Raw genomic sequence first — 137,312 nt, 5'->3', positions numbered from 1 at the left:
CCAATCACTGGCATCTCTAGATCAGGCCGGGAGAGAGTCCCTGGTCTGAAACTCTGGAGAGCTGCTGCCAGCCAGAGAAGGCAATATTTGAGCTAGATTGACTACTGGTTTAATTCTATCTAAGACAGGCATAGGCAAACTCGGCCCTCCAGATGTTTTGAGACTACAATCCCCATCATGCCTGACCACTGGTCCTGTTGGTTAGGGATGATGGGAGTTGTAGTCCCAAAACATCTGGAGGGCAGAGTTTGCCTATGCCTGATCTAAGAGCAAATTCCTATGTTCCTCATTTAGAGGTAAGGTAGTCAGAGACGCAGATGGGTGGAAGAGAAAGAGAGAGGCGAGGGAGAGGTGGAATGGTATGGGAAGATAGGTGAGGAAAGGCTGCGGAAAGACCATTAAAAAATGCTCCAGCCAGATTTTTTTGTCTCTTTTATTTATTCAAGGGGAGAGCAGACCTTGTGTTGCATACCTTGTGTCTGAACGTCTCATTTCTGCCCTTTCCTGAACTGGCGACTGGAAGCCATGTGGTGCATCCCAGCTCCGCCATCTCTCCCAGGGAACGGTGCAGACTGTCCTTGTCACTCTTTGGCGGAGGTATAATAAAGAGCAGGTGATTTATTAGGGAAACATCTTTTGTCACAGTGGCATTTTTGGCTTGACGCTCAAGCAGTTGTCACTGGGCTTCCCTGCCAATAGAAGTCGGGGGGGAGGAGGGGAGAAGAGAGGACTAGTTGGAAGCTAATAGCTATGGATGGGAAGGAGGTGGGAGTTCCAAATCCCGACTGGGATGTGGCTTGGAAGCATTGTAAGATTGTGAAATGCACTCCCAAAAGGGGACTGGCAGAGTCACTAATTGACAGAGAGCGAAGGGGAGCGCAAGGAAGGAAGAGGTCAGAAAGTGACAGGCAGTGGTGCCATCGAGGCTGAAGTCTTGGGCATACCTTCTGGTCAAGAGAAATGAGTTGAAAGGGACCCCAAAGGCTGGTGTCACACCGTACCTGTCAGTGTCAAGGAGAACTCTAGCGTGCCTCTTACTTTAAGTGACCACCTGATGAGCCCCTTGCTCTCGCAAACCTGGGTGCCCTTATCATCGCTGACTGTCGTTTATTTCCTCAGGCAAGAACTCCTTGTTACTCTCCCACAGTCTGTGTTTGGCGTAGGTTCCCTGCCCCTGTGGAGTCCCCTCTAAAATCCTTTAAGCTTTCCACTGGAGACTTCCCGGGCCCCAACTCCAGCTACCGTACTTCTGTTCCTCCCCACCTCAGCTCCTGTCTCACACCCCTCACTCTTTGGTCCCTCTTGGCCCTCATCTTAAATCTTCTGCATCCCTCCTGTCTCTTTCTCAGTCTCCACTTTTTATAACCCATCCATCCCCTCTACCTTCGTTTTCCTCCCCCTGTCATTCATTCATTCTTTCATTCATTAAAAGTGCAGCCCCCTGCCCCTGCTTGCTCACCCCTCAGCTCCAGCTCCCATTGCCTCATTTCTGGGCATGTGATTCATCCTGCCGGCAGCTGGTTTGCCCCATTTTGAAGCACATTACCATCTTAAGGGTGGCCCCCAACCCCACCCTCCAATACCATTAAGCCCGTTGTCTAAATATTCACTAACCATCAGTTGTGGCTAGCGTGAGGGGAGAGGCACCAGGAGGCGTATCAGTCAAAAAGTTGGCAACAAGGAGATATCTCAGACCCCTCTTGGGCCTGAAGCTCAGAAAGAATCCAAAGTACCAGGTCCTCCAATGTTGTTCTATGGATTTCAAAAGGTAATGTACATAAAATGTTTCGAATACTTAAAAGCACTAAATAAATTTTAAGTATTTTCTTTTTCAAAAAAATGGAAATTGATAGGCACTTGCACCTAGAGAAGAGTTCTGTGTCACCCAGAACCTTGCATGCAACATTTTTAACGCTAGTTGCTAGATAAGAGCAATTCCTTACCCAGAAAGGAAAAGAATTGTGGTTTTCTGCTGCCCTCTTCTGCTTCCTAAGGGGAACGACAAGGGTGAGAGCAAAGGCTGCAATCATATACCCAGTTACCTGGGAGTGAGCCCCAATGAACTCACAATTAACATTCAGGCTTAAAAAAAACACCATTCTATAAAACTACAGTAAAAAAGAAAACATCAGAGAATACTGTATACAGTCAATTCAATGTGCGTGTTTTTGTTTGGGTCTGTTGTTTTTTTAACAGGGCTGGGCAACTTGCAGTTGTTGGTCTGATTTCATGTAGGTAGCAAAGGGAAAGGAAAAGAACTGCAGAAAGAGAGAGAGAGGAGGTGTCTCACATACTTTTGGCTCTGGGCCCCGACAGATTACCTCCAAATGAACGTTCTCCACCCGTTTTAAAGCCCAGAAATCAAAACCTTGGACATCAAAAAGTTAACTATGTAGGTGCCATGTGAGCCGCTTTCCATTAATGAGTGCCACCCCCAAGAAGGCTCTGTGTGATCAGAATTCTGGTTTTGCCTTGCTCCAAATCCTCAGATGACCTCACAGCAGTTTTATGAAGATGCTGAAAAGCATGGTTTGGCCGGGGTGGGGGCAGGCGGTCAGGGGTAAGAAACCACCAGATTCAAGACCAATAGGGTAAAGAAGAAGAAAAAAGTTATGCTCCAAACCTGAAAGTTTAAGAATGTGAGGTCACAGACTGCCAGCATCCTATATCCAACACTGAAGTAGAAAGCCGGTGCCTGAGATCTGCAGCTGCAGGTGAAGTGGACTCACAAAGCCTGAATGCTGTTCCTTACAAAAACATCCGCTGCACATAGAAAATTATGCATCACGGAGAAGAGTTTTTGCTTTCCCTGATATCCAGTGTTCTTTGTGCAAGGAATGCATTTGTATGAAAGGGCTTTCGGCCTTGTGAGGCCCATCACCTGTTGTCCATAGCCCATATGTAGGTTGATATCACTTCAAGCAAAGCTTCATTTTGCAGAGGACACTGACCAACTCTTGTCAGGCCTCACCATTCTTCTACAGGAACATGACACACACACAAGATTGCAGGAGACAATAATGAGTTTCAGGCAAACTGTTTTTTAGAGCAGTGCTTCCCAACCTTTTTAGTATGGTAACCCACAAGTCCAAAATCACCTGGAATTGTGACCCATCAGTTTTATCGTCACATGGATTTCGGATCTAAGCTCTTCAGCAGCCTGCTCTCTGTTTCACACATTTTAGCTACCGGGTTTGCCTATTTTATAACCACCGCTTGCAGCACCCAAGGGATATAAATAAATGAAATTATAACAACTGTCACCGGATCTGCCACCAGAGAGCAATTCCCAAGTGTTAAAATGTAGGATCGAGAGTTTCTGATGTTCGGTTAGAACTGTCAGCACAGCATTGTAACATGCCAACGAAATGAAAAGTTGTTAAAAAGTATTCATCGTGTCACTTAAAAAGCAGTAATTATGTTGGGCTTACATATAAAGCCCATGACCTACTTGCAGGCTGTGATACACAGGCAGGGAAAAGCTGTTCTAGAGAACCCCATCAGCTATTATTTCTCTTACTGGAGATCCACTGATGTTTAACAAGGATTCCCTTTAACAGTTTTTTTTTTGTAATCATTGCTTCAGCTGTTAGGCCTATTGCGTTGTTGATTGCCTTTGGCATTAGCAAGCCTTTGTCTTTGGCACACAACTGCGGGTTCAGCAGATGCTGCTCAGGCAAAGTTGACATTTCTAATTTTCTGTTTCTTTGCCCAGAAAAGAGGGAAATCATAGTGGCCTACCTCATACCCTCCAACATTTCTACGATGAAAATAGGGATGTCCTATTCCATCATCATCACCATCATGTTTTTATTTATACCCCACCCATCTGACTGGGTTGCCCCAGCCACTCTGGGAGGCTTCCAATGTATATAAAAAAAATAAGCCCTATCAAGGGCTGCCTTCAGATGCCTTCTAAAGGTTGTATACTTATCTCATTGGCTCAGGGGTTGCGTAATTCCGTACCTTCTGTTGAAAATAGATACAGTGGTACCTCGGGTTACATACGCTTCAGGTTACAGACTCCGCTAACCCAGAAATAGTACCTCGGGTTAAGAACTTTGCTTCAGGATGAGAACAGAAATCGTGCTCCAGCGGCGCGGCAGCAGCGGGAGGCCCCATTAGCTAAAGTGGTGCTTCAGGGTAAGAACAGTTTCAGGTTAAGAACGGACCTCTGGAACACATTAAGTACTTAACCTGAGGTACCACTGTACATCCTAAGGAAAAGCGGGACATTCTGGGATCAAATCAGGAACTAGGATGGCTTCAGTAAATCCAGGAATGTGCCTGGAAAACAGGGACACTTGGAGGGTCTGCTACCTCACAGGCCAGTTGCGAAGAGAAGCATGTGATTTGCAAAGTATTTCTTGTTCTGAAATACAGGGTGCACAACAGATATCACTTCTCTGAGTGACTAGCCTAGTAGCCAAGAAACCTGCCCTCCTTCCCCACATTAGTCATGCAGAATACACCTTTGCCCCCTCATTCATGCCAGGGGTTAATTGTCTTGATCTTCTTTGTCTATGTTGGGATTAATTAGGTAATTAACAGACAACACTTGGCAGATGGGATCATGTTAGTTTCTGGTTATTACAGGTACCCAGATTGCCTCAAGTAATACATGCAGCAGAGGGGGAGGAAGGCCAGCAGTTTGAATGTCAACCAAAATGGATGGGCAAAGGGCTACCTTTCAATGTGGCACACCTCTGGACCCAAACAAAACTTGATTTCACATTTGACGCTTGTGAAATTAACCTTGGCTATGAAGGTTGAACTGCCGATGTCAGAATCAAGCCTAAAGCGAAACTTGTACAACGTACATTTTGAAAGTCATCCTTGGGAATTAAAATTCACAACCTAATTGAGTTGAGTTAATTGGATTCTTTGGCTTATTGAAATTCCTGCTGGTCATTGTTTTGTGTTAACATGTGCTGGAATTGTTAATGTGGGGGGGGGGGGAGAGAGACGTGAAATTGATGTTTTAGAAGTTCCAAATAAACAGATTCACATTTCCCACTTTCCCTGCTGGAAACTGACACAGCACCTTCTGTGCAGCTGCATTCCCATTGACCACCAGGCCACATCATGCACTAACTGGCGAAAGATACCTTGACTGAGCCACTACCATATACTCCATCAATTTATCTTTCATTCATTATCACAACTCAATCCCACCCTTCCTACAAAGGACATCAGGGTGGTATCCCACATTAACCTCACACAAACACTGCCAGGAAAGTTGGGATAGTCAGTATCTCTCAGCCTAAGGATAGTTTCATACGTGAACAGGGATTTAGAAACTGATAGTACATTTCAAACTGCTTTATTCCAATTTTAAATGCTATTTCAGAAGCTGCACATTCCAATCTAGTGTTGTCTATTTTGCAATGTAAACCCTTGGCCAGTTCGTCAGTAAGAAGTTTTTCTACCAAAAGTTTCTCAATTGCTTTTTTTAAAAATTGAAACTGGAAATAAAGCATGGCGTTAACCCAAGCCCTTCTCTTCCCACTGAAACAAGAGGGAACAGAAACAGATCTTAAACACACGGTGCTTCAAGAACACTGTATGATAGCTTAAAGACTAATTAAAAAGCTTCCTTTCCAAACATAAATGTGCAGCTGTTTCATATTACCACTAGTATCAATTTTATTGTTTATGGTATGTTTTAACTGTTTTGTCCACCAGCTGGACATTTCTGAATTTGAAAGCTGTTTTTTTGTTTGTTTTTTTAAAGTAGCCTCCTGCATCACGGGCTAAGTTTGCCTGTCTGTTGCTCTGTAACACATTTCAGTTAAGTTTGTAAGTGGTGTTGTGAACTCTGGGGTATCTGAGCAGCCTAGCCGACATTTCTCATTAAGACTGATGACATACTCTATGAAAGACAGCTTGCCTGCTATCACTGCTCTTTCCCTCCAATATACAGCTGCAGGAGATTGCATTCAGCTTCACTTAATTCATATAAGGCAACAAGTCTAACAATATTACAAACTGAGGAGTATTTATTGTAGAATATGTGGAGCATGCATAGCAGGGTTCCTTGCAAGAGAAGCCAGAGAGCAAAGAGTTCTCTGAAGGGAGAAAGCTGAAAAAGGATGGATTAGTAGATACTTCATTATTTTAGCTTCTCTGAATCTCAAATGCTGAAAGCTTCAGTTCAGAGTAAAAACTGCCCTTTATTGGAGCCCCAATGGCTCAATTCAATACAATGCTTGTGATTTCTAAATGTGTAAGTACCAACAGGGCTATGAAATATCCCAGTGTCAGCTTCTGCAAGTCAGGCAACCAGAAACATAAAATCAATGCTGCATGTTGCAGAAGTGATCTATTCTATCAACTAACAGTAACGTCACCACCACAAAGCCCATGTGGTGTGGATCAATGATTTTTTAAAAATAAAATAAAGGAAGATCAGATATAGTTTTTTTAAATATCTGAATGCTGTACCAGGTTTATCCTTAAAACTGAATCTTTGGCCTACCCAAGAGAGGCTGTTATGCCTGATAAAGATCCACCCTTGCTTCCTTTTAAGTTTTGAGTACTTCCACCTTCAAATCAGGCAAGCTTGCTGGAGGTCCTAATCAGGCATTCAATTCTTGCTGCGTGGAGCACTCAGGAACAGGCTTGGTTTTCTCCACCACTCTGGTTCTAAATCATATAGGGAGCTCACACACCTACAGCAGCCTCCCTATACATACCTTACCTAACTCATGGAGGGTGGTGGAAGTGGGGAAGCAAGGCCAGCACATATGACTTCTCAGATGACTAGAACTGGATTGAATGTCAAAATAGGGCTTTAGTGTCCCAACAAATGTATAGGAAATCATCTGAAACTATACCTACTCTCCCCTAAAGCTGATATAAATTATGTAGCACATAAGTCACATGAGCTGTATGACTAGAGTAAAGCCTCTAGTTTGAAACCAACAAGGTTTAATTGTTAGCAAATGATGAGCATGCACACTTGTTCGGGAAACATGAAACAGAAAATTAGAAACCAACTTACAGAAATATTTCAACCAACCCACCTTGAGTAATTGTACAAGCTTTGTGGACCAAGATTTAGGCCACGCTGCCATGTTACCCCCCCCCATGGGCATTTATTCTAAGATCACCCTCTCACTTATCTAGGAAAAGCTACTAGACACAGATGTGTTGTTAAGAGATTTATTAGATACCCTTTGAGCACTATGTACACAGAAAGGCAGAAGTTATTTCTTAGTTTCTTCCTCCTTGGACAGGGTCTTGATGATCTCTTCCTTCTTGGCTTGCAGGCGTTCTTCACGGCGCTTACGGGCCTCCTTGGTCTTGGACCTACGGGCTTCAGCCTGGTCACTGAAAAGCAAAGGAAGGCCCGTGAAAAGCACAGCAACAACAGATTCACTTCATTGCTGTCACCAAATTCACCGAGTATGTATATGAATCCAGATTTCAGATTTGTCTGCAGTCTGACAGCTGGAACATTTGAAGAGAACTTTTGTCCCCTCCCTAACAACTACTGTTGCCTATTTCATTGTTTTTAATATAGAGTGCAAGCTACCTTGATAACTTTGTGGTATTTTAAATTTATTTTTGGAGCATTTTTATCTTGTCTACTAACCAAACATTTCCCCATAGAGAGTACTTTGTCATTGCTGCCAACTTACACTAAAAAGCCAATTAGCGAATTAACCTGGGAGGGAACAATGAAACATCACTTCCCAACTCAGTGATGGAGCCAGACAAACAATCAAGATGAACGAACCCCTTCAACAGAAGCCTCATGGCAAGTAACAGAAGAGTAAAGAGAGCAAACTCTAATACCTCAGATGACTCACCACTGTAAGTTGATTACTTGTGGAGTTTGTGCTATACCTCTCATTCTTCAGCCCGTAACACCTTTTTATTGCTACCTTAAGAATTTTAGTACTGCTATGCCAAGAACAGGACTTTATTCAGGGAGGAGAGCAAAGGAGGGAAATGACTTTACTCAAAGGAAGCAAGTGTCCAGTAACAAAATGAGAAAACACTTACGCCAGAAGCTTCTTGCGAGCCTTGTCTGCCTTCAGCTTGTGGATGTGCTCCATCAGGATCCGCTTGTTTTTGAACACGTTACCTTTCACCTTCAAGTACAAGCTGTGGTACCTGGAAAAGATGTCAGAAACAGCAAAGGCTGAGTATGCCACTCCATAGCTCTGAATAAATATTAATGCCTTAAAAGAAAGCAATGTCCCCTAGACATACTGTAAGTGGCTTTGCCTTGTCATCAAGTATGTGGGCTCCATAATGCTTTAAATCCAATTTAAATGAACTCTGAAACCTAGCACACTATTCAGTAAGCCTTCCATAAACTAGCATGATTTGGCTCTCACCATTGGAATAGATACATATAAAAAGTTAGCCACATTAGCAGGCAGAAAATGCCAGAGATGCTTAAGTGACAAAACTGACAAAATGTATTTGTTTGCCAGACTTACATATGGCGATCAATCTTCTTGGATTCCCTGTATCTACGAAGCAGACGTCTCAAAATCCTCATCCTTCTCATCCAAGTAACCTTCTCAGGCATACGTGCATTGGCTGTACCTTTTCTCTTACCTGGAGAGCAAAGGAAAATGTTAGGCAGAAAAATTCAGTGATCTGGGCTATAAGTACAAAAATGTTTGCATTTCTGCAAAAGCCTCCTAAGCGTAGAATTAAAGATATCTGATGCCTTGTTTCATTAGATCTGCCTAAACTAAACTGCCTATAAATTGGAGATTCTCAAAATTGATGGAAACCAGCTCTTACCAATGCCCATATGCCTGCCCTTGCGGCGAGCCAAAGTGTTTTTCCGGCACCGTGCTCGTGAGTGAACGGTAACTGGCTTGCGGATTATCAGGCCATCTTTGATCAGTTTCCTGATCTGTTGACCTAGAAGACAAGGGAAAACAATAATCAGAAAGAATAAATAGTATCACCAAGGAGAACCTGCAAATCTATTTTCACATAAGTAAGCAAAAGTATGTTTATGCCAATGTCTACATTTCTGTTTCCAAGTTAAAATCCACCTGATTCACAGACATTGTCTATTTTCTGGTCTGTTGAATTAACTAAAGACAGGTAAGCTAAGGAAAGTCTATGTAACAGAGTAAGAAAGTGCTACTAAGCTAGTGGCTTGCACTATGAACAGATGTTTGCTATGGTTTTAAACAAAACCGATTACAGTGGTACCTTGGCTCTTGAATGAAATCCATTCCAGAAGCCCATTCGGCTTCTGAAATATTTGAAAACCGAGGCACAGCTTCTCATTGGTTGCAAGAGCTTCTTGCACTCAGCGGAAGCTGCGTCACACATTCAGGTTATGAAAAACGTTGAAAAATGGAAGCATTTACTTCTGGGTTTTCAGTTTGAGAACCAAAACGTATGAGAACGGAGGCATTTGGAAACCGAGGTTCCACTGTATCAGCAAAAACTAGCATCTGCTACAAGAAGTACCAACAATGTAAGCAAGCTGTACATACTCATGCTTCTGTGACATGGCAAATGTTCACTTACGAGAGTTGGCATTTGCAATTTCATTGGTCTCGTTGGGATCCAACCAGACTTTCTTCTTGCCACAGCGCAGGACGCTGGAGGCCAGCCTCTTCTGAAGCCTTAGCATACTGAGGACAAAAATACAAGATTAGAGATTTCACAGAACAGCAAAGAAGTTATCCTGACTTGTGGAGATATTAGATGGGAGTGTTATTCCAAAGTAGCAAAAATTAACTGCTCATCTGCATAACTAAAATAAGCAAACTATACAGGACTCTGAGCAATGAGCCTAGACACTGGGAACCTAATCTAGGCTCCCCCCACAAAAACCCCACTAATTTTGGTAGCAGTGGAAAAACAGGAAATACTGGGGTGCGCAGCAAGTTAAGTCTATATGTCCAGTCCAGTACCTTGATGAGTATATAACTACCCTCCTTTCAGTCAGATCAATCATTCAATGTGTGCCACCTCTGCCACTCTAATCAGTGCCATGATTAGAAACAGTGAAGATCAAATTTGAGATTTTGATTTATTTGACATTTTATTTGTATTCCTGCAAAGAGAATTTAATCTGATTTTAACCCAATTACTCTGAGAGGAAAAACAGGTTTGCTGCATGAGGACTCCTTCCTATAACTCCAGTGCACACTTTATTAACATAACACAGTACTGATAGTACAGTACAGGATATCAAAATCCAATAGTATTATTTATTAAGACGTTTTTGAATCAGGAGTGGGTTATTGTGATAGTAAAGCAACAGCAACCAACCATCTGCAAGCCCTGGCACACTTTTATAACATTTGTAGTAACTTTTTTTTCTTTGGTGATTTGTCATGTCAGAGATCCAGATGTGAGTGCAAGAGAGAGATTTGAGTTTGGATATTCTAACTCTTGCATAGCCATGGAACACACCAGGCAGCCTTCAGCTGACCACTCTCCTCTCATGAAACACTATCTGCACTATGTGGAAGGGGGTGTGATTATCTTCCAGAAAGGCTGAAAAAATTATGGAAACAATGCATGCGAAGCAGAAGCATTGAGAGCCAGTGTGGTATAGTGGTTAGTGGCATGACTTGGACTTAGGAAGCCAGGGTTCAATTCTTCGTTATACATCTTTGGGTGCCAGGGAAAAACATTCCTTTTCAACCAGGCTTTTGGCTGATTAACAGTGTATGTCATTTTAAATGTGTTTGGGGGGGGGTTATGGGTGTGCTTTTATTTTGCTCACTTTCATTATGTATTTTTATCTTGTGAACTGCCCTGAGATCTTCAGATAAAGGGAGGCAGATTTAATAAGCATATAAATAAATTCCCTATTTGGTTGTGAAGCTCAGTGAGTGACCCTGTGAGCCAGTCACTGCCTGCCAGTCTAACCCATCCCACAAGGTTGATTGTGGGGATTAAACGAGGGGAGCCACGAACACCACCTTCGAGTTCCTCGGAGAGAGAAAAATGGGATATAATTGCAACAAATAAATATCCCCCCTCCTTTTGTTGCAATGCTCCCGACTAAACATTAAGAAAGGACTTTCTGGCGGAAGGAGCTGTTCCGACGGTGGGAAGGATCTCCCTCGGACGACCTCTCTCCTCACTGGAGGTTTCTCATCGGAATTTGTATAGAGGCAATCTGCCAAGGTTGCGATCACTGGACTAGAAAGGGCTGGACTAGATGACCCATGGGGGTGGACCTCCCTTCCAGCTCTACAATTCTATGATCCTCAATGGCTTCCCTCCGTTTTCGGGCCCCACCGTGCCTCTTAATGCCCACCACCCACTTCGGACCATCCAGAGGAGGGAGGACCCCCCCAACCCGTCAATTCGGCTCTTCCGGCCCCTCGTGGCAGCCGCGGAGGCTCCTCCCCTTTCGAACCCCCAGCCGCCACGGCCTCCCCCTTCACGCGCCAGTAGGCCGCGTCTCCCAACCGTCCCTCTGTAACGGTGTCGCGCGCCCTCAACGAAACAGCCCCTCTCTATTGGCTTTTGTTCTCTCCCCTTCCTTCACTCGTCGAGCCTCGGCCTCCCCCCCCCAAAAAAAAACCTCCCCACGGACACTGAAGGCCCCCCCGCCGCCTACTACTCCGCAGCTCCTCACCTCATGGCGGCGGCGCCGACGGCACTAAAAAGAAAGGGAGGAAGGAAGCGCGCACTGGCCAGCCTACTAGCCGACGCGTCAGTGGGCTGTACCACTCACCCCCCTCTTCCCTTTTCACTCCGCCTTCATCGACTCGCCTTCGGTCCCCACCAGGATTGAAAGTTCTTCACGTTAAACGACCAACTGGAGGAAAATGTGAGAGTTAAGGCGGCTGGGGTAAGTGGTTTAAACAACAAATTCTGTCCCCCCCTATGGAGCTGAGAGTGGTATGGCCCAAAGCCCAACTGCGCCTGCGCGGATGTCTAGGCGTATGCTCGCGTGGGGAGGCGCTTCCGGGAGGATTCTGCGCCTGAGCCAAAAAAAGAGCGTTTTGCGCATGCCCGGAAATATGCCATGGTTTTGCTGTGAGGCGCTTGCAGAAAAAAAACGAGTGGAGACTTTCTCTTCATACTGGAGATATTAAACTTGATGATTTCTGAGGCTTCCTCTTTCTCCGTCTGGATCTGAGAGCCGCCCATAAATAAAAAATGGAGAAATCCACATTTTATTTTAACTGTGTTCGAAAACAGCGTCCCACCCGCATGCTAAAACAGGACAGTATCAACACGGTCCATTTACTCTCTATTTGCAGGATGGGCTGCTGTGGCACAGAGAGGGGCTTAGGATAGCTTTGCAATGTAGCCTATTTACAGTGCAAATTATTTGGTGTGGGGTAGGGCTGATTTAGATTTCCAGCTAAAACTCACTTATGCAAAACAGCCTTTAACTTGCAGCTAGTGACTCCTGCAGACTCACTAAAGGTCTGAATTAGGAAAAGTAGAAAATCCTGTCCATTGCTGCAGCCTTTTGCTGGAGCCTGGCCAATCACACTTACGCGAAACCCCTGTTTTCCTGCAGACAGCCCTCACCTCCCTTTCGGGAGAAACTAAAAAAATGGCGCCCAACGTAAACCCGAAAGTTATTTCCCGTGTGCTGCTCTACATTTCTAAGTCTATGGCTAAATCCATCCGCCTTTGCGCTGCGACTCTGATCGCACAAAACATGTCCGGACTTGTTTGAAAAGAGTGCGCCTGCGCGATGAGTGTAGCATGTTGCAATTTCTGATGTATTCGGTGAAATCATTGATATGTTTACTGGGGTTGTTTTCGTTGACTGACAGGAGAAAGGGCGGCTGAAAGCAAATAAGGTTGTGGCTTGGGCGCATGTGATAAGCCATTGACGCAGAACAGCAATATTAGATGTTCTCTGAAACACTCTCCCCCTTCCCTTTCTGACAACTGGTAATGTTTCCCTAGCGCTGAATTAATTCTTACACGGTGCTTTATCTTTTTATTTTGGTTGCTCACCGGTAGGTTTTCATTGGGCATCTTAAAATACCAATTATGGCATTTGAGTAAATATATATAGTGATGTGCCTGGCGTGCTCTGGTCCATGGGGTCACGAAGAGTCGGACACGACTAAACGACTAAACAACAACATATAGTGATGTACTGCTTGATCAGAGAGTAGGACTAGGGCAGCCTTCACCACGTATTTTGACTTTAATTTCCATCAAGTTATGCTGGCTGTGGCTGGGTCTGATGGGAGTTGAAGTCCCTAATAGCTCATTTGGCCTGGGTGACCTGGGGTCAATGACTTACTCTCACTCTCAGCCTATCTTACCTCCCAGTCCATCCTTGTGTGGGTAAAAGTGGAGAGGGGTAGACAACTATGTATGCTATCTTAAACTCCATGCAGGTGTATAAAAACAACAAGGACAATTAAAAGCCAATTACAGAGTCAGACTAGGACCTGGGAAACTAGGGTTCAAATCCCCACTCAGCCATGAATCTCACTAGATGACCCTGGGCTAGTCACTGCCTCTCAGCCAAACCTGCCTCACAAGGGGGGTTGTGGGGATTCAGTGAGAGGAGGGGGATAACCAGGTATGCCACCTTGATCTCCCTGGAAGAAAAGGGTAGGCATAAAATAATAAAATAAAATAAAATAAAATAATGGAAAGAGGCTTACCATTACATTACCATTGGATGTAAATAGTAGTGTTACTATCTACATAGGAAGCCAACTTGTACTGGAATCAGAGCACTGGTGCATCTTACGCATTATCGCCTACACTGACTGGAAGCAGCTTTCCAGGATTTTGGGTGTTCCTGTTCCAGCCCTTGTGTGGAGATGCCAGGGACTGAACCTGGGATGCAAAGCAGTTGCTCTGCCACTGAACTATGACCCGTCCCAAAATACGTTTACTCAGAAGTAACCCCATTTGAAACGTTTCCTAGGAGATATGCCTAGAATTCCAGTGTTACTGAAAAATAAACTGATTGATAGCATATGATTGTTTAAAATAGTATTATTATTTTTATTGTTGTTGTTGTTAATATTATTACCTGCTCTTCACCTGATTACAAGTTTTTAAAATTGAACATTAAATCTTCCTGTTCTGTGTCCTATTTCCTATGTCTCTGTCCTGGTGATCCTTAACTGTACAGTCATACCTCGGGCTACAGATGCTTCAGGTTGCGCACCACGCCGAACCCGGAAGTACCAAAACGGCTTACTTCTGGGTTTCAGTGCTCACGCATGCGCAAAAGCGCCAAATTGCAACCCAAGCATGCGCAGACGCAGCACTGCGGGTTGCGAACGTGCCTCCCGCACGGATCACATTCGCAACCCGAGCGTCCACTGTACTGACCTCGAGCATAAAGGAAGTAAGAGCTGAAATACATTTTTCAGACACCTTTCACCTTGATGCTTAGTAAAGCCCTTGCCAAAGCATGTTTATAAAACAGGCAATTGGCCACTAGAGTTAAGTGTGTGCACGGACAATAAGTTTTATTTTTATTGTAATGTGTTTCAACAATTTTATGTGCTCTGAGCATCCAGCTATGGCAAGGTTTAAGCTCAGATAGCTAAAAATAAACCCTAGAACTTTGGTAACAGGACTGAGGTTTATTTGTGTTATTGAATGGTGGAGTGAAATTAAATGTGACAGTCATTTTCTACTGATTTTGTTATTATTCACTGGGGAATTTATGTCAACTTCAAGTTTGACTCTTGCCACCCACCTTGTGAAAGGAGAACTATGTGCCTTTTTATCCTTAAAACTAACATTTTCAGTGTTCATTTTAAAGTGAAGAGAGTGTGATGAAGCATGTGGGGAAGGGCCATAGCTCAGTGGTACAGCATCTGCTTTGCATGCAAAAGGTCTCAGGTTCAGACTCTGGTGTACCCCAGGTAGGAATGGGAAAGGCAGGCTCCTGTCTGAAACCCTTCAGAGCCACTGCTAGTAATTGAAGACAATGCTGAATTAGATGGACCAACCATGATCCTTGCTGTTCTTAGGAAAAGTTGTGTAATCGCTGGCATGTTGCATGAAGAATCAGAAACTTAAACTTCAGACACTTCCAGACTACCTATGCATTCAGATTTGTTCTCAGGGAGGTTAGATATTGCATCAACACAAGTATTGCCCACACTTTCCAGTACAATTTCCTGTCAAGTTCCTTATCGCGAACAATTTGAACTTTGTAGGGAACAGGTTTGTTGTGCAAGGCTTTCTCACTGTACAACCTGAATTCCCTGGTAAGTGATTTAATCCAGGCTTCCTCAACCTCGGCCCTCCAGCTGATTTGGGACTACAGTTCCCACGATCCATGACCACTGGTCCTGCTAGCTAGGGATCATGGGAGTTGTAGGCCAAAAACATCTGGAGGGCCGAGGTTGAGGAAGCCTGATTTAATCCCACCTGAAAATAGGGATAATCCGGAAGCACCTTTTGACTTTCTCTTGGCCTAGTGGAAGATGACCTGCCTCAGGATGAGAATCAGATGCCTGAGTGTTCTCTTGAGCATTGGTGTCCTTCCTTGTCACTTTTAAAAGCAGTAAACATCAGGTAGGGTTGGCTTAAATCAAATAGCTGTTGCCAGAACATTCATAAACTTCAGAAGCCTCCTTTTCATTTCTACTCTCACTAGTGGTCAGTTTTGAGATGGATTATGCTGCTATCTCCCTTAAGAATCCATGCTAGCATTTTGCAGTAATTGCAACACTGTACCAAACTACAAAAGCCATACAGTGGTACCTTGGGTTAAGTACTTAATTCGTTCTGGAGGTCTGTTCTTAACCTGAAACTGTTCTTAACCTGAAGCACCACTTTAGCTAATGGGGCCTCCTGCTGCCGCCGGGCCGCCGGAGCACAATTTCTGTTCTCATCCTGAAGCAAAGTTCTTAACCCGAGGTAATATTTCTGGGTCAGCGGAGTCTGTAACCTGAAGTGTATGTAACCTGAAGCGTATGTAACCCGAGGTACCAGTGTATGTAGCCTATGTCCTTGCACAACCCGGAATATGCTTCCCATGTGGGTTAAGTGTATTTACAGACTGCAACTCTTTCAAACTCCCCAGTTTCCTTCACACACCTGTCTTCCAACCTGAAACTCCCTCAGCAGTTTCTTTTGCTTTTTTATCCTGCCTGTTTTTCCATTGCAACCCTTTCTTTCTTATTTGGTCCCTTGGGAGAGCATGGCTGCTGGTGAAGGAACCAACTAGAGACATGAAACCTTGAGAGCAGCTGCAGCAAAACAGGCCACATCTCTTTCCTGCAGAAACCTGCTGCAGACGATTACAAAGTGAGAGCTGGCACAGGCACACACGCACTTATATTCAATAGGGATGAGCTAACCTCCCAGGAGAGTGACTAGGAGATAAACCAGGAGATAAACATTTATTAGAGGAAGTTCAACACTAATTCATCCTCTTTCTGTGCCAGCAAGAGGGGCCATGTCAAGGATTCAAAAGCCAAAAAGAGGTCATCAAACTACTCAATGAATTCTAAGGCTTCCTGCTTGACTGCTGGTCCTGGAACTAAAGACTTGCACAGCATCTTTGCAAAGCTTCCAATCCGTAGAAGCTAAGGTTTTGCAAAGTTTTCTTAGCACAGAAATAAGCCAAGCTGTCTCGCAACATCTCCTTACAAAAATCTTTGTCCATTAACTGAGGTGTAATTTATGCACTGGTAATGGCATGTGCTCTGGTCCATGGGGTCACGAAGAGTCGGACACGACTAAACGACTAAACAACAACAATGGCATGTTCAAAAGATCAGACACAAAGCTGACAAATGTTTAAAGGCACCTGTTGCAGAATGCTGAAATGTTGGAAGATTTGAGACAGTCGAGATAGTTCTCACACAGTGCACTGTTAAACTGTATGGACTTTTGCTCCTACAAGAGGCAGTGATCGCCACCAGTCTGGATGCCTTTAAAAGAGAATTTGACAAAGTGGAGGAGGATAAGGCTCTCAACAGCTACTACTGCCTAGGATGGCTATGTTCTACCTCCACTGTCAGAGGCAGTATGCCTCTGAATACCATTTGCTGGAGATCACAAGCAAAGGAGAGTGCTGCTGCGTTCAGGTCCTGTTTGTGTGATTCCTAAGCTCTTCTGGGATAGAACAGTTAGAACAGAATGCTGAACTAGGTGGGTCATTGGCCTGATCCTGCAGGCTCTGAATGTTCACTTGCAATGGCACAGAAAGATAATCCAATTTCATAGAGTGGAGACAGATTGCCAATTCCTGCCCACCCCACCAATCATTGAATTGAGAGAGGGACCCTAGCTTACCCATTCACCACTTGAGATTGTGGGAGAAAAGTGCTAGGAAGAGACCACCACCTGGAGGACAAATGGGATTCTCTAAGGGCAGAAGAAAGAAGGAACTGGTGGAAGGAAGAAACAGTGATGGTCACTGATGGAGGAACAACTCCTGGGGTGGGAGGAAGAAGAAACTCCTCGAGTTTCGAGGGCATGTCTTTTGGCTTTCCAAAATTTAAAGATTGTGATATTGTGTTTCTTAGCAATATTGATGTGTACCGAGCCTGAGTAGTGAGGAAAGGGGGGAAAGAGCTGGCAACTGGGAGGGGAAAAAATGGTCGTGTGCATCCACCCTCTGACTATTAAACAGAAGAGTGTGTGTTTAGAGGGTGGGGGTGAATGCTAGGACTAGATAGAGAAAATAGCTGAATAGGCTGCATAGGTAGTCTGGAGCGGCGGCGGCCGCAGCAACAGCAGCAGGTAGATCTCGATAGGATCTGGGTGCGCGGGGTGGGGGTGTGGCTGGCTGGCAGCCAGTGCCAAGCAGAGTCTCCATCTTCGCTCTCCCTCCCTCCCCGCCATCTGCTCGGCCGCACTTTGGCTCAGACCACACCCACCCGCTCCTTTCTTCCCCCGGGGGAGCGGGAGGCAGCAGCCAGCCAGCCAGCCCTCGCCAGTTGCCAGGAAGCCGTCCGTCGGCGATGCCCTCTGATTGGAACGCTGCGCTCATCCATCAGGGCGGCCGGCGGAGGGTGCCTGCTCGCTCCTCGCCGCGTCTCGGACCAGGAGGGGCCATGCCGAGGCTACGGGCTTAGCGGGTGGGGGTGGGTGGCGGCAGGAGGAGGAGGAGGAGGAGGAAGAGGCTGGCTTTCTTGGCAGGCGAAAGGCGCGCCCAGCCACCTCCGGCTTCCACCATGAGTCCGGCGTGAGCGCAGCCGAGGGCGCACGGACATCTCCATGGTGCAGGACGGCGGCATGTCACGCACACCTTACAGCTCCAGCCAAGACATCCAGATGGAGGTCTTGGACAACCCAGGCCTCCAGGTGAGTAGCGGCGCAGCCCGATCCGTTGCCTTCTCCTGCCAGCCCGCTGGGCGGAGGACTCCTGGCGTTAGGGCGTGGGGAACTTTGGACGGGTGGAGATCTTGGCGCGGGGAGGAAATCGGAAGGAGGAGAGGGAAGGAGACCAAATAGAGAACGTGAGAAACCTTTAATCGCAAGCGACAGCCAGGCATCCTTCCCAGACATGGGCTGATCCACCCTCAGTCCTGGCTTTCACCCGTTTCTCACCACCACCGCCCCGCGTGTTATTGAGGGGGGTGGTGTCGTCGAGGCAGGGAGAGGGTAGCTTTTATGTTTTCCTGGATCCTGACTTTGATCCTGGACACACAGGCACCGGGGGGGGGGCGTTGAGCCAAAAGGAGAGAGATGTGAGTCATGGAGTTGGAGGGAGAGAATGGCATATTTGAGGGTGGCGGTGGTTTTTTAGAAGCTTGCCTAGCTACATAGAGGCGCACCAGGAATGTACCTTGCACAGCCCTTCTCCTCCCGCTTGGGATCAGTTATAGCCGCTCCCTTGCCTCTTCCATTACGGGATCGGCTCCCAGACGCCAAGGGCACCCACTTGGTGGAAAAAAATGCATTGCTTTTCATGCTGTCCCTGCCGTGCCTTTCCATGCAAGCAGATGAGATTAAACCAATGCACGTCCATCCATCCAAACACGCAAACATTTTGCAGAAAGCCAGACCAAAGGATCTTCTGGCTGTGGCCTGTACTGGGTCTAGAAGGGGGCTGCATCAAATGAAGAAAGGGATTGCACCAGATATGTTAAGCACCATAGCCCTTGAGATCTGTTCCTGTTTCAGATGAGGGTCTAGTGGCTAAAGCAGCCTTCGCCGGCTTGGTACTCTCCAGATGTTTTGGACTACAACTTGGATGTAGTCCAAAACGCCTGGAGAACACCAGCTTAGCAAAGGCTGGGTTAAAACATTGGGAGATGAAGACCACTTGTTCCTGCTCTCTGCCACTGACTTCCAGCCTCATCTCCCATGACTCAGATTCCTCTCATCTGGAAAAAGAGGAGTAATGGTTTGAGGTATTTGGGTGGCACACACAGCTGCACATGGAGAAGGTGCTCATGGAATCTCCATGGGTTGGTTTGGAAGTATACAAATCTCTTGAGGAAACTTGGCACTAAACACACAAGACCACCCAGAGCTTCTCCCCCACCTCTGTATCTCCCAGCAGCTTCTACAGCCAATAGGACCCTGGTGGATCTATCAACAAGTTTCAGAAGGGACTGCGGAGGTGGTATCAGTCTTCTTTATGGGGTAGGAAAATTCTAGGGTGAAGATAAGCCAACATCAATCTTGTATGGTCTAGCTATTTCTGTTTTATCTAGAATTCCTGTCGTCTGCTGCTGTGTGCTCAAATGTATATAGCAAAAATGCATACTCAGCCCTTTTTTAACAGTTCAGGCATAGCAACACTGCACTAAGTGCTCTGGGTAGTGTGTCCTTGTTTATTTACTGTATTTTATTATAATGGCCCCCTAGGTGGGTTTGCGACATAAACTCACACAGAATAAGGGCTTGTTTTTACACTGCTGGATTGATTGTAACCTCTAACTCAAACGTCCCTGTTCCATTATCTCAAAGTGCAAGATGGCTGTCTCGCTGCTTCTCTTGTTCATCATAGTTGTTATCTTTTGTACGCACTCTTCCTGAAGCACATAAGAAGCGCCTCAATGGCTCAGGTTGAGGTTTGCTCAGTTCATCATTCTCTCCAAGAATCCCAGCAAGCAGTAAGGAACCTGTAGCCCACCAGATGTTGTTGAACTCCCATCAGCCCCAGCTAACCTGGTCTGTAGTCAGGGGTGATGGTTGCAGTCCAGCAATATCTGAAAGGCCATAGATTCCCCACTCCTGCCGCAAGTGGTCCATTGAAAACTGGCAGTGCTTCCCTAGCAAGTCCACCATTGCCTGCTGCCCCACTCTTGTCCTAGGGGTAGAGGATTGGCCCAGGGAAACAAGGGTTAGTGTGAACCTGTGGTTCTGATGGAGCATGTAAGGAGGTTGCCAAGACCTTGTTTGATTCATTTTAGGGAAGGGGTACTAATGTATTTGACTCTAGTGAGCAAATGTAGGTACTGGGAGACAACAACTCAGATTGGACAGCAGGTCAGTTTTAGATAATATGAGAGGCCAAAATGTCCAGCCTCCCTCTCTCTTTGTGGGTTGGGTGGATGATAACAGAGTAAGTGGATCTCAGTGGCAGAATGTACTAAGCAAATGTACCTACCTGGTCCTGTTTGTGAGATCTAAGAAATGGGAGATTCTGGATTCTTTTTCTTTCATTTTATATTTTTCCTAATTTTATTCAAGTATGCTTACAAAAGAAAAAGAACAAAACATAGCTATCAAAGTAAGCTTGGTACATGTAGGGAGGTTGGAATATAAAACAGGTACAGACAACCAAGTACAGAAAAAGACAGCAGGATCCAGTGGTGGTGATGATGGTGTTTTAAAGATTCCAGGTTCTAATGACTATTTATGAGCTTCAAGGGAGTGTGAGAAATACCAGCTTGAAGGAAGACCTCAGAGGACATATACCCCAAGATGAATGATGAATAAGAGAGTAGTAGCTTGATACCTTTGTCCTGTTTTGATGGGAGTATCAAGCAAAGGCTTCTGGTGACAGAACCCAATATAAGGCCACCTTAGCCAAAACTGTGCCCTCTAGATGCTGTTGAACGACAACTCTTATCATCCCTGACCGTGGGCCACGTTGGCTGGGGCTGATGGCAGCTGTGCTCCAAACAACACCTGAAGTTGGCCACCTCTACATTAGAGTGCATGTTTGCTCTTATTGATGTGATGGTGAAATATGTGGTCCTTAAGTAGTTCGGTCTAGCTCCGTGCAGCAGCAATACCCCCACCCCCACCTGAACCTTAAACATATAGCCTCCCAGCACCAGCAATTCCCCCATTTCATCTGAAATTCGCAGAGAGTAGTGCTCCACCCACTCTCTTGGTGTGTGGAATGTCATGAGTGAGTTTACCCCTTTTCCTCCTTTTGTCCCTCTCTGTGGTCCCACCCCCACCCCCCAGGTGGTGGATCCCGACTGCTCTCTGCAGCTATGAATGACGCACATGCCTTAATTAGAACAAGTGGGGAGGAAAGGCCTAAAAATACCCAGCCCTCCGGTCTCTGCCTCCTTGCCTTGCCCTGCCTGGCCTTAGAACTACGAGAACCATGTCTGCGGGGGCCTGGTAACAACTGCCTTCTCCTCTGCCAGCTGTCCCTCTCCCTCTCCCTGAGACATACTTGGGAAGTGTCTGGTTCATTCTAGCCTCCCCCCCCCCCCATGCTCCCTCTCTCTACACACCCTAGAGAGAAGGGTCTGGATTTTTCTGGGGACTGTCCCTCTGCAAAAAAAAAGGCATGGGGCGGAGCTGTGATTCTTAGAAGCAGGTGGAAGCATGAAGCCGGTACATTTATTTCCCCCCTCTCCAAAAAAGGAACCTAGTGATGCTTGTTTTCTATATAAAGAGAGAGAGGGAAACGCTGCCGTGACCAGCAGAGGGTGATGAACTGGGCAGGGAAGGAAGCAGAACTGTGGGGAATATGGCAAGAGGCTGCCTGATACTTAACACACCCGAGGATGCAGGAGAGAGATCCTTCCTCCCTTTCTCTTTTTGCTTTGAGTCCTACACTTACCGCCCTGCTCCTGTTCTTTTGCTGGTCTTCCCAAGTTATCTTCCTGCTCTCTCCCACTGAAAACTGCGCTTAGTTCTCTCCATCCTTTCCGGCCTCATATGTGGAGGAAATGTCCTACGGCCTGCAATATTATAACAACTGATCAGGGGCTTTCTCTAAATTCTCCAAGAATGTCTCACAATCATCCCAGCAGTTCGTACAACTGGGTAGGGAAGCCTGTGATCTCCTGGTGTTCCTTGGCTGGAGCTCCCATCATCCCTAACCATTGACTATGCTATCTGGGGCTGTTGGGAACTGGAGGCCAACTACACTTGGAGGCCCCCAGGTTCCACAGCACTACAACAAACCTTGTATGGTCCAAAACAGGCTTCCTCAAACTCGGCCCCCCAGATGTTTTGAGACTACAGTTCCCATCATCCCTGACCACTAGTCCTGCTAGCTAGGGATCATGGGAGTTGTAGGCCAAAAACATCTGGAGGGCTAAGTTTGAGGAAGCCTGGTTCAACAATTTTTTTTTTAAAAAAATCTAAAAACGTGTAAAACATCCCTCTCACCCAGCTAATAATGTTAAGGTTGCCAGGGGCAGTGTCTTTCAGCCATAAAGTCCCTGCATTATGTTTCAGCCATCAATATTTTTGAGTTCTTGCTGAAAATTAAGGAGCTGCACCTCACCAGAGAGGGCATTCCACGAATGGGGAGCTGCAACCAAGAATGTTATGGAACAGTGCCAATTGGGCAACACCAACAAGCCCTCCATTTCCTATCTCAGGGCCTGGTCTATAGAGCACTGATCTATTGCTTTCAACAGCCTTCACCAACCTGGTACCATCCAGATGTTTTTGACTACAACTCCCATTACCCCCAGCCAACATGGCCATCCTTAGGCCAACTTCTGGCATCCTTAGCATTGGATCCGAGTTGCAGAGTCCTTGTGTCTGACGTGACCCATACACAGCTCATGAATTTGGCAGTGCTGTACTCAGTTGCCCCTCCCATTAAGTGGAAATGAATATTCTGGCATTCCTTTTTAACCCTTCTGTGCCTGTAGCAGGTTTGAGCACAAAACATATCCCAGCTGAGCTACTCCTTAGCAATGTATCAGTTGCATATATAACTCTGGGCATGTTTGTGTGGAGTTTTGGAGTGGTGATCCTAATCTGCATTAGTGAAATGTGAGTACAGAATCAGTGTCTCTTAAGTTAGGTAAAGGTAAAGGGACCCCTGACCATTTAGGTCCAGTCATGACTGACTCTGGGGTTGCGGCGCTCATCTCGCTTTACTGGCTGAGGGAGCCAGCGTACAGCTACTGGGTCATGTGGCCAGCATGACTAAGCCGCTTCCGGCGAACCAGATTAGCGCACGGAAATGCCATTTACCTTCCCGCCGGAGCGGTACCTAGTTATCTACTTGCACTTTGGCGTGCTTTCGAACTGCTAGGTTGGCAGGAGCAGGGACCGAGCAATGGGAGCTCACCCCGTCGCGGGGATTTGAACCGCCGACCTTCTGAGCAGCAAGTCCTAGGCTCTGTGGTTTAACCCACAGCGCCACCCATGTCCCTTGTCTCTTAAGTTACTGCAGACTAAAAGGAAGGTCATCTTTTGCATGTACGCTTGCGTGCGGAGTTCCTTTCCTTTTGCAGCTTTGAAGCAGTTTTTGATTGTTTTGATCCAGGGCCTTGTGTGAGGTGTGGCTTCCCGTTATGCTTGCTAATATGCTTTGCAAGGTAATTAGTGTTTGGATAGCCTTCCACTACCATCTCCCTGTGCTCTGATAATTGGTGTCTGGCCTATGATGCTGTGGGTGGGCGGCAAGACCATCCAGGACTCTGAAGAGCAGATGGATGTGTCAGATGGTTTTATGGCCGTGCCATGCAGGGTCGAGTGGTGTGTGTGTGTGTGTGTGTGTGTGTGTGTGTGTGAGAGAGAGAGAGAGAGAGAGAGAGAGAGAGAGAGGCCCTGTTTTTTCCATCTCCTCACAGGCACCCACACTCTGATTAGGTTTAGGCACAAGGATATATGAGAGAAAATGAGTATGTGTGGGAGAGAAGTAGCAAATAAAAACATAATGATATACATAAGTGGAACAGAGTCTGAAAACCCTACTCAGTCTTGTTTTGACAACTGCCAAGGCCTGGTACTCAGGTAAATGTAATTGCCTCCTTATGCATGTTGCAGAAGATCCTCTCTGATTACTGTGGCTGATGACCAGCTGCCCCTGTGTGAGGATGGAGAGGATTCTGATTTCAGTATCAAAATAATTAGAGCTCATCATGATTTATAATCATTTTGGTCTATGCTGGGACAGTCCTGTGATGTGTGGATTTATTGGCTAATCTCATCCACCCCCACTCTCCCTTTACCTTCGTCAGACACTATTCTCTATATGCCCATCTTACATAGATATAAACTCCAAGCAGGAAAGCTGTGTCTGTTGCTTTCAGCACGTAGCAGACTTCTGGTACTGAATGTATTTTACCTATTTGTTGTCCAGTGTTTTTGCCTTCCTTGAGAAGATCAAGATACTGTTTCGCTCAGGTCTGGTAAACCTCTGGCCCTCCAGATGTTGTTGTGCTACAGCACCCATCATCCCTGTTCATTGACCATGTTAATTGGGGCCAATGGGAGTTGGGGTCCAACAATATGGTATTGGGGGAGCAAGCCAAGGAGAACAATGCAAAACTAGGTTTGTTTTTGTTTTGTTTTGTAGCTTTGGTTTAGCAGTGAGTTGCATACTCTTACCTAGGTCTGCGCTTGCATTTATTCCTACCACCTTTGCACACTCTCTGATCTTTGCATCCTCTTTAACCTCCTAGGGGAAATATAGCAAAAGGAAGAATCGCTTCAAACGCTCCGATGGCAGCACCTCATCTGACACGACTTCAAACAGTTTCGTCAGGCAGGTAAGCTCAAGCAGAGGGAGGGGGTGGGAATTGAAGGGCTGCAGGGGCGAAAGGTGAAGTTTATAACTGAGGGAATTCACATCTCTCACATGCTGGTTGCTGCTTATTAGTACATGGCATTTGAAAGAACAGCACACATTAATTTCAATGTGCCCTGCTGTGATTTCTCTGACTTTGAGAATCTCCCTCCAGTGGGCAGCGTTTTCATTGCAAGTTTGCTATTTCTCCCACCTGCTGCAAAGGCGTAACTCAAGGATGAGAAACTGAATGGGGAGTTTGGAGAGAGCTTTCAGGATTAAGGGGATGGGAGTCAGGGGTGAAGAGATTCCTTCCCAAGCACATGCCTAGTCACTTTCCACAGCTCACAGGCTCTTTCTCTCTTTTCCCTTGCTACACCTCCCTGCTTCCCTTGCCTTCCTGTTCCTCATCCATTGCCAAAGGAAATGCTAATACGACCAGTGGATTGGCGCAATAGCTCATGCAATTATGAAAAAGCCAACTTACATTATTAGACAACGTTTATTCTGAACACTTACTTTTAAATGTCATTGATGCAGAATTAGGAATTCTCTCGAACTCTCTTGGCACCTTCCTCCTCTCAAAATATTTTGCTCTGGGCAATGAGGAATGTATTTCCATTTGTGGGTGGCAGCAAATCCACATTTCCCCCCATGTACAATAACCAGTTAAATAGGAAGAAGCAGTGCTCTTTTTCAGGGGATACTCAAGTGTATGCACTACTGGCACCTCTTCTGTTGTTGTTAAAAAGTGTGGCACTTATTGTAACAACTTCATGGTGCGTACTGGCACCTATTTTTCTAGGAAAAAAGGCACTGGGAAGAACTATGCCTGAGAATGAAAAATGTGCTCTCTAACTTAGATGCCATAGATCCACTTGGTCCCTCCCTGCCCCCAAAGGGCTCTGTGAACAAGGCAGCATTTGGTTACTCAGGCAAACTACAATCCTACACCCACTTACCCAGGAGCAACTCCCACTGAACTCAGTGGGTCCGACTTCTGAGTAAACTGCTTTGTTAGAAAGCTGCAGCTGCAGCGTATGGAGGATCTAAATGCTTACAGAAGCCAAGGCAGCAAAGAAATGACTAGAGGCTAAGATTCTGCTATACAGTAAACCAGGGGTCAGCAACCTTTTTCAGCAGGGGCCAGTCCACCATCCCTCAGACCATGTGGTGGGCCAGACTATATTTTGGGGGTGGGGGGGAAATGAACGAATTTCTATGCCCCACAAATAACCCAGAGATGCATTTTAAATAAAAGGACACATTCTACTCATGTAAAACACGCTAATTCCCGGACCGTCCGCAGGCTGGATTGAGAAGGCGATTGGGCCGCATCCGGCCCCCGGGCCTTAGGTTGCCCACCTCTGCAGTCAACTAACAAAGGGGTTGGCACTGATATCTGATGGTTCCTTGTGCCTTTTTACCCCACATAGGAAAGTTTTCAGAAGGGCAGTCTGAGATCAAAGACAGGCCGTTTCCTTTCATCCTTAAACTTGGCTGTTGAGGCTTTAATTCGGGGGTGGGGAACCTCAGACCCAAAGGCCCCATCTCTGTCTGGCCCTTGGGACCACATCTCCTCTCCCTAGGCCACGCCCCTCACCAGCTCTGGTGGATGGAGGAGACAGAGAGGTGTCTGAATGTGTGTAGAAACCAGCCTGCTGTACAAAGGGAAAATTTGCACCCGTTGCTCTGCCCACCTTTGCCTGTGCACCCCCAATTGGCATGTGGCCCCCAGAAGGCAATGCGGCCCTCAGGCTGAAAGAGATTCTCCACCCCTGCTGCAGCTCATCACTGTTAAGCAGTGTTTTGTTTCATTGCAATTTATGTTTACGCAAAGGGATTATTAGTAAGGTATAAGCCCATCTGTGAGAGTCTAAGGTTTTGTTCCCTTACAACTATTACTTGCTGGATGTCCAGTGTTTTCATAGCTGGCTTCCTGGCCCCCAAATTTGACACCTGGGTGAAAGGTGCCAGGAACTGCACCTCTCCAACCCACCCAATGTGTTGGTTTTCATTTCGACCACTCTTGCAGTTTCTTGCCTCTGCAAATTGAGGACAAACAGAAACCTCTTTGTCCCTCACGTAGGGAAGCAGTGAGGTTGCCATAGCAATCCCCCATCTGGTTGAGTGTCTGGAACTGAGTGAGGAAGAAACTCAGCCCTTGTGTAGTAGATTTGTAAGAAAGAGGGTACAAAGTAAGTGCGAGAAACCTTGTTTCCTCGGATGGGGACCCTGTGGTTCAATCACTGCATCAGATCAGAATCCATGGTCTTCTACTTAAAAGGCAACAGGCGTCTGATGTGAGATATGTGAGATATGTACATTTCCATCCCCTTGCCAGGTGGAATCACTGCTCTGTGCTCTCTGTCTATGCTAGAAAGAGACAGTCTTTGTCTCAATCTTTTCTATGGTTGCTGTCTGGTAATTTTATCTGTACCAGGGTTGTAGCACGCCGTTGTCCCATGAGTCCATGCTTAAGTTCTTCAATTGCATTTTAAAGTTGCTACACTCCTTTTGCTTTTCAGGACTGGCTATGAACTTTAGCCAAGGCTACAGCTGTTTGTCCTCAACATCACATGGTCACACAAATTTCAAATTCTGTACAACTTTGACAAATTCTAGTATTTTTAAAAGTATTCTAATTCAGCAAACCTGCATGTTTTGCATGACTTATTCTGCCTTGAAGATCCAAGTTGTTGTTTTTTAATGCAACTTTTTGGATGAGCACTGGCAGAATGGAGGGAGGAATAGAGTTTGGTGACAGAAGCACTTCAGGGGCAGGAACTGGTAGGGGCAGTAGCTACATTCCATTCGTAGCCCCCCCCCCCATCCTAAAGTCTTTGGCCAGGTTAACATCAGAAAACATTTCTAAATCTTGAAAACAACACTTCCATCGCTCTAGTCCTGGCCACAAAATGTGACCTAATTCCTATTGTGTCTGGAAACAACTCAGGCTCAAGTTTTGGTGAGTCTCCCCTCTGGCTTTGCAGATGTCACCATGCCCTGCCCATTTATTTATTTTTTCCTTTTGATATTTTGACAACAGTTACAAGGACTGGAAATCTTCTTTAAAAAGATTTCCACAATAGGTTGTTGCTGGTGAAAGCTCATTCTGCAGCTCAGAAGTAAATCCTATTGAATTCATTGGGCCTTGGCAAGTGAAGTTCTGATTGCAACCAAAGTCTCACTGGTGCCTCTAGAAACTAAGTTAAAAGCATTATTTCGTTGAAATTGGAGTATTAATATGATAATATGGATGCATGGGTAAATTTGCCTATTGCATATTACTGAGGTTCTGTTTAAATAGAAAAATTAAAGACTAAAAAAGCAAACAAACCCAAAACAATCTATGAAGGCCCTGTTGCTTCAGCATCATCATGGCCAAGTTGTGTCTTGTGTGGACTAATAGTCTGCCCCCTTTATAACACACCCTTCTCTGTCCTAGGCCCTGTGGTTCCCTCACCCGCACCCATTTTCTAATGTGTGAATAGAAAGAATCGGGGAATCGAAGGAGAGCTGCCGGGAGGGAGGGATGGGGAATCTGTGACCTGAACTTGTGTTGCCATAGTGATGACGTAGGAGGCCGTTGCTATGGTGGAGATTCCTTGAGCAGGCCTCCGGCAGAGCACCAGAGCACTTTTTTAAAAGCGTTTGCACGCTGAGCGTTCCCTCCATCCACAGTCGAAGCCCTTTTGTGGTTCTCATTGCTGCTACAGGGTTTGGAGAGGGAAGGAGGAACAAATCACAGCAAAAGGTTTATTTTTGAGACTCTGCAAGGACGCCGTCTGAGAGGGAAATTGGGACAAGTGGAAAGGCAGGGGCTCCTGCTGGTTGGGAGGGGAATTATAAACACAGGGCTCCAAACAACAGCAAAAAACAACAACACTCCAAATGTCCGTTATCTCCTCATGCCCTTCCTCTTCTGCCTTCCGGATATGAGTTTCCCACCTTTGCCCAGAAGAGGGCAGTGTATGACTTCTGATGCCCATAGCCAAGAAGACAAATTGACAAGCCACATCCCAAATTATGAAGGCGAGGGGCTGCCACCCTCTCTCTTCTCCTTTTTCTCCTGATATCTTGTTACTCTAAGACCGAGGAAAAGGTGGCTAGGAGAATAAGGGGCAGAAACAGTGGCTGTGTATACACTATAAAATACTTCTGATGCACATTCAAAGCCTTTCCCTGCCAAGAATTCTGGGCACTGCAGTTTACCCCTCACAGAGTTACAATTCCCAGGAACACTTAAGAAATTATGGTGCCCATAATTCTTTGCAAGGAAAGAATGTGCTCTAAATATATAGTGTGTACACAGCCAGTGTTATGATCTTGAAGCAAGGGAGTTGATATGATTACCTAACACTAAGGATTGTTGGTTTTACATAGAATAATGGAGAGTTGGAAGGGACCCTGAGGATCATCTAGTCCAACCCCCTGCAGTGCAGGAATCTTTCGCCCAACTTGGGGCTCGAACCCAGGACACTGAGATGAAGAGTCTCCTGTGCTACCGACTGTAGGAAACCTAAGTTAAAACCCCACCCCACTCCATGAACGTGGCTTTGGGCAAGTTAATTGTCTTAACTCTCAGTCTTAGGTTCTTACTTAGTTTTTAATTTTTATGTTTTTTATTAATATATCGGCCACTTGGTGCACTGGCATGCAGTGAAGGCTCTGGTGAGGCTAAGATGCTGCTCTGAGCTCTGAGACCTGAATGCAAGCATTATGTATACATTTGAAAGTGATAAAATATGTTATGTTAAAATATGTTATGGTAAACTTGTATAATGGAAAAATGAATAAAAATTATTATATATATAAAAAAGTGATAAAATAAATCCTTACTCAACCATTTCCCAGGAAGGGCCAAGAAATTGGAGCTTTTAAGTATGTTAGATGTTGGAAGAATCTTTATGACAGGGCGGGGAAGATGCAGAAGATGTGGCTGGGAAAGCCTTGCTCATTCTTTAGTATTCAAGTGAAGCCCCAGCAGGGTTATTGAATCAAGGTGGAAAATTAAGGCTGCCAGAGAAGGAATTGACCTTGAATTGGGGAGAAACAAACAAGTGCTTCTCCATGGCAGATAAAAGCAGTTACATGCACTCTTTATTTTTGTGACTGTACAATTCTAAAATCTAAATTGATTTTAGAATTCTCTAAAATCAAATTTCTGTCAGAATTCTAGAAGCCCAATTCTCTTGGGTTTCAAACAAGTTTCTGACCCTCATGGTGGCAGAAGTGTGCTTGAAACCCTGCAGGTAGTGGCCACCATCAAGAGTACCACAAAAACGGCAGGAGAGCTTGCATCCATGAAGAAAAACCTGGGTGGGGTTAGGCTGACGAATGGGGACCCCATTTGGGCTATGCATGATAAATAGGATTTCTGCTACCCCTCTCCCCACCCCTTACATACACAACCTGCATCCTCCATCAACACGATATTTTCCACCCCCAGTGAAGCAGACCAGACTGTTTGTGAAGACTGTATTTGTTAGATCATGGAACGTTTATGGCAAAATGTTTAGATAGATTTGCTGTACGTTATAGAGCTGCTCAGGGACGCGGGTGGCGCTGTGGGTAAAACCTCAGTGCCTAGGGCTTGCCGATCGCATGGTCGGCGGTTCGAATCCCCGCGGCGGGGTGAGCTCCCGTTGCTTGGTCCCTGCTCCTGCCCACCTAGCAGTTCGAAAGCACCCTTAAGTGCAAGTAGATAAATAGGTACCGCTTTATAGCGGGAAGGTAAACGGCGTTTCCGTGTGCTGCGCTGGTGCAGGCTTGCCAGAGCAGCTTCGTCACGCTGGCCACGTGACCCGGAAGTGTCTCCGGACAGCGCGGGCCCCTGGCCTCTTAAGTGAGATGGGTGCACAACCCTAGAGTCGGACACGACTGGCCCATACGGGCAGGGGTACCTTTACCTTTACATAGAGCTGCTCAGGAATGGCCCAACTATGGAGACAAGCTAGGCAACTGCCTGATCGCCAAAGTTCTGTATACATCTGCCTTGGCTACATTCAGATATCACAGCAAACTATTGCTTATCACATTGGGAACAAGCTTGAGCCTCCTGTGCTCCATATTCGCCTCTCAGGAGAGGAAACACTCAAGAGCTTTCACTTCAGTTTTTGGCTAACCACAGTTTAGTGTTACATCCAAACCCTTTAGTGTAGCTAATCCTAACTATGGTTAGTTGCAACATGTAAGCTTCATAATTAACAGTTTGAAGCAAACCAATGTCTTGGGTTTAGATAAAACATCAAGCTGCAGTTAATTTTTAAAATGGAGATATGAGAGCCTCTAAACTCCTCCTTATTGCTGTGTAGGAGCTGAAGGCTCACCTAGGCTTGTTCCAATCAGGAGCAATCATGATTTATCAGAAGGATGGGGAATCTGTGGCTCTCCAAGATGTTGTCGGACTCCAGCTTCTATCAGCCCCAGCAAGCATGGCCAATAGTCTGGAACTGTGGCAGCTGTAGTCCAACAGCATTTGTAGGATCATAGGTTCACCATCCCTGGTTTATTGTGACATCCAAACCCCTCCTATGTCTTCGAAAGGTATCTTCTGCCTGTACATTTGTACGAGCTGCACAGACACAGCTTTTTAGCTCATAAGCTTGATGCATTCCAGGTGACACAATCAAAAGCTTTCTGCTCTGAGTCAGCCACCCAGGACACAAATGCAGTTGTGAAGGGGAGAAAATAAGGAGTGGCAGGCATTATGAATGAAAATAATATCCCAGTCATCTCTTTTTATATTCTATGAGGACTCCGAAGGAGAGGGGAGAGGAAACGAGGCTTAGGGAACCCTCCACAAGGGAGGGTGTTCGAAAAGGGGTGAGAAGCTGCCAGCTCTGCGGGCAAGGGGTGACATAACTGGGCTCCTGAGCCCCACGGGGTGCCACAGAAAGAATGGAGTTGGTCAAGGGAGCCGTGGACTCAAAAAGGTTGTAAACCTCTGTCCTAGGGCATCAAAAACCTTTGGGCCAGTCCTGGAACTAAACTTCTGTCCTGCACAACCCCCACCCACACTGCCTTATCAATAAGTACCAATTGCCTTGTATTTATGCAGTAGCCTATTAAGCATACTACTTGTTACGCAACCCCCCCTTTGTACCCCTCCTCCCGAACACGGACTTCAGAAGAAAGCATGCAAGCTAAATGGCTTCATTCAAAATAAGGATAATCAGCATGCATTTCATTGACTTGCACAATTAGATTTGTGCAGAATCTGAAGCATCCTTGGCGTTACTTGGAAAGCAGTGTCCCCGTATGAACCTGAGCTTAGCAGATAAGCTCTTGATGTGCACCTACACAGCGAGTTACTGACTACAGAGGTGGTGGTGGTGGGGAATCTGGAGCCTCCTGATAAAACTGAAACTGATACTTTTAAAATGAGTTGGGTCCCCTCTTCCCCGCCATCAAGTCAGGTCTGTTGGGAGAGCTGGGTTTACAAAGCAGAATAAGCTACATGATAGCGTCTTTTCCATTCTAACCCCTAATATCCCATACTGCAGATGCTTCCCTTAAAATGCCTGGCTCTTCTCAAGGTGTTGCTCTTTTTTACTTTCTAACACCCCCCCACCCCACCCCCTCGCCAACCCAGAGAATTGGCTCCAATACAGGAGTCAACCAGAGTGACTCCTGGCATAGCCTTGTACCCCCACCCCCACTGCTGGGATGTTCAGTCCCTGGGCTAAATATACCCCAGCAGTTTGCAAATGTTGCAGTATGTTTGTAACCCGAGCCCCCAGCCATCAGGCAGAGCCACCTCTGTCCACATAATACCAGGCCCAGGCAGCATGGAGACGCCCGGCGACAAGGACCCCAGGCCCGTTCTGGTGAGCACTTGCACCCCCTCACCCTCACAGGCCTCGGGAGGGAGACCCCTTTTCTGTGCCTTGCCATCCATCATCCACTCTGCCATTAGCATGGCCCCCACCCCGCCTTCGGGCTCTGAGCTCAAAATAGACCTTACTGCTACCCTCATGGGGTCTTCCATCCCACTGTGCTAGAAAACCTGTTAATCTGGCACTTCTTCCCCTACTCATTGCACCCTCCCCCAATTCTCTATACTCCATTCCCTAGTAAGCCCATCTTCTGCCCACTCCATTGCCCAGGAAACCCACCTCCTGCCCCAGTCCCCTGCAGGGATATTAAAGCCCTTCTGCAAATCTCCCCTTACAGCTCTAATGTATCGTCCTGGTTGGTACAGTGGATCTTTTTATTTTGATGTGGATTAGCTGCTGGTCTGTCCCAAATGTATTTTTAATGTTCATATTTCTTCCAACTGTACTTATTTGATTGGCAGGCTGTTACCAACCCCTGCTTAGATTTAAGAACTTTGGGATCTCTCCTGAAACGTTTCAGCCCTGAAAGTGGTACTGTTTGAGAGCTGGAAGATGTGTATGAAATCACCTTTCTTGTATGTGTAGTTTAGCAGGGCAAAATGGGCTGGGCGGAGAGGAAATCTGCCCTGTTATTTGAATGCACTTTTATTATATCTGTTGTGGTGACAAAGAATCAACGTCAGCAGCTGTGAGTAGAGCAACAGGGAATTGTGGCAATTTTGGATTTATTGATCCCTGGAACAAAATGTTATAGACTCTTTGTTTCCCCTTCCCAGTGATATACCTATCACAGTTCTTTTTCCTAATTCATTCATTATCTGGTGGTTTTGACCACACAGAGGGACATTATTCATTAATTCTGACATGTGCTCTGGAAGAGAGTAAAAATGGCTGTATTGTCTCCAATGCTCAAACTCCAGTATATCTGGCAACCCACAGACAGACCACAGAAAAGCCTATCCAGACCTAGATGCTCCTCTTTTTGCTAAAGAGGATGCCTGGTGCTTGGGGAGGCAGAGGTGGTGGTGCTTAAGCAGACCCTCCAACAATTCTCCAATGAAAATAGGGACAGCCCATTCCATAATGATAATTTTACTATTTATACCCCACACATCTTATTGGGCTGCCCCAGCGCTCTGAGCAGCTTCCAACATATATAAAAACATAACAAAACATTAAACATTAAAAAAAATTCCCTATACAGGATTGCCTTCAGACGGCTCAGGGGTTGGATAACTCCATACCCTCCAACATTTATCCAATGGAAATAGGGACATCCTAAGGAAAAGCAGGAGATTCAGGGATCAAATCAGAAACCGGGATGCCTTCTCTAAATCAGGGACGTCCCTGGAAAATAGGGACACTTGGAGGGTCTGGCTTAAGTGATAGGGGCTTATCCTTTCTCCTATTCCAAGAAGAATTAGGATCAATGAGTTTCAATTGGCATGTGAAGTGGAGGGGGAGAAGGCTGTGAGTGTAGGCAGGCAGGATGTAATTCTTGCATGCTGTGCAACAATATGGTGTGTGTTGCAGAAAAGATGTATAATTTGTACTGAGAGGGGGGCATAGACCTCATTGGCAGAGCAAGTGCTTTGCAAGCAAAGGGTCCGAGGTTCAGTCCCCAGCATCTCCAGGTAGGGTTGGGGAAGACTGAAACCCCGGAGAGCCACTGCTATTCATTACAAGATAATACAGAACTCAGTGGCCTGTGTTGTGACTTAATATAAAATGCCTCCCTGTGTATATTAGAGCTCACTCACCCTCATCTCTTCTGAGCTGCTGAACAGTCAATGTTCACTTTGACAGTTCTTGCATGTGAGGCTCATGGCACCATCCTGGACATATCTACTCAGAAATATGCCTTGTTGAGTTTGGTGTGGCTTATGCCCATAGAAGGGGGCATAGGATTGCAGCTTTAAATCTGCTTCCAATTAAGTATATTTGTAACAGACAAAATGGCACTGGTGACAATGTGTAATCTTTCCCCCCTACGTTCTGCCCTGTTTTAACAGCAGGCCCATATGACACAGACAGCTGAAAGCCAGTTTAGTATCTTGCGTGAAATAGATATAAGATGTTCAGGGTGTTCTTTACAAACCCAAGACAGAAACTCTGTTCCTGGAATGTGTTATGCAAATGTAGCAAACTCCGTTTGGTTTTAAGTTGTTTGTGTTCTTTTATTTAACTGCATAATATTGGAAGTAAAAAATGCCAGGAGTTGGAGTTGTAGCGTGAATGTGGAAAGGATGGGCTTTTTGATTAGAACATTTGATGCGGGGATTGGTCTGGGCAATGAAGCTTTGGAAGGCAAGAGAATCCACCGGGGCAGTTAGCGTTCAGAGTGTTCGGAAGCAGAAGGTCCAAGTTCAAATTCCTGTTCCAGCTTTGAGACTTGCAAGCTGGTTTCTGGGAAGTCATGCACTGTCAGGGATTGTTCTGAGGATAAAATAAGGTTGGGTGTATAATGTAACCTGCCTTGAGATAGAATGGAAAAGAGATCTGAAATACTTAAGTGAAAGTGCATGGCATGGGTGTTTAGGTTATAAAGTAACTATTTTAACACCCCAAAATCCACATTATGGCAACACTTTGATTAGGCAAACCAAAATATCACAAAATGGGCTGGCCTAGTAAAGATACTGCATTTTCTTCTGGGTCAGCACAGCAACTTTTCCATTTTGACATTAGATTTCAAGTGAGATGCATTGGTACACGGTTTGGGGAACTAGGATTGTGAGACTGCACAGGAAGAACTCCTTTATATTTGGCCACAAAATCCTTGTACCAGTCTTACGCCGGTACACTGTTCACAAACCAAATTGGTTGGAGTGCAGTGTCATATCTGAATGCAGAGTGCTCAGCTCCTGCAAACATGGGTGAAGATCATTTAGATCAGACACATCTTGCTTCCTGGCCAGTTAAGTCCCCAGAGGTCATTTAGTGCCATTTAGGTCCCCTGAGGTCTCAGGCTTCTTTGAACTCTACCTTCACATTTTTACTTATTCGAAAGTCTGAGATCTAGGTTGCATGCGCACACTGTTACCTTTAAAACACATTCAAAGCAGAAACATTCTTTCCTTCAAAGAATTCTGGCACTGCAGTTGGTTAAAGTTTGCTGGGAATTGTAACGCCCTGAAGGGTAAGCTAGAATTCTTTGGAGGGAAAATGTGCTTCTGATGTGCTTTAAAGGTACAGTGGTACCTCAGGTTACGTACGCTTCAGGTTACAGACGCTTCAGGTTACATACACTTCAGGTTACAGACTCCGCTAACCCAGAAATAGTACCCCGGGTTAAGAACTTTGCTTCAGGATGAGAACAGAAATTGTGCTCCGGTGGCCCAGTGGCAGCAGGAGGCCCCATTAGCTAAAGTGGTGCTTCAGGTTAAGAACAGTTTCAGGTTAAGAAGGACCTCTGGAATGAATTAAGTTCTTAACCCGAGGTACTACTGTACAGGGTGTACACAGCTGTAGAACCTTGTTCTTTTAGAAAGACCCAGTGCTTGTGATCCAGAAAACCACAAGCATGCAAGGCGGCTTTTTACTTTGGAAAGACAGAGACTGGAGTTATTAATGTGAAACAATGGTTTGTGTAAACAGACCTGTTTCTCATTGAAACAACCCAAGTTCCAATGTGCTCTAAAACATTTCCACCACAGGACCCACTCTGAAAATTTCTAAGTTCTTAAATAGTGAGACCAGGCGCACGCACACACACACACTCGCGCACACACACAGAGCCCTGGCCACACACCAGCTTTGCTAATAAATGACACATAAATGAGTAAGCCAATTGCATCTCAGAGGCACGTCACCAGCTCTTGGCTCTTTCCATCTCCTGCCTGTAGCACAGGAGGCTAAGCTACCAAACCAGCAAGCCTCTCAACCAGGTTTTCCTTTCTTCTCTCTCTCTCTTTCCAAAAGTGTGGCAGGCAGGGTGGTGGGGGGTGGACATCCTTGGCTCTTAGGCGCCTTCAGCCTCTGTGTTCCTGGAAGTGTCGAGCTTCCCCATCCTCCGACCTCCTCTTTGCCCAATTGGGGAGGTGCTCCTGGTGTCCCTCACCTTATTAGGGCCGCCACCTGCCAGGATGTCCTTGTACGAGCTGGATGATGATTCAGAAGCGGTGAGTAATGCATCCTGGCTGATTTGGGTCCTTCCCCGCACTATCCATGTCTGCCTGTTGCTAGCTCATCTCGGGGGAGAGTCTCCTCTCATCAGCACCATGGCTTTCTCATTCTTTTATGTTCACCTTCCACTCTGAATCCCGTTTGCTCTCTGAATCTCAACTCTTCCTTTCCGCCCTTCTCTCTTTTCAAAGAACATTCTCCTCCCCTAGATAAATCAAAAGGTCCTAAAAAGAGGATAACGTGACATCCTGGTCCCAAATCCCTTCTGTGGGGATTAACTGGAAGCCCTGACCAAAACCGTATAACGGGGGTTGGGGGTTGGGGGGGTGGCAGTCCTTAACTGCCACTCTGGCAGGTCTCTTCATTTGTACTCTGGGGGTGTTCTTGGCTCCATCTTTTCCCAAATATTGGTTTTGTCAGGAAAAGTTTTGTATCATTCTTCACATCTTTGTGCGGTGTGTGTCTGTGTTTTGTTAGTAGGGATGTTTCCAGGTTTCTGTCTAGGCACGATCACTACAGAAGATTATCTAGATTCCTAAAATACTATCATTTATGTAAAGAATAGTCAGGGTTTTATTGTAGGGGGAAGGAGTTTGGGTAAATCTATTGCAACCCCACCTCCTCCTTAATTCCAGATGTTGGTGAATATCAGGCTGAGGTTGCTACACTTGAGGTGCGAGCACACCTTTTGGAGGTCTGGGATCTTGTGCATTCTGTGGGTGCCGACTCCCCCTACCCCTCTCTCTTTAAGTAATCTCATCCAGTCAAGCTAAGAGAAGCTACCACTACGTGGGCTTCCCAATTTTGGAGTGGAACTGGAGGGCAAAAAGTTAAGTTGTGGACATTTAGGAGACCGGAGAGAGTGTGTAAGAAGCTTGCAGCTATGTTTTGCTCAAGACCACCCATGGCTAGCTGGTTTTGGATTAGGAGGTACTCTTTGGATATTCAGCCATCTCTATCCAAAGCTGTTGTGGCTCTTTGCTAGCAAGTGCCATCTTTGCAGGCTGCTATGATTCCTCTCCTTGCAACTTTGCAATGTGTAGTGATGCCCATTCTCTGGTCTCACTTGCATTCTGGGAAAGTGCCACGGAAAGACTTTCCTTATTTGTAAATCTGTTCCACCTTCTCAACAGCATAGTTTCTCTTTTTGGTTTGTGGGGGGAGCGCTGTGACGTGCATTTGGGTTGTGCCTCTTATTCTGTCGTGACTGCATTTGGTGAGGACCTGTTTTGTGTTTGCATCTTTCGCAGCAGGGAGGTACAGGGAAGGAGATCAATTGCAGATAATTAAATAGATTGTATCCCCCTGGAGTTCAACACATATTTAAAAAAGCAATCCACTTCTATTGGAGAGATGCCAGTAGATTTGGCTTTTGTTCTCAAGAAGTTGTCTGCATAGAATGGGGTGGAAGTGAGCCCCCTCCATCCTTTCCTTCCACATTGATTGACAGCTGCCTGTGGAGTTCTGGCCCCTTTAAGAGTCCAGCTTAGTCCTTGCAGTGAGCCTACTTTCCCTCTCCTAGCCTCATGGGGGGCTTGCTAATTAACAGTGACATTTCAGCCCCTCACTCTCACCCCAGTCAAGCTACCTCTCTTCAGAAAAAGGGTAAGAAGGCCCGTCTCATTTTGAGCCTTAATGAGCCATTCACAGGAAGAAAGTGTCTCTTTCAAAAGAAAATAATCAAGAGCAATGGCAGGTCACAGATGAACAGAAAAATCCCACAACAATTCAGTTTAGGACTTTTTTATTGGTTTGTTAAGAAGGCAGAGGATAACTTTGTGAAGAAACAAGCAAAATTTGGTTATAGCTATATATGAGGGGGCTATGTGTGGTGTCCTCACTTGGGAAAGGGAATGCCAGGATTCAGTAACTGTCGAGAAAATACCTGTTTATTCATAAAGTTTAAGTTTTGTGTGCTCTTACTTGGATATAAGGCCCAGTAAACCCTGTGGGATTAACCTCTAAGTAAGCATGTGAAGGACCAGGCTGGAAAGAGAAGCAAGAATCCTATCAAATACTTTTATGATAAGATAGCATTATAGTATTTTTTATTTTATTTGCCAGTGTAAGTATACACACACACACACACACACACGCGCTTTTTTAGGCAATGTCATACCATTTGTCATCCTCCAACCTGTGGCTTTTTGTAATTATTTTCAAGTTTGATTTAAATTGCTTTTAAAACTACTTTAGAGTCTATGCAGTTCCCTATACTGCCATTCCAGCATTATTAGAAGCCTGGCTGACTGGTTTAAATCAGGTAGATTCACCAACACACACACACACACACACACACACACACTGAACTCTCAGAAACATTAACTACTCAATTACATTGTGGTGTTGGTTATGTTCTAGTTTGTGTTTATAGATTTTAAATGTTCATGTATACCACTCTCAAATTTATTTTTGGGTGAAGGTATGGCTTATTAAAAATATATTTAAAAATCTACCTTCTTACAGAAAAATATATATTCCATGGAACAGAAACCTCCTGTGGCAAGAGACCATATAAAATAGGCTGTAGGCTGAGCCTAGTCCATGCCAGGGAATCGTTGGCCCGCGTCCTCAGATCCAGAGAGAGAGTAAAGAAAACACCAGGAAAGATCCTTCTTTGGAGGAAAGCAGTTTTATTCTCTGTGCACAGGAGACAGCCAGCAGAATAATTTCTGGAAGACTGACTGCCCAGAAAATACGCCTCTGCAGACTTTCTTATACCTTGAGTGGGCTCTCTCCCTCCTCCCCACGCCCTCCAGAAACTTTCCCAATCAACTGGAAAGTTTTCAACTTATTTTTAGCATGTCTATAGCCCTCTAAACAGCCCTCCCTATTGTTCCCTATAGTGTCTTTCTAAGCATCCTGCATCCTCCCGTCTCCTCCTCCCGTCTCCCCGTATGTGTCCTTTTTATCTTGCATTCCTAAGGTAAGAAAGCGAGGCTATTTCTAACTTGCAGTCTCTGTCTTATCTTGCATTCCTTCGGGGGGCCCTTTTTGCAGGTGAAGTTATTTCTAGCTAAGAAATTGACTTAGATCCAAGGTATAGAGGATCCTTCTTAGGTACAAGGTACAAGGTATAGAAAGCATATAGAAAGCAACCCTTCTCTCTCCCTTCACTCCCTCCTCTTCTTATGAACAACCTAATACTTAGGTTCGTTCTGGGGTAGGGGTCTATAATCTCTTATGAAAGCAAGCACGCGAGGTCCCATCATGCGAGACATCATCTTCTCCATCATATTTTGCATACATTGCATCAAGCAGGGCATACAGAAGCAGAAAAGCAATAGAAGCATAATTGGACCTATCACCATAGTAAATATTCTCCCCATCCATCCACCTGGGAAGATGCCGTCCAACCAAGACATATCCCAGCCCTCCCAGGTTTGTACAGGGACATGTGCTACCTTTTCAATTCTTGCTGCCAGATCACGGATAGCCTCGCCATGGTCTGAAATGTTGAAGCAACATGCTCCACCTGTCAGGTTCAGGGCAGCACAAAAACCTCCTTGCTTAGCTAAAATGAAGTCCATTCCCAAACGCAATTGGAGAATAGCCGTTCGGGTTTCATCTAGCTGGGTGGCAACAAGGCGGAGGGCGGTGGCTGTGGCATTGGCCTCAATTTCTACCACTGCTTGGAGCCTGATTATGCGGTTAAAGTTATAGATCGGCCCCCTTGCCCCAGAGATTTTCTCTCCCCGATTCCATGAGGCTGGAGCATAATGGGCCAGTATCCTTTCCGGAGGCCACTGATTTTTGCCCCAATTCTGGGAGCTGCCACCTGCAGGTGTTGCCAGGTCAGCCGAACGCCTCCTTCTAGGGGGTGCAGAGGCAATCTGGTCAGGAATCCACATGGGGGGTATTAAGTAGGCTGGAAAACAGACCCCATACCATCCTCTTGGGAGGGCATGATAGGCCTTCCTGCCACACACCCAATAAACGTCCTGACCATGGGCAGATGTGGTGCCTGTCAGCAAGCGGGCCAGGCAGGCAGTCAAATTGGAACCAGAAAAGGTTCCTGTCTCGGACTCGGGCATGTTAGTTGGGGCTGGGAAGGTACGATCACAGTGGGAAGTGCCCACATAGGTCTGAGCGTCACTTGTGTCATTTGATTTGTTGACACAAAGGCAGCCAGTGATCCTGTGAACCTGGAAAGGGACGGAATGATTCCATAAAGAAGAATGGTTGCCCAGAGGCTGGAAGGCAACAAGTGGAGTTGTAACCAAGGATTCATTCCAAGGCACAGGGAGGAGTGGCATTCCTCCCAGAGCATCTACAGGGGCCAGAGTGTAGATGGCATAATTGGTCTGATTTGCAGAGAACGCAACCATCTCAGCAACCTGAATCCACTTATTATATGTGTGGTGGGCCCTCCACGATTGCAGCAGTTGTCTGGTCACTGTGAGTGGTATTGGCATTTCAAAGGTCAAATGCAGCAGAAATACCAGCACGGGGACCCACAGTCGTATTTGAGCCATTGTATGCACGGGGAGGGGCTTAGGTAAGTGCTAGAGAGTGGGCTGGGGTGTAATTACGCTGAAAGAAAAGACCCACTAGACACCCTCCTCTGCAGGGGTGGCGTAAAGCAAACCAGGCCCAGGTACCTTCAATAAAGTTCAGTTATGCAAAAGGAAAGGAAAGAAAATGTGAAAATGTCCTCTTTCAATCCATGCTGGATTCTTGAGCCGTGCAAAACGTCAGCTTCCGGAGTGACGTGAGCAGGGCTGTAGTCTGGTGGGCGTCGGGTCGTCTGGTGGGCGCTGGGCATCTTGGGTCCCTTCCAACAAGGCTGGAGCGATGTCTGGACATCTGGGTCCAATCTGGGTCCTCATCATAGGGATGCAGAGGCTTGACCAAGGCACAAGGCATTCTGGCAAAAGCTCACCTGTTAAGAGAAGGGATAACAAAGACGGCAGCGATTGCGCAGAACAAATTGATAGATAACATTTGCACATAAGGTATACACAAAAGGATATGCTTGGCAGGAAACTTCACAAGGGGTTAACAGTTCTGTTCCTTGGGTTAAGTTTTTGCCAGGCGAGATTTTTCAAAAGTCTTATTTGTGTGCTCTAAGTTTCAGAACTCTAAGCCATGTTGCAAATTTCAGTTCATTTGCCAGTGTCTGTAGAAAGAGCAATGCACTCCTTGCTTCTGGCAAAGTTTCAAATTCCTCAAAGTATCAATTCCTATGCCGCAGCTCCTTTCAGAGTAAAATTGCACCTTAAAAGAAAAACTTGACAAAGTTCACAGAAAGTATTCACTTGCTTTTTAAGAAAGTCACTTTTCCAGGTTAGTACTTTGGGGCAGGGGGGTGGTTAACTCTTGGCCTTCTGGGTTTTTGTGGCTGAACTGTAAATCCAGAAAGTGTGAGGTTCAGGGTAGCTGGCTGAATGCAGCAGTGTCCTTCTGAGATAGCTGCCAAGAGATAAGCTACTCCAAGCACCTGGCACAAGGGGAAAAAAAAAAAAGCTGATGTCCTGTTACTTTCATGAATGAATGTTAGAAACAGTCAGTTCACATGCTTTCTGCAACAGTCTTTGAGCAAGAACAGAGATGAGAAGAAATCATTTTTGAGAAATCTTATTGTTGCCAGCCTGTGGGGGTGGGGTGTGTCGGGCGTGGGGCCTGTGGGCATTCCATTTTCCAGTGACCCTCTTGCCCGCAGATGGCACAGTGGTTTATTCCCTAGGCGTCTTCTGCTGCCCCTACCATGAGCTTCTTTTTTTCTGGCTGTCTGGCTTTTCTGTTTCTTCACCCCTCTGATTATAAGTGGTCTGTGCAAGGGTTAACATCCATTCAAGTCGATTTCCCAAGAAATTCTCATTTTTTTGAATTTTACGTCTTATGTCAGGAGCTGCTTGCATCACAAAGGTGGTTTTTACAATCACCTCTTGGGCATCATCATCAGGGTCTATGGGGGTGTACTTGCGGAATGCCTCTTTTAATCTCTCAAAAAAATATTCCTGGAGGCTATTTGGGCAGCTGAAAAATCTCAGATAATTTCGCCATATTTGTAGGCCTTTTCGCTGCCTGTCTCATGCCTTCTAAAACATTTCTGTGATAAGTCTCTAAGGCCGCCCTTCCCTCTGTAGTATTGTAATCCCAAGGGGGGGGGTCCGCCTGGGGTAAGAGACCTCAATTGCAGCGTCAGTATTATTTGCTGCCTTGAGCTGTTCTCTGGCACAGGCATTTTCCTTGCAGACCTCCTCAGTGGTCAGAATTGTGTCCAAAAGCTGACTTACATCATCATAAGTAGGCATATAGGGTTTGAACACACCCAGGGACGCGGACTTGTAAAAAATATTGGGGGGGCCCGGGAAAGGTCATGAATAATAAATAAGCTCATGAATATTCAAATAAAGTGGCTCCGGCCCTAAATAGGGCAAGCCACGCCCCCCGCCAGCCGATTGGCTGGCTGGGAGGTGTGGCCAGTCGGGATTCCCCTGTTCTCGCGGGATTTCCGGCAGTGCCTTGGCAGTCGAAGCAGCGAGGCAGAAGCCCCCGCCATTAGGGCGCGCGGCTGGCTGGCGAAGGAGGAGGCGGGGGATGGCGGCGGCGCTCTGTTGGAAGGGCGCCCGAGATTATTGGGGGGGCTGAGCCCCCCCAAAAAATTTTTTGAGGGGGCTCGAGCCCCCTCAAGCCCCATGGAGTCGGCGCCTATGAACACACCTTCAAAAAGTCTAATTATTTTTGCAGGATTTTCCTCAAAGGATGGGTTTTGATTTCTCCAGTTACAGACATCTGCACTTGAAAAGGGTATATGCTGGACCGTGTAGGTCCGTTCTGCTGCCGCTCCATTAGCCCCTGGAGGTCCTGGTGGGTCATAAACCCTTCGGAGGGGCATTACTCCGACCCCACCCTTTTTCTGTGCCTCATGGGACTTATGGAAGGCTGCCCTGGTTGCTGCTTCTATCCATTCCCTCTGCCATTTCTTCCTTTGTGTTGAGGAGCATCCTGCTGCAGCCAACACGTGGGGGCTAACATCCACCTCTTCTGCATAGGGTTGTACATACTGTTGCAATCTCAAAGACTGATACTGAGTTCACTCTCTTCCCTTCTTTGCTAATTCAACCAACCCCTTTACAAATTCCTCATCATCCTTTTCTTCCTCTTCTGATTCATTAGCCTTGGGGGGTTTAGGCTGGGGGCTAGCTCCTCCCGGTGCCTGGGGGCCTGGGTCCAGGGGAGGGGCAGTTGGTGGAGCATAGGGTGGAGGTGGTTTAATGATTTCCCCCTCCTCTTCTCCTGGGTCTGGTATCACTGGGGGCTTTTCTGACTTCCCTGTCGGTCGAACTGCACAAACTGTACTTTGCCTTAATTTGATTCCCCAAGCATCATGCTTTGTGGCTGCTTTCCAGTTGTTTAAAAAACATTCCAGAGGACTACATTGGCTTGCCCCAGACCCCATTTTCAGATTCTCTGCTGCTAACAGGTTGTAAATTCTTTCACTCTCCACACATTACAGCCCTACAATCGCTCGGCCAAGGGGGTCACTAAGCCCTGGCCCACACTTGACAATTCAGTCACTAGAATATCTGACATGCAACATATAACATGACATGCAACATATAACATACAAAACACATCAATATAACATCAGCATGCAATACACAAAACACCAAAATAATTTCCCCTCTGTTCCCCTTTTTACCAAACCTTCCTGGTGGCACACCACTGCCACGCCTCTGTTCCCCTTTTTACCAAACCTTCCTGGTGGCACACCACTGCCACGCCTCTGTTCCCCTTTTTACCAAACCTTCCTGGTGGCACACCACTGCCACGCCTCTGTTCCCCTTTTTACCAAACCTTCCTGGTGGCACACCACTGCCACGCCTCTGTTCCCCTTTTTACCAAACCTTCCTGGTGGCACACCACTGCCACGCCCTTTTTTCCCTTCCTGGCTGCACACTACTGCATAACCAGGTGAGGCTGATCAGGCCTCCCTCTTTTCCCTTGGGCCCCACGCCCACGCCCTTTCCCTTGGGCTTACCGTTTTTTTTTCTGCTGCAGATTCCTTTCCCTGGCCAGTCCTCTTTCCTCCCTCGACCTGGGTCCTTGCTCCGGAGCGGTGTGGCTGGTTCCCCCCACAAATTGGCAGGGTGCGCGTGGAAGCTGCAATCACCGATCCGAGCTGTCCACCAAGGTCGAGCCTGGCTCTCTCCAGCCCTCTGAGGTGGGGCAGATTCCCGGTCAGGGAACCAAGATGTAGGCTGAGCCTAGTCCATGCCAGGGAATCGTTGGCCCGCGTCCTCAGATCCAGAGAGAGAGTAAAGAAAACACCAGGAAAGATCCTTCTTTGGAGGAAAGCAGTTTTATTCTCTGTGCACAGGAGACAGCCAGCAGAATAATTTCTGGAAGACTGACTGCCCAGAAAATACGCCTCTGCAGACTTTCTTATACCTTGAGTGGGCTCTCTCCCTCCTCCCCACGCCCTCCAGAAACTTTCCCAATCAACTGGAAAGTTTTCAACTTATTTTTAGCATGTCTATAGCCCTCTAAACAGCCCTCCCTATTGTTCCCTATAGTGTCTTTCTAAGCGTCCTGCATCCTCCCGTCTCCTCCTCCCGTCTCCCCGTATGTGTCCTTTTTATCTTGCATTCCTAAGGTAAGAAAGCGAGGCTATTTCTAACTTGCAGTCTCTGTCTTATCTTGCATTCCTTCGGGGGGCCCTTTTTGCAGGTGAAGTTATTTCTAGCTAAGAAATTGACTTAGATCCAAGGTATAGAGGATCCTTCTTAGGTACAAGGTACAAGGTATAGAAAGCATATAGAAAGCAACCCTTCTCTCTCCCTTCAAGGCAAATGCCTAAGAACCTCCAAGAATTATCCTTAGTCTGCTTTTATTCAGTTATGTGGTTTTATGCTTTAATTTATTAATTTAGGTTTCGCATAATTTTATTCAGATTGGCACAAATACATTTATTTTGTTTTAATATTTGTTAAAATAAGGACCGTTTTTCCTTTCAGCTGGTCCTGCCAAGGAAATCCCATCATTTTAAGATGGTCTGTGTTGTAGTTCTATTTGGGTGTGAGGTAAAATCTCCTGTGTTAGTTATTTCCATACTGTTCAATTTTTATTTTGAGACAGACACAAATAAATGTAACTGAAATCTCTCTGAATCGCTCCTAGTCTTGCAGAGCTGACTTAGTACATTATACTCTTTCCATGTTTTATACCATAAGTTATAAGAAATGAATAGAAAGTTATTGTGTTGTCTGAAACAGAGGAACAAATGTTGGCAACCCCTTTTCAACCAAGCTTCATTGTGCCCAACGCCAAGGCCAGTTATTTTGGCACCTGAGGAAGAAAACCCCACGAGCAATTAGTTAATTGTTAGGTAACTAACAATTTGCTGCCTTTCTGTGAGGCCAGTGTATAGGACTTGCCCTAAGAATAGACCCTGTGTGTTGTTAGTGATGGTACCCATCCTTCTGTTTTCCATCTGGATGTAAATTTCATCCCTAGCTGTCCCTTGTTGATGTCACATCTGGTCAGCAACTTCCTGCGCCCTTTGTCCAGCGCAGGAGAAGAACGTTAGAAACACTGTAGTCAGCATGACTAAAATCACGACTGCTGTCCAATGTTCTGGGTGTAGACTAAGCTCAGATTCCAAAGGCAAACAACCTCGCCAGCCTTATGGCTCAACAGCAGTAGGTACTCTCTAGTTTGAAGGCAGCAGATGGGATTCATTCCCCTACGAACGGTGTCTCTGGCTGGGCTGCTTATGCTGCCCAGGAATGACAGGATGCAATGCCAGGATGGAGCGAAATGCTTTCCAGAGGCCTAACCAGCAGGCAGATGAGGTTGCTGGCTCAGGTGTGAGACAAGAGATGGGGAGGAAGTGCAGGCTGCCAGCATCTGCTTACACCTGCTTGGTTAACAAAGGCCTTGCATTAAGGTCACATGAGGACCCGGGAGGCAGAGTCCTTGCTGATTTCCAGCGGTGGAGCATCTGCTTTGCATGTAGAAGGTTCAACCCACAGCATCTTCGGATAGGACTAGGACAGACACCTGCTTTTGAAACCCTGGAGAGCCACTGCCAGTCAGAGTAGACAGCACTAGATGGACCAATGGTTTGACTTGGTATAAGGCAGCTTCCTGTCTCCTAGCCTAACCTACCCCATCACCACCCCTCTTTTCTCCTCCTCCCTCTAGGGTTCTGCTGAGTCCTACACCAGTCGGCCCTCTGATTCCGATGTGTCACTGGAGGAAGATCGCGAGGCCCTGCGCAAGGAGGCAGAACGCCAAGCCCTAGCACAGCTGGAGAAGGCAAAGGTAAAGTAACTTCAAGCATCCTAGAGAAATTGCAAGGTAGGGTGGGGGGGATGGTTTTCGTAATGCAGCCTGCTGGGGAAAGCTATCTAGCGTCAGGATCTGATTCAGGATCTGAGTCCCATTGAGATCCATGTGAGAGTCTGTGGGGAGCAGCTTATCCCAATGGCCCATCCTCCAGCACGTAAGAGAGGAAAGTGGAGGGGGGTGTTTTGTCCCTACCAAAGAAACAACCCATCACATCCTGTACCTGCTGGGAGGGAATGCCATGGATGCGACCCTGCTTGACTCAGCAGTGGGTGGTTTTGCTGGCTCTGTGGACTTTAGGTCTTCCATCCTTCTACTCTGCCACCCTCCCTCATTTTAATTTTTCCTTTATTTCTGTGGGTTGTTTCTCCCTGTAGCTTCCTGCAACGCCTACAGCATAGTTGGCCTCCTTTACAGGTGTTCTCCGGGGGCATGTCCCTTCCACGGGTGGTCACAGCCGGTGTACAATTTGTTAAGGCTAGTTTCGTAATGCTGACTCTTGCCCACACTGCCTTACGTTAATTAAACAAGCTGGCTGTTACCAATCATTGCAATTTAAGGGAGGGAAACATTAACTACAACGATGCCCAGCTGGCTTATGGAAGCCTCAGTGGGATCAGTTAACTGACTTTTGGGCTCAGTGTTCATGCACACACAAACCAGGGCTACAAATGGATTTCAGTTGCTCCATATTTTGCTTCGACTAGTTGGCTGTCTGCCTCTGTGCTTTTGAACTCAGTAGGCCTCTACCTCTGAGCCCCTGGCAGCAAAATATCCCTGCAGGAGAGCTTCCATCAAAATGCTAAAGGGATTATTGAGCTACGGATTCTGTATTCTGGATACAATGCCAGCAGTGGGAGGAGCTGGAGCCAGCAGTGAGTAGGGCCAGAGCCAAAACCTAAAGTGGACAGAGCCCTTCCTTTCCTGCCCGCTCTTCCTCCCCCATCCACCAAGTTGCAAGGAGAAGGACAGATAATTATTTTTTCCAGAGGTCTACACAAATTCTTACAGGAGTTTCTCTTTCGTCCTTCTATTGCTGCATCTATTTCAGCTTTCTTCTCATCATCCCCAGCTCCCACCTTCCTTCCATTCCTTAGGCTCCCACTACCTGCATGAAATTAGGCCAAGGGCTACCTTGGGCCACAGGCTCCCCAACCTCGTTCTAAAAGCTTCAAATCACACTATCCATTTGAATGGCGCACAGGAACAAACTGGCAGCTAGTGCTCCTCTTTCACAGTGGTGTGATAGGCTCTAGACTCAGTGAATGGCCTTGGCTATTCTATTATCAGTTAAAATTTCCAAATCCTCTCCATAGTCAAGCCCATGCAGTGTGCATTATAGTGGTCCAGCTTGGATGCTGTTAGAGCATGGATTACTGCAGCCAGAAGCAATCTCTCTCTCTCTCTCGGGTGGCAGCTGGATCACCAGCCAGAGCTGGCAAATGAAGCTGTGTGTTATGGATGCCACTTGGACACCAAACAGCAGAACTGGATTGAAAATGATTTTGAAGCCATGCACGTGCTCTTTAAGTAGGTCATGTGAGCAAGGGGGGGAGAGACTCTGGGTCCCACTCTCCACTCCTGCAGAAGAGCAGATGGGTCAATGCCAGGAGTGGAAAATGGATGCCAGGTAATGGAGATCATGAAGGAGAGCGTGTTGATATTATGACACAATAGCCGGCATGCAGTAAAATGGGCAATCCAAGTTACACAAAATCACTTTGGTCAAATGAAGCATTCAAATGGCTAAAACATGCTTAGTCTAGCAATCAGAGATCTCAATCTTTGTTGTGTATCTTGCATGTGACAGGACCAAGCAAGCCATCCAACGTGGGATTCTGCTGGGACCTGCTACTTCCCCCCTGAGTTTGTTTGTTTGTCATTCTCTTGCCCATCCCAGCTTTCTGTTTCTGCAGAAACTCCAGTGTGTCACATGGGTGGCGCCTTTTTCCATAGGTACAACTGAGAACAGAGCATTCCAGGCAAACGTCAGCTTGATGATGAATGGCATTCTGATGGTCCCAAGGAGACTTCTGTTTTTAAATTTTGCTTTACTGTGTTCAATATCCCATCTTCTCTTCAAGGAGCTCAGGGCAGTGTATGTGGTTCTTCCCCTCTTATCCTACACTAAATACGGGAAGGGCTGTGACTCAATGGGTCAAGTGGGAATCATACAGTTGGAAGGGATCCCAAGGGTCATCTGGTCTGTGGCTGGCATGCAGAAACTCCTAGATTCATTTCTAGGTATCTGCAGGCAGGGCTGAGAAGGACTTATGCCTGAAACCTAGAGGGTCACTGGTGAGCAATACTGAACTTGGGGAACCAATGGGCTAACTTTATAAATGGTATCTTCCTCTGTTTTTCCTGATAACAACCTTGTGGTGTCAAGTCCAATGGAGAGATGGGGACTGGCCCATTGAACATCATGGCTGAGTGAAGATTTGAACCCATGTGTTTTTGGCACTAGGCTATAACTCGAACCACCGTACCATGCTGGCTTTCAGACTGCCACATGGCTACTTTCTCACCATGTTCTTCACAACTGGCTCAAGCCCATCGATGCCCATAAATCGCAGGCTGGCCAGGCACCCGCAAATTCATTTGGCTAATGGGCATGGTAACGTTTTATCACTCCAGGAGGCAGAAGAGGGAAGAGGAAGCTTGAGTCCTGCTCTCAGTTGAAGCAAACTGGCCTCAGAAAGCAATGCCGCAAAAGCCAGGGGGCTCTGCTGCGGGTTGGCAGGGCCCCAGTCCTCCTTTCAGCACACTCTGTTATGTACCCTACAGGTGTCTTGCTCCGGCTTGCCTTCCTAAGGTTGCATGTTTCTGCAACAGGTGCCACAACCGCAGAAAATTGCCCAGGGGCAGCTCAAGAAAATCCATTCATCCATCAAGTCTTCACTTAAAACATGGACTGGAAGCCGAGATGTGGGGCTTTAACCCTTGCATCTGGGAGACAGATGTGGATGGGTTATTCAAGAATGGGAAGCAAGAGGGAGTTTGCAAATCAAAGGAATTGTTATAAGTGCCTCCCCACAAACACATATACCCCAAACAAGGCATCCACTGCAGCCTATTCTATGCTTCTTTCAGGCCTCATTTCAGTAGGGAGGAGGGAGGCCCTATGGATGCCAACAAATACCTCTGCAGGTGCCACGTTGGTGACCTCTGCCTAGTTAAAACAGAGTGCACATAGCACATTTTGGGCTGTTCCTACATCTTTAAGAAAGGACCAGGATTTATCGATTGAAATCCAAACCGAGCATGGGAGCAGAGACTCTCGGGTTTGTCCCCTGGTTGTGGGAGGGGGATTGTTGGGATCTGGTTATTTAAAGTGTCATAGGGAAGGAAGGCAGAATCCCAAAGTGGGGTGGCTGAGTGGCCAGTGTAAGGGGACCATCCCCTGTGCAGTATTTCAACCTTGTGGGGATTCGCAGCTGGTCTATCCAGCATTTCCCACTTGCCTGGGCCAGCAGGGAAAGTGGTGGTGGGGAGGTCCTGCCATTTCTGCCCTCATCACACAAGCCATCCTTCCCTTCCCTGGAGCAGCAATTCCCGCTTTCACGGCAGCCCTGGGACTTTGACGGATGCAATTAGCTAATTAAGCCTCCCAATTCCCTCCCCACTTTCTTTACTGGCTCTTGGCGCAGCCTGTTGCCGCAGCAGCCCTCACAATTAGGATGCCTGAGGTTTTTTGACCGCTGGGATCTGGTCCAAACTCCTTGCTGCCAGGATGATCTGGGAGGGAGTGGCTGGCACCCAGAACATCCCTAGCTCTCCGACTCTGGGCTTTCAGCCAGCAAGTCTCATCCTTTGCCTTCATCAGCAGGTCTCGGAGCTATCTGTTGACTAGGCTCGGGTTAACTGTGGGGCCTGGGGTTGGGGGGGGCAACTCTGCCTTGCTGCTTCAGGTGGAATTCATGCCAGGAGTGGCTGCTTGCTTTCCCACCTCCTTCTCCTTGACAGTGAGATATGCAGAGCATAAAATCAGCCATTCCAGGAAAAAAGGCCCCTGCCCTACCTTGGACATTGGTGTGGCTTTTCCTCTTTGTTTTGCATCATTAGGAACATAGGAAGCTGCCTTATACTGAGTCAGACCAATGGTCTATTTTGCTCTGTGATGCTGACACAGGCTGGCAGCCACTCTCCAGGTTGAACCTGGGGCTGCATTGCAGGGGGTTGGACTAGATGACCCTTGGGGTCCCTTCCAACTCGACAATTCTATGATTCTATGACCTTCTGAATGCAAAGCAGAAGCTGTCCCACTGAGCTTTATATGTTGCTATTTTGAATCATGTCTGGTTCTTCTGCTTGCCATCAGGAAGAACGAGATGCTCTTCTGAGCATTGGAGCCCCAGTTTCGAAGTGATCTGGCGATTTCATTCAGTCACTCTTCTGGGTACAGATGCGTCAATATAGGCATGCATTGGTCCATTGGCTTGAAAGCGTTTCTTTGTAGCCAGAAGGGTCAAGAAGAACACATTCATTGATGCCTCCCTCCCCTTGCTTAGGTAAAGAAGGGTGTTTTTCCCTTTACTGATCTGTTAAAAAGGCAGAAAAGTGCATGGGGGATTTTTTTGTACCTGGAAATAAATTAAGCAAGTCGCTTTTTCTTTGTTGGAAAAGGGCTTTTGATGGGGCACAATTCACCTGTTTCCCCCCTGCTTTGCTAAAATGCTTCTGTATTTTTGTTTTGCAGACCAAACCAGTGGCATTTGCTGTGAGGACAAACGTGGGCTACAATCCATCTCCCAATGACGATGTGCCGGTCCAAGGCCTGTCTATTTCCTTTGAACCCAAAGACTTCCTTCATATCAAAGAGGTACAATGTGTCACATAGGACCTTGGTCTCCTGTCCCCCACCCCATTACTCTTTAAGTTGCGCAGCAGCTGGGCAAGAAAGGGGCTGTGAGAGGCTCTCTTGAGCATCTCCCTTCTCTGCATGGGGTCCAAATGTGCGAGCGACAGTGAGGGGTGATCTGTTGGAGCAAGCTGGCGGTCCACCCACTCACACATGCACATCCACAAGCTACAGCCTCATCTCTCCATGCCTGCTTTGGGTGTCTCACGCTTTGGATGTTTTGCCCCCTGCACTCCAGAAATACAACAATGACTGGTGGATCGGACGCCTGGTCAAAGAAGGCTGCGAGGTCGGCTTCATCCCCAGCCCCGTCAAGCTGGAGAACATGCGGATGCTGCAGGAGCAAAAGATGAGGCAGCACCGACTCAGCTCCAGGTAGGTTGGGATGAAGTGGGATGCAGGAGGAGGAGGCCGCTGAGCCACCCAGAATCCACTGCATACAGGGTCCCACATTCAGCCCCTGCCATCTTCAGGGAAAGGCTGTCTTGTAGCAGGGCTGAAAAACCCTCTTTCTAAAAAGCTCCTTGGCTTCTACCAGCCATGCTTGGCAATACCTGCCAGGATTGACTTTAGGCCACATTCACACCATACATTTACAGCACCGGGAAATGGATTCCCTCCCCCCCAATTATTCTGGGAGCCGTGGTTTCTGAAGGGTGCTGAGAGTTGTTGGAAGGCCCCTTTATTCCACTTCCAGAGCTACAGTTTGCACAGATTTATTAATCAGTTCCTCTTCCCAGGGAGCTCTGGGAATTGTAGATTTGGGAGAGGAAAAGGAGGCCTCCTGACAACTCTCAGCACCCTTAACTGCAGCTCCCAGGTAGTGTCCTTGCATAGCCAACCTTCCTCCACAATCAAGAGAGCTAGCAACTTGCTTTCATCAAAACAAAAGAATTCCGAGGACTTTATCTACATTGACCTTAAGAGGTTTTGTGTTAGAGTGAATAGATGTCTGCCAATTCCAGACCATCTTTCCTCCGGAGGCCTGTGGCTCTTTTCTGAAACGTCCTCTCCAGAGTAAAACTAAAATGAAACGGACATGCATCCCACTAGTCTAACACACCCTGACCCTGACTGCAAAATGTGGATCTTGAAATCCATGTGGAAGTCTCTCTAAGTGGATGCCTGATCCTTGACCTAGCCTTGTCTGTCCGTTGAAGACAAATGGGAGGCCACTTCTGCCTTAGCCTCCATGCAATTTACACCAGTTCAACCCTATTTCATTCTTGTAGTCCCCATGGCTAATGCCAATTCATTCTGTGTAGTGTCTAAGGGATGGGACACCTGACAGTTGATCTAATCTGAAACTGGAGTGTAGATCTGTAGTGCAAGTCCACTGTGTTAACGGGGCAGAATGCCATGTTGATGGATGTACATCCAAGGACTATGAAGCCTTACTGGGATACAGAAGTTTACTTTTTTTGCAAGTGAAAAGGTGCTGAGCATGGACTCAGAGGCTCTTCCCCCTTGCCACAGCTCTTCCCCACCCCAAAACCTCTTCCTGTTTCCCTGCTTCACTTTAATGGCTCTTCTGTCTTGCAGTAAATCAGGAGACAACTCCACCTCCAGCCTGGGAGATGTGGTGACTGGCCCCCGGAGACCCACCCCGCCTGCCACTGGTAAGGCTACTCACGCCCAACAGAGAACGGCATAACTGCCACCACCATCCCAGATGGATACTTTTCCATCTTTCTGTGGGGCGAGGCGTGTTTGAAGCATCTGAAGGGCATTGCTCACCTGCACCTGCAACAGAAAGAGGTGGTCGTGTCAGACTCTTCCAGTTCATCCTGTAGATGGCGGTGTCCTATTTGAATCCTCTCCCACTTTTTTTTAAATAAAAAAATCTCCTTGCTGATCAAAACCTAATGCAGTGGGGAGAGGAGGTTCCAGTCCAGCCTGCTCCCTGCTGTGCTAGTTCCTCCCCCCCCCCGTTGCAAAAACAAAACACAGGATCCCCACATCTACAGTCTGAAGCGGTACAATCCACACCATCAGTTCAGGGCTCTACCACTTTAATCCGTGTACAGACAAGGCCTAAATTCTGTCCTTATAGCCACATGGCAGGCTTCTCATTGCCTAATTGCTGCCTCCTTCTCCCCCGTATGCTCATATACTGTGGCGATTTGGAGTTTTCCATTCCATTCCATTTATTTATTTATTTATGTTCCTCTTCTGGATACACGAATCAGTTTATTTCTTTTGTTTCTGGTTGTTCCTCCTCGTTTGTTTTTCTCACCCTATTCCATTAGTGCTTTTCATTCTTTGGTTGCTGTTGTTGTTGCATTTTTCCCCTGTTTTGTTTCCCCCCCCCCTTTCCTCCCCTACCTTTTATCTCCTTCCTCCCTCACCCTCCATCCTCCTCTCAGGTACCTTGGACATGACTAACTTAGCTTATGACCCAGACGCCCTTGACTTAGAGGAGGAGGAGGAGGCCACCGAGGAGAACCAACGAACCCCCAAGACTAGTGTTAGCAGCGTCACCACGCCCCCCTCCACCACCAAGCGCCGCCCCTTCTTTAAGAAGGTAATGGTGCCCCCTCTTGCCTCGCACCTGCTTGCTGTGCCATCCTAAGTATGCCTGCCTGTGTGTGTAGGCTTGTTTCTGCCCAGAGATCGAGCGCTTTCGTGCAAATGATGGGGGTGATAGGAGTGGCATGTTCTGGAAGTGGGTTTGTGGTCCTGATCTCCCATTGGCGGAGAGCATAAGCTGGGGGGATGCACATTCCGAGCCGATTTGCTGCATATTACGAGGAAAAGACCAACGTGTACTACGGTTATAAAGTGTATACACGATTGTGTTTGTCACCTGCCTGAGCATACAAAAGGCGTGTTTCAGAAGGGTATGTTCCAGTGATCACACATTCTCCATCCTTGTATGAGTTAAAAGATGCATTGGCAACCAACTCATACCCTCACTTGGGCTTTGGTGGAAGATGTGTCCGATATAATGTGCTTCCTTCCCCCTCTCCCCCCTGGCCTTACGCATCCTGAGAAATCTAGTAATTGAACAGTGATCCCTCTGTCCCCTGGGAAGGATAATAATGTAATGCTCTAGTAATCCTCTTCATCCAGAAATGACTGTGGGCAGGATTCCTGCATTGCATTGGGTTGGACCTTCCAACTCTACAATTCTATGATCCTCCCATTTCTTTTTCCCAGTGTAAACTCTTGCAAGTCACAGGTCCCAATCCCCCCCATGGGAAACATGCAATCGGTATGTTCCATGTGTCCCTCCCATATGTGGATAAAGGGAATGCTCCACTTCTATAATCCATTCTGTGGAAATTATAGCAATGGAACGTTCCAGCATGGGAGCGAAGTGAGTGAAATAGTCAAGCCCTTCGCTTGGACGTAGGACTGCAGCGCCCCATAAGAAAGCATGAATATGGGATGTTCCAGTGGCTTTCACATAAGAGGGGCATTCCTCCTGGTGACCCACACTTGCCCTGTAAATTCCATCCAGGTATGGCATTTGCCTCCACAGGCCCTTCTTTACCTCCTTGCGGATCAAATAGTGGGAGGAAGTTGTCCGGAGGGAGGCTGGTTGCTAAGCAACCTCAGGGTTCAAGATGGGAATCCCCAGAGGGCCGAACTGTATTTTACACTAGGAGCCCAAGGGTGCTTTGCAGCAGAGAAGGGAGTGCTTTCCCTGCCAGCCACCTTACGCCTGAAACTTCCCTCCGCAGAGTTGCAAGGATCTGAAATACAGGTGGATGGGAAGAAGTTTGTCTGGGTGGAGGGGAGCTTTGAGTGTAGAGTGGCTGGCTGCAAAAGTACCAGGGCCTCTCTCCAGCACCACTTCTTCCCTGAAAAGTGCCTCCTTCCTGACAGCTCCCTGCGGTGGCAAAAGGAGCCACCAGGCCAATCACGTTGCCAGCGGTGGCTCTGGCCAATGTGTCATTTGGGTTTTGAGAGGTTCATGGGCATGCCACCATGAGCCACGTCTGTCCACCAGGGTGGGCCAGGACAGCATGGAGGAAAAGGACGCAATTCTAAATCAAGGCAAGGTTGTTCCCTGCCCAAACTCTGAAAAGCCGCCACCTTTCTGCTTTTCTCAGCACTAGTTTTCTCTCTCTCTCTTGTGCCTTGCCTGTGCTTCCGCTGGAGTGAGCTGTCAGTAACACGCATGCCTTGTTTGTTTTCTCTTGCCTGTCTCTCCTTTCCCCTCCCCTGTGTCCCCACCCCGCCCATTAATGGCGATCACTGGACATAGCCAAGCAGAAGCAGAAATCGGTAAGTAAGCTTACGAAATAATCAGATGAGATGACAGCGGTGGCAGCTACCTGTGGGCCCTGCCTAATCCCAGCAGGCTTTTCCCCTGCGAAGTCAGGAAGCTGACCATGAAACCCCAAAGTTTGTGTGTGAGATTTGCTCCCCCCCCCCGCCCCCGCCAGATACAGGCCCCTGTTTCTTTAAGGTAAGCTCAAAAGCAAACCTTGGTTGCAGCTGCACGAAGGTCTTCTTCTGTTAGGTCCATCTTGAATGTCCAGGCTAGTGTTGGTGTCGGATCTGGAAGGCTGAGATCCCTCAGCAACCCTTCTTCCTGCCACCCACAACTCAGCTTTCCTCCCCCATGCCCACAAAATGAAGGTGCTGTCTCCCCTTTAGAAGAATCACTGAAATTGCCAGGCTTCCAAAAAACAGTGGTGCCTGCAGCCTGGATCTGGAGCAAGTCTAATGTCTTCTTCTCTCTCCTTTCTTCTCAGGCGGAGCATGTGCCACCTTATGACGTGGTTCCTTCCATGCGGCCCATCATTCTTGTAGGCCCATCCTTGAAAGGGTATGAGGTGAGGCATTTAGAGAGTTCATGGGGAGAGAGTTAGGGCATGCAAAGAAAGTAGGGCTGAGGGGCCATGTGCTTTCCAAGAGAATTGGGCAAGGGGAGCCAGGAGGGCTGCCATAGATTGGCAAGTGTCCTCATCTCCCAGTCCATCATTCAAGCCCTGTGCAGGATATCTGCCTGGCAACAGGACTGACATGTCCTGAGTTGCTGTGGCTCCTCCCAATTCTGTTCCTTTGAGCTTACCTCCTACAGGTCATCCCTCCTATCTCGGCCACCAGTGCCCTCTCATTGATTGGCTCCTCACTCTGTTCTTAGTAATCCTCTGGGTCTCTCAGCCAATGGGTGGGCATCCAGCTGTGACTTTAACACCTATAAGTCTGAAGTGGTGGAAATAGGTAGGGAAGCTTGGGGGTGGGTCTCCATTTTGATGAGCCTTTACCAAGAACTAGCACAAACAAGATGCACCCTGATTTCTTCCCCACCCACATTTATGCATGTGACTCTTTCGATTTCTGACTTTTCTTCTTCTCCTCCTCTTCTCTGTCTTTCTGCCCAATCCCAACCCCCTTTACCTTCCCAGGTGACGGACATGATGCAGAAAGCTTTGTTTGATTTTCTGAAACGCCGATTCGATGGCAGGTGTGAGCAGAAGCCTTGGGGACGGGTGGGGATCTAATATCTTCCATTTGTTCTGTGATCCTTGTATCAAGATCCTGGTGCTGGAGTTACCATAGGGGAAACCTGAATGAAGACCACAGGAAATGGAAGGGGGGGCAGATTTTCTGCCTCCCACAATAAGTTTTATGCTGTCCCCATTAGCATTGGTCCATTTCCAAATGCTTCTTCCCCATTTCCTGGACATGAAGACCAGAAACTTTTGCTAAGGTGCTCCAGTTTTTGTGAATACACAGCTAGATCCAATTGCCTTGAAAACAAAAACAAAAAAGCTGTTTTCCTAGTTCATGAAGTTGTAGGGCACTTCCAGACTGTTGCTATTCAGTCACACACCCTCAAATTCAGGCTGAGCAATTATAGTTGTTTGGGAGGTCTCATGCAACAACCCCACCTTCCCAAAAGATCAGATATGCTGTGATAAGGAAAGTGAGGGGGATGCACTGCACAGTGTGGGATGACACTTGCTTTGATGCAGCGTCATCTAACCTCCCCACAAGCAAATTGGAATAAATGCTTGATAGACAGGAAGCACCCTTAAAAACCTGAGGTTTTGGGGGGTTGTTAAGTGGACACTAAAAGGACTTTCACTAGTACTGTAGGTAGTTAAGACTCCCTGTGTTGTAGCACAGCGGCAAGGATGAAAGAGTCCTGGTAATCAGGGATGCCTGTGGGAAATGACCTTTGCCCCCTTGAGCCTCTACTCCTGTCCTTCACAGAATATCTATCACACGTGTGACAGCTGATATCTCCTTGGCCAAGCGCTCGGTCCTCAACAACCCCAGCAAACACACCATCATCGAACGCTCCAGCACCCGCTCTAGCCTGGGTAAGGCTGCGCTCAGACCTTGGGAGAAAAGCTTGGCTCTTTGCCATCTCTTGGCAACATTTTCTCCCAAGGCCTTTCCCGCGTGGGAAGAGGGAGGCAAAAAGGGTGACTTTGCCTTTGTGATTGCATGGCACCTAACACCTTGCACGGCACCCGTTTTCAAAAGCTTTTCTTAGCCTGCCTTTCCTCTGATCTGTATCAGCCAGGAGCAGCTTTCCCTGGATTCCTCTGGGTTTCCCATAATGCTTTGCGGCAATGCCCCTTCTCTCTCTGTCGCTGGCAGAACTCCTCTTACCCAATCACGAACTTATTTATATATGTACCTATTTGTAAGCCATGCTGTGTTATAAAATACCACGCAGCGCTGCGCACATCAACCACATCAGTAAGAGATGGTTGGCAGGGAACGTCAGGTTTGAAAAGCCCGTCTGAATAACACTGTTTTTAGAAGATACTGCCCCCGCCAAACCTCTGTTTCCAAGGAGTTCCACAGGGAGCGCCTGTCATACTTAAATACTTGCCTCTTAGTAAAGACCAGCCAGCAGTGGCATAGCGTGGAGAGGGCGGCTAAATTTCTGAGGGGGCACAACCAGGTGCCCCAACAGGCTACCTCACTGAGGCTGGAACCACACCCAGGCCAGGCCTTCAAGGCTGGGGCAGCCCCTCCTTCTCCTCATGGCCAGGTGAAGGGATACCTGGACGTGCCCTGCTCCTGGACTGGCTGAGAGGGTGGGAGGGCACCAGTGCCGCCCACTGAGGAGGAAGGAAGAGGAAGGTGGGAAAGCACTGCTGGAGACTCCCTTGGTTAGACACTGGCCAGAGAAAGGACTGACAGCTTCCCAGTCCACCAGGGCGGCCCAACGCTTGCCTCACCCTGGGTGCCGGCAACCCATGCTATGCCCCTGACAGCCAGATCTCAGGGGCAGGTGGGACCAACAAAACTGCCCCATTAGAAGGAAGACCTCCGCGATCTTCTTGAGCTGAGCACCAGGGCTGTTTCCGTATCATGAAATATCTGTATCCTGGGTTGGAGAGGGACACACTTGGGTGTGCTTGTGAGAGTCTCTCCCCCACCCCACCCCCGCATCATAATGCATAGTGTGGAAACTGTTCCCAAAAGTCCAGGTTTCGGTGTCAGAAGTGTTGTCCGCATTCGAGTTCATCATGGGATATGTTGCCATCTTGTCTAAACCTACCTCCATGCATGGGGCAAGGGGAGGGGAAACAGGACGCTCCTTAATTAATACCTCAGCTACCTTCTCTGTTTTCAGCCCCCCCCCCCCCCGCTATGGCATCAGACTTTGGGGGTTCTTTTTTCTTTTTTACTGCTCCCCAACAAATCCAACTCACTCTTCTCTTTTTTTTCCCCCTCCTCCCCCGCTTCCCACAATTTTCTTTCCCCCGTGTCTGTGCCTCCTCTTCCTTTCTCTGCTCCTGATACAGATGTCTTGGGTACGTAACCTTTAGCCCCCGCAAGCTCTCGGTTGCCCCCCCCCTCCAGTGCAAATTTAACTAGCTTTAACTTCCCCCTCCGCAGAATGGGAAAGATGTTTTGTTGAAATGGAAAAAAAGATCGAAAACAGCTTTTCCTTCTGGGAGAGGTGGGGGAGGGAGAATTTCAAAAACACAGAACAAAAGCGCACTTACGCTTTGGCTTCGCCCAAAAGCGATAAGGTGTTTTTTTTTGTTTGTTTTGAAATTCGCCCTTGTGTTTGGGAAGTGAAAAAATGGTGAGTCACCACTGTCTTAGCGTTCTCACTATCTTTTCAATTGCTAGACTCTTTACCAGAGTATTTTTTAAACCTGAACTTAAAATGTGGAGTTGATGTGGGGGGGTGGGGGGTGGGCAGGTGAATCGGAATATTATAAATGAAAATAAGTAAATAACGTTTCTTGCTGGGGGAAATTGCTCAGGGACTGAAAAAGGAGAGGGGACTGTTTTTTGTTCTGCTACAGCCTAGTTAAGAAATTTGGCTAAGCAATCTCAGAGCCCATTGATGTTAACGAGAACAGAACTACAGGACAGTCCTATACATGTCTACTTGGAAGGCAAGACCTACTGAGTTCAACGTGAAAGTAACTAAACTTTGCAATTTATTGCATGGTTTCTTACTGGAGAAAAAGTGAGGGGCACTCAGCACAGTCCATTGAAAGGAACTTATTGTTTATCTTTCCTCAAGATAGTTCTCTCCCTTTTGATCCTCATAACTGTCCTGTGAGGTCGGCAAGACTGAAAGAGAAAGGGACTGGCCCAAGGGATTTGAATCTGGGTCTCTCCAGTCTGACACTCTGACCACTACGCCACACTGGATCTCATGCTGGGACCTGCAGGGCCACATCCCCAAGAACACAAGATGCTCCTGGGCAGCCATAAGAAGCCCATATCCAGCATCCCACATGCAGAGCAGCTAGTGGACAGCCCAAAGTAGCACCCAAAGTACCTGCAGGCAATCTTTGGGGGGGGGGGCAGAGCACGGAGATCTTTGTCTGCCAGCCAGCCACTTTACGCATGCCTGAAGTAGAAAATCAAAATGGCATCTGCACAACACACACACATACTTTCACTTAAGGAACAACCCATGGGGATGTTTTCCTACACAATCCCCATTGAAATGAATAGGTGCTGCGCAGTTCCTGTTCATTTCATTGGCTCTTGCACAGGGGAACGGAATGTGTTCTCCAGGCCAGAAATTTGCCTCCCTTTTAACTGTGCCCAAACTCTTGCGGCCTCCACCTCCCCTTGCTTTGCCATAGTGCTGCCAAGAATCAAATGCAGATCTGTGGACGGGGCTGACTGTTGACTATTCAGGAGCCCAAGGAATGGTTTTCTGTCCGCGGGGACAGAAGAGTTGACCTGCACATTTTTTTCCACAAGTGCAACATTTTGCAACCTGTAGGGTCTTAACCTGCAAGTGAGAATAATGAATAATGGCAAAATCTGCGCAGCCTGCAGAAGTAGAGCCTTTAATGCTAAACAGGATCTGGAACAGCAAAAGGGAGGTATGAATGATGCTGCAGTTTCTTTGCATAGCGATGTTGACCATGTCTTCCTTTTCCCTGCCACTTGGCTTGCCTTCTGACTCCATAGCTGAAGTGCAGAGTGAGATTGAGCGCATCTTTGAGCTGGCCCGCACCCTGCAGCTGGTAGCCCTGGATGCAGATACCATCAATCACCCGGCTCAACTGTCCAAGACTTCATTAGCGCCAATTATCGTCTATATCAAGATATCCTCCCCCAAGGTGAGCAGCCTTTGTCTTTTCTTCCTCCCGATCACACTAACGGTGCTGGGATTAGGGAAGAGGTTGGCAGAGGATCTTAGACTATTTTGGTGTCAGACCTCCTTCAGAACTCAGTAGGAGTGAGGGTAAGAACAGCAGATTAGAATGTACCATGTCCGAAGGCAGGGCTGGCTCAAGGCGTTTTGCTGCCTGAGGCGAAGGACAAGATGGCACCTCCCCCAAGTCATGCACAGAAGCCAATTGGACTGGCAGTTTTATGTTACTCCAATACTGGTGAAAGTATACTTCCTCAGCACTTGAGGGCAACAGAATAATGTAGGGGGCATAAGGCAGATCACATGGCACTCATAGCTCTGGCCACACACCCCTCCTCAGCATCTGCGCCTGAGGCTGCTGCTTCACTCTGCCTCCTTGTAGGGCTGACCCTGTCCAAAGGCTTGTATGTATAGCTACAGGAATGCCAAGCTAAACAGATCCATCGTTCATTTACCTTGTGGGCTAAAAATGTGAGTTTGCACTGAGCATACATTTATGAGTGCAAAATCCATAGTTTGGGAGGGGGCTCCCTGCCACACTTCTGATGTGCTTCAAATGCATATTTGAGTGTGTGGTATAAAATACCAGACTCTGGGGTTTGGGGGGTGGGGCTCTTTTTCTTTTTAAGAAAAAGACAGACACTTCTAAAAGGCAGACAAGTGCCCAACATACATGAATATCATGTATTAGGTAAAGGGACCCCCTGACCATTAGGTCCAGTCGCAAACAACTCTGGGGTTGCGGCTCTCATCTCGCTTTACTAGCCGGTGTACAGCTTCCGGGTCATGTGGCCAGCATGACTAAGCCACTTCTGGTGAACCAGAGCAGCGCACGGAAATGCCGTTTACCTTCCCGCTGGAGCGGTACTAATTTATCTACTTGCACTGCGTGCTTTCGAACTGCTAGGTGGGCAGGAGGAGGGACCGAGCAATGGGAGCTCACCCCATTGCGGGGATTTGAACCGCCAACCTTCTGATCGGCAAGCCCTAGGCTCAGGGGTTTAGACCACAGCGCCACCTGCGTCCCAGATCATGTATTAATGTAATGTAATTAACATCACTTGCAAGTTACTTCTTACAAAACCTGGCAAGTGTCAAATGACCACCGTAGGTTTCTCAGGAATCTGCCTTATACCAGTGATCAGCCCTTTGGTTAATCTAGTTCAAGGTTGTCCACAAGAACTGGGAGCAGCTCTCCAGGATTTCAGACAGGCTCCTGTCCCCCCTCTACCTGGAGATGCCAGGGACCTTTGCATGCAAACTGTGTGCTCAGACACTGAGCTGTGGCCCTTCCCCTCTGCAAAAATCCTGGAATTGTTAATTGCTCTATGAGGAAAAATATGTAAATCAACCATCAAAAGATCCAGATTTCATGAGAGTTGAAGAACAGCCGGCATTTGTGTGCTTCCTTCCTGCCTGTCATTTAGTTACGTATGTCCTGTTCTTGCAGTCGCATTTTCAAAGTTAATTTTGCCGCTATGAGAGAGAGAACTTTTAAGGCTGCGTGAGTTACCCACCTTGGACTCCTTCCTTCCAGCCTGATTATTAGGCAGAGTGAGGCAGCTGCCTCAGGCTGCTAAGTGTCATGAAGCGGTAATGAATTGTCATTCATCGTTGTTGCGTTTTTTACTGCCAGGGGAGGGGGTGGTTCTGTTTCAGGTGTCAAGCAACTTGGCTAACATTGAGGCGCGATGCTTTTGGATTTGGGGGTGGGAGGGAGGGAGGGTTTTGCCTACTTCTTGGGTTGATTTGATCCTGTGAGTGACAAGTCTTAACTGTGTTCATGAAGGCTTCCTCCCCGGTAAGGATTGTACACCCTAAAACGTTTCCTGAGGCTAAGTCCTTGTTAGGCTAGCTGCAGTGGTGTGGCAGACTAGGAACAGGAGCACCCTTTGGCAGGGCCCTCCTCCTTTCCAGTCCTGTTTCCGGCCCCCTTGGGCACCCTAACATTTCTTCTCTCCCTCTCCCCCAATGTCTTTACCCAACAGGTGCTGCAGAGACTGGTGAAATCGAGAGGCAAATCCCAAGCCAAGCACCTGAATGTGCAGATGGTGGCATCGGACAAATTGGCACAGTGCCCCCCTGTGAGTCCTGTGGTGCATCTCCCTCATGCTCTTTTCCAGCCCATTTCAACCTGGTGTCCTCCTGACTACACCTCCCATCAGCCCCTGCTGGTGCGAACCCCCTGCTCATTTGACACACACACACACCAATACAAGCGCTTGCGCTGCCTTCTGAAAGCCGAGTAAAGGAGGTGCTGAGCTTTGGGAAGAAGGCATGAGGGCTCTGACTGGGTCTTAGAGTCCTCCCTCCTGCTTCCCAAAGCCTAGTTACTGCTTTCCTGGCTTTGGGAAGGGGGAGGGAGGGCTCTAGGACCCTGCCCATAGCCTTGCATCTCCTTCCCTAAGCCTGGTGCCTCTCTCAGCTAAATTTGGGGAGGCAGTGCAAGAGCTGTGTGTTTGTGTGTGTGTCAAATTTTGGCTTCGTTCCCCTCTCCCACACAACAATGCAGTGTGCGGCCTGCAGGTTCCATGTCAAAGTACTCTTGCGGCCCACTTGGTATGAAAAGTTGGCCTGCCCTGATCTAGCTCCATATTGTCTACACTGATGGCCGTGGCTGTCCAGGGTTTCAGACAGGGAGTCCTATCTGGAGATGCTGGGAATTGAACCTGGGGTCTTCTGCATGAAAGGCAGGTGCTCTACCAATAACCCTTGGCCCTTTCCCAAAATTGTGGTCCAGCAACATCTGGAGGGCCACAGGTTCCCCACCCCTGATTTAAGCAGATGCTACACAGTTATTATGCCAGCCCACTAGTGACTACCATTGCAACCCTATCTAACCCATGCCTCCACTCCTGGTCCCCTGCCCCTATCATTCTGCACTTGCTCACAGGGCTGAATCCTTCCCTCTCTGTCTCTGCAGGAGATGTTTGACATCATCTTGGACGAGAACCAGTTGGAAGATGCCTGCGAACACCTGTCCGAGTACCTCGAAGCCTATTGGAAGGCCACGCACCCTCCCAGCAGCAACCCGCCCAATCCGCTGCTGACCCGCACCATGGCGACGGCCGCCTTGGCTGCCAGCCCCGCCCCAGTCTCCAACCTCCAGGTACAAGTGCTGACCTCGCTCAAGCGCAACCTGGGGTTCTGGGGAGCGAGGGGCAGCCTGGACCAGGGGCTGAGCGGAGCTGTCCGGGTGGAGGAGCACGAGCTGTAGCTTTCGGGGAAACCCGGGATAGTTGTTCAGAAATGAAGAAATGAGCACAGGGAAGCCTTACTAATGAGGGCTCCCCCTACCCTACAAAGGACTTGTCAGTGCTGCTGTTCAGTCAAGGCGATCTCTCTTTCGCCTCCCTGCCCCTTCTCCGAAGCTGTCCTGCTAAAGTACACACACAAACACCCCTTTCCCTCGCAATCTGACTTTGATTAAAGGATGACCTCGGCGAGTTACCAGCACATCTCTCCCGCCCTACACCCCGCCGTCTCTTATCTTTCGAGCAATGCTTCCTTGGGGACATCAGAGAAGCGTCTCAGCTAGGAAAAGTGGGTTTGTCGTTTAGGGCAGGTTCTGTGGGCTGCTCTGAACCAGATCTAAAACGGCATCACAAAGGAAGGATTTTCCTCCACCTGCTCATGGGAAAGAAGTCAGTCGGCTTTCCAGTGTGCTGTGTGAATGCAGAGCCTGGTTTCCAGCAGGGGCAGGTCCATTATGCTGCCGAGTTGCCCTCAAAGACCCGTTTTGGCCCTGCAGGTAGTGCCTCCCTCCCACTCCCATCTGCCACACATACTTTGTTCCATTCTCTTAGCACACAGGGTGAATTTGGGCAACTGCTTCGCAATCCACTTTTCTAACAAGCAGTGATTTCTAGTCACCAAGTGGCAGGAACCCACTGGACTAAAGGGGTCTGTAAGGTGACAGGGTTTGTACGGGGCCCCACTTTGGATAATCTGGCAGGAGCACGAAGTCTATGACCTTACGGATTCCTTCACAATAACCGTGGTCTGCTGAGTTTCTGCCACCTAGTGACAGGAAGTCATGTTACTTGGGAGGCTGGGGAGCAGTTGTGGCTGCAGTAGCTCGCATCAGTGGTTATACCTCATCAATATAACCTTGTCCGCTTGATTCCCATGGCCTCAGTGCAAAGCATTTACTGGCAGGCAAAACCATATTGTCAGAATCTCGCCGCCAGAGCTGGGTTACTTTTTACATTGACGGTGTCCTGCATCGTTGCCTAAACCTTGGCCAAGCCAAGGACCGATTGCCAAGCATAGCAAGCTGAACAGAGCTCCATCAAACTCATCTCTCTTGTGAGCTAAAAAGAAGAAGAAGAAGAAGTTTGCATTGAGCAGAAATAGATTTATTGTTGCAGACTCCACTTTTTTGCTTGGGTGGCGTGATGCCTGCCCATTGTTCAAATGTGAATTTGGACATGCTTCAAATGCATGTTTGGGTTTATGATGGGAAACCCCATGCTGTTTGTGTTGTGTCACCTTTTTAAAAAGAAAAGGGCAAACTCTGAAGTGGTTAAACAGAAGTGACCATCATTCCCCCAAAGGTGTTTAGCTGTCAATAAGTTTACCACCTTCACATCTGGCTCCCAGTGCTGTTTTATTGCATGGCGTGGTAAGTGACTGCTGTTGCTGCTTTTACATATAAATAACAGCAGGTGGTCCAGCTGATCAGCACAGGTGATTCTGTATGTGTTCTGTGTGATGCTAACTATCTTCTTATGTCTTAACTAACTGATGAGTTCTCAAACAGGGTGATGATGAGCCTCTCTCTAACATGGTGCAAACCATGGGAAGCCCCAATTTCTCTATAACCTTGGAGGAGGCAAAGGGGTAGATTGAGATGCAAGTTTTGAACCATATTTTGAAACCATATTTTGCTGCAGGGATGGGGAACCTGATGTTGTTGGACTCCAAATCCCATCAGCCCCAGCCAGCACAGCCAGTGGCTAGGGATGATAGGAGTTGTAGTCCAGCAACATCTGGAAAGCCCCAGGCTCCCCATCCCTGCTCTATTCCATACATTGTGCTCTGCACCACACATAGAATGCCATGTCCGAAGAGCAATTTCAGACAAAAGTGGCAGATCATCATTCTGAGGATCTCTGCCTGGAACTGTCCCAAACTCCCCGCCCCCACCCCCTCCCATCTCCCTCTTTTGCAAGTGTTTTCTGGCTTCTGCTAGTAGGGATGGGGAAGACATTCAGTTCAATTCGCATTTGAAGCCAAAACCTTAAGAAATTTGCACTTTCCAAAACAATTTGAGAACCGAAACCCAGCCAGTCTTCAAGATTCACACTTGCACCGATTTGGCAATGCAGTCCTCCACTTGAACAAAGATTGCAAAAATGTGTGCATTAGGGGGACACGTGCAAAATATATTAGTGAAAATAACACAGTAAAATGCAATCTGTTAGGAGAAATTGCTTACAATGATGTGTCCATTAATCTAAATTCAGTACAAAAAAAGGTTTATTAGGAGAAATTTGCACCAACCTGTTAGAGAAGTTTTATGAGGATTTAAAAAAAAAAAACCAATCTTCAAATGGCTGTAGAAATGTAGAGATCTGAATTTGAGATGGGGAAAAGTGAGGAGCTGAAACCAATGGATCTTTCCATCCCCGTCTGCGAGGGGGTCTAAAATCCATGCTTTTTTGTTCTTATTTTTGACTTGCTTAACTCCCAGGTCCAGAAAAATCATATGTCTTTGCAGGGGAAACTTTCCCTAAGATTTCATGCGGTTTGCCAGGCCAGAGTTTGAGAACCCCTTGTGCTAACCTGTTTTGGGGCGCTGCAGCAGCTGCTGCTGCTGTGTCATGGCCGCACTAACTCTTGTCTCCTTTCTCCCTTTCTCATGCATGGTGTGTGGTGAATGCCTCTTTCCACCAGGGACCCTACTTAGTGCATGGGGAGGAGCCGCTCGACCCAGAGCACACCAGCCTGCACGACTATGCGGGGCAGCTGGCTGGGCATGGCCAGATCCGCGCCGCGCCGCCCCCCTCCCACTTTGCCGCCCGGGGCCTTTCCCGCCAGGACACCTTTGATTCGGAGACGCAGGGCAGCCGCGACTCTGCTTACACTGACCCAGCGGATTCCTGCATGGACATCGAGACCGACCCCTACGAGGAGCCGGAGCCTCGTCGCGCCCACTGCCTGGGCCACCGCCGCCTCCAGGGGTCCTGGGAACCCGAGGAGCCAGAGCAGCAGCGGGGCCACCTCCGGGGGCACCGCCACCCCCAGCGCCAGGGTTCCTGGGAGGCCGAGGAGCCCGACCGGCAAAACCACAACCGGTCTCTCCGCGGGCACGGCAAGGGGCGGGAGCGCTATTGCCAGAGCGAGGAGGAGGAGGGCTTGCGCCGCAACCACAACGACGTAGAGGACTGGGCGCGAGACGCCTATATCCGCTAAGGCCCTGAGGGGCAGGGCTTTTATCCGCTGAGGGAGAGGCCTCTTCCCACGCAGAGCCTTGGGGACAGGAGCTGTCTTCAGTTGCCTGGCACCCGGGGGGTAGGTCCAGCCTCTCCAGAGGATTGTCCTTCACCCACCAAGCGGTTTGTGGGCAGGCATATAGCGTTTGCGCCTCAGAAGCAGCACCATCGCTGGCCGGGTCTGCGTGAACTCCCTTTCCTCGCCACCCTTCTCTGGGGACACCTTCCACCTCCCCACCCGCTCCTCTGCCTTGCCATTTGTGCCAACAACCTCTTGGACCACCCTTGTCCTGCCAGCCAGCCAGCCAGCCAGCACTGCCTGGCCTTTTCCCTCAAGGTCACAAACAATCACATATACCTTAAATAACGAAAGCTCCCCTCTCTCCTCAGAGGCCCCCTTGTGGACCTGGAGAGGGAGAGGGCCAGTCTCCACTGGTGCCTGGAATCACCCCAACACTTGGGTGGCAGCTGAGGTGGACCAGCTGACCGTGTGCTTGCTGGCTGCCCCTCCTGAGATCCTGCGTGCCTCGCCCCATGCAAGGCCAAACTGCTCCCAAATGAAGAATCCGGCCCTCTCCCCTCTATAGGTTTACACCATCATAGATCTCTTTCTTTGCCTGTCTCGAGGTGCTTTCCCGGCCCAACCGCTGGGGTGCGGGTGGGTGGGATGGAGGAGAGGCAAGGGGAAGAGTCAAAACCGTCTCCTAGTTTTCTGTCATAGGATCAGCTTCTCTGCCAGATCCTCTCCAGTGCCTACGAAAGAGAAATCCAACCCCGGCCACCTTAAACTCTCCAGCCCAACCCATCCTCCAGTGCCTCAGCTCACGACCCTCTTGGATGTATGTCACCTGCTGGGCAGATCCTGGGCATGCAGGGTGTGTGCATGTGTGTGTGTTGTTGTGTGCCGCGCTTGGCAGGGAGAAAGGCTCCGGACTGTCCGTGTTCATAACCAGCTGTGGTTTTGCTCTTAACGCTGAGTTTGGAGACCTCTTTCCAGCACATGTGATAGCTTGGCCTGGGGTGTTTCGCAGGTGAAAAGTAGAAAGGTATTGCCACCATTCTGAAACCAGAGAGGTGAAGTGATCCTTCCTGACTAAAAATGGCCGCCTGCTTACACTTGCTGAAGGTGTGCTGCCTTCTCTCACAGCAGAAAACTGAATCCATCCCACTGTTGCCTCTTCCTTTCGGAAGGTTGTCGTTGGGTTAGAATTTCCCTTTCCATCAAGACTCGGGGAAACCAGCCTGTCTCTGTCTTGCAAAATCAGACTCCTCGGGAGTTTTGCCAGTGTGTGTCGAGGGGAGCCAGTAGCAATTGCTGCTTGGCGTGGTTCTTGTATATCTGCAGTTCAAGCACATGGCTCCCACTGGAAAGAAATGAATGGTGGGATGGATGGAGTGGGCTGCACAGCCGTTAAGTGCAGTCCTTTACCTGCCACCACTGACCCCTCCTGTGCCTGCTTTGGAGCTCGGGACCAAGTGGATCTGCGGAGGCTGTGGGTGGCCTTCAGCCTAGAGATTTTGTCCCTCCCTCTATAAGCCCCAGAGGGAAAATAATAGCTGTGGTTGCTTCTCCAAATGTCAGCAGTACCCAGTAGGTTCCAGCTTACCCAGGCTCAGCTTTTGGGCTCTTCTCTTGTGCCAAAATCTGCCCTTAGGTGCAAAGACCACACTTTTGAAGGCTGACCCTTCACCCTTGCTTAGAATGTAACTGACACCCTTGACATCTGAATGCAACACACTTCTGGAGTTTGCCTTTTCCCCCAGAAATCTGACAACTACGTTCCACCTTCTCTTGAGGCTGCTAAGATAGAGTTTTGGGTAACTGGGGTGCTTTTTGTTTTTGTTTGTTTAGCGATGTACATTTTATTTGTGGCATAATTCCCACAAGGCTCCCTGACCCAACTGAAGCCCATCCTCTGTTTCCATCATCCCTTTCTTCCCCTGTGTGGTTTGTAACTGACACACTGGGTGCCCCAGTCTCCGTTAAAACAGCACTGCTGACTTCAGCATGAATGTAAAATTATTTGAGGTGAAGAAACTGGAAACTTGTTTGTCAGGCAGAAAATAGCATGTGAAACATGGCCTTAGATCAGCCCTTCAGGCCTTACCTGGGCTAAAGCTCTAGTGAGTTTGGCATATTCAGCTAAGTGGGAGAAAAAGACGCTTAATGTGGCCTATGACCTAATCTACAAGTGCACCTACCAGGAACATATGAGCGGTGTAAAGTTAAAGAAGGCAAGGTACAAGACTAATTGCTAATGAGAAATGCAGGTTGGAAATTGGAAACCTTGCTGGCGTGGGGTGGAGCCTGCCCTTGTTGCCAGGAGGACAGTGGACTTGCTATCTTCCTGTTCTTTTTCAGCTACAGTGAATCCATCCCCTTCCCAAAAAAATCAATTTGTAATTCCCACAGACATTGCCAGATACTGTTGGTTCTACTGTTGGGGGTGGGGGTGATATTCTGTTAGGGTTGCTGGTGTTGTTCCCATAGTTTAAGCTGCTGTCCCTTATCCCAGAGCCTTGTACACCCACCGCACTTTAATGGACATCCTTTATATCAAACGCTGCAGTTCAAAGCGTTGCTTGTTTTCGAAATATTGACCTGGGAGCCTTGGAAGTCCTTTGCGTGTTGAGACATAAAAGACCTTGGAGACAGGAATAGAACACCTGAGTTCCTTAGGTCCAACTTAGCTTTAGGTTGTTTCGTTTTGTGCCACGACCAGGGGATTTAACATACAAAAGGACAAAAGTGGACCTGGTACGCCTTCAAGTTTGCTTCTACAGTGGATTTCACATGTCTGACTCTCTCCCCTCCTGTTTCTAAGAGATACAAATTCACAAGGTCAAGTGCTCTCTACACAACGTTCTCCCCCCCCCAAAAAAAACCCTCAGCCTTTCTTGTTAGGCGAGAGTTGTAAAAGACCAGCAAAGAAAAATATGGCAAAGAGGATTTGAACAATGAGAAAAGTGAATTTGTTGCTTAACAAGTTAATTTAAGAGAGTTTATTTTATATTATTTATTCTTAGCATTGTTCCGTGGGGTAGGGATTCCTTGGCCAAACTTGAATTCTTTGTAGTAAATAGCTTCACCAGAAACCCTTATAACTGGAGGTACTGTATAAAGTGGGGAGGCATTTTCAAGAATGTGCTACTGAGTTTTCAGATAATGAAGCATGACCAGTCCCATCCCCTGGCTTATATTTGCATCCCTCTGATTTATTCTCCACTTTGGGTTGCTTTGTTGTTTAATTTGGGGGGTTGGGGGGGTAGAGAAGGCTATTGGATATAGAGAATAAATTCTGCCATGTCTCTGCCTCGCCATTATTACAATTGATTTTTCAGTGCTCCAATGACCCATCCCCATTACCATGGGAATAAAAGTATTTTATAAAATGCACTTTGACATTTTTATTGAGATGTGGAAGAACACAAAAATGCACGCACACAAACACAGCCCCCAAAGGAGGGAGTGCTGGGGTGTTGTTTCAAATATCCAGACCTTTCCCTGTGTGAGAAAGATACCTCACACAGAAAAGCAACCTGTACATCAGTAAACATGTAGAACCAGCAATGTGAGTATTTTAAGGGTACTGATGTGTCAAGAAATCCAAGCTGCTACACAGCAATCCCCTGGAAGGGCGGCTGTTGTAGGGGGTGGCTGTCAGAAAAGCAATGTGAAACTACCTTAAATGACAAGTGCTATTGCAATGTATGACCTTGTGAACATGACCTTGCCTCTGATTCTTATCTAGCTGAAATGCCATTCACATTCAGGCTTAGCAAAACTGCAAGGCTTGTAGAAGTGTAAAAAAAGAGAGAGAGATGTTTTACAGAGAACCCTAAGAGAGTCAAAATGCACAATGATGCCTGAGTACGTGTGCGAAGTACAGTGGTACCTCGGGTTAAGTACTTAATTCGTTCTGGAGGTCCATTCTTAACCTGAAACTGTTCTTAACCTGAAGCACCACTTCTAATGGGGCCTCCTGCTGCTGCCGTGCTGCTGGGGCACGATTTCTGTTCTCATCCTGAAGCAAAGTTCTTAACCCAAGGTACTATTTCTGAGTTAGCGGAGTCTGTAACCTGAAGCATATGTAACCCGAGGTACCACTGTAGATTGATGGGGGGGCACAAGAAGGGAGGAAAAATGGAACACAATATCCCAAAAGAGGTCATTGTTGGCTGCAACCCTAAACAGGATTATTCCATACAGCAACGTTTTACTTACATACGTGTGTACACCACCAGAGCTTTCCAAACTTTTCATGTTGGTGAAACACTTTTTAGACATGCATCATTTTGCAGCACAGTAATTCCATTTTAATAGCAAACCGGAGGTTAAACTAACCCCTTTCGAGCCCCAGGAGAGGGCGTGACGCATCTACACACTGCAGCTGACACACTAATGTGTTTGGAAAGCTCTGGTGTAACCCTACTCTGTGCACAGGATTGTTTTGGGCATGGAAGTGAATGTACATAGTTCACAGGTGGAGACACTGCCATTGTGATGCTTCCACCACGGCACCCCTTCAAACTCAAGCACAGGGCAGAGTGTCTGCGGAGGAAGAAGGGAAGCTATGCAGCTCAGGGGTGGGGCATCTGCCTGGCGTGTCGAAGGTCCCATGTTCAAGCCAGGTAGGGCATCTCCATTTTGTCTGCACCCAGGCAGCTCTGGCGTACAGGCTCTCAGTCTGTATACACACTATATACATCTGAAGCACATTCTTTTCCTCAAAGAATTCTGGTCACTGTAGTTCGATAACGGTTGCTGGGAGCTGTAGCCAAGTGAGGGGTAAACTACAGTGCCCATAATTCTTTGAGGGAAAGAATGTGGTTTGAAGGCATAGTGTGTAGTACACAGCCTTGTTTTCTCTAGGCCTAGTGTTTCAGTTTTTCCTCACATGTGACCTCACATTTCTCCTTCAGCTTTCCTTCCTCCAAAGCTGTACTGTCTGGCTACCTGCCCCTGCTCCAGCAAGGCCTCTGCTCTCTCCAGTGAGCACAACGTTTGGCCACCACCCATTTTACTCCTTTCCTTCAGCTACCCCAGCCTCCTTGGTGCCTGCCTTCCACTCTCAGCTGCCCAGGCCGCAGCCTTCCTACCCAGCACTCTTGCCTGGTATCCATATTTCCCCTCACAGAGCCACAGTTTCCAGAGCGGTTTAACAAGCAATCCCTTTCCGTACAGGACTCTTGAGAATTGTAACTTTGTAAGGGGAATAGGGGTCTTCTAACAATTCTCATTGCCTTTCACGAACTACAGTTCTCAGAATTCTTGGAGTGTGTGTGTGTCATGAAGTGGTATCAAGAGTGCTTTAAATGTCATGTGGCCTTGGCAGTATGTTTCAGAATACCGTCTGCTGGGGTGCGTGGCCAAACTACATTGCCATCACCATTGGTTGGTTAGGATTTGGTTAGCCCAAATCCAGCCCCCACAACACACCCGATTACAGCAAAGGTGGCGCTGGTTAAATCAGACCCCCCCTCCCCCAAGTCCAAATCCAGCGCCCCGTTGCATACAGAAGTCTTGCGCTCCGCAGACCTGGACGGAGCCACATTGGATTTAATGAAAACAGCAAGAATGCCTGAACCTCTGTGCTCGGGACTTCAACTTCCCCTGGTGTTTTCTGGTAAGTACTGCTGCTAAACTATTTTTTGTTTTCACTAGAAGATTTTTCTTGGGTAACAAAAGTACATACAGTATCTCTGTTGCCAATTCATAGTGTCAGCTACAATTAAGTGTGAGACCTTATTGTGCGTCAGGCTCTGAGGCGTGGGGAGCAGCGGGAGTGGCACTCTAGGAGGCTGAGGCAAGCCAGGGCCAACAGCCCAGCTCCCTAGCTGGCCAGGTGGGGCTCGCTAGCTCTGGAGGAGGGGTGTGATTCCTCAGCTGGAGCAGGCTTAGAACAGGTGAGGGTCACCTGCCTCGTCAAGCCCAGGTGCTGCAATCAGTATGCAAAGTACAAAAGGGAAGCAGAGCTGAGGGGCTGGGTCTGATCAGCCGCCCATGTTGATGGGCAGATTGGATGCTCTAGGGTCTGTGGGACTGTGCTTTAGTTTGGACTTTGGACATGTGGATTGCTTCTGGACTGGAGACTTGACAAACTGACTCGCTGCCCAGTAGGCCAGGGCTTCAGAACTGGGTGTAGCTGGGACTGGGACACACCAAGCGAAGCAGGGGATCAGGAAGGAAGTACTCACACAGTGATGGAGAATGGTGAGGGGAAGGAGATCAATGCACAGGAACCAGAAACAGCAAGACCCATCACCAGAGCCAGAGGGGGCCCTTTCCCCATGAACATGCGCTATGAGGAGCAGCAGGAGTGGCCCTCTAGAAGGCTGAGGCAGACAAAGGCCCACAGCCCAGCTCCCTAGCTGGCCAGGTGGGGCTTGCTAGCTCTGGAGGAGGGATGTGATTCCTCAGCTGGAGCAGGCTTAGAACAGGTGAGGGTCACCTGCCTCGTCAAGCCCAGGTGCTGCAATCAGCATGCAAAGTACAAAAGGGAAGCAGGGCTGAGGGGCTGGGTCTGATTAGCTGCCCATGTTGAGGGACCATGGCTTGGGTGCTCCTGGGCTTCTATGGGACTGTGCTTTGGGTTTGATTCTGGACTGTATCTTGACTGCTGGACTTCAGACTTGGCTACTTGGATTGACCTTGGACTGTGTTTCCTGACCTCTGGACTTTGCTTGTGTGGATTGACCTCTGGACTTGGCATACTGACTTGCTGCCAGGTAGGCCAGGGGCTCAGGACATGTTTCTTTCAACAGCACAAATGGGGGGGGGGGGAACAGTCTAGATCAGGGGTCAGCAAACTTTTCCAGCAGCAGTCCACTGTCCCTTATACAATGTGGTGGGCCGGACTATAATTTTTTTGGGGGGGATGAACAAATTCCTATGCCCCACAAATAACCCAGAGATTCATTTTAAATAAAAGCACACATTCTACTCTTGTAAAAACACCAGGCAGGCCCCACAAATAACAGAGATGCATTTTAAATAAAAGGACACATTATATTCATGTAAAAGCACTGATTCTGCGGGCCGGATTTAGAAGGTGATTGGGCCTGATCCGGCCCCTGGGCCTTAGAGCTGTTCTGCCAAGCCTTTGGCCAGGGCACAGCCTGACTCCCTCCTTTGGCAATCTACACAGAACTCTACCCAATGGTTGCCATCAATTTGATTTGAAGTAATTTTTAATGAAATGATTTTTAAAATGTTGTCTTATTTTATTGTTAGGCGCCCTGAGCCCGGCTTTGGCTGGGGAGGGCGGGATATAAATAAAAAAAATATTTTTATTATTTATTATTAGTTTGCTATAGACCGATAAGCTTACTATCAGTGATAGGGAAAATCTACGCTAAGCACCTTCTATCTAAACTCCTTACATGGATGAAAAATCTAAATTTACCAGGGAAAGAACAAATAGGTTTCTCCAAAGGTTGCTCTACATTAGAACACTGCCTTATACTTATGCATTTGGTTGAAAAATATAGATCCCAAAGGCAATCTAAGATATATGCTGCTTTTGTAGATTTTCGTGGTGCATTCGACTCAATTGACCGCCCAAAGCTGTGGAGGAAACTCGCAGAACTAAAAATTGATCAGCGCTTACTGATTCTAATACAAAATCTATACTCTTCTAATGTCTGTCAAGTCAAACTCAACACCATAGGTCACCTTTCATCAGATATCCCAAACTCGAAAGGGGTAAAACAAGGATGTATTCTTGCCCCCTTTCTATTTAACTTATTCTTATCAGACTTGCCAGATCATCTTCAAAAAATAGAATCACATGCCCCTAAACTTAATCAAAAACCAGTTCCTCTCTTATTATATGCAGACGATGCAGTCCTACTATCACTAACGAGCTTGGGTCTGAAACGTCTTATATCTTCTCTGACCCTTTACTGCGAATGCAATAAACTCTCTATAAACTATGAGAAGACAAAAATTTTGGTCTTCTCGAACGGTTGGAAACTAGAGAAATGGAAAATAAGAGGGCAAGAAATCCAACAAGTAAAAACCTATAGGTATCTGGGAATCTTATTCCAGAGCAATTTAGGGTGGGCAAATCATCGCACAAATGCCATAAAACAGGCAAAGTGCACCTCATCAGCAGTTGCCCGTTTTTATTATCAGAAAGGTAATCAATTTATTCCTGCGGCCAATCAGATATTTCAAACAAAAGTGCAAGCCCAGATATTCTATGGAATCCCGCTATGGGTCCAAGCATATAACAGTGACTTAAATAAGATTCACTCCTGCTTTCTGAGACGTATTCTTGGACTCCCAGCAGTGATCAAATATGAAACAATGTGTGCAGAAATAGGCATACACACAATGGAATACTGGGCATGGTCCACCTCAATAAAGTACTGGTTACGCTGCCACTTTCGCTGCTCTCCATCAAGCCTGCTCGCTGATCTGCTCAAAGACTCCTATAAATCAAGATGGTATCAGTACCTCGAAAAAAAGATTGAATCTTTAGGCATCGAGCTGGAGCCCCTGTACAATTCTAATGAGCAATACATTTTCCATAATATCCTAGCTAGACTAAAGGATGTCGAGAGACAAAATATTATGGCAGCTGTAAACAAAATTTGCTCCCCCATATTCTATGATTTAAATATCTTAGATAGCAGAGTCAATTACGTTACTAAATTAATAATCCCAGCCCAACGCAGGGCCTTTATGCTGGCCCGGTTGAATGTTTTTCCCTCAGCATTTGTCTGGGGAAGATATCAAAACATCCCTAGAAACAAGAGATTCTGCAGATGCTCTATGAATGTCCCGGACACTGTAGAGCATATTCTCTTTCATTGCCCATTGTACAGTACGCTCCGTCAACGCATGCTGTCCCCTCTTTTGGGTGGTCTGGAACCCCAGCAAGATGAATGTGTGGGATTCTGCCTATCTGACGTTGACCAAAGGATAACGGCGGGGGTAGCCGAGTTTTTGGCTGCAGTCCTCCAAGGAGCAGGTTAACAAGGAAAACCACTGATTCTATATGTATATATATATATATGTTTGTAGCCAACTGCTGCCTTTTTATATATACTTCAAGGCTTTTACATGTTATTTTCCTTTTTACGGTTTTTATTTGTATAATGCCTAATAAAGGTTTGATTTCAACATTATTAGTTTGCCTACCCATGTGGTAACACAAGGAAGCAGGGAAAGTTTCCTCCCAGTAGCGAAGGAAGGTGAGTGCAGGGGGTGTCATCACGGGGGGGGGGGGTGACAAAATGAGTTTTAAAAAATGAAAATTGGGCTCACAAAACTTTTTAGTTCAGTCAACAAACATAGCTAAACGTGACTGGCACTGGGCGCCACACTACGGGGGCTGGCACTGCCAGGCCTGCATCATGCCCAAGCCACACATGTCTCCTGGGAGTGACGTGGTGGCTTGGGCGCCTGCAGGCTGTGAACTGCCTGAAACTAGATTAGGCTGCCATGACTGCTGTTTGCTATAGAAAAGCCATTCACACAATTCCTTATTGCATGAGTGGTGTCTCTAGCTGAGACCCCCGAAAGACATACCCTCCCACATTTCTTTGATGAAAATAGGGACGTCCTATTCCATAATAATAATTTTATTCCTTATACCCTGCCCATCTGATTGGGTTGCCCCAGCCACTCTGGGCAGCTTCCAACATATACTATATGAAAACATAATAAAACATTAAACATTTTTTTAAAAAAACTTCCCAACACAGGGTTGCCTTCCAATGTCTTCTAATCACCTTGGCTCGGGAGTCACATAACTCTGTACCCTCCAACATTTATCTGATGAAAATATGGGCGTGATTGGGAACAGCGGGACATTCTGGAACCAAACCAGAAGCCAGGATGACTTTTGTAAATCAAGACTGTCCCTGGAAAATAGGGACGCTTGGAGGGTCTGCCAGAAGAGAAGCTCTCATAAATGCCCCACTCTAGCTATGCCCTTGGGACTCTTCTCCCCTGTGCTGTCCCCAAGAATTGTTGTAACTGCTAAGGCTCAAGGTCGAACGACGTTATCAAAACATTCATGTACTGATTCAGCTCTGTGGTTTAAAAAAAATAAATTGGCAAGGTGTACCTTGCCTCCACAATTGTCCTTGTATTAGCTCTCCGTTCAGCTGCCTTATTAACAAGCTACGTTTGTCCTGCATATCCTGAAGTGGAAAGAGTCTAGCATCAGCCCAAGAGGTATTTCTGACTCTGGCACCTCTCAAGAGAATCATCAAGTTTCTCAAGCAGTTGCTGAGCTGAGTTGCCCAAGCACAGGCTTCCAAACTGAAGCAGATACTGGCAGTTGGAACTGCTGGGTTCATGCAAATTCTCAAAGCCTCCTCTGTGGCTTCACTGCTTTCCTTTGCACTGGGAATAGGGGGAAAATATTTGGTCCTGTTTGTATTTACAGCTGAATTTATCAAATCCACACTTCACAACACAACATGGCAACCAAAACACGGGCAGTCCTCCAAATTCACACTCCTCCTAGTCTTGCGACACACTTTTCCAACCATTGTTTACAAAAATGCATGTATTAGGGGGTAAAGGAAAATGTTTAGAGGGAAAAAGAACATACAAAATCGAATTGTATTGGGAAACATTGTTTGGGTGGGGGAAGTGTGCATTGGTCAGAGCTACAAAGGTATGTTTATAAGGAGAAATTTGCACTGAAATACTGAATAATTCTCATGAGGATTAAAAAAAAAATAGCAAATTGCTGCAGGAACATGGAGAACTGAACTTAAGATGGGAAAAATGAGAACTTAGGAGAACCAGAACAGACAGGTCTTTCCATCCTTGCCCCACGGTCACCTCTGTTGATCCAAGTACTGTATTTGGATGTGGGCAAGGGTGGAATCACATTTAATGCCTGCAAACTAAGGATTAGCAGTCTGTGGCCCTCCAGTTATTGCTGAGGTCCAGCACCCATCAGCCCCAGCCATCATGGTCAATGGGCATGTAACCCAACAAAATCTGGAGGGCCGCAGGTTCCCCCTCCCTTCTGCAAATGTCACTCATCTCTCTGGTTAGGTACAATTGTGACTTCATGCTAATCACACATACAAACAGGGAGGACCAAGAGGTTTGGTAAAGCATTGGGCACTCCCTGCGTCCAGTGTTGTACGTATTGCCCCCAACAGCACCTGGGCCCATGGAGGTGCATGCCATTTCTAGTAAACCCCATTCACTTCACAGAGCTACAATTCCCAGAGTTCAACTGGGAAGAGGTATGGATTGTTCAACCACTCTGAGGACAGTAGCTTTGTGAGGGGGATAGGGGTCTCCTAACAACTCCTAGCACCCTTCACAAACTACAGCTCCCAGAATTATTTGAGGGGGAAGCCATGAAGTGGCATCACAGTGCTTTAAACATACGGTGTGAATGTGTCCTTAATCACACACACACACACACACACTGCTTTTTTCTAAAAAGAATGTTGGGGTACTCTCATTTTGACTCAAGAAAATCACCATTTATAGTTCAAATTGGGGGAAATAAATACAATAAATGGTCAAAAATACAAAGATTCACAAAATGTTTAGGGGTATGTGTACCCCTGCGTCCCCCCAGAAAAAAGCACTCTGTGTGTGTATGCACACACACACACACTGCTTTTTTTCTATAAAAATAAGGGCCGGTACTCACCATGAAGTTGTTACATTAAGTGCCACACTTTTTAACAACAAAAAGAGGTGCCAGTACTGCATATCCTTGAGTACCCCCTTTAACAAAGCACTTTTAAATCATCGGTGGCACTTTCTTCTTTACCTAATAGTTAATATGTCCCTTCTGGGAAAGCCAGGCAGATGTACATTCTGACTTCTCTCCAAGCTACTAGAAACCCAGCTCCATGGAATCAGCACAAGCGAGTAGTGTTTGTTGGCACAGGAAATTATATGCTGAACTTCTGCTCTCTCAGCCCATGCTTTTGCTACAGACAATGGAGAGAAAACTGTGTTGCTAAGCCAAACCTCAGCTGGTGCTGGACACAGCTGATGGATGGCTGGCCAGCCAAGAGCCACTCAAAGAAGTTATCCAGCTGTCGTCTAGCAGTTTCACTGGGGATTATTATGGTGGGATGGGGGTGTAAAAGAATGCAGAGGCGCATGGTTTATTGGCTGAAATCCAGGCGTTGATCCCATCCTGTTCCTCAGGGCTGTGGACATTTAATTATGAATAAAATTAAGGCCCCTGTTTGTTTAATCTCAGCCCAGTGTGGTGCCCAGACACAGCTTCTGAAACAGGAAGACAGGCTCAGGAAGAGAGGTGCTCCATACGGAGAGCTTATCTCCACCCCACCCTGTCGTGGCTTGAAATGGACACACACAGGTGAATTTTTCCAACACCAGTCACAGGGGTGGACAGAAGGTAGATGATGATCCATGAACTGATCACCAGCCCAATTTCTGGGGGTGGGGGTGGGGAGGAACAAGCTCTACAGCAGGCATCCCCAAACTCGGCCCTCCAGCTGTTTTGGGACTACAACTCCCATCATCCCTAGCTAACAGGACCAGTGGTCTGGGATGATGGGAATTGTAGTCCCAAAACAGCTGGAGGGCCAAGTTTGGGGGGTGCCTGCTCTACAGGATTTCCATGGGGGAAGGGCAGTGTTCCAGTGATTTGTAGACTGCTTTGTCGCCATTCCCCGTGCCATAATCAAATTTCGCAAAAGAACAAATCTTTGCCACTTGAAGTTACCACAGAGCATCTCCTAAGTATCACACGTTAGGTAGAAAATAAGCATGATGCTAACTAGTCAATAGAAATGTATAGAAGTCTGCACATCCAAAGGACAACATAATTTAATTCAGAAATTACAACTGGGGGCTTGCAAAAAAATAAGTAAATTATAGTCTGGAGTGCTTCTGTGCAGGATACTCCATTTCATTTCATTCCAATCCCAAGCTGATCAGCATTTAGAATACTCCATTCCGCCAACAGCTGTTCAGCATTCTGTGGTCACTGAGTGTGCCCACCACCCAGTCTTCACTCTGGTACCTCCTGCTGATGTGTGTGAGCAGTGCCATTTTGTGTACATAAGGACCAGAGAGCTGAGATCACTACAAGTATATATGCCTCTGAATAATTGTGTTCCAAATGTGCTCCAGTACAGTAGGATAGGTTGCTGGTCCATTGCACTTTTGTGCATATTCCCATCTGGCTTGTGGATTGTGCAGTGGTGGAGGAGGGTCAGAAGAAAAATAGCACATGTGAAAACTGGGGAGGAAGAAAGGGAGAAATGAAGGCGAAACTGAAAGCCACGGTGTGACATAGACACACACACACAATGCACAGAATCTGGACTGGGATTGAAATTTTCGCTCAGCCCTGAAGCACGCAAGCTGCCTTTCAGCAAACCACAGGTTCTCATCTCATCTTATCCTGCTCGATAGCGTTGTTCTGAGGATAAAACAAGATTATCTCAGTGCATGCCATCCCGGGCTCTTTGACAACAATGCCACCATGGCCTTCATGGGCCGAAATCCAGGGCTGCACTCAACAGAAGAACCAGTAGCCTCCCCACAACCAGAAAAAAACAACCCCATAGCAGTGCTGGCTTACTGAATCTTGAAGTGGAATCATAATATTGGAAGGAGCCTCAAAGATAATCTAGTGGTCCACCCCCTGCTGGTGCAGGCAAAGCACATTGCCATTTGAAGTGTGTGTGTGTGTGTGTGTGTGTGTGTGTAAGTAACACCATTACAATGTCTAAAATTGCCTAGCTGCGCCACTGCTCCTTGGAGGAAAGATAAGACGCAAAAAAAGAAGTGCTAATGATGATAAAAGGAAAGGGGGGGGGGAGAACCAAGTAAGGCTATGCAGCTGGATCAGCCAGTCAGTTTAGAGATGTATCTGCAGGTCTGAAGCCTATTCCTCTGGGAAAGTGTCGGGAAGTAAATGCGGCACTTAAAAGGAATCTATGGCATTTGTACTCGTCGGCTTGCCTATAAAAAGGCACACTTTGTCCCCCCTTGAGTATTGGGGCAGTTTGATCAGCAAAGCTGCTGCTTTTTTCCCCTATAGAGAGCCTCCAGGGCAACCCTTTATTTTCTTAAAATAACTGCAGGCGTTCTGAACCCTTCCCAGTCCAGGTGCACAAAAGCCGCCTTGTGCGGCCGGAGGACCTTGGTGCTGGTGACTCCAGGTCTTTGCACTATGTGCTGATGACAAAGGACAATTGTTGAGTGGGGAGGGTGGGGGCTGCTTTTTTGGGAGCACCTTCCTTTTATAGTAAACAGCAGTTGCCCTTGCAGCTCTGCCCACCCCTCTGGTGCGAGACCCGCCAGCTCAGTATATAAGCAGTGGGAGCCAGGGTCGCCTTTTGTTCCTCGGCCCTCTGCCTCCCCACCGTGCTGCTCATCCCAGCTCGTGCCACAAGTGAACCGAAGCCATGGCCCCCAAAAAGCCGGAGCCCAAGAAAGAGGCTGCCAAGCCAGCTCCGGCTCCTGCTCCTGCTCCGGCTCCTGAACCACCAAAAGAACCTGCTTTCGACCCCAAGAGTGTGAAGGTAAGTAACAGGGAGGTGCCCTGGTAATTCCCTTTCTTACAGGCTTGGGATTCAAGGCCTGTGATCAGATCCCTTGTAGTCGCACAAACTCATCCAATGGCCCCCAAGGCGTAATTCTTAAATCTCAGCCTTGTTTCCCAGACCTGCTGTTTCCAATTGGAGAAGCCATTTCAAGGTAGCTGTGGTTCCTGCATTGCAGAAGGTTTGTACTAGATGATCCTTTGGGTACCTTCAAACTCAACAGTGCTACAATTCTAAGATTAATCTAACGGTAGACTGCTTTGAAAGCTGGTCCGCTCGACTCCAATTTGCTTGCTTGCTTTTCTTTTTCCTACCTCCATTCACAAATTAGTTGCATCTCATTTGCCACAAAATGTTTGTTTCTTAAAAATAATAATAATAATAATAATAATAATAATAATAATAATAATAATAATAATAATAATATATGTCGCCCATCTTACTGGGTTACCCCAGCCACTCTGGACAGTTTCCAATAGTAAGACTTCAAACATCTTACTTCTGCATTAAATAATATAAGCTTTGCAAGAGCTCAGCTTACCCACTTACTTTGCAAGACAGCTCTCTTCAAGGGCATTTAAATTTACTTCGCAGGAGCTGAATGGCTAGATTGAAAGAAACCTTATTGCAAAATCTTAACTCCTCTAACTTAGTTTTAAAGGTTACTAAATATGAGGTGCTTGACAAAAGCCCCAAATTCTTCCGAAACCATTGCTTTGTTGCTTGCAAGTGCTCAGCTCTGTGTTGGAAGTTACAAGTGGAGTAGAATAGTAAAGGTTTGAATCTACTGTTTAGTCTCCAAATAACTCTATGAAGTCTCTTAATGTTTTTCTCATAGTTGTAGAATAAGATTTGAATGAATGGAAATATTAATATTGCCATTCATCAGTAAAACAGGTTTCTTGGGCTGGAGAGAGCTGATGGTTTGTTTTTTAGAGTTGAAAATCATTTGAGGGTGCTTTCACTTCCTATGATGTAACGCTTATTTCTTTTGTCCCATCACCACCACTTGTCAAATGAGTTCTGCAAGTTTTTGAAACGGTACAAAATCCTAATTAGCCTATTTACCAGAGGTGAAAGTGGAATGAGTATTCACACCGCAAATCAGCAATCGCTCTTTCAAACTGTGTTCAACACACACACTCTCTTGGTTTTATTTGCAGCAGCTGAAAATCTCCCCGTTTTCAAAAGCTGATAGGATATCTGCAGATTCCCTCTGCAGAATGGCACTGTTCATTCTGAACACATTAGTACGTTCCTGCAAGTATAGCATTTCTGCGTAAGAGCAAATTGGCTTTCTGATGTTGGTGTGAAGTGTGGCTCAAGTGTTTTTCAGGCCCTGAATGCACAAAGCTGGGCACCTATCATGATAACTTTTGCATTTTCCTATACAGAGAGTGTGCAACGAGACACCTCACCGCAACCCAAACCTTTCAGCGGCTCCCCCCAGTTCCTATATCTGCATCTGCCCCAAAGGCCTTGCCTCATCCCATCCAAACTGCTGCTCCTTCTGCTTCACATAACATTGGTTTAAATAGCATGCTGGATGTTGTACAAGCCTTAGGAATCCCACGCCTAGAGACGTAGAAAGACAGGAAGCTGCTAACTTCTACTCAGATCATTGGACCAGTATTATCTAGACTGAGTAGAGAGACTGACTTTCCAGAGTTTCAGACAGGGTGCCTCTCCCTGCCATACCCAGAGATCCTGGGGATTGAACCTGGAACCTTCTGTATGCAAAACAGAGGCTCTACCACTGAGCTATGGGCTCTCCGGTAGTCAGGGGGAGAAGACAGCAATGAGTCATGAGGGCACAGTAGAGGAGAGTGAACTGGCAGCAAAGGACCAGGTGAGATGAGACCACAATAGATCGCAGGAGTTTTGCTGAATTGACTTGAGGGATGAGGCTTTAAGAGGTGAGAGGGAGAGACCATTATGGGAATAGGCAACAGCACAGAGGAAAAGAGGAGGAGGAAGAGGAGGAAAGAGACACAGAAGCCAGTGACAATATTATGTGCGGCAGGGAAATAAGAGAGGGAGAGCTTTGTAGTTCATGCAGAATGTCCATTTGTGTCTTCATTCTAAAACGCTCATATAAAATCTCAAGGGTACAAGGGTTCACTGGCAGTTGTTGAGCCTGTTTTTATTGCTGAGACTTGGCCCTAAGTATGTGTTGTACATACAATTTTTGGCCTGAGTTTGGTACATTTTATATTTTGCTGGCATAATGCTGGCTTCTAGGCTTTCTGGTGCTCTTTGTCCTATCATTAATTCACAAGGTTTTTATTGTTGTTGTTTAGTCGTTTAGTCGTGTCCGACTCTTCGTGGCCCCATGGACCAGAGCACGCCAGGCACTTCTGTCCTCCACTGCCTCCCGCAGTTTGATCAAACTCATGCTAGTAGCTTCAAGAACACCATCCATCCATCTCATTCTCTGTCGTCCCCTTCTCCTTGTGCCCTCCATCTTTCCCAACATCAGGGTCTTTTCCAGGTGGTCTTCTCTTCTCATGAGGTGGCCAAAGTATTGGAGCCTCAGCTTCACGATCTGTCCTTCCAGTGAGCGCTCAGGGCTGATTTCCTTCAGAATGGAGAGGTTTGATCTTCTTGCAGTCCATGGGACTCTCAAGAGTCTCCTCCAGCACCATAATTCAAAAGCATCAATTCTTCGGTGATCAGCCTTCTTTATGGTCCAGCTCTCACTTCCATACTTCACTACTGGGAAAACCATGGCTTTTACTATACGGACCTTTGTTGGCAAGGTGATGTCTCTGCTTTTTAAGATGTTGTGTAGGTTTGCCATCGCCTTTCTCCCAAGGAGCAGGCGGTTTTTATAGCACAGTATTTTATTGTATGCTGATACGCGATTGTAAGTAAACTGCTTTGGGAAGACTTGTCTTGAAACACAGAGTATCAATGTATTAAATATTTTTTAAAAATTTAAAGTAAAATCAGAGCAACAGGGAGCTACTGTGAAAGGAGGAAGGGAAACAGGCTATGGTTTCAAAGCCCAGTGGCAGAAAGATGGGTTTGGGTCAAGGCCAGCAGAGACGATCAACAAGAAGAAGCAGGCATAGAGCACGAGTAAAAAGATTCATAGTGCAAATCTACATGTGCCTCCCCAAAACTCAGCCCCACTGAATTCAAATGTGGCTTTCTTCCAGGGAAATGTGCATGGGATTGCAGCCCTAGAGAAGCGGAGGTTGGGATATGTTAAAAAGGAATAAAGGTTTGGCCAGTACATGGGCATAGGAGGAGATGCCTTTGAACAGTGGTGCTACAGGGGCTGGACCTCAGTGCTCAAGGGCAGCAGTCCAGAGCCCAGGCCCCCACTGAATGACCGCCTAGAGAGCGGCAGACAATGGGAGCAGCAGCAAACATTCACCATGTCACCCTCTTGGCCAGCAAGTGGGACTGACGCTGGTCGCAGCAACATCCTTTTGCTCCTATTTGCAAAATCATTTAGATATATACACTGTGGCAGATACCCATTTTATTTTTTTTACTCTATATTATATATATTCCTTTACTGGTGCTTATCCCCAAGTCTATGTGCTTAGGTTCAAGGCATCGAAAGCAAACTCCATTTTTATTCATGTAGTCAGGGGGGTGCTGCGATTTTACTGAGTTTAATGCGTGAAACTGAACATGCTCAGATAATTTTTTCTTCTTCTTCTGGTCAGGATTGGCAAATGTTTTGAGGTCCCTCCCCCCCACCTAACGTATCAGGAACGTTGAAAGAGTTGGGAGAGGAAGGAGACACATAGAGAAAATAAATGTTAAATGTTTCTTCCTACTTGAAGAAATGCCCAGGGTCTAAAATTGCCTAGATGCACTTAACTCCCTGCAGGAAACACATAACGTGTGAACATGTGTGTGTGCGTACATCACTTAAATGCCAGCAGTGCACACATAAGGAAAACTAAGATAAAATAGACGTGTATGCACTAGTGTTTAAAAATATGTAATGTATATATTTAGTGTGAGAAATGTCCAGGTGCAACTTCAGCCTATGACTCTGCTACACAAATTACTTAACAAGATATACCGCCTCTCCAAATGGAGGTTCCGTTTCTCATAGCTGTGGACAGGCATACCCTTCATGAATGCAGATGGGTTCCATGCCCATTCCTCTCTATAATCTGCCTTATGCCACCACCCGCCCAGCAAACGAACAACATCAGCCCTTTGTCTCTTCAGTTATCACGCAGGGAGGGAATTTTTTCCATTCCTCTCCTTTCCTTTGATACCATCCCTGTTCTTTTCAAGATAGCCTCTCCTAGCTGGAGAGGGTTATTAATAGCATCAAATCAGTATGGAACTGGTTTAGCCACTTGACACTTTGACCTTGGGGAGGATGCCTAGAAATCTCTCTCTCTCTCTCTCTCTCTCTCTCTCTCTCTCTCACACACACACACACACACACACACACACACACACACAACTGGTGGCCATTGGAACTGGTAGGCTGGAAGGCTGTGACACCAAGAAGAAGTGGAGGCAGAGCCAATGACAGGCAGAGTCCCTTCTCTTCCCTGCTGAGTTCTACAAGGGCAACACAGAAATGGAGGAGGAAGCCAACAAACTAGTGCATTCCCCTGGATTGGTTGTTGGGAAGATGGCAGGCAGGGAGTTGAAAGAAACAGAAAGGTGGCCCCACAGAAAGAGTGTGATCCTATGGGCTGGCCCAGTTACCATGTCAGGAAAATGTTAGCATCTAACCCAAACTGCAAGAAGCTTTGCACTCGGGATGAATCCTCAATCAACAGGTGGTCTGGAAGCCGCCATTGTGTGCCTGTTCTGGAAATCATTTCCAGGTATGAGGGACAACGAGGTTGAAAACAAACTAGCATTTCTATTCATCCAGAAGTGGCTTCTTTCCACTCGTTTTGTGCACATGCACAGAATGGAATACTCCATCAGGAGTGCAGTGAAAGTATAGTTTGGCAGGGAGAGGAGGGAGCAATCCAGCCTTTTACACTCACTAACTACCTGAGGGTATGGGAGGTTGTTTAAAAGTGTAACTGATCCACAACTAAATAGTCTCCCCCCCCCCCCCAATTTTTTTATTAGTTCTCCAAATTTATAACAAACATATCTACAAACATAAAAAGAAGATATCAAAAACAAACAAACAAACAAACATATATCCTGACTGTAGAAATTCCACTTTTGTTATCATTAAGTGACTTCCTCGAATCCCCCTGGCTGAGTTTCCATATAAATAATTGTAGCAGTTTTCCAAAACTGAGTTCACATAAAATTTACCTAGTTCATTAACATCTTTCTTTCTTTCATTTTAACTTTTATCCATAGTATTCTACGACATCACATATTTAAATCCTAGGCCAATCTGATACTCGCAAGTAATTCTAATTAAGTTATCTTAACATATTTAACTAAATAGTCTTTGAATTTCTTCCACAACTAGTCTTGCCTATGAACCGAAAGCCTCCAGATATCTCAAAGTCTACAAACCACATTAAACCCAAGCATATAACTGACTCCTGCAGGCATCACAGGTTGTGTGTTTGCGTTTGCAAAAGCTGTGGTTAAAGCAAATCATTAACTGCTGGCTTTTTCTTTCTCTTGCAGATTGAATTCAACTCTGAACAGATTGAAGGTAAGCACTGGGGTGGGGTGGGGGTTTAAATCCATATAGTCACTCTATATGTTTGGGGAGGCAGGACAACCCCACCCCCACCCCAATAATCTCTACATTCAGTGAAGAATTTGAGTAAACTCGTAAATTCATGAATTTAGCAAAGGTTGGAAAGAATACTGGTTAGCTTCCTTAGGAGGCAGCAGACCTGTTGGCTGGCTACAGCAAGCTGTCACAGAGAGACAGGAGGATGGTGTTTAGGATGCCACAGAATCCAATGCTGCTTCTGCAGAGGACAAGACCCTCTGGAGATGTAAATGCTGTGAACTCTCCCTCCATAAAACTCTGGTGTAAATATGTGTGAATAAACCGAATTTCTTAAAGACACTACAGTCTCCGTTGTGTAGGGCTGCCATATTTCAAAAAGTGAAGGTCTGGATACATCTAAAAAACCCCAGAAGTTTTAAATCTTTTTTTAATTATTTATTATGTTTTTCAAATTAAAGTTTTACAATCACATATCCAACATATAGAAAAAATGATTCCAGAGAATCTCCTAGACTTACCTCTTTCCCTTTGTGAGTCCTATTGTGGGTCATTTCCTCCTGCATCTTTTATAATAATCCAAATCTTTTACATCTCCATTATATCCAAAATTCACCATTAAACTACAAGTTTCTGAGCTATTTTTAAGGGCATTCAGCAAAATCTAGACTTCCGACATGGGTTGCTATGTGTCTGGATTTCCCTGGACATTTCCACCCAGACACTAACAACTACAGTATTCCGGCTATGTCCAGGAAATTCCAGGCATATGGCAACCCTACTGCTGTGCCTCATTCCAAGCGAACAGAAATCCTGGTTAATTGCCAAGACCCCTGGAATCTTGCTACCATTTGGCAGAGATTGGGGTGGCTTGTAACAATAAGCTGTGCAGTGGTACCTTGAGTTACAAACGCCTCAGGTTACAAACGCTTCAGGTTACAAACTCCGCTAACCTGGAAGAGTTACCTTGAGTTGAGAACTTTGCCCCAGGATGAGAACGGAAATTGTGTGCCCGTGGTGCAGCAGCAGCAAGAGGCCCCATTAGCAAAAGTTTGTAACTAGAGATAGCACTGTAGTGCCTACATATACTGTAGTCTCTGTGGCTGCATGCCTTCCAAACTTCCCTCTCTCTCTCTGCCTTAAGCTTGGTGCTACTTTGCCAAATGCCACACGGTGGGGGAACAGACAGGTTATTACGCCTGTATGCATTAGGCCCCAGCATGCCTTTGGCTTAGCGAGTATGAATGGTATTTAACTTTTCGTGCTACCACAAGGATTAGTACTAGCACAAAGGGATTTCTCCCCCTCTATTCCCCCTGAACATGCCTCATGCCATCCCAAAATCTTCTCCAGAGCATTGGGGTGGGGGAACCCAGAACACATTTAGGGGATATGTGGCTGGAGGGGGGGGGGGAGAACATTCCGGAACAGAACATTCACCTTGGCACTATGTTGAATACAACCCTTTGTCTCTGTGTGAGACAATCTGTCTGTTAAGACAAGGAAACCTGCGTCTTCCAGGTATTTCTGGTGTCTAATTCCTGTCATCCCAGGCTATTGACCATGCTGGCTGGGGCTGCTAAGAGCTCAAGGGCTACAAATTTCCCTCCCTGCTTTACAGGCTTCAGAATCTGATTTCACCTTTTAATATATATGCTTTTCAGGTTTATACGTTTCACTAATTTTACAATCATTTTAACATTTCAAAACTTGACTTCCTTCCTCCATTCTGTGGTTCCTTAAATTTATTTTTAATATCTTCTGCATATCCAAATTAACTTAATTAGCTAATTTATTCATCTACTTATATATATACTCTTATAAAACTGCAGGTTATTACAATAATCCTGCCAATGCTCTTACCTGTTTACAATTTATCTGCAAATATTCAATAAACTATTTTCATTCTTTTATAAAAAGTTTGTTATCTTGTTTTCTTAATTCTTCTGGTAATTTCTGCCATTTCTGCATATTCCATGAGTTTTAGTATCCATTCTTCCTTTGCTGGAACGACGACTTCTTTCCATTTTTGGGCGAGTAATATTCTTGCCACTGTAGTAGCATACATGAATAAGTTTCTATACAATTCAAGCAGTTCTGTCCCTATAATTCCCAAAAGAAAAAGCTTCTGTGTTGTTGTTGTTGTTGTTGTTGTTGTTGTTGATGATGATGATGTTTACAAACATTATTTTAAACATCCTTTTCAATTCATTATACATCATTTCCCAGTAAACTTTAACCTTACTACAAGACCACCACATATGATAAAAAGAACCTTCTTTCTCTTTACATTTCCAACACTTATTTGATTTAGATTTATACATTCTTTGTGTTAGATACCATCAATTATATCTATATTGAGAATCTGATTTCACTCTCGCCCCCATCCTTATATCTTGATCAACAGTGGTGGCCATAGAGCATGTTGGGGAAAGCAGTGAAGCTGTAGAGAAGACATTGAGAATTTACACAGCAGTGGCCTGGGGCTGATGGGAGTCCAACAGTGTCTATAGTTTCCCCATCCCTCTGTTAAGATCCATAGGAACTGTCATGTTGAAAGTTCCCTTTTTTCGAGAAGGCAGAAAGACGCAGCAGCAGGACCCATGCACACCTAAAGTTCAGCACAGCATGAAGCCCTAGGTTCAGGAAGGGTCATTGTGATGTCACAGGAGACCTCCTCATATGTGGCAGCCATCGCACTGCTGCACCTGGCATTAAAATGCAGAATAACAAGCTAACTCCGCCGGTGAATAGGCCTGAAGATTTCCATAGGTTTCAAAATGATGCCTCTTGGGCCTCCGTGTCTCCAGCGTTGCACACTGGTGCTGAGCCCTTGACCTCCTTCAACAGTGGAGACACCTCCATGAAAGAGGTGTTGCTGGAGATCAAGAAAACGATGGAGCAAACCATAGAGGCAGTGAAGGCCTTTGATAGTAAGATCTTAGCTTTGAATTCACGTATGGACACCCTGGAAGGGCTGATCCAAAGCCTGGTCCGGTCAGCCACGGCAACGAGCTTCACAATTAAGAACGAGCAAGCAAAGGTACAGGACTGCCACCGGAACATTGGGTCCCTGGTTGGCAAGAACAGACGCCTCAGCGACCGGGTGCAGAAGATCGAGGACCAAGTGCAGCCCCATATCCTCAGGATCTGTGGCTTGCCAGAGGAAGAAGAGGGTCAGGACCTGGTAGCCTTCCTGGAGGAGTGGTTGCCGGGTATCCTGAAGTTAGACACCAGAGATGACCCCATTGTGGTGGAAAGAGCCTACAGGGTTTCCGCCAAACGGCAGAAGGCGGCAAAAGCAGATCTGTGCAGGGCTGTTGTCACTCGGCTAGCGGAATTAAGGGATAAAGAGAGGATCTTGCAGCAAGTTGAGAAGCTGAAACCCATCACATATAAAAACAAACCAATCTTTATTTTTCCAGATACACCTCTCTTGAAAGGTAAATAGAAGGTCACTGGGTTGTAACCTTGGGCCAAAACCTAATGCTAATTTAGGCGAAACAACACCTTTTAAATAAGTTTGCTCAAACTCGCAGCTCTTATTTAAGGCATTTACATTAGCATTTATTAGCAGTGTACAGAAAAACGTTGAAAACACAACTCCTGTGGCAAATTAGTTTCTGCAGGAAATAACTCTACAGCCCTTACTACTCTACTGCCTGTTGATGAAGATACAGATTACTGCAAGCTTCTCCTTCTGGGGCAAATAGCAGCCAGGGAGCGAGCAATTCTCAGCAGTGAACCTGGCAGGGGGATCCAGGTTGGGGGTGCACAGCTGCTGTCTGTTTAAAATAGTGGAGATGTTCAGCAATTATTATTATTTTTAAGCATCACTAGTGGGTCATTTGGCTGCTAACTGCTGTTGAAAACCAGGGATGCTATGGCCTGTCCAGGGCTGTGCCAGGGAAGATAGTTGGTGACTCTGAATATTTGTAAAGATGATTTAAAATGGTTTGAGAAAAAGCTTCACTTTCTGAGGGGTGCACCCAATATTTATATTGCCCAGTGAGCTCAGAGTTGAGAGAGAACTGTATAGGCTCCCCTTGCATGCTCAAGGGTTCTAGACCACATGGGAAGCTTATATAGGTTGAGCAGACTCCCCTCTTCAGACCTTCTATCAAGGATTTGTGTGGACTGTGGCGCAGAAGGGCAACAGCAATATGAGAGGGGAACAAGGCTCATGAGTGCAACTCTGGGCTTTCCCTCATGTGATGGAGGCAAAACTCTTGAATAGGACTGCTGTGGTACAGTATAGTCTTCCTTTTGCGGAGCTGAAAAAATAGACCAGAATGGCTCTAAACAAAAAACAAAAAACCTTCCCCAATCACCGTTAAGAGTATGTAAAAAAATAATTCTCACTCAGACTCTTCATGTTTAAAAGTAATTCTTCTTCTGCTCCTCAGACCTAGGGTGTGATCTCTAGGGCATCATGGGTATATTTTCCTAACGTTGTGCAAAGAACTAAGTTGGTCCCTTCTTTTGCGCAGAGTTCAAAGAGGCCTTCATGCTGTTTGACAGGACTCCAACGGGCGAGATGAAGATTACATACAGCCAGTGTGGCGATGTCATGCGAGCCCTGGGACAGAACCCAACCAACGCAGAGGTCTTAAAGGTGCTGGGGAAACCAACACCCGAAGGCAAGTTTACAAAATAAGATGGATCTGGCCCTTTTCAGCTTCCAAATTTTCCTTAAAATTACAGCTTAAAATTACACATATGGGGTTCAGTTGTTGTTTTAATATTCTGTTGGGAGCTGCCCAGATAGGCAGCTAATGATGATGATGATGATGATGATGATGATGATGATGATAATTAATTAATATAAGCAATGCTCAAGTGCTGTTTCTCTTGGCCTGGGTTAAACTTGAAATCTGCGCTTCTCCCAAATCAGATCCTGGTTAGCATTCTTGATTTGTAGGGAGCACGTCCTTGAACCCACAGTTCAGATATTTCAAGGAATTGTGGTTTAAGCAACTAGGGAGGCAGCCAAGTTTATGAAAGGAAGATGGAGGGAGCAGGAGAAGGGTGCACTCAAGCTCATCCCTCAGTTGTGTGCTGTGGTTTGTTGCAAATGGCCTATTATGAAGGCCGCACCCACCATCTTTCATCTCTGTGTTCTTCCTCATCAGAATTGGGTGCGAAGATGCTGGATTTTGAAACCTTCCTCCCAATGCTGCAGCACATTGCCCGATCCAAGGACCAGGGGACTTATGAGGACTTTGTGGAAGGGCTGCGCGTCTTCGACAAGGAAGGGAATGGCACCGTCATGGGGGCTGAACTGCGCCACGTCCTTGCTACTTTAGGTAGAGGAAGTCATAAAATTTGTAGCATGGTGGTGAAAGGAGAGCATTGTGCAACAAGTATTCTGCTTTAGCAGGCCTCAGCCTTCCCAGATAATTAACATGTGGTCCATCTATCTTAGGGAATAACTTCTCCCAAATCACACATACATTTACTTTAGGGAGAGTAAGAGGGCAAACACACCATTCAGTGAAGCACATTGGTGCCCCCCTGCCGCCCCCCCAAAATCCTGGGAACTGTAGTTTACCCGTCAGAGTTGCAGACATGGCCATTGGCCACGATTGCTGGGGCTAATGAGAGTTTTAGTTCAGCAACATCCTGAGGGCCCAAGATTCCTCACCCCTGGCTTATGCTCTCAGCATCCTGTATACCATCTCTGCCTACCTTTAAAGCATGGGAGAGGAACTAGATCAATGTTTTCCAAACTTGTCTTCAGCTGTTTTGGGACTACAACTCCCATCATTCTTAGCTAGCAGGATCAGTGGTCAGTGATGATGGGAACTGTAGATCAAAGCCATGCCTGGCCATTATTGGGTCATGGTGGCAGGGGCTGATGGGAACTGGAGTCTGATCACATCCGGAAGGTCACAAGTTCCCCACTCCTGCTTCAAGGTGAAAAGGAAGGGATAGGGGAACATTTCTCACAAACATTCCTCCCATCACTGATACTGGGTGAATGCAATTCACATGTGGACACGAGTTCTGCAGTGCCAGCTGTGCAAAACGCACATTCTATTGAGCTCAATAGACAGCAGCAGAAGAGGAGAAGAGTTTGGACTTGATATCCTGCCTTTCACTCCCCTTAAGGAGTCTCAAAGCAGCTAACAATCTCCTTTCGCTTCCTCCCCTACAATAAACACTCTGTGAGGTGAGTGAGGCTGAGAGACTTCAGAGAAGTGTGACTAGCCCAAGGTCACCCAGCAGCTGCATGTGGAGGAGCGGGGAAGCGAACCCGGTTCACCAGATTGAGTCCACCGCTCTTCACCACTACACCACACTGGCTCTCACTGCCAATGGGTAATGTGGGATTGCTGCATTAATCCCTATACACAGCTGGCTGGTGTACTAGGCACTGTACCCATGGGAGCACGGCAGGAACATGAGGTGCTGGTTTCTACTGAGTCAGACCTACTGGTCCATCAAGTTCAGTACTGTTTACACAGAGCCATAACTACAGGGGGGCTATCCGGGGTTTTGCCCTGGGGGAAGCCTCCAGAGGGGGGCAACTGAGGCTCCAAGTCTGTGGGTGGGTGTACAGAAATGTGTGTGGGTGTGCCAAACCAGGACTTTGACCCTGCTGAAATAAAGCCTAGTACCACCCCTGGTACCCCTAGTACCACCCCTGGTTTGCTGAACTACAGCCCCCATCACCCAGGGCCATTGGCTGTGCTTGCTGGGGCTGATGGGAGCTGGTAGTTCAGCAAATGTATGGAGGGCAAAAGGTCCCCCACCCCTGGTTTACACTGATTCTATCCCAGATCTAACTGCAGGTGTCAGGATTGTACCTGGGATCTTCTGCACACAGGGAATATGCTTTGCCACGGTGCTATAGCTGTTTCCCCTAATATTCAGAAGCCTCTGCTTCTAAAAAATCCCTGGATCATGATGCAAATAAGCAGAATGCTTGATGCAGCTTAGCCTATTCAAAGAACAATTTTTGTGTGTGGAGGGGGGGAAACAAAGCTTGATGTTTGATTTCCGCTCCTAGGGGAGAAGATGACGGAGGCTGAAGTAGAACAGCTAATGGCAGGGCAAGAAGATGCCAATGGCTGCATCAACTACGAAGGTAGGACAAACCCACATTTTCTTTTGAAACACAAAACAAAACTTCCACTTATCGGGAAACTCTGGATCTGCCCACACTTTTCTTTCGCTTCTGGGACTCCTGCTACTGCTGTATGATGCGCACTTGACCAGTAGTCGCTGAACAATACATTACTACTCATGCTTTGCATTGGATGCTTAACTTGATTGACTTGCACAGATAATATGAAATAGAGGTGGAAACTGGACTGACTGCAAAATTCAGTTTGGCACTTCAGTAAACAGCCTGATTCAGTCCAGACAGATTTGGGAACTGTTCAGTTTGGGTTTAGATCTGAATACTAGTTCAAAAAAAATCCAAGTTTTGGTATTATGGGGATTTTTATTTATTTTTAAGCCATAAATATTTTATTTCCCCCAGAATTGGATGGCATTTTTAGGCACTAAGGCCTCTCCAGAGTTCATAAAACCTGCCAATTCCAAACAAATAGTCTTGTGGGGTTTGTGCTGAACACCTTTAAAATTGTTCTGGTGATGCTGGTTGTTCTATGCGGCAGTGGTGAGGCAATAGTGGCAGCAAGGAGCTAAGAGTCGGCTGTCACTGAAGACAGGAGGACTCACTTCTGAGTGAACATGCACAAGGTTCTGATTTTATGAAAATTAACAACTCTTTTTTGTGTGTTCTCAGCTTTTGTCAAGCACATCATGTCTGGTTGAAGATGGAATCCTTAAAGTGAGTCCCTTTTCCCCTTTCCTTGTTTGAAACATCCCAGATACCTGTGTGTGTTGCAACTAGGGATGTTGGAGAATTCCTACAAAAATGCAAAAGTTAGCAGAAACTATTGCAGTCTGCAGTCAACAAAAGGCAAACAACCATGCCCTGGGCTCCTTCCCCCACTGCCAATGAAGACTTATAAATGAATAGAAAGAGAACCAACCCAAGTGACGCCGACACAAAAACCTCACACACACACTAAGTAAATGAATGTTAAGTTTACCACACACCTTCTCCTCCCTCTCTCTCTCTCCCCACATCTCTTCTCCCCCAGCTTTATACAGCATTAATGTCCCACATCACATGTAACTGATATGTAGAAGACTCTCTGACCTGAAAATAAGACACAATGCACATACTTTTGTAACCCAATAAAATCTCCAATAAAAACTATTTTAAAAATGAAAGAAATGAAAATCAGTCAAGTAAATACAATTGATCCTCATTCACATTATCATTGTTGCCTTTTTCAAATCTGCAAACGATACACAATTAAGGACTCTTTTTTTTTTTTTTTACATCATTCCATTTATATCAAAACAGCTGCAAGTTGTGTGAGGCCTCATCCAGACTTCCTTTTGTGCCACATCTCTAGGCACGGGTCCGTGCTTTAAAGCTCCATGTCTGAGCACCTTCGCCATGGTGCTTTCCCCATGAAAATCTGCTCTTTACCGCTGAAAAAATTCTGCAGAAAACCCGAATTGCCATTTGTTCTGATTCAGCTTTAAAGAGCGGGTTTTCCTGGGGAAAGTGGTGGGACAAAAAAAACAACAACCCCAGACCAGGAAAGTGCAAACCTCTGTCTAGAAAGTGCGGGGGGTGGGGAGTTTAACTGCGGATGAGCCCTAACTTATTTAAATACTGTAGTTACATATTCCTCCCCCTGCCCACTGTTTTACTTATGTAACAGTATTCGGCAGAAACTGAACTGCAGCAGAATGGTAACAGCGCTGTTTGTGATGAATGCAGGTCGGAATGGAAAGCGCTGTCGTCTTACATCCCTAACTGCAACCATTGTGTCCAAATATCAGCAATGGAAAAAACCAAGACTGCTTTCTGTGCTGAAAATGTGAAAAGTGTAATGTAGATTTTAGGTACTGTTGGTGGCTCCCCTACAAATCTTAGTTAGAACATGGCCCAGGGCACAACAATTCATAAATTAAGCTCACATGTAAAGTTTTATTACTTTTGTTAAGTTATTTGGAAAGATTACTAGCTGAGGGAGGTGCTGAGTTAATGCAAAACATTTTATTGTGGATGCTGCATGATATCTTAATGAAGCCACAAGGAACTTTGGAGTACAGTGTCATCAATATGTTGAGAACATCCAGCTCTGTATTTCTTTAATTAAGCAACTGGGAGCTACTCTCTCAGTTCTAAATAAATGACTGAAGGTCTGTGAAGAGTGGGTGAAATTAAACAAGCTGAAACTGGAATCCAAACAAAAATAAGATAACCGTAAAATAAAGATACTGTGATAAATGTGATGGAAATTTCCTCCTCTGATCCAGTTACAAGCTCACTCTGCACCTGAATAGACAGGTGTCGGTGACAGCCACAAGTGCCTTTTATCAATCCCAGCTGGCATTTTTCTTGCCTCCGTTTCTGGAGAAGACATCTCATGCCATGCTAATCCATGCTTTTGTAATGTCTAGAATCTGTTCCTGTACGGATAGCAAATGTGGTTTCCATATTGGCTCCCCCTGACTGCGTTAAAATTATCGTCTGCTTTCCTTCCAGGTTCTTGGGAGGAGGGGGAATAATCCACCCAGCAAGAATTTCTTACCTCATATCCCGCACACCTCTACATTGCCCAGGAGCTGCATTTGCCACAAGGCATGTAAGAGGGACTCTCCATTTCCACAGTGTAACAGCCTCTGTATATAAAGAATGCATGCTCCTGCATCAGTTTTAAACCTTTATTTATTATTTCGGTTGTGTCCATTCTTCTTTCCTTCTGCTACATTTGGTCCATTGAAATTAAAACGTCTGCGCGCACAGATACCATTTCCGTTTAACTTTTGCCTAAATTTTATTTCGAACTTCAGTGAGCTCAATACATATTTCCCCCCCTAAAAGCCACTCCATCACTTGAAAGATGACCCCTTCTTCCTGAATGTCACTGCCACAAAGAACAAAAGAGTGGTCCTATACATGGTCCCTTGGTGTCTCCTTATTTGTGGAAACTTTTAACTACAGTAGTGTTCGCCCTGTCCTGGTATAACAGGAACAGAAGTGATTAAGGCTGCAATCTTCTACCTATTTACACAGGAGGAAACCTCTGTGGGTGCTTCCAGATGACCTGTTCATTGAACATTCATCCTGATCTTTTTGCAGGGACATTTGACAAAACTGGCTTTTCAATGAGCATTAATTCTGATTTGCTTGCAGGAAAGGTTAGATAACATTATACTTAAACAAATGCTATCTCACACTTCCCAGTCATAGCTGTCAACGTTTCCCTTTTTTAAAAGGAAATTCCCTTATTCCGAATAGGATACCTCACAAGGAAAGGGAAAAGTTGACGGCTATGTTCCCAGTGGGTTTTCTACGTCTGCTTCTGTCCTGTCTTTTGGGGAACTTCCCAACCAACTATAACTGCACAACCTGAATTTGACAGTACAGTATGTGTTTGAGCCCCACCTGAAAATAATGACACTTGAGGGGGGGGGTGGACCAGGTTTAACTGTCAGCACAGGAAGAAAGGAATGCAAGAGCAGGGATAGGTGGCAGATGCACATTTCTGAGATCATGCAGAGCGACAGCGATCTTTGGGTTTGCTGCCTTTTTTTCGCCTGGCATTTTTACTGCACTGTGCACATGATGAGAGATGCATCCCAAAGGACACAGCGCTATTGCTGCAGAGGCACAATGTAGCAGAGAAAATTAATACTACTTAGAATTTACCTAGTAAATCAGTAGCATCAGCGGGGCATCCATTCTCCATTATTACTACTTTAATGTTAGTACATTAATATTACATTACAAATATTACATTAATATTACTACTGACAGGAGATATCAGTGTTGGTATAATGAGTGGATTACGTTTCTGTACATGAAACAGTGTATTTTTCTGGTGGCAGTATAATATTCACCTGCTACAGATTTTGGGGCCTCGGCTGCATCTAGTCATATATTTACTCCAATTAAAATTAATTGTGTATAGGGAACCTGTGGTTATTTTTTTTAAAGCACTATGTCTGTGAATTTATTACTTATTTTTACAGCATACATCTGAACAGTTTTTTTGAAATTTCAATATTTTCCGCCCCACACACAATCAGCACACACAATCAATTTAAGTATCATGGTGTTTTAAGAAGAGAATCTGGAGCCTTTTGTTTTTGTAGGGATAAAATACAATGTCTGTTCTTGTTAAATTGGTGCAGACATGCCAATCATCAATCGTCATGGCTCCATTATGATAAGGTCTTCCATGGGCATTAGGTCACTTTAGTGGTGCCACTACCTTGACTATATAAATTGGACCACTTGACCAGTGCTGGTTCTAGGTTTTGGGGGGAGCCTTGGGTACGGTGCCCTCAATAGGCTCTGAGGGTCCCGCTCCAAGACACTGCTGACCACTCACTTGTGCTGCTCTATGTCCAATCTATACAACCACCCAGAGGGAGAGATGCTTTGCCTCCTCACTCTTGTTATTGCTGACATGCTCAGAGGTGAACACAGGCAGCAAGAGCAAAGAGGCTGAGGGCTGGGGGTCTCCAGAGAGTGGTGTTGGGCCCCTCCTTGGGTACCCAACAATGCCTAGGCCCTGCACCTGAATGGCTTTGCGGCTACCCCAAAATTGCACCTCTTGCCTGGCCTGCTAAGGACACAGCTTCTCCCAGAAGATAGGTGGTCTTAGAAACACACAGTGTGTTTTATAAAAAGCTTTGGTTGACACCAGCTGTTCTCCCTTTCGTCATAACCACCCACCACTGTTGGAGAAGGTCTATATAAATAGAAATTTAATCTAGGTGAATCCTCCCAGGACAATGGCCAGTGCCTGGCTGCTTCCTTTTAAAGTTTTCTTCCCCGGCTCCCAGGGTGGGGTATGGCTCAGGGGGGTTGAAGTGAGGTAAAAATAGCATCCTTGCCCAAGGAGAGCTGATGGTGGCAGTCCTGCTGCCTAAGATTAAGAAAGCACGCCATACCAAAGATGGTTTGGATGGTGGCATCATCCATGCAGTCCAGGGAACGGGAAGAGATGAAGAAAAGGGGCGGAGGAGGCTAGCAAGGCCAAGTTTGGTTCCTAGAAGTGCTATCATCCATGTCTGATCCACAATTCAAGTTTAGATAGAAACAGGGAGAGTATGCTGACTGTACAAATCTCCTTGTTCAGCACTCTTTGCCAACACAGATTAAGGGCCCTTCTGGATATCCCTTTTATGATGCTGTCAGGGCAGCCATATGTGACTGCACTTTCAACACTATTTGCACTGTAAAAGTGATGGGGCAGTCAGTCATGCTGCTTCGTTTCCTGCAATTTACAGTGCTACCTTGGGTTAAGTACTTTATTCGTTCCAGAGGTCTGTACTTAACCTGAAACTGTTTTTAACCTGAAGCACCACTTTAGCTAATGGGTCCTCCCACTGCTGCCACGCTGCCGGAGCATGATTTCTGTTCTCATCCTGAAGCAAAGTTCTTAACCTGAAGCACTATTTCTGGGTTAGCAGAGTCTGTAACCTGAAGCGTATGTAACCCGAGGTACCACAGTATTTGTGTGTGTGTGTGTGTGTGTGTGTGTGTGTGTGAAATCCCGTAACTTTTCATTGGGGAAGCAACACAGAACAACTAATATACCCAGCACTATTGCACTATTATTATGTAAAGAACACGTTTCAGAATACACCCACAATAAGACACCGTTCTGGAGGGGAACCATTTATTAATATGTACTTTTCCTGATGTTACGTACCGATCAAGGCAGCTGTTTTTAAAAAAAGCACACACACCTCCCAACCTTATATCTATTACTAGATACAAGGGACCCATGTACATATATAGGGCAACTGAAACAGACAGGGTTCAAGCCCACTAGCCCAGATGGAAGAATTGCTGCCCATCTCTTTGCTCCAAGAATAAGCTGCAATTTTGTCCTCTGATTTCACACTGTATTTTGAAACACCATGCACCTACTCTGGCTTGATCTGTTTGCAGTTCAGTCCTTTATAAAGTTATTCCTGCAAAAATAAATTTTATTTTAAAAAATTTAAAGAAGATTCAGAGGCTTCAGCAGAAATTCTCCATACTTTCATCAGTGTTGGGGGTTTTTTGTTTTTGTTTACTTTTAAGGAAATCTGGGGAAATGTTTCTTTAAGAGGTCAAAGGAAATATTTCCCTTAAAAACAAAATCAGTGAGTACACAAATCTCAGAGAGCAGCCAGCTTCTCGTCTATTCCAGGTATGAACTTCCCCCACAGTATATTCTTCCCAAATTCTGAGCTGATAATACTTGAGAATAAGTTTCATGATGGAGGTCACCCCTCTCGCCTCAAATCAAGGACTGTTTCGGGCCCCTTCGGCTCTTTCCGTCAACAGCCGAGAGGAAGCGGGGTGAAGTTTTGGATGATTTCCGCCGAGCCGGCCAATTCGACGCCGCGCGTGCTTTCGCTTTCTTTCGGCTCTTTCCGTCAAGAGCCGTGGAAAAGGAAGTTTGCTCTTCGGGCACGTCCGGGAGCCCCTTCCGTCACCCGCTCGGGAAGGAGGCGGAGCATCAGACTGGTGTGTTCGGCTCCTTTCCGTCGCCGCTCGGGAAGAAGCGGAGAGAGCTCCAGGCCTTCGGGTCCGCTCGGGCCGTTCTCCGTCGCCGCTCGAGAAAGAGAGGAAGAGGTCCACGCCGTCGGGTGTTTCCGCCTGCCGCTCGGGAAGACTCGGCTCCTGACGGGCCGGGGCCTTCCCTTCCTTTCGCTTCCCTCCTCCACGGCCCGGTTAACGGTCGCTACCAGTTTAAATGAGACGGGGTCCGGGCCGCCGCCGCCGCCGCGTCACCCACTGAGGCGGAGTCTGTCAGGAGGAGGAGGGGGAGAGGAGAGGAGAGAGGGGGCGCCCTCTCCCCACCTCCCTCATCCGGGGCCTGTCCCTGAGGGGGGAGCCGGGGCAGGATGACTGTGCTGCAAGAACCCGTCCAGGTAAGGACCCCGGTGGCGATGGGCCTGTATATGGGGGAGCGGGGGAAGGAAGGAAGGCCGGGTGGGAGGGGACGGAAGGGGAGCAGTTGGGTTCCTGCCCGCTCTCCTTTCTGCCCTGACAGGGCAAGGGCTCCCTTTGCAAAACCCAAAAAAAAAAAATCAAGCAAAGCAAACAAAAAACCCCTTTCTGCTGGGAGCGGGGGGAGGGGTTTCTCCTTTTAAAATTTCACTCTCCTTAACGTTCCCCCCCACTTTGTGGGTGTCGCGCACACACACTTGTTCACGCGTCTCACCCCCGAATTTTGTCATTCTCCCCCCCCCCCACTCCTTTCCCTGGAACGTGCCATGTGGTGTTGTTTTTAGATAAACCCCATTTCCTTCCAGATCCTTAAATCTCCCACCAGCCACCCTCTCTGCATTCCCACCTACCCCAAGAATTACCATTGATTCCCCCCCCCCAGCATTCTTAGCTGACTGCTCCTTCCTAAGAGAGATCCCCTCTTCTCAGCCCTCTTCAGTCTCTCTTCTCCCCGCCCCCCCCACTTCATCTTCCCAGTAAGGACCCCTGTTCAATCAGTCGCCCTTTCTCTCGTTAGAACATATACTGCAATAAGTCATACAAATATCATGCATTTACATGGGACGCCCAGTGGTCTTCCTTCCAGGGAGCTGAGCATTGGGGATCTGGAAGCTGCCTCCTACCAAGTCAGACCATTGGGTTATACAGTGTTGCCTGTTGGCAGCAGCTCTCCAGGATTTTAGGCCAAGGTCTTTCCCAGTTCTGCCTGGAAATGCAGGGAATTGAACCTGGGACCTTTTGCACACAAACGAGGTGCTCTTCCCAGATATTCTTTCCTTCTGCTTCATATAACTATTTATTCTCTTCACTTTTCCCATGAAGACTCTTCTCTTACACACTTGTATTCCATGCTTAGATCTCCTCCTGTTCTCCCCTACCCTGTCATCTTTGACAATCAGAATGTTAACATACAAAGACTGATTTCTCCCTCCAGAAAACACTACCTGGAAGAGCTCTTGTTGAGCTGGGGTTGTGTTGAGGAGGTCCTGCCTATATGGAGCATAACATTCTCCAATTATCTAAAGACATCCACATGTTTTCAGCTCCTCCATTGCAGAAAGAAAACTGACTAGGGCCAGATCGGAGCAATATTTCATGAGTCCAGAAGCCTTGATGAGATCTTCAGGTGACATATCTGGATGGAGTTGGACCAATCTGCAGGCATTAGGGCGTGTCATCCAAATGTTAGAAGCCTAGCTGACTAGGCAGCTGGGATTTTTAAAATCTTCAGTGTACAGTGGTACCTCTGGTTGCGAACGGGATCCGTTCCGGAGGCCCATTTACAACATGAAAAGAATGCAACCCGCAGCAGCTTCTCTGTGCATGCGGGGGTTGTGATTTGCTGCTTATACGCGTGCTGTCATTTTGCGCGTCTGTGCATGCGCGAGTGGCGAAACCCGGAAGTAACCCTTTCCGGTACTTCCGGGTCGCCATGGGACGTAACCTGAAAGAACGGAACATGAAGCGGACGTAACATGAGGTATGACTGTACTCTGCCTTCCCCTTCTTTATTACAACAGTGCTGACCTCTTGTTCTCGTCTCTCATGTTCTTTTAATCCTATAGGGTTTTCTTCCCTCCAGCCCCACAAATATTCTAACTCCATGGAATCATTTGATACCATGTGCACATATTCCATGTAATGCATTTTCTCTATTTTGTTGCACGGTCTCCTTATTTACTCTGTACTCTTCCTCATTTAATTATTTATAATTCAGTGCCATCTTTTCTGAATGGCAAGGTGAAAGCACCTTCAAAGCTGACGTAAAATGACTCTCTGATTATTTATTATGTAGAGCTGAGCAAGGTAAAACCATGCATTCCTGTTGAGATGGAAAATCTTAGAAATGTCCTCTTCTCTCACTTCTTTCACTCTGACCTCCAAAAGTTATGCCAAAGGAAAAGGTTATGCCAAAGATGCTTGTGCTCATATTTTTTCAGGTCTCCACTGAGAATTGTGGGCAGCTGCCAAGCATGTATTTAGCAATGCGCCCAAGTAAGCATTCAGTCTAACTTAAAGTGTGCATACCACTGTGGCTGTCATACTGCAGGGCATAGGCAGTTGCTTGAAAGGTATGAGAGTCAGCCTTTGCCAATCTGTTCTTTACAAGAGGATTTTGATGGACAGCCTTGCTGAGATTCTGGTTGACCTCTGGAATGGGGAAATGCTTTTCCATTGACACAGTTGTTTCTGAGTGTCCTTTCTCATATCGAACAGCCAGGTTGACTTTTTGTTTTTCTGAGGAGCCAATGGCAATGCAATGATTGTCGAGTCAAATTTGAACTCATTGATAGATCCACTTGCTGTATTTCTGGCAACTGTTTGTTATTTCGTTATGGAATGTGTACAGGATTCTTGGGAGTGTTCAGTTGATCACATGACCTTTGCACATCTTGGCATCCAAGGAGGATTGGCTGAGTTAGTGAGCAGGAGGCGGGAAGGAAGCTACGTCATATAGCTTAGAAAGTGTAGTACATTTTCTGCTAAAGAAGCCCACTCTAGATTTAATTGTGTTGGCCAATTACAGGGCAATGTCCCCTTTCCATTCTTTAGTAAGATGTTTGAGCATGTTTTGGTGGCCTACCTCGAAGATTTGCTGAAGGAGACTAATTATCTTGATCCATTTCGTTGTGGGTTCCATCCTGGTTTTGGAACTTAAATGGGTTTGATAGCTTTGATGGATGATTGTAGCCCAGTGATGGTACATCTGCACAGTGCTAGGTTCAGCTCATCGCTTCTTCTGGTAGGCCTGGGAAACAGCCCTGTCAGAAATCCTGGACAGCCTCTGCCATTTAGTGTAGACGAAACTGAGCTAGATGAACCAATTATAAGACAGCTTCTTGTGTTTCTTAACTAGACAAGGGCAGTGCATCTGTTTTGGGTCTGCTGGATGATTGTCTTTTGGTGCCATTGACCAGGGTCACTTTGCTGGGGCGGGTTATAGGGGTACATATTACAGTGGGTCTGGTCCTTCCCAGAGGGCAGATTACAGAAGATAGTGAAGTGGAGGCATCTGTTCAGTGACTTGGTTTGGGGCTTATGGTGTCCCACAGTATTCCATCATGTCCCATTTGCTATTTAGTATCAGCGTGAAACTTCTCAGAAATTATTTGTGTTTGGTGTTGGTTATCATTAGTAATATGTGAATGATGCACAACTCTGTATGATCTCACCTAAAGGACCGGGCAGGTCCTGAATTGTTGTCTGAGGTCAGTGATGGGTTTCCTGTTGGACAAAGAAGTTGAAACACAATCTAGACAAGTCAGAAGTGCTCTTGATTAGTTTTCCAACTGAACCAGTGAGTGTCAGTGTGCTCTGGATAGGGACATCGAAAAATTATGTTGGAAACTCAAAATGGGAGTAGAAATTGCATGCTCATCTGGGGTGAAGGATGGAAATCATGCAAGTCTGCAAATGTTCTATAAATAAATAATTGTTTCCTACATAGTTTATTGATGTTTTCCTTCCATTGAAATGCATTGAACCTAAGTACATAATTAAGTATGTTAGTTTTGGCCGCAGCAGATAGTGAGATCAGTAATATAGGTTTTAATGCAAGTTGAACTGTAGTGGAATAGAATCAGTGCTGTTTGTGGTAAGCACAGGATGGGACAGAAATTGCTTCCTCCTTACATCCCTAGTTCTCAAAGAACTTGCATGCTCCTTAACAAATCAGATTTGCACTGCTACAAAGCTGAGCCTTGCTTTAGGGTGCCTAGGTGGTGTCTGTGGTGAGGAACACAATTGCTCAGCTTCAGCTGGTCTGCCAACTGCACCAGAGTGGACCTGTTCATAGTCACATCATGTCTTACACTGAATTACTGTACTCGGAACTGCCCTTGAAGACTGTTTGGAAACAAGCTAGTGGAAAAGTTGCTTTAGGACTTCTGACTGGTGCCAGAATTCAGGAACATGTCACACTGTTATATCTACAGCACTAACTACTAGTCTATTTTGTGGTGCAATTCATGGTGCTAGGCAGGACCTTCAAAGCTCTTGAGGACTTAGGCAGCGACCAGGTTGCACAGGGATTATGTTCTGTACCATTTGCGGGGCCATGGAAGGCCACCCCATTCTGCCCCTTTTGGTGACGTTTTTGTAACTTTTCAGGGCACTTCTGGGTTTGGTGCAATTGTGCATTTATCGGACATGCCTAAAATGGTTGCTGCCTTTGCAATATCTAAAGGATGTCCTCCACCGTTACTGATATGCCCAACCTTTCAGATCATCTTGTGAGGCCTTCTTGCACATCCCTTTACCTTCTGAGAGTATTATTAGTGAGGATATGAGGGAAGGCTATTTATTCAGAATTTGAAACTCCATGCCCTGGCAGGTACATTTGCTGTAGCTCTGCCAGTGTCCCATCACTGAGTTTCTTTTCGGGCAAACTTTTAATTTATGCACGTAAAATTCTCCTTGTTCTAGTCTTGGCTGTTTTTTTACTGCTAGCTTTATTTCTTGAATTGCTGGTTTAAAAAGTATTCTTATATACTTGTTAGTATTTCTTGTATAATACAATAAATTTATTGCTTTTATTGATTTGTCATGTATACTACTTTGAGCGCCTCCATTTTAAAAGTGGGAATTTTTTCTTTTCATCCCCCCCCCCCCCATTTTCTTTTTTGTTAACATTTGCCTCAAGGACAGGAGGAGAGCATGTCAGCCAAATCATCTTTGTGTTTCATTTCAGCTACACACGCTAAAAGAACCTTTAAGTTTTCTTGTGATTTCAGCTGCATTATTCTTGAAATGTTTGGCTTTCTTTTCATGTTACTTTTGACCATCCAGTACCGTATTTTTCGCCCTATAGGACGCACATTTCCCCTTCCAAAAATGAAGGGGAAATGTGTGTGTGTCCTATGGGGCAAATGCAGGCTTTAGCTGAAGCCTGGAGAGCGAGAGGGGTTGGTGCGCACCGACCCCTCTCGCTCTCCAGGCTTCAGGAGAGCCCCAGTGCCAGCCCCACAAGCTCGGGGGACAGTGGGGAGGCGGAACGCCGCCATCCCGCTGTCTCCCGATGTGGTTTGGAGGCTGACGGCGGGAAGACGCGTGCTTCTCCTCGCTGCCGGCTCCACAAGCTCCGGGGACAGCGGGGCGGTGCAGCACGCCATCCTGCTGTCCCCGGACCTGGTCTGAAGGCTGGCGGCGGGGAGAAGAGCGCTTCTCCCCGCTGCCGGCCCCAAAAGCGCCTGGGGGAGGGGAATAAAAAAAAAATCTTTATTTCTCCCCCAAAAAACCAGGTGCGTCCTATGGGGCGAAAAATACGGTACTTGGACAGTACTATTGGTAGCTCATAACTGTACTTCTATAACCCTTCTTGGAATTGGTATGCAAAGTCCTTTTCAGAGTTATTTTAATTTTTTCTTGGGTATTTAGAGAAAATGTTAACATTTGTTGTCTTCCAGCTGTAGCCACACTTGCAGTTTCTTGTGATACTCTAGTGTAGGAGGCACAGCTTCATGTTTTATGCTAGTGAATTTAGAATTTTTAGTTTATGCATAGATTACAAAATCTGGTCGTTCTTGCAAAATACCCCCAAAGTAGTCTTTTATCACACTTTCTTTAAAAGGAGAAGAAAATCAAATAACCATAATGGCTAAGGGGGTAATGTGAATATATGTGGCTGAAACACCTGCCTACCTGCTGTGTGTCCTATGTGGTCTTTCAATCCCTGACAAAGTTTGAATTTTCCAACTAGCACTTTATACATAGTTAATAAATGTATGTGGTGTTCTTGATTTTTGTAATGTGTTATAATGGTGGAAATAGGTTTGTTGAGGGTAATTGATTGGACACACTTCTGAAATGAAGTGTAGGCCCTTCTAGTCGACACTGACAGAGGAGTAGAAATATTCCCATATAAAATGCTGTTTAGGGTTGTAGAATAATATATTGTGAGATAATGAATATTTGGGAACAGGAAGGACAATAATCCCCAAAGGAAGAGATAATCCTCAAAGGAAGAGATTAGATAGATAGAAAAGTGTTTATTTTTTTGTTTTGCTTTTCTGTGCATTTAGTATTGGTTTATCGTGCTGATCTTCCTTGCTTTCTCTCTCCCTCCCCCCCCCTCTTCATACAGGCCGCTATATGGCAGGCACTTAACCACTATGCTTACCGGGATGCCGTGTTCCTGGCAGAGAGATTGTATGCAGAAGGTATGCATCCGCTGTGGTTACTGGTCTGCACTTTTTGTGAATTTATCTGTGTATTTTGAAGAGCTTCAATCTCTGCATTGTTCATTAGGCTATAGGTGGATGTCAGTACAGTCGTACCTTGGATCCTGAACGCCTTGGTACTCAGACATTTTGTCTCCCGAACGCCACAAACCTGGAAGTAGTGTTCTGGTTTGCAAATGTTCTTTGGAACCAGAACGTCCAATGGGGCTGCCATGGCTTCCGATTGGCTGCAGCCAATCAGAAGCCGTGCTTGGGTTTCTGAACATTTTGGAAGTCAAACAGACTTCTGGCACGGATTCCGTTCGACTTCCAAGGTACGACTGTACAGTGGTACCTCTGGATGCGAATGGGATCCGTTCTGAAGCCCCGTTCACATCCTGAAGCGAACGCAACCCACGTCTGCGTGTGCACGGGTCGTGATTTGCCGCTTCCGCACATGCGTGTGACATCATTTTGAGCATCTGCACGTGCGCAAGCAGTGAAACCTGGAAGTAACGCATTCAGTTACTTCTGGGTCTCTGCAGAGCGTAACCTGAAAACGCTCAACCTGAAGCATATTTAACCCGAGGTATGACTGTATTGTAAATAAGCAGGTATGGTTAGGTGCAGAGTGTCAACAAAAAGTTGGCTAGTGGTATGTATGTCCTACAATATGCTTAAATGGTTAAATGAAAAAATGAAATATGTGTTTTTTTAAAAATTGAACTATGGAGACATTGCGTAATTTTTATTTTTAAAAGGTGTATCAGGATTCTAGTTAGTTTGGGAGCTCTGCCTTCTGTTTGGAAGAAAGTATTGCTCCTTAATTCCAAATGGCAACTTTAGGGATATTTTTCTTTATTTTATTAAAATATTTTGTATCTGCTCCTTTTGAAAAGGGGCATGGCCACAAGTGGCAGGGTGGGCTTTTGAGACCAATATTAATAGCACCTGGTTAAAGGGGTTGAGTCTATGAATACCTGGAATATGTTTTAAAAACTTATTCCACTGGTTGTAATCACTGCACATGTCATAACCTTGAATAGGCTGAAGTACATCAGTGGTTGTCTGTTATACAGCAGATCTTATTGTCCCTCATAAAATGCGGATGCACAGAGATTCTATGCACTAACTAGCTAGTAAAAGATTATAATTGATGTTACTAATCCTTCAGTTTTCTTTGTCATTGGAAATCATATTTTATGGCCAGGAATAGATATTTAGATAAACTGTTTGCACTCAGAGGTTTAAATGATGGATCTTAATGTTCTCCACCCCACCTGTTTCTTCAGTGCACTCAGAAGATGCCCTGTTCCTATTGGCAACCTGTTACTATCGCTCAGGAAAAGCATACAAGGCATACAGGCTTCTTAAAGGACACAGTTGTACCACCCCACAGTGTAAATATTTGCTTGCCAAGTGCTGTGTTGACCTCAGCAAGTAAGTTGCCTTATTGGTTTGTTGGTGCTGCTGGAAGTTGTTGTTAATGTTTTTTAAGAGAGTCCGAAGCTATTTATTGTCCCATCAGATCTTGGGATAATAGCATAATGAAATTCATTTTCACTTTCAGATGTGGCCAATGTGCTAGAAATCACTAAACATGCTGAAGGTCTTGTAAAGGAAATGGTGAAAAAATATAGAAATTTCTTCCTAGATCAAGAATGAAATTTTATACAAGTGTCCAGCTAGGACTTTTAAAATGCTAAATTAGATGAGCTGTAAGTGTTAAGCATCTGGGGGCACTAACAGTCCTATGAAACTGATAAATGTTTGATGTCTGTCATCAGCAAATTTCTCTCACTGAGCTGTTGTGATATCATGGATTTTCTAAAGATGAATATGTTAGCCACACAGTTTTGACAAACCCTAAGGTTTGTCAAAACTGTGTGGCTAACATATTCATCTTTAGAAAATTTAATGAAGAAAGTGTTTGGTTACTGAAGTGTGGGGAGCCAAATGGCAGGAGAGCCAGGTGGTATGGAATTTAAAGAACAGAGAATCTAGAGACAGGGTGTTTTGAGCGAAGGGAGCAGGATAGGAAGAGAGCAGGGGACAGGAGGAGGCATGGGAAATATCAGAGACAAAGCCAGAGACAAAGATTTTATGCTTACCTCTACCATTACATTGCCCATAGCAGTGCAAAAGAAATTGGTCTGGTTTGGTTGCCTAGCTAAACCATCATGGTTTAGCATAATGGGAGAGAGCAGCCACAGGCCTTGCGCTTGCGTGCTCCCCCCCTTTTTTCTGGTGTGGTCACATGTAGGATTTCAGATGGTTTCACATACAGGTTTTTTTTTTGTTTATTTGTTTATTTCTTTATTGAATTTATATATCGCCCTATACCCGGAATTTTGAATTAACTGCAGGTTGTTCTGTCATCCAAACCAGGCAAAATCAAGTTAATATTAACTATGTTTTTGTTTAGTTTTTCAAAAAAAGAAGGCAGCTTTATCCATAACCAATTGGTTTTGGCAGATATGCCGTAAGTGATCCATTCATATTGCTGATTTTGTCCCTGAAAGCAGGGATGCTTGCTTCCACACAGACATCCTGATTACCCTATGCATTATTAGCAGCAGTGCCACTGATAGGGTGCACATTTTTGTGGGTCCAACATGTAGAGATTCACTCCCTAGAATGGCTTCTGTTTCTAGATCATGTTAGAGCTAGATAAGCAAGATAGATTGTTGGAGGTGGAGTGGAATGTTTAAATAATCTGAAGCGTTTATACTCACAAAACCATGTGAGGGAGTTGTGTATCTGACAGCACCCACCTTGTCTGTGGCAGAGCTGTGAACTGGTTTGGGCTACACCATCAATGCTTCTGTAATTTTTATTACCTTATTATCTTTAAACAGACTTGCAGAAGGAGAACAGATCTTGTCTGGTGGTGTGTTCAACAAACAGAAAAGCCACGATGACATTGTGACAGAGTTTGGTGACTCTGCATGCTTCATGCTTTCGCTCCTGGGGCATGTATACTGGTATGACTTTTCTTTTTTTAGGGACATGCTATCTCCCCTAGATTCCTCCTTTTCCCAAAACATTTTTGCACTGCTGCTTGTAGGTGCGCAGTTCTTAGCCCTCAGTTTGGAGACATACAAATTTCCCTAGCAAAAAGCAGCATAAAAATTGTCCTGCATTTCAATATGTTTTGGGCTCACAAATAGCTAGTCAAGATTTATTATTGCTTTTGAACATTCCCTTCCCCCAACTTTGAGAAGGGACAAAATCTCATCCTTGACATCCCTCTGAGTTTCAGAGGCATTTGCAAGCAGTAAGAAGGCTTGCTATTTGGCGGCTGCGTTGAGAGCCAACCAGGAGGTCAGAGCGTGCTACTGTCCTCTTGCAGAGCCTAGGGAAAGGGTTAGTCTGTGATCTTGCAATCTGCTTTGGAGGTATTTGGAAAGCTTCTAAATGCCCCCAGAGTCCAGTCAGTGGCGTAGCGTGGGTTGTCAGCACCTGGGGCAAGGCAAGTAATTTGCGCCCCCTAACCCGTGGATTTGCGCCCCCTAACCCGTGGATTTGCCTAACCCCCCAATGTTGCGCCCGGTGCGGCCGGCCCCCCCTGCACCCCCCACGCTACGCCACTGAGTCCAGTGCAAGTTCAGAGAGTAGCTACCATGTACTCATCACTGGATAGAATATTTCTGGACCTTTGCTGGTCCCTGGTGCTAAAGTAGAAGGATTGATAAAGATGTCTTCCCTTGGGCTTCCTGCTCATTTTGAGGTAAGAAATTCTCTTCCAGAATGGATGTGAAGCAGTTTAAGCAGTACCATTCTTCAACAACAACAACAACAACAGAAACCGGTTTTCCTGTTGTTTTTACTGAAGCCATGTAGAAATGTAGAGTTTACATATTGTGTATGGGAGATGCTCAATTTGGAAAAATACAAATGCCCCCATTTCCATGCCACCTAACAAAATAATGGTAGCTGATTGCAGGAGATATTTCTGTGGTTATTTATGCAAGCTGTAGAAATAGCTTGTTCTCGTTTTCCTGCAGAATCTCTCCTCATTGTTTCCCCCTCCCTCTTTCTCTCTTAACAGCAAGACAGATCGGCTTGCCAAAGGATCTGAATGTTACCAAAAGAGCCTTAGTTTAAATCCTTTCCTCTGGTCCCCTTTTGAATCACTATGTGAAATAGGTAGGTTTTGCTTAACTCCTTCCCTGGAAATAGATGGGTTCTTTACCATCCTTTGGAATTCATGGTTTGGGTTGGAGGGAAGGTATAAGGAGACCTCTCACTGATTTCATCCAGGTCTACTGAACAATTGAATTCTCTTATGGCAGCAGCGTATGATGTGGAAAACACTTTTACAAAACTTTTTCCTTGGCGATTACCTTTGAACCTGGGATTGAGCAAGAATGGGACTGGATACTTCTGGTTGCTTTTCCTCCTCTCTCCGCAGAAATGACTTCATTGTTTTTGTTAATGTATTCCACACAAGCATGGAGTATGTATATTTCAACTCCCAGTGTCTAATCCATGCCTTTCAGGGTTCTTTCTGGTTTATTTCCAGCAGTGAAGCCAGTTGTACAATCTGAATATTTTTTTTAACTTGGTGTTTCATTGTATCCCATCTCAAGGGACTGGCGGATAGATAAGTAAAATAGAACCAGATCCTCACAAACACTAAAATGAAATATAACATACGAAGTGAAACTGTGCAGCTGCTGTGCCTGCCAACCAGACTGTGGAATCTGTTTTGGTAGCACACAGTTGGTTTCCTGTTCTGGAAAAGTGACAAAGTATCTGGTTTCTCTGGAGCCTGAGAATTCATGCTATCTCATCTTCTTTTTGCCATAAACTTGACTTTCCCCATGTTACCATTTTATCAGCATATGACTCTTTAAAACAAAACAGAAATGTTGTGTTCCAGGTTTTCAGCTGATCTTTTAAGACTTCTTCAACCCCCCTGAGTTGTTTCCCATTGCCTGGAGCCAATCTCACCATGAAGTGACTTGAAGCGGTAGTTACGTTGTGACAGGTGCAAAAGGGGCAGGGCCACAAGCAGGGCATAACAGCCTCATTGGCAGTACCAGGGCTAAGCTGGTACCATGCAGCTGTTTGGCCCCTCCATTGGTTTTTTGTACTAGGGGCATGCATGCCTATGTTTCAGACGGAAAGGTGAGAGTGGTTTTGTGGCATTTGCAGGCTGGAGGCAACCCACGAGTGCATTTGGTTCCTTCTTACTTGATGCCCTCTCAATCTTTGCTTCTGCCAGGAAGAGTTGTCTCACAGTTGTCTTGAGCTTGCTTGCATCAGAGCTGTTCTTTGATTGTGTGTGCTATCACAGCATGCCTCCTGCAAGTTTCTGACTCAAACATTCAGGTTTATGCCTACTTAGGATAGGGTTGCCATATTTCAAGAAGTAAAAACCAGGACACCCCAAAAGTTGTTCAGCTTTTTTTAGGGGAACACCCCCCCCCCCATTTTAAAATCCCCCCAGACGTCAGTTCCACCTTCGAAATCCCAGTAATGTCCGGGAAGATCTGGACGTATGCCGGCCCTAATTTAGGAACATTTTGCTATGGATTGCCAGTCATTTGTGTTCATGGTGTGTAAGATGCCCATGCCAATACTAATAGGGTTGTGGAAGAGGGCAGTTGCTGGAGCCTGCTCTTTGAGTTCCTGTGATGCATGGTGGGTTATTTCATTTTTATGGAATATGTATAATTTATATAATTTATATAAAAGGGCCCAAGATGAAAGGTGCACATTGGTGTTGGACTGTACATTTAACAAAACTAAGTAGATCATGATGCTTCCAAACTGCACAACTCCTGCTAGGATATTGCTTGGAGGATAGACTTGTCAATGCTTATTAGTCATAGTAGCAAAATGAAACTTCTGCATTTGGAGAAAATCCATTTCATTGCACATAATACTGGGAACCAACAACAGGTGATTGCCATTCCTACCATGTCCACTTGTGATCTTCCTGGAGGCATTAGTTAATGAGACCTGTTTGGGAAGGATAGGAAAAATATTGTCAGGGCTGCCGCCCAGTCCCAGCTCACATAGGACCAAGTCAGCCAGCGTTCAGTTTCAAAGAGTCTTTATTGGATTACAGGTTCCATTTCCAAACTGCAACGTGCAGCCCTACTTCTTCTAGGTCAGAACGACGAAGACCCGTCTGAGTCTCCGCCTCTAGCGCACCAGCTTAATACCCTAGCCTTGCTCCACCTCCTGCGCCTTTCCTTCCGTCTCTGGGTCCTCCTGCCCCCCTGGGTCTCTCCTTTCCTACTCTCTTCTGACGCGGACCCCCCTGACCCTTCCGCCTCCTTGCGGCGGGCTTTGGGACTCGGTTCACTCTCTGGGCTGCTGGCTGCGCCAGCTTCCGTTACATTTGAACTTGGCGCGCGCGCCCAACTCTCCACTTTCCTCTTGATCGTTTCCTCGCTCCCCGAGGTGGGCGTGACTACTCCTGACTCATGCCCTCCCTCCTTCTGAAAGTCTCCGGAGCCCGATATCTGGTCCCCTTTCTCCCCGCTGCTCCCGGCTGGGAACGTGGGTCCCGATCTCCAACTGCTGCTTTCTGATCCCTCTCTGGACCCTTCTTCCTGGGGTGTCCCCCTGCTCTCCCCCCTTGCTCTGGCTGCTGGCGCTCCCTTCTGGGAATCCTCGGACTCGCTAGACAGGCTCGGTGATCTCGGGTCGTCATCCCCACTCATCCTTCCTTCGTATTCCTCCCCCTCGCTCTCTGTCTCCTCCCTTCTCTGCGTCTCTGCTCCTGAACCCCTGACATCCATCCCCCCCTCGAAGCCCCCCCTTCCCCCCTCCCCGCTTTCAAGGGTGGTTGGTGGGTGCTCCGTCATCACGGGAGTGAATGTCGGATACAGTTCGCTCCCCGTTGCTGGCCGCCAACTGAAGACCTCCGAGTCTTCCTCCCCGCGTTCGTCAACGGTGGTCTCCTCCGCCTCCATCTCGGTGCCGCCGTGCTCGAAACCAAGGTCCTCCCCGCAAACGTCCATGTCCGTCTCTGCGTCTGTCGCTGGACCTGGTGTCTCCTGCCACTTCCGGCGCCACTGCTCCTCTGGCCGATCGTCCCACCAATACGAGTTGTCGGACGCCGAACCCTCCGGTGACCCCTCTGGGGAACGTGTGCGCGGTGCGGGTTCCCCTTCCGAGTCGAAGCCATGGAACGTGCTGGAGGAAAGCGTGGGCGTGAACAACCAGTCGTCGAAGAAGCCCGCTGGCATAGGTCTGTGTGGGAAAAGGGCATGAAACTCATCCTTGAGCAGGGGTTCCTCCAAGGCGTAGTCCGGCACCCAGCTATTAGTACTGGCCCGGGTGCCCTCCCTTGCTAGTAGATATTCTACTCCGTCTTCCCCCCATCTGGAGTCCAAAATCTCCGTGACTTCGTTGATGGGGTCCTGCTGTGGCAATCTTCCCACCTCCGTCCGCTCCGGAGACTGACTCGGTGCCGTTCCTGGTTCCTGGAACCTGTGCGGTGCCCTGTAGGGAGTGAGCACCGACCTGTGGAACACCGGATGCATCCTGGAACCCTCTGGTAGCACCAGCCGGAAAGCCACCGGGTTGATCTGCGCTTCGACTCGGTATGGACCGAGTTGCTTGTGCCCTAGCTTCCTCTTGGCTAACGATCGGGTCGGCACCGCGTGGGCTGCCAACCAGACCCAGTCTCCCACTCGGATCTCCTCGCCAACTCGCCTGTGCTTGTCAGCTTGGACCTTGTATGCGTGCTTCGCCAGCTCCAGCTGCCGTCTGAGTTGATCGTGGACCTCTTGCAACTCAGATGCGAAAGCGTCCGCCGTCTGTGGTTCCCCTTCCCCCACTCTGTCCAGTCCCGGGAAGGTTCTGGGATTCCTCCCATTGTTGGCGAAGAACGGCGTCACCCCTGTGGATACGTGTTTCGTGTTGTTGTAGGCGAATTCGGCGAGCGGCAGGTAATCCACCCACGTCGCCGGCTGTTGATTGGCATAGCATCTCAGGTACTGCTGCATGATGGCATTGACCCTCTCCGCTTGCCCGTTGGTCTGCGGGTGCCTTGCCGATGTCAGGTTGATCTTGACGTTCAGGAAGCCCATCAGCTTTTGCCAGAAATTCGAGATGAACTGGCGTCCGCGGTCGGACAGTATAGACCGTGGCAGCCCGTGCACTTTGAACACGTGATCTATGAACAATTTGGCTGTTTGTTCTGCTGTGGCCACCTTCGCACACGGTATGAAATGTGCCATCTTGGTGAACAAGTCCACCACCACTAGTACAGCTGTCTTGCCTCTCGAGCTGGGTAGATCCGTGACAAAGTCCAGGGCCACCCTCTCCCATGGTTCAAACGGCGTTTGCAGCGGTTCCAGCAGTCCCGCCGGTGGTTTGTGCACCGGCTTGGCCCTCTGGCAGGTGTCGCACCTCGCGACGTAGTCCGCGACTTCCCCCCTCAGTCTGGGCCACCAAAAGTCTCTTGCGACCAATTCCACCGTTTTTTCTGTGCCAAAGTGCCCGGCCGTGGGTGCGTCGTGCAGCTGCTGCAGTACCCGGGCGCGAAGTTCGTCTCCCGGCACGTAGACGGCCCCTTTACGTAAGAGCAAGCCGTCTCGTATCTGGAACTCGTCGCCCTTCGCCGTGCCCTTGTGCACCTCTGCCATCTTCGCCTGCGCGAATGAGTCGTCCGTCAACGCCCTTCGCACCGCATCCAGGTCTACTGTGGCTGAAGCGCACGCCCACGCTGTTGGCGCGAAGATGTGCATGGCCGCCGCTGGCGTCGCCTCTTCGAGGTACTGCGGTTTTCGGGACAGGGCATCCGCCATGATGTTGGTGTCGCCCGGGACGTACTCAATTCGGAAATTGAAGTCAGCAAAGAACTCCGCCCAACGGATCTGCCTCTGGTTCAGGAACCGAGCCGTGCGCCAGTGCTCCAGATTCTTGTGGTCCGTGCAGACCTGCACCGTGTGCTTGGCGCCGATCAGGAAGTGCCTCCACGCCTTGAAAGCTGCATGAATGGCAAGCAGCTCCCTATCCCAGATGGTGTAGTTCTGCTCCGACTTGCTGAGCTTTCTGGAGTAGAACGCCCCCGGCCTCCAGACCCCCTGCGGGTCCTTCTGCAGCAGTACCGCTCCCACTGCTCTATCGGACGCGTCTGTCTCCACCCTCAGCGGTCTGCTGGGGTCGATATGCAGCAGTTGCTCTTCCGACGCGAAGAGACGCTTGAGTGTCTGAAAGGACCGCTCCGCCTGCTCCGTCCAGATGAATTTCTTTTTCTTGGAGCTTAGCGTGTCCGTAATAGCTGCCGTCTGCATCGCGAACCCCTTGATGAACTTGCGATAGAAATTGGCGAATCCGACAAACCTCTGGACCTCCTTCCGGTTGCGCGGGCTCTTCCAATCCAACACCGCACGAACCTTGGCGCTGTCCATGGCTAGCCCCTTGTCCGACAGCTTGTAACCCAAGAAATCCACCTCCGTCGTGTCGAACTGGCACTTCTCCAGTTTGGCGTACAGTCTATGCTGCTGCAGCCACTTCAGCACCTCCCGAACGTCCTGGTCGTGTGCTTGCTGCGAGTCAGAGAATATCAGGATGTCATCCAGAAAGCAGACGCACTTCTTGTAGAGGAGTCCCGCCAACACGTGATGCATAAAAGCTTGAAAAACGTGGGAGCCATTTTGCAATCCAAAAGGCATAACTCTATATTCGTAGGTGCCCAGAGGCGTGAACATGGCTGTCTTCCACTCATCGCCCTCCCTCATACGGATGAGATTGTACGCTCCTCGCAGGTCCAACTTGGTGAACACGCGTCCCTTGCGCACCGTCGCCAGCAGGTCGTCAATCCTGGGCATAGGGAAATCGGAGGGCTTGGTCATTCTGTTTAAGAGGCGATAATCCACGACCAATCTTTTTTGGGGCGTGTCCTTTTTCTTCACGAAGAAAACAGGACTGCCCCCTACTGCGCTGGACTCCCGGATGAAACCGCGCTGCAAATTGTGATCGATGAACTGTTTGAGTTCCTGTAGTTCGTCCTCAGACATGGAATATAGCTTCCCCTTCGGCAGCGTCGCCCCTGGCAGGAGGTCAATCTTGCAGTCATATTGCCTGTGCGGTGGTAGCTTGTCTGCCTCTTTCTCGCAGAAGACCTCCAGAAAGTCCGCGTATTTGTGGGGAACTGCTTGCAACGTTCCCAACTGCAGTTGTGAGTCCTCCTCCTCCCCCTCCTGCCTGGGCAGGATGCAGTGTTCTGCGCAGTAAGAGGAGCCGAAGATCAGCTGTCTCTGGTACCAAGCCAGCGTTGGACTGTGCCTGTCCAGCCAACTCATGCCCAACACAATGGGCGTGTCCGACAGTCGGGTGACATTAAAACTGATGACTTCCCTGTGGTTACCAAGTTGCATCACCATTGGTGGCGTCTGCTTCACCACCTGCCCCCCTAGCAACTCTCTGCCATCCACTGTGACGACTTGCAGGGGCAGAGTGGCAGGCAGCAGCTTTATAGCGTGCTGCTCCACAAAATCCTGTGCTATAAAGTCTGCGTTGCTTCCAGAATCCACAGAAAGCGGCACTTCGATGGTGACTCCATTGGGTAGCTGGAGAGACGCTGTGAGTTGCACTACTGGTTTGGGTGGGAGGGGGTCCGTGGGTTGCAATATCGCTGGGGACTGCTTCACTGATGCGTCTGGCTGGGCCCCAGTGCCTCTGTCTCCAGCCAGACATCGTCGTTTCCCTGCTGGGCTTCGCTGCATTGTGTGGCCACTTTCACCGTTGCGGAGGCTGCAGTGTGCTTGGAGCTCCTCTGGGGACACTCTTTCGCCAAGTGTTGAGGGCTCTCGCATATGTAACACTTCCTGGTCCCTCTAGGAGGTTTAGTCTTGACTGCTGTCGGTGCAGAGGCTCTGCTAGCTGACTGAGCCCTGGCGCCTCCCACTTCCATAGGTTCCACTCCCCCTCCTGGCGGAGGTGTGGATTGCGCACGCGCTGCTTCCCTTGGAACGAAAGAGAAACTTCTCGCTGCTTCGCGCCCTCCACGTCCTTCATCTCTGCACCATGGACGTTCTTCCAGCCTCACCCCCACAGTCAGCGCCCTTTGGACCACCTCCTGCGTGCTTCGGGGCCTCTCCCCCCTCGCAATTTCATCCTTCACAGCAGAGCTGAGACCCTCCCAGAACAGGTCCCTGACTGGGGGCGAGTCCCGGTCCCATTCCAATGCACTGACCAGCGCAAAAAAGCGGGCGTGGTACTGTCGGACGCTCGCCCTCCCTTGTTTCAGTCCATGAATCTCCCGTCGGGCAAGATCCACATCAATGGTAGACAAAAAACATGCATCCATCGCTTTGATAAAGGCATCTGCACTCTGAAGCGCCGGATCTTTATCCCTCCACAAATTGCGCAGCCACGCCTTCGCATCCCCATGCAAATGGGACAGTATAAACCCCACTTTCTCTTGCTCATCTCTAAAGTCTTTTGCCAGCAGTTGCAGTGCGCACATCACATCTGCTCGAAAGTTGGGGTACTGTTGTAAATTCCCATCGAAGTGAGCCACCAGCCCTCCTGCTCTCCGTGCCAACCCAACCCCCTCCGGTCTGGGTCCTGGCTGCCCATGCTTAACCCATGCTTCAAACCTGGCGTGGAGATCTCGGTAGGCGGCTGCCACATCCTCCTCCCTTTTCTTGGATGCCAGTACCTCCGCATTCAATTGGGTAACTGCCTGTTGCAGCGCTGAAACTTTCTCTGCTTCCGTCATCTTTGCCAACCGTCGTGAGCTTGCTCCCACACACCGATCCCCTCCTCCAGCTGCTTCTGTCTCCGCTGCGAGGTATCAGGTGTCAGAAGCTTGAGGGACGGGTCTTACTGTCAGGGCTGCCGCCCAGTCCCAGCTCACATAGGACCAAGTCAGCCAGCGTTCAGTTTCAAAGAGTCTTTATTGGATTACAGGTTCCATTTCCAAACTGCAACGTGCAGCCCTACTTCTTCTAGGTCAGAACGACGAAGACCCGTCTGAGTCTCCGCCTCTAGCGCACCAGCTTAATACCCTAGCCTTGCTCCACCTCCTGCGCCTTTCCTTCCGTCTCTGGGTCTTCCTGCCCCCCTGGGTCTCTCCTTTCCTACTCTCTTCTGACGCGGACCCCCCTGACCCTTCCGCCTCCTTGCGGCGGGCTTTGGGACTCGGTTCACTCTCTGGGCTGCTGGCTGCGCCAGCTTCCGTTACATTTGAACTTGGCGCGCGCGCCCAACTCTCCACTTTCCTCTTGATCGTTTCCTCGCTCCCCGAGGTGGGCGTGACTACTCCTGACTCATGCCCTCCCTCCTTCTGAAAGTCTCCGGAGCCCGATATCTGGTCCCCTTTCTCCCCGCTGCTCCCGGCTGGGAACGTGGGTCCCGATCTCCAACTGCTGCTTTCTGATCCCTCTCTGGACCCTTCTTCCTGGGGTGTCCCCCTGCTCTCCCCCCTTGCTCTGGCTGCTGGCGCTCCCTTCTGGGAATCCTCGGACTCGCTAGACAGGCTCGGTGATCTCGGGTCGTCATCCCCACTCATCCTTCCTTCGTATTCCTCCCCCTCGCTCTCTGTCTCCTCCCTTCTCTGCGTCTCTGCTCCTGAACCCCTGACAAATATTATCTGTGAATGGAATGGTAACTTGGAGGCAAACACGGGTAATTTTGTATGGTCTTACACTTTGTAAAAAGTCATGAAGATCCATGCCTTCAATTAATGCCTTTGTGGTGCTGGCAAGTAGTGTAGCGGTAATTTTTACCACACAGTCTACCAGTGTAAATTCTAATCTGATGGCTTGCAAAATAAGGCCTATTCAATTCTGCTGGATCCTGACTTTTACTCAGATATGGTAGAAAAGCAAAATGTGCACTCCATCTGTCTGTGTTGGAGAGTAAACTGGAGGGAGAGATGCAACTGAGGGCAGGGTTGCCCAAAGCACTTTCTAAAAATTCAGAATCTGTTCAAGGCCCAAAATAGATTTCCAACCCTTGGTTTAGTGCAATGTACCCTAGACTAGATCTCTACCTGCAGGCATCTGGCTGATCACTGTTGGAGAAAGATTAATGCAGGACTAGATGGATCTTGGCACTTCATGTATTGTTAGTGATGCATAGTAAAATAGCTTCCCCCTGGTGGAAATAGTAACATCAGCAGTTAGGTCTCTACTAGCTTTCCTGTAACACAAAGTCTTCAGTAATAATGTGAAATGCATTTAAGGATGTGTTTGTGAAGATGTATGCCATGCTCTAATTGTTATACTTGATGGGTATCTTTTTTAAAAACGCATTTTAAACAACTGGATATTAACAGCACCATGCACCAATAAGTTCAGACAGCAGTTCCATACTGTGCCGCTGTTGGGATGGGGGGGCAACACATAACATTTTAATCTCTTCATTTGTGTCACATTGGAAAGAAGCCTTTTCCCTTACCCCAAATCCCTTTCTCTTCATTCACACAGGTGAAAAGCCAGACCCTGACCAAACATTCAAGTTAACATCTATACAGAACTTCAGCAGCTGCTTGCCTAACACATGCACAACAGTGGTGTCTAATCACAGCATAACCCACAGACAGCCAGAGACAGTTCTTACAGAAACGCCGCAAGACACGCTTGTAAGTTTTTATCAGCCATATTTTACCATCATTGCTTACACTGAGAGTGATCATTGCAAAAAAAAAAAAAAGCGTGCTGCTTTTTCTTATTTTATTTTTTTTTCCATTTCAGGAATTAAATAGACTCAACCTGGAGTCCTCCAACTCTAAATATTCCTCCAACACAGATTCCTCCATCTCTTATATTGATTCGGCTGTAATTTCACCAGATGCTGTACCTCTTGGATCGGGAACTGCCTTCTTAACTAAACAGGCTCAAAACAAACCAAAAACTGGCCGGAGTCTTCTGGGTGGACCAGCTGCTCTGAGTCCATTAACACCAAGGTAAAAAAAGAATCTGAAGTATCCTCAAGGCTGCCTACTGAAGATGACTATAAGAAAAACAGCAGAGTCCTGTGACACTGTAAAGATTAGCAAAATTACTGTGGCATAAGCTTTCATGGATTAGAGCTCACTATTTTAGATGCATAGTCACACACATTGGTGCAGGAAACCCAAATATTTTGTAGTAGGGGCTATGATATATTAGAGGTCCAGAGGATCTGTGACATCTGTATATAAAGTTTAAATGTGTACAAGAACCATAACCATTCACAGCAGCAGTAATTGGTGACTACATATTCTTCCCAGATTTGCTAGGTGGTAGATAAATCCATAGGTCTGATTAAGACCTAAATTAATAGAGTAGAATTTGCTGACAAACTCTGGTTCAGCTATTTCTCTGAGAATAACTCCCTTTGCACTCTTTTGGTGGCTTTCAAGTCAGTAGGATAATGTTTGGAGAGACTTGAAATGTTATTCCACCGATTTATAAACGGTGCCATTTTTAAGTGATATGTGTGTCTCTTTTTATTCTCTTGGACAGAGACAGAAAAGTTTGTCCTGCCACTGCCTGCATAAAACAAAAGATCCATTTCTAAATTCTCCCCTGCGTTCATGTGTTTATGCCTCTGCTGAAGTGTACAAATGCTTAAGATGCAATATCAGAACAGTCCTGTGCATGTTTATTCAGAAGCAGACCTCGCACTGTTCAGGGGGGGTTGCTTTAAGTTTAGGATTGCAGTCTGAGTCTGTTAATTCACATTTTTTTAGTAGTTACTGCTGTAATAGAAAAATATAGCTACATTTCAGGAATTGATATAAGAAGTGGGGCTTGTGAGCATTTAGAAGCACTATTTGACAAAATAAGTTACAGTGTATGAAGTGTTAGTATGGGAGACCCAAACACATAGGGCTTTCCTGCTTGACCATGAATTGCATGAAGGCATGCTTAGGAGAGTTGTCCTCTTGACCACAACATGCCACATGTGAGTGTTTCGGTGATAAATTTGTTAGTTTCCTCTATTTAAAACCACACATGCACATTGTTTTGAACATGGTTGATGCCACCAAGCTGTATACAAATACTGCAATATTATATGAAAGTATTGGGATATATGTGAAAAATGTGTGTTTGTCCTCAAAGAACTGGAGCTTCTTTTTACATACCTTATTGTTGATCACTAGAACTTCTTGCTTTTATGTCCTCAAGCTTGTGTATGTAACAATGAGGAAACTGTTTGTCTAGAAACTTATTTTCACTGGGGCTTATAAATTCCTTTGCCCTGCAATTTGTCCTTAGTTTATAAAGTAAGATTCTCTCTTTTCTCCTTGCCCACTCACTTCTCTCTTTGAGGAATCGTGCATATTTTCAAACATTCTTGTATGTTTTCTCAGCTTTGGAATCTTGCCATTAGAAACCCCTAGCCCGGGAGATGGATCCTATTTACAAAACTGCACAAATTCTTCTTCAGTAATTGATGTGCCACCTCCAGGAGCCCCTTCCAAGAAGGTACCTTGCATTCAAGGGTGTGCATGTGAGATTGAAGGCAAGGAAATATAAAAATCTGGATAATTGTTCTAAAAAGTCACAAGAAGAAAACTTTAGTTTTGTCAAAGCAACTTGATGGGTGTTCAGTTTCTGTGTATTTGCTCTCCAGTCAGGGGCATCAGCTTCTGGGGGCCAAAGCATGGAGCGGCTCCAGTGGCTGGCTTCTTCTCTTTCTCCTGCTGCCGTGGAGGGGAAGGAGGGTTGAAGCATCCTCCCACCAATAGCAGTGCCGGCCATTGAAGCCATGCAGCTGCTGCTTTGGCTCCACCCTTGGCTTCTCCCGGCATTCCAATGTCATGCACATGACGCCGGGGTATGTGGCATCACGCACGTGACATTGCCCCCCTGCCCCCCCCCGTCACCCTTGCAAGCTGGCGCCCCGTCTCCAATTATTTTGCAGGCAAACTCTCTACCACAGAGAGAAGTGGTAGACACTGTCTGATTGCTTCATCTCCGATACAATAACTTTTGCAGACAATATCTTTGAATGCTAACATCGGCAAATATTTCTTTTATTTTCTAGGGTAGTCTTTACAACTATATCTTGTGCAATGTTGTTATAAAAGTTACCACCATTGTCTCCTATTGTTAATGTCTGTTAAATGTATTAGTTGCTTTATTTGCCAAAGTCTGGTCATTGTCCAGTACTTCTACTACATAAAATGGGTGCTTTTCCATAGACTGGTGTGGAAGTTAATGGACAGTTGAATCAGGCATTAGTATTTTCATTGACTATTTCTCAGCCCCAAGGTTGGCCACAAGTATTGAGATGGTTAGCAAATTTCAGTCTTCCTAAAAAGGTGCATTAATTCAAAGTAACTTTGCTTTGTCTGTTTCCTGGTTTAGAGATAATGTATGTGATAAATTTAAGTTTCACCACCCAAAAAAAAATCTCACTGGAATTAATAGTGCACAGGATTGTGCACAGTTGCCCTGATCTAGTGAATATAGTGTGGAAATAGGTTTTCTTGGGTTGCACTGGGTCTGCCTATGGTGTGAGGAAAAGGGAAAGACTTTGCCTAGGAATGTGACAGGATAGCCAACTGGTGTTTAGAAATACATGCCATTTTCGGTTAATCAGGCAGTTCTCTGGATCACATAATGACTGGATATTATTATTATTATTATTATTATTATTATTATTATTATTATTATTATTAATATTTTAGCAGATAACTCCTCCTAGCTTTATGAGTTGTAAGTAGCAATACCAGTGGTTTTTAATAACACTGTCATAGGTCTGATGTGCTGTTTTTTCCACATATAGACTGTCACCAGAATAAGCCAAGCTGGAACAAAATCAGTCTTCTCACAAAGCGGAAATAGTCGGGAAGTAACGCCAATCCTTGTTGCACAAACACAGAGTTCAGGCCCACAGACAAGGTATGAAATGTCTTCCTACGCCTGGATCATGATTTTATTTATTTATAAACATTTTATATGTTTCATAGAATAAAATTATATATGTAGCTTACTTAAAAAATAATAAAAGTATCGTATTCAATAACATTTCCTAAAAACTAGTTTAAAGCAAACATACATAAATAAAAATCAAGTTGAGTCCAGGAAAACTTATCTCTTCTTCACAGTGTACCTGAGGGAAGGCATTTCAGAAGGTGAGTCCTATAATTGAGACGGCCCACTTCTGCATTGTAACCAAGTGACAATTCACTGGTCATGAAACTACCTGCAGGATCTCCACAGAAGATCCTAAAGCTCAGCTTGAGCTGTACTGGGGGAGGCAGCCTGCCAGGTATCCTGGACCTAAGTTGTATACTTGAGGATGGCATGGAGGTGACAAAGTAGACCCTCTTCACCGCCAATTATATACCAATTATAGGCACAATTATTCGCTCTATGTATGTTGACTTGCTCACACAATAAGGCCCAGCTATGTCACAACTTGTTTTATTGCCTGGAGCCCCCTAGTAAACCAGGGGCTGTCCAACCATAACAGTGCTAGAGAGAGCACTCGGGTATCATTGGTCCACAATGCCTAACCAGTCCATAGTGAGACTAGGGCCTTGCCTTGGCAGACTTGCTGGTATTGTCTTCTTGTTCCTAGGTAATTGTTTCTCTCCATCGTTTTCTTTTGTTGTTGTCATACTGCCCACATTTCTACTTAGACATTAGAATGTCTAAGTAGAAGAGTGGGGTGGGCGCATACCATCCGTGCCCTAATTTCCACAAGGAGTTGTTAACGGTTGCACTAAGAAGTTTTGTTTATTCTCTCTTCAGTACAACCCCTCAGGTATTGAGCCCAACCATTGCTGCTCCACCTAATGTGCTGCCTCGAAGAAGTTCACGCCTATTCTCTAGTGATAGTTCTACAACAAAGGTAAATGGGACTCCAGCTGCTGTGATGCCCTTGGTGATCAGATATCTCATATGGGGATGGAGAGCAGTTGGAGAATCCGTATGTTGCAATAGTATCATGAGGAATTAACAAGGGCCAACAGGAAAAGCAGAAACGTTTAAGAGGGCTACAAATCTAATTAGAACACAAACAAATTTATTTCGGCGTAGAATCTGCTTCAAGTAGACTGTGGACCATGAAACCATGTGCCATAATAAATATGGCAGACTTTAAGGATTCCCTGGTTTTGCTGCAAAACAGATTATCATGGTAAACTATGAAAACAATACCATTACAGAGAATACTTTGCTTCTTCGGTTATAAAGATCATAGAGGTCTGGCCTTTTCTGCTACTCCATCTGTTCCTCCATCCCTGGTCATAGCTGGTTAACCTCTTGTTTTGGATTTTTACCCTTATTCCCTGATGGGGAAGATCACATCTAGAAAGCATGTATTCAAGCCATACTTGCAAATGTTCTGCAAACAGTTCTACTTTCTGCCAGTATTCCTAAACTCATGGGTTTTTCTACCATTATCCAGAGTCATGCATTTCTTTTCTTTGTTGAGCAGCTCATATTGGGTGAGAACTGCTTAGTATGCAGAACTGAACTCAAATACTCCTTTTCGTGCAGCTTTTCCCAGTGGAGATGAGAGCAAAGGGCACAATAATAGAAGCTGGATGCAAAGCTTTTGTGGGCATCACAGACCCTATTGGTCACCTGGTTAATACTGCTATATAAATGTGTCATCATTTTTGGTATCTTGTATTCAGTAATATATATATGTACTGCACAAAATCGCAGGCTAGTCCAAAGACATCATACTTAAAATGTGACTTAAGTTTCTTCCAAACCCCTGTGTGCTGATGCTTAGTTTGATGGCTGCTCCCTCATTCTTGCACACTGTGTTCTGGATAGCAGATAGGTCACTCGAGAGCTCTTCTTTATGATAGGAGGTTGGGTTGGATTGCCTTTTCTCCCCTCCAGTTTAGTGATTCAAATTCCAGAAAGAACAGTACATCTAGATTTCTGTCCCTGAATATTCTGCTTTGCTTTTGGTTTTGGTTGCAGGGTAACGAGTTCTTAAATATATTTGTTCTTTTCTCGTAGGAAAATAGTAAAAAGTTAAAAATGAAGTTTCCGCCCAAAATTGCAAACCGAAAGACAAAGTGTAAAACCAATAAGGGAGGGATCACACAGCCAAACATTAATGACAGTTTGGAAATCACCAAACTTGATTCGTCCATCATTTCAGAAGGAAAGATTGCCTCCGTAACACCACAAATCCAGGCATTCACGTTACAGAAAGCAGCAGCAGGTGTGTGGACTGTTCCTAAGAATTCATTTGTAGTAGTAAAGCCATTCCAAAGGCTGGGGGTGGAGAATAAGACAAAAACAAGGGGGGAAATGCAGTTAGAATCATGGCAAAATAGTGTGCATTTAAAACCATTTTCCTTTCTGATACTGTTAGAATGATGTCCAAGTTCATTATACTCTCCCAGTGAAAGAGAATTCTGTAATAGCAGGGAAATAATCAAGAATGCTTCTTTGTACCTACTGCAATTTTTGGCAGACATATAGAATAATCCAGTTAGCACTTGGTTGTAATGTGTAACTTTGGCTCAGAGTCAGGATTTGAATCTAGGTCCTAGTCAGCACCTTGTTCATTAGACCACATACTGGCATTTTATTTATTTTCTATTTCTCATTTTGGCTTCTTGAGAATATGTTCCGTTTTTGAAACTATAGGGCTTTTAGGCTGGTACTTTCTTAATCTCCTTTGTTCTCCTGTGTATTTATTGCATTTTTCTCCTAGAAGGTTTGATGAGCCTTCTCCGTGACATGGGGAAAGGTTATTTAGCCTTGTGTTCTTACAACTGTAAAGAAGCAATTCATATACTGAGTCATTTGCCTTCTCACCACTACAACACGGGCTGGGTACTGTGCCATATTGGAAGAGCTTACTTTGAGCTTGCGGAATATATGCAGGTGAGCATGATGTGGAATGCTTCTATTCTGTGCTGCATGTCTGCCAATGTACTGTACAAAAAAGTGCTCCCCCATATATTTTCAAGATCACTTAACATAGATTTGGATTACTCTCTCATCTTTGAACTATGCAACATCAGTTCCTAGTTTAAGGCGGCCTCTGCATAGTTAGTGCCTTTCGTGGGACCCTCTCCTACATACAATTCCCCAAGCGGGCTTAACAGCAACAGGGCTTCTCTGGTGCTGGGCAGCCTATATGCTCGCTCTATTAGAGTAGATTTAAACTTGTGGTCATGTATTAACATATGAGAAGGCAGCATCTTCTGTGCATGTATGGAAGGGTTGTCACACAGAAGATGGATCAAATTTGTTAATTTTTGCTCTAGAGGGCAGGACTAATGGATGGAAAGATTTCAGCTAAGTATTAGGGAAAACTACATGTAGGTAAGATCTGCAACAGTATGTCTTGGGAGGTGGAGGTCAAGGCAGAATGGATAACTGTCAGGGACACTGCCATGGTTACATCCTGCATTGTGCAGAAGGACCTCCAAGGTCTCTGTGATTCTAAGAAATAAAACCCTTATGAGAAGCCATATGGAAGAATTGTGCACACACAATTATCATCCAAATGTGATCATGCAGAAAGTCTTTTAATTCATGTTGTTGAAATGCCACTTGTTAATTTCTCTCGTAGGCTGAGAGGATATTCTCTGAAGTAAGAAGGATTGAAAACTACCGAGTGGAAGGGATGGAAATCTACTCAACAACACTGTGGCATTTGCAGAAGGATGTGGCTCTTTCGGTGCTTTCAAAAGACTTAACTGATATGGATAAAAATTCACCAGAGGTATCATCATGGTCATTTTGTTGTGGCATTTTTAAAAACACACTTCAGTCTCTGATTCACCTCTTGATTGTGGAAAAAGTAAATTAGAGGTTGACATTTTTTAAAAAATCAAGTATCCACAAAGGTGTTGTCATGTAAACAGGCACTTGAGCACCTGTTAAATCCAGACTTGTTGCACTCTGTCTTTTCCATTGCACTCTGTCTTTTCTCCTCAAAAAACGGGAGAAAAATACTATTGTATGTCTTCTACCATTTTGCTTTTCTTTCTTCCAGGCATGGTGTGCGGCAGGAAATTGCTTCAGTTTGCAACGGGAACATGACATTGCCATCAAGTTCTTTCAGAGAGCTATACAAGTTGATCCAAATTATGCCTACGCCTACACTCTCTTAGGGCATGAATTTGTGTTGACAGAGGAACTTGAGAAAGCATTAGCCTGCTTTAGGAATGCAATTAGAATGAATCCTCGGCACTATAATGCCTGGTAAGATATACTTCTAATTAGTTAAAGACCAGGAGTGGGAGAAGGAGAGAATGAAGAAGCAAAAAATGTATGAGTTACAATATCCCCAAGGATAAAAAATTAGGTGTCTACTTGCAGTCTCTTTGGGATCCCTCTTTTTGTCTCCAACTTTACCTACCCCTGACTTGCATCCAGTTGACATGCATCTGTCCTGACATAGTTGCCTCTGAAAATGGCTGTGGCATTGTTAGGGTTCCATACCACTGCCAGGAGCACGTGAAAGGTTCGTTATGCCATTCTCCCCCAGTTATACATTCTCAAATGTGTAAAGCTCAAAACATTAAGCAAAAAGCCTTAAACAATAAAACAGTCAATAATAATAATTATAATTAATTGGCATGAAACCACCATATAAATTTAAAACTGAGCATCCTCAAGCAATCTTTATCTCTGGAAACTCAAAAGGGTTCGGCTTTGACAAACATTTCCTATGTGAGATGTTGGAGAGAACAGGGAACACCTCTGTATCAGCACTGCACCTCCCTTGGGGCTCCCAAGCAGTTGCTTGAAGCATAATCTTATGCATTGTGCAATACACCTTAGATGCCACTGCACTATAAAATATATAACCATATCTCCCCACTTATGTGAGGGTTGCTGCTGTGCTACATTTTATTTGACAAAATGACTTACAAAATATTATATTATTGGTAATAGGATGGAACTCTTACCATGTCAAAGCAGTTCTGAGCAGCTGCCATGGTTTATAGGCTTATAAAGAGTAGGGAGAGAAAACCTTAACTTGGATTGTAACAGGGAGAGTGTATTTGAACTAGACAGTGCTGAAACAATCATATAAAGGCTTTGCTTCAAAATAGGGAAGTAGAATATTAACATATTGTGTAGATGCTGTTACAGTTATGAAATCTTTTTCATTTTACCTGTGTTGCTCAAAGTCAACCACTCAATTAATGTTGTGCACTTACACTCTCAGCCTATAGAAAGTGTCCTTCCTAATAATATACAAGCTTGGTGCCTAATACAGTCTTGTTTTAAAATTGCTAGGTATGGGTTGGGAATGATTTACTACAAACAGGAGAAATTCAGCCTTGCAGAAATGCATTTCCAGAAAGCACTTCATATCAACCCTCAGAGCTCTGTCTTGTTGTGCCACATTGGAGTTGTAAGTAAATCATGCTTCATTCTGCCCCTGGCCTGAACATAGACATTGGCAAATCCAAACAATGAGCAAGCACTGTCTTTTTAAAACAAACAAATAAATAAATCATTTCTTTTTCAGGTTCAGCATGCCCTGAAGAAATCTGAAAAGGCTTTGGATACTTTGAACAAAGCTATTAATATTGATCCCAAGAACCCCCTCTGCAAATTCCATAGAGCCTCAGTATTATTTGCAAATGAGAAGTATAAGGTGAGCAATTTGCAATGAGGTTGAACTGCACTTTTGAGTTTCTTGGACAGCAACATTTTGTGTTTCCTTTGAAAGCTTGGACACACTCTACAGCCATTGCATAACACCTGCAGGGCAATCCTAAACATGTTAATTTAGGAGTAAGTTCCTATGAATTTGTTGGGTTTTTTCTTTAATAAATTCTGTGGGCTCTGGGGTCTGTTCTTATCTAATTGCCGCCTCATACAAGTTGTGTTCCACAGTATCAGTAGATCTCGCTTTATCTAATGGTTCCTTCCCCAGTCATATTGCTTATAGCAAGTGTTTATGGTATAATATGATTCCTAGTTTGGGAGAAAGGGAGAATGGATATATTGAATTAGTCTGGATCATTTAATCCTTCTAAACAAAATATGCTGACCATCTACAAGCTGGCACTAAATTATTTGACGCTCACACAGTCATGTGCCTCAAAACGCTCCCAGCTGTTCATATAACCCACCTTCCTTTTTGTTGTAATTATACCAGCTCTCTTGCCCTGGTTGCTGTCTATTTCTTGAACCTTGTTATACTTCTGTCATCCCGTTTTGGGGAGGAGAGATCTGTCTTTCCCCACTCTGTTCAGTATCTATTAATTTCCTGCATTCCCTGGTCCCTTGTGGGTGTGTTTCAGGTGGCTAGGTACACATGAAACCAAAAGCCTTGGTGTTTTCTAGCAAATAATAATATTGCAAATTCTACGCCCATAGAAAATACATGTGTCAAACAATTAACTAGGATTGCCAGAAGAAATATTTATTTGTATTGTACCAAAGGTTTTTGTTTTTTAGTCATTTAGTCGTGTCCGACTCTTCGTGACCAAAGGTATCAACTCTAATATTGTTATATCATTTTACTGTTGTTAGCTGCTTGGAGCACGGCTTCGGCTGGGGAGGGTGGGATATAAATAAAATTATTATTATTATTATTATTAATTATTATTAGGTTCATAATCCTCAGAAAAAACTGCTCAATGGTTTGGGGTCTTTTTTGGTCATTTCAGTATGCTTTACAAGAACTTGAAGAACTGAAGCAAATTGTTCCCAAAGAGTCTCTTGTTTACTTCTTAATAGGAAAGGTAAGAACCAGCCTGAGAATAACCTTCTGAATTACAGCTGTAAGATGGGTTCCCTTGCATTTTCTGATTCAAAGAAAAGCAAGGCGATTGTTGAGGATTATGGGAAGGGCTTTGCTATACAGGTTTGTGCTCATAGATTATGCTGCACCAGGCTTCAACAATAGGGGTGCCATAAGGCAAATATGATGAGTGACTAGCCTTCCTGCCAACTTTGAAGCTGCAGAATGGGGCAATGACCATCCTGGCAATTGCGTGCCAATCTCCACCCTCTCTTCACCTCCAAAGATGGAAGGGAAGTTGTAATTTTGACAGCTGTGCTGCCAAGGAACCTGGGGCATCTTGGCCAAGTGGGACCAAACTGACCCCCCCCCAAAAAAAAACAACAACACTGAAGCAGTGGAACAATGTGGAATCCTTGATTGCCACTGTACAAAGAGAGAGGCTTGTGAAGAGGTTTGCTAGGCAGGGGGCTGGTGACTATAATTTTTGGCTTAGCTAGCAAGGCAAGCCTCAAAATGTGGATCTCTGCACACAGGGTCCCTAAAATAGTTGGATGGTTGTTTCTGTCCAGAAAGGGTTGGAGTTAGCATACAGCTTGAGTTCTGTTGTAGAAGGCACTCCATGGCCAGCTTGAGTCTTGGGAGACAAAGCTGCATCTGCAATATCTCAGAACTGCAAACTTGTTCAGCCCCATAAGGAACAGGTTGAACATTGTTGCCTGGATGGACAAATCACCCTCCAATAGCAACTCTTGACATTTATGTAGAGCTCTAGATATTCCCATTTGGTAGAGGCAAGCAATTGCTGCATACATTTAATTTATTGACTTACATTGGAGTTGATGATTGTTGTTTCGCTAGGTTTATAAAAAGTTGGGGCAGACCCATCTCGCACTGATGAACTTTTCCTGGGCAATGGATTTGGATCCCAAAGGAGCCAACAACCAGATCAAAGAGGCCATTGACAAGCGGTACCTTCCAGATGATGAAGAGCCTGTAACACAAGAGGAGCAGATCAGTGAATGTTGCCCATATGAGTCAGGCAGGTCTTCTTGATGTTTCCCCCCCCCCTTTGAAGCAAATGGAGAGGCTTCTTGTTTAGATAACTTGAAAGCGTTGTAATTGCAGTGGTCTTAGCACTTAGCATGGCTGTTACTTCATGCAACATGGAGTCTAAAATGCCATTTTCCAACTTTTTATTCAGTTTTTTAAAAAGCAATTTGCGGCTCTTATGATTGGAAAGTGATACTTATAAATAAATGAGCATAAATAAGCCTAAACCAAATGAGGAGGCTGGAGTCTCAAGGGGAGCAGACATGCTGACATTCCTGGTACATAACTGCCATTTTGCTTACTTCCATACAGTACCCTTGCTATTTCTGCCATCCTCCTCTCGGCCACTGTTATTTAAAACAAATGCATAGTATGGATGTATTTGTGCAAATTATAGCTTTTACATAAGGCCACAGATGAAAATGAGCTGTGTTGGGTCAGCTCCAGAATATGTTTGCAGTCTCGGACCTTTTCCCCCCCTCCCCCTGTGGTGTAAATGTATGGAGTTCTGGACTAGGACCAGAGAGACCCAGGTTCAAATTCTCCCTCAGCCATGAAGTTTGCTGGGTAGCCTTGGAGTCAGTTACTATTGTTCAGTCTAAGTCACAGGGGTGTAATAAAGGGCGAGCAGTGTATGTTGTGTCTTGAGCTACTTTAAGGAAAGGTGGGCTGTAAATGTAAAAAAATGAATGAATGAATGGCCTCAACTGGATAATGTATATGAAATACTTTTAACAACTAAATACTAAATGCTTGGCTTAAATGCTAAATTGTTTCTGCTATTAGCATCACAAACTGACTGAAAGTTTTATAGGTAGTGCAGGCCATGTCCACATAGAGACTGAGAGTGTGGAAACTGAATTGTGGACATCTCAGGCAGGAGCAGTTTGCTTATGGAGAGGTACTGTATGGTGCTCTTGAGCCTTGCAAGGGGAGGGCAGGTTGGCAAGTAAAAAAAGAGATAATATGTGGTGTACATAATAAAATAATATATCCCATAAATTGGATTGGAACATACTATTTAAGGTCTGCTATAGAATGGTCTGTTCATACAAGATTTTGCCCCTACTTTGTGAAATGTGCAAGAATTCTAGAAATGGCTTAATTTGTTTGTGTATTTTGTTTTTCTTCCAAAAGTTGGCACAGATGAGTCCCAGGCAAGCAGCATGACTGACGCGGATGACACACAGCTCCATGCAGTAGAAAGTGATGAATTTTAACCTCAGAAGGTGGATTCTGAGCTTGGATGTGTGTCTGACTGATACTGTTGGATTCTTCCCTTCTCCTCCTGCCACAGAAACAGCATCATTCTCATGCTCCACCGACACCCCAGGCACATCATTCATCAGATTTTAATTGACACAGAATTAATGGAAATGCATTTTTGGGTCATTATTTGACTCTTTGGCTCTTTCATCTTTATAAACATGATTCTTTGAGGAGGAAAGACTTTTTTTTTAAACCTCCTTTTTGTTGAGAAACCTATCATGGAAAAAAGATTTGCTATATGGGAGCTGAGAGATGTGGGAAAGTAACTGATGAAGCAGTTTCTTGCTCCTTCCCCAGAAATGTGTCTTAGTTTTGGCTCTTTCCTCTTCAGTAAGCAGAGACCATTTCCACGTTCTTCAGAGACAAGTGTGGAAGTACAGGACTGGAATGTGTTAAAGACATTTCTGAATACTATTAGAGTGTAACTTAAATGCCAGAGAATGTAAATGACCTTAAAAACAACAGTGTCTCCTGTGAACAAACACATTACAGAATATATAAAGCCCAGCGTCCCTGCTTTTAGATTTGTCAATCTGCCAGGATAGAGACTTCCATAAAATACTTTAGTATTCTACCCAGGAGTTAACGTTACCAAACTAACTTCTACAACATCATTTGCTGGTATTTGTAGGCAACACAAATCCATAACAGGATGTTGGTTGCTTGTCAGGTGCTCCTTGCAATTGCACCTGGCAGTTGGGAATATAAAAATGCTATCGCAGTTGTAAACTCCTAGAGAAAATAAGTGTGTAGATTTGCAGTGTTGAAAGAATGCAATGAAATATATCCACAACAACAGAATGCCAAGAAGACAATGGAAGCCTTAATCCAATCAAAACCTTACACTGGTGGTGCACCCCCCACCTGTTTGCGGCAGTATCCCCTTCAAAACTATTTTGTAAAGTGTTGTCTGAATGAACAGATGCAAAAAAAAAATATTGTGCAATTATCTGTCTCCTTTTTGTTTTTTGTTTGGTTTTTTTTTTTTAATCCTGTAAGTTTGAGTACTTCCGATGTCTTGTAGGAATTTAGACCCCAGGAGGCTATTTCTGTGAGGAAGGATGCTAGGCTGTGTTAAAGAAGCCAAAATTTTCCTCCTTTGTAGCACTCCTGCAACAAAGGTTGGATGGCCTTTGTGCAGTGACCATCAAGAAAGTGTATGATAACCTTACAGTTTTAAAGAGCAAATTATGCACAATAAAATGGTTTAAATTTCACAGAAATGTATTGTGATCAGTTTCCACATCTTTTAAAGGCTTCAGCATATATTTTCGAGGGCCTTTGTTGTATTTGTAACTAATGAGCTCAATTCCTGAACAGACCTGCAGGAGTCAGGCAGACGGCAATGGTCCTTATGTAGCCAAAGCAGCACCGTCCATACAAAAGAGGAAGGTGCATTAGCAGGTTTGAGGGGACCCCAAGGTTTGCAAGGTTAAAAAACAAGTAGCTTCAAGAAAAACCAAATAAAGGGATGACCTAACAGCAGCCCGGTAAGGACAGAACATGCTCATTTAGGCGCACTGTAGGAGATAGACTGAGGAGGAACAAAGTGGTAGGAATCCACAATTCTCCACACTGGAACTTTTTGTTGCAAGCTCCGCTTGTACTTTACTGTGCTCATTTTTTAAAGGTTTTAAGACTCCAATTCGATACCCTCTTACCCTGGGGTAAGTCCCAATTAACTCAATAGGATTCAGTCGTTAGTTTTGTTTTAGAAGTAGGCGTGGAGATTGTAGAAAGTTACAATGGCTATGCAGAAGTTGATCTTTTCAGAAATACTTTTTAAAATGTGAGGTCATCTGTTACATTTTCCATTTAATGAGTGGTTCTATTTTGAAAATAAGTTGTTCATTAGATCATCTGCTATGACTGCTGGGACAGGAGTGCTTTCACATATCACAAAATAAGGTCAGCAGACTGGCTTACTGGCTGAAAAAAAGTGGAGCAAAATTGACAATTGGATGAATAACAAGCAATTAAGTTTTCCAGAGGAAATTTTTGTTAGCCAAAGCCCACCCTGCCTCATTTTATTTTTTCAAATGTAAAATGTTTATTTGTTGAATGAGGATTCTTGGTTACCTTCTTTTTTATTGCATTACATGTTTGAATTCATGTTTCACAATAGCCTATATTCAATCATTGCTGCTAATTTAGCCTAGTCCAGTGACTTCAGCCTTCAGTTAGATTCCTAGTGCGAAAGAGGAGCCTAGTGCAAAAAGAGGAGTATGCATGTCCAGCAACCTTGTAATACTACATGTATACCCCAGACTTGTATTTTAGGTACAATTTCTCTGTAGATGCTCATGCTGCTTCTGCTGCAATATTATGGGAGTCATATGTGAACAGCACAGTCGCCATCTCCTTAGAGAATATGTTCCAATTCCCTGAATAAGCAGAGTTATGCTATTGCCCAGGTGCTCTATGCAGAAGCCTTAATTTTAAACTTTCATTAAGCATTGCTTCTGAGTTCAGAGGTAGCACATAAGGCCACTCTATCTGAAAAGCACTTCATATTCTTGCTGCTTTCTTCCTTGTTACACATTATAGACCTGGAATAGTATTTCATTAAGAAATGGCTACAAAAGGGTTGGAGCCTCCAAATCCTGCATGATGTCAGTAAACAGCAGCTTGTGCACTGTCTCAACAGAGTGGTGCATGCTCTGGTTATCTCCCGCTTAGACTACCGCAATGCGCTCTGTGTGGGGCTACGTTTGAAGGTGACTCAGAAACTACAATTAATCCAGAATGTGCCAGCTAGACTGGTGACTAGGAGTGACCAGTGGGACCATATAACTCTGGTCCTAAAAGATCTCTCTTGACTCCCAGTACATTTCTGAGCACTATCCAAAGTGTTGGTGCTAACCTTGAAAGCCCTAAACTGCCTTGGCTTGTATACCCAAAGTAACACCTCCCCCGCCATCATTCAGCCCGGTCACTGAGGTCCAGCTCCGAGGGCCTTCTGGCGGTTCCTTCACTGCGAGAAGTAAAGTTATATGAAACCAGGTAGAGGGCTTTCCTGGTAGTGGCCCCCTCCCTGTGGAACGCCCTCCCATGAGATGTCAAAAG

General features: G+C 46.2%; 4 protein-coding genes across 14 annotated transcripts; 3 read left to right on the top strand and 1 right to left on the bottom strand.

Annotated features, from left to right (window-relative positions):
• Positions 1 to 7,150: 7,150 nt before the first annotated feature.
• On the bottom strand, positions 7,151 to 11,729 carry RPL19 (ribosomal protein L19). The gene is made up of 6 exons (XM_083472214.1): positions 11,588 to 11,729; positions 9,514 to 9,620; positions 8,767 to 8,889; positions 8,454 to 8,574; positions 8,011 to 8,121; positions 7,151 to 7,332 (listed from the first exon to the last, which is right to left on the bottom strand). Exons 1-6 carry the CDS (start codon positions 11,590 to 11,592, stop codon positions 7,209 to 7,211), a joined length of 591 nt encoding a protein of 196 aa, XP_083328340.1. The 5' UTR covers positions 11,593 to 11,729; the 3' UTR covers positions 7,151 to 7,208.
• A 6,071-nt stretch (positions 11,730 to 17,800) lies between these two features.
• CACNB1 (calcium voltage-gated channel auxiliary subunit beta 1) lies at positions 17,801 to 71,330 on the top strand. 7 transcript variants are annotated; one of them, XM_083472209.1, is made up of 14 exons: positions 17,801 to 18,222; positions 24,711 to 24,797; positions 46,933 to 47,052; positions 51,776 to 51,898; positions 52,176 to 52,312; positions 53,480 to 53,556; positions 54,304 to 54,461; positions 56,644 to 56,724; positions 57,301 to 57,359; positions 58,112 to 58,221; positions 61,310 to 61,461; positions 63,485 to 63,580; positions 64,420 to 64,605; positions 67,395 to 71,330. In XM_083472209.1, the coding sequence occupies exons 1-14, from the start codon at positions 18,136 to 18,138 to the stop codon at positions 67,911 to 67,913; spliced, it is 1,992 nt and encodes a 663-aa protein (XP_083328335.1). In that variant the 5' UTR covers positions 17,801 to 18,135; the 3' UTR covers positions 67,914 to 71,330. The 7 variants fall into 7 exon arrangements, with proteins under 7 accessions (XP_083328335.1, XP_083328337.1, XP_083328338.1 ...); XM_083472211.1 differs by lacking the exon at positions 54,304 to 54,461 and adding an exon at positions 56,151 to 56,170 and having other exon boundaries at positions 17,854 to 18,222; XM_083472208.1 differs by lacking the exons at positions 17,801 to 18,222; positions 54,304 to 54,461 and adding exons at positions 19,213 to 19,509; positions 56,151 to 56,170.
• A 10,863-nt stretch (positions 71,331 to 82,193) lies between these two features.
• Positions 82,194 to 97,964, top strand: MYL4 (myosin light chain 4). 2 transcript variants are annotated; one of them, XM_083471684.1, is made up of 7 exons: positions 82,194 to 82,438; positions 88,052 to 88,079; positions 92,594 to 92,743; positions 93,236 to 93,409; positions 95,116 to 95,193; positions 95,860 to 95,904; positions 97,687 to 97,964. In XM_083471684.1, exons 1-6 carry the CDS (start codon positions 82,322 to 82,324, stop codon positions 95,886 to 95,888), a joined length of 576 nt encoding a protein of 191 aa, XP_083327810.1. In that variant the 5' UTR covers positions 82,194 to 82,321; the 3' UTR covers positions 95,889 to 95,904; positions 97,687 to 97,964. The 2 variants fall into 2 exon arrangements, with proteins under 2 accessions (XP_083327810.1, XP_083327809.1); XM_083471683.1 differs by lacking the exons at positions 82,194 to 82,438; positions 88,052 to 88,079; positions 93,236 to 93,409; ... (1 more) ...; positions 95,860 to 95,904; positions 97,687 to 97,964 and adding an exon at positions 90,805 to 91,546 and having other exon boundaries at positions 92,594 to 92,775.
• Positions 97,965 to 101,497: 3,533 nt separating this feature from the next.
• On the top strand, positions 101,498 to 135,469 carry CDC27 (cell division cycle 27). Of its 4 annotated transcripts, none has more exons than XM_083471635.1 (20): positions 101,654 to 102,080; positions 108,242 to 108,317; positions 109,610 to 109,757; positions 111,176 to 111,301; positions 112,369 to 112,466; positions 121,724 to 121,878; positions 121,991 to 122,202; positions 123,595 to 123,709; positions 125,016 to 125,131; positions 125,987 to 126,086; positions 127,214 to 127,421; positions 127,923 to 128,092; positions 128,787 to 128,939; positions 129,213 to 129,421; positions 130,466 to 130,583; positions 130,701 to 130,829; positions 131,851 to 131,925; positions 132,786 to 132,970; positions 133,796 to 133,878; positions 134,115 to 135,469. In XM_083471635.1, exons 1-20 carry the CDS (start codon positions 102,054 to 102,056, stop codon positions 134,195 to 134,197), a joined length of 2,586 nt encoding a protein of 861 aa, XP_083327761.1. In that variant the 5' UTR covers positions 101,654 to 102,053; the 3' UTR covers positions 134,198 to 135,469. The 4 variants fall into 4 exon arrangements, with proteins under 4 accessions (XP_083327763.1, XP_083327762.1, XP_083327761.1 ...); XM_083471634.1 differs by having other exon boundaries at positions 127,920 to 128,092; XM_083471637.1 differs by lacking the exon at positions 133,796 to 133,878 and having other exon boundaries at positions 101,498 to 102,080; positions 132,786 to 132,966.
• Positions 135,470 to 137,312: the final 1,843 nt, after the last annotated feature.

Source organism: Podarcis liolepis (assembly GCF_965112155.1).
Source record: "Podarcis liolepis genome assembly, chromosome: 13".
NCBI classification, from domain to species: Eukaryota; Metazoa; Chordata; class Lepidosauria; order Squamata; family Lacertidae; genus Podarcis; species Podarcis liolepis.
Note: the sequence above shows the minus strand (reverse complement) of the source record. Positions and strands in the feature narration are given on the sequence as shown.

Coding starts and splice junctions, on each gene's coding strand:
- CACNB1 (XM_083472207.1), top strand. CDS start 19,228: ATGACTCAGATTCCTCTCATCTGGAAAAAGAGGAGTAATGGTTTGAGG. Junction 47,053..51,775: donor CACAGCTGGAGAAGGCAAAG/GTAAAGTAACTT, acceptor TTTGTTTTGCAG/ACCAAACCAGTGGCATTTGC. Junction 64,606..67,394: donor CCCCAGTCTCCAACCTCCAG/GTACAAGTGCTG, acceptor TCTTTCCACCAG/GGACCCTACTTAGTGCATGG.
- CDC27 (XM_083471634.1), top strand. CDS start 102,054: ATGACTGTGCTGCAAGAACCCGTCCAG. Junction 128,940..129,212: donor TGGATAAAAATTCACCAGAG/GTATCATCATGG, acceptor TCTTTCTTCCAG/GCATGGTGTGCGGCAGGAAA. Junction 133,879..134,114: donor AGCAGTTTGCTTATGGAGAG/GTACTGTATGGT, acceptor TTCTTCCAAAAG/TTGGCACAGATGAGTCCCAG.
- MYL4 (XM_083471683.1), top strand. CDS start 90,823: ATGCAGAATAACAAGCTAACTCCGCCGGTGAATAGGCCTGAAGATTTC. Junction 91,547..92,593: donor AGATACACCTCTCTTGAAAG/GTAAATAGAAGG, acceptor TCTTTTGCGCAG/AGTTCAAAGAGGCCTTCATG.
- RPL19 (XM_083472214.1), bottom strand. Junction 8,890..9,513: donor AATTGCAAATGCCAACTCTC/GTAAGTGAACAT, acceptor CTTGTCTTCTAG/GTCAACAGATCAGGAAACTG. Junction 8,575..8,766: donor GGGCAGGCATATGGGCATTG/GTAAGAGCTGGT, acceptor TTTGCTCTCCAG/GTAAGAGAAAAGGTACAGCC.